General features: G+C 45.1%; 3 protein-coding genes and 2 long non-coding RNA genes across 15 annotated transcripts; 2 read left to right on the top strand and 3 right to left on the bottom strand.

Annotated features, from left to right (window-relative positions):
• Positions 1-1,579: 1,579 nt before the first annotated feature.
• Positions 1,580-13,932, bottom strand: LOC123480733 (uncharacterized). Of its 4 annotated transcripts, XR_006656843.3 has the most exons (6): positions 12,437-13,932; positions 11,556-11,709; positions 10,263-10,444; positions 8,459-8,613; positions 2,257-2,482; positions 1,580-1,735 (listed from the first exon to the last, which is right to left on the bottom strand). It is a non-coding gene; the product is annotated as an uncharacterized lncRNA (long non-coding RNA). The 4 variants fall into 4 exon arrangements; XR_006656841.3 differs by having other exon boundaries at positions 1,580-2,482; XR_006656844.3 differs by lacking the exons at positions 1,580-1,735; positions 2,257-2,482 and adding an exon at positions 7,640-7,763.
• DENND2D (DENN domain containing 2D) lies at positions 13,835-31,196 on the top strand. Of its 4 annotated transcripts, none has more exons than XM_053915586.2 (13): positions 14,254-14,398; positions 17,699-18,119; positions 18,708-18,883; positions 19,722-19,834; positions 20,566-20,635; positions 21,436-21,513; positions 22,550-22,690; positions 24,245-24,393; positions 26,528-26,705; positions 29,261-29,302; positions 29,677-29,761; positions 30,049-30,288; positions 30,739-31,196. In XM_053915586.2, the coding sequence occupies exons 2-13, from the start codon at positions 18,053-18,055 to the stop codon at positions 30,813-30,815; spliced, it is 1,416 nt and encodes a 471-aa protein (XP_053771561.1). In that variant the 5' UTR covers positions 14,254-14,398; positions 17,699-18,052; the 3' UTR covers positions 30,816-31,196. The 4 variants fall into 4 exon arrangements, with proteins under 4 accessions (XP_045059579.2, XP_053771562.1, XP_053771561.1 ...); XM_053915585.2 differs by having other exon boundaries at positions 14,265-14,398; positions 17,668-18,119; XM_045203644.2 differs by lacking the exons at positions 14,254-14,398; positions 17,699-18,119 and adding an exon at positions 13,835-14,006.
• Positions 14,402-16,269, bottom strand: LOC128779702 (uncharacterized). Its single transcript, XR_008425790.1, has 3 exons — positions 15,643-16,269; positions 14,842-14,991; positions 14,402-14,595 (listed from the first exon to the last, which is right to left on the bottom strand). It is a non-coding gene; the product is annotated as an uncharacterized lncRNA (long non-coding RNA).
• Positions 31,197-32,132: 936 nt separating the features above from the next.
• CEPT1 (choline/ethanolamine phosphotransferase 1) lies at positions 32,133-67,989 on the bottom strand. Of its 2 annotated transcripts, none has more exons than XM_024570114.4 (9): positions 67,752-67,989; positions 60,482-60,888; positions 53,958-54,105; positions 52,129-52,270; positions 40,740-40,824; positions 34,657-34,788; positions 34,074-34,232; positions 33,466-33,591; positions 32,133-32,895 (listed from the first exon to the last, which is right to left on the bottom strand). In XM_024570114.4, the coding sequence occupies exons 2-9, from the start codon at positions 60,818-60,820 to the stop codon at positions 32,776-32,778; spliced, it is 1,251 nt and encodes a 416-aa protein (XP_024425882.1). In that variant the 5' UTR covers positions 60,821-60,888; positions 67,752-67,989; the 3' UTR covers positions 32,133-32,775. The 2 variants fall into 2 exon arrangements, with proteins under 2 accessions (XP_024425882.1, XP_024425883.1); XM_024570115.4 differs by lacking the exon at positions 40,740-40,824 and adding an exon at positions 45,820-45,904 and having other exon boundaries at positions 67,752-67,987.
• Positions 67,882-87,500, top strand: DRAM2 (DNA damage regulated autophagy modulator 2). Of its 4 annotated transcripts, XM_053915588.2 has the most exons (10): positions 67,937-68,012; positions 69,049-69,177; positions 70,134-70,305; positions 74,922-75,066; positions 78,561-78,628; positions 79,914-80,053; positions 84,264-84,441; positions 85,276-85,358; positions 86,515-86,607; positions 87,132-87,500. In XM_053915588.2, the coding sequence occupies exons 4-10, from the start codon at positions 74,936-74,938 to the stop codon at positions 87,237-87,239; spliced, it is 801 nt and encodes a 266-aa protein (XP_053771563.1). In that variant the 5' UTR covers positions 67,937-68,012; positions 69,049-69,177; positions 70,134-70,305; positions 74,922-74,935; the 3' UTR covers positions 87,240-87,500. The 4 variants fall into 4 exon arrangements, with proteins under 4 accessions (XP_053771564.1, XP_053771563.1, XP_053771566.1 ...); XM_053915589.1 differs by lacking the exon at positions 69,049-69,177 and having other exon boundaries at positions 67,882-68,012; XM_045203643.3 differs by lacking the exons at positions 67,937-68,012; positions 69,049-69,177 and adding an exon at positions 68,544-68,680.
• The last annotated feature ends 34,421 nt before the right edge of the window (positions 87,501-121,921 follow it).

Here is a 121,921-nt window from a genome sequence, read left to right as displayed (position 1 = left end):
CTAGACCGGGAGAGAGTCTTGACCCAGGAAGCCAAGGGGACATAGCGCTCTCTGGAGGTGAGTGGTAGGCACCTATACGCCTGCTGAGCGCTGGGTGCTGGGCTTGTGTCCTGGGAAGGTGCTGTCTCCTCAGCTCAAAGAGAAACAGTGCACCCCAAAAAGGAGGAAGCTGAGGAAGAACACTGGGGAAAGTGGAAGGAGAAAATGCAGAAAATCCATTTCTCCATATTTTGCTCTAAATATAGGGAAATGGATTTTCCTCATTTGCCTCAACATGCACGCATTCCTGAGGCATGGTGCCTCCCCTCCTTGCTCTCTGGGCCTGGTTCAGGGCTAAACTTGGCATAGCAAAAAGGGGCTTTGGGGGGCACATGGTGCGGTGTGCAGACGATGTTTTATAGAGTTGTACGTTTTGAAACCTGTATGGTTGCGCAAACCAACGTCACCCGAGTAAATTCAATTTTAAAAAAAGAAAAGAAAGGGGGCTTTTGTTAATGTGCCTCTGGGTGGAGGAGACAGGCTCGTTCCATGTGCGCCAGCCTGGGACACATGGGGCAGGAGCAAAGAGAGTCCCGTCTGCAAGGCGGGACGCAGGGAGCAAGGATAAAGGAGGCCAGTGTCCAGCAGGGGGAGAGAGGGCAGAGAGCAGGTTCAGAAAAGGTATTTGCTCTCTGGTGAAAGGGGTGGGCCTGCCAGGCACCCAGAGAACCTAAATAGAAAGACCCAGCCCCCAAAATGAACTGGGGAGGAGGAAAACAAAGTGAAGAAGATGCCCAAACACCACCTTGTCTGAGAAGACCCTTTTGCGTGAGAAGTCATTGTCAAACCTGAACTAAAAAAATCTCTTGTACCTTCTTCAGGACTTGTGTTTGAGACTGGACTCCAGGAAAGTTGTTTAATAATAGACTCTACCCCTTCTGCCTTCACTGAGTGTAGTGTGAGGTCAGGACTATTCCCGGCTTCCCCCCAGATCTGCAAGACTTGTCTCAAACAAACTAAGTCATTGTTAAATAAACAAGTGCAAGAATAAATGAATAAGTCCTTCGCCTGTGTACTTGCAACCAGCTCCTGCACTCAGCAGGTCCATTGTTGGTAGTTCATCATTGATAAATGGATGGACGAATGAATGAATGAGCAACCTCCTGGGAGCTCAGGCTTGGTGGCCTCCAGGCTAGCCATAAGCTGAGAAGTGTTGCATAAAAGCTTATGTTGGTTTTACCACTGGTGGGAAATTTGCTCAAGTACAGGATGTGGGCTGAGAGCTTTTCACCTTCCTATTTTCGAGGGTGGGGGGTGGGCACTGAAAGTACCTCTGATTTGCTAGTGGGGCCTGCACAGGGGCTGCAGAATAGAGAGCTGGGGGAGGAAGGAGGCCCCAGAGGATGGAAACGGCAGCCCGAGATGAGGAGGAAGCTGTTGTCAGGGCGCATGCTGACAGCGGTGTCCAACCTTTTGGCATCTCTGGGCCACACTGGCAGAAGAGTTGACTTGGGCCACACATTAAATACACAAACACTAAGGAAAATTGATGAGCAAAAACAAAGGTTTTAAGTAAATTTACTGTTTTGAGTTGGGCCACATTCATAGCCATCCTGGGCTGTATGCGGCCCTCAGGCTGCAGGTTGGACACCCCTCCTGGTAGAAGATGGGGCCTGGGTCCTGGAGGGGCACATCATCCAGCCACGGGCCTGCCCCAAATCTCTGCAGACAAGGCCGGATAATATGACGACCTTCCCTGTGGGGTTGTTGGTGGGGATTAAATGTGACCATGCACGTGAGCCCCTTAGTGTAACAGGGTGTAGACTGAGAGGCCCCAGGGCCCCCCACAAGCCTAGTTCGGGGGCTGGGAAAGGCAGCAGCACAGAGTTGGAGAGTTATTTTGCATATCAGCAACAGCAGGCTAGCTTCATCGCCTGCTGGGAGCCTGGGAGAGGGGTATGACTTTGACGGTGATGTAGCTGGGAGACGGCTCCGCAGTCCCCATTACAGTGCCTGTGTGAGAGCGTGGACAGGGTTCACCCAGAGCCGGTTTGCTCCATGCCTGGTGCCACAGTTGCCCAGACTCACTGTGGCAGCCAAGAAAGGCAGAGAATACGGGAGTGCCGGCAGGTGTAGCGATTGTGGGAGGATTTGGGAATGGGGCTACAGAGGAGGCTCCAGGCTGGGATTTAAACAAAAAGGTGGGCTGCCTGGTGGGATGGGGACAATGGGAAACCCTTCTGGAAGAAAAGGGTGAAGGGACTCTCGCTGGCGTACCCTGAGGAGGTGCCACGTGGGTTTGGATGTCGCTGATGCTGCTGGGAGCCGTGGGAGACCTGCCAGCCGAGCAGGGACGCCGGGGAGGAACAGAGAGGAGTGAGCTGTGTACTTCTGTTTTTGTTTCTTCTGGAAGGTGGTTCCTCCAACGGGCCCACTCTGCGCCTGGCTTGACCAGGCAAAGTGGGGAGGGCAGGACCGTGTGTTCATGGGTGTATCTTCATTTCTAAAGGGAGATTTAATGATAGAATTCCACCATTATTCTAAACCGGTATAACTTTTAATTACAATAGTTCCTTCCTGTTTACCAAACTCTGGCATTGAGAGCCACATTTCCTAACATGGAGGCAGGGGAAGAAGAACCATAGAACAAAAGTACCCTGGGGTGGGGGGCTTGTTTCTGTAACATTAGCACAGTGCCTCGATCAGAATGGACACTCAGTAAATACCTAGTATCATTTCCAATAGTTTCTAGCCATTCCTCTCACTGTTCTGTCCCATTGGCAAAGAAGGAAGGTGGAGAGTTGTGAGGAGCTGTAACTGGCTGGGTCACGGTAACCTCCCTGTGGACTCATTGCCCACGGCCGGCCTGGAGGTGCTGGCTGCAGGGGACTCGGACTCTGTGCGCTGCCCAAGCCCAGTGGTGGTTCCCTGTGTCACAAGTCAGGTCCTCTGGAAGCAGATGTGGAGTAAGAGTTTGGGCACAAGCCGTTCACCAGGGACAGGACCGGGCAGGGGACACGCAGCTCCGACAAGGCTTCGGCCATCCTGCGGGAGCTCCAGAACAAGTGGTGTCCACCAGAGCTGCCCTGCTTCACACCAGAATGCCGGAGCCCATACTCCTACCTCTCTCAGTCCCCGGATGTGGGCTACCCTGGTGAGGGCATGACCTTGGGGGAGGGGGACCTCTGCAGACCCTGGGACAACCAGCAGCAGGAGGCTCTCTGCCAGCGTACCCCAGCTGAGCAGTAGGCCCTAGAATGAGTGCTCCCTGGTGAAGGGGGCCTTCTACCTGAGACCCTCAGCCCCTCGTGGCCTTACGCACAGGGACAGAGGTTGATTGCTCTCATTATTTCCCGATGACTCCCATTGCTTAGGTGTTGCCGTTCACAGCTGTGGTCACAGACTTGCTAGGGGCCTTTGCAGCAACCCTGAAGCAGACACCAAAGAATTAGAACGCTCATCCCACTGGCTTGTGATGCAGTGGGTCTCGGTCCTCCTAATGGTCCGAATACACTTGGGCCTGAAAGCCCTCTCCAAGCTAGTCTGGAAGAGGTGTTGGGAAGCGGGCTGGCTAAAGAAGTCCATCTTCCAAGTGTTAGAAGGCAGGGACTGAGAGACAGGGAGTGGTCAGGGGAGCTAGGCTGGAGGGGAAATGCTACAACTTGAGCATAAAGAGCAGCCTGAGCCCCAGCCAGTGTGGCTCAGTTGGTTGGGCATCATCCCATGAACCATAAAAAGCTTGCCAGTTCGATTCCCGATTCCCGGTCGGGGCACACACCTGGGCTGCGGGTTGGGTCCCCTGGGGCATGTACAGAAGGCAACCAATCAATGTTTCTCTCTCACATCCATGTCTCTCATCCTCTCTTTCTCCCTCCCTTCCCCCCTCTCTAAAATCAAAAATAAAATGATATGAAAAAAAGAACAGCCCGAGATTGTGAAATACCTGGACAGGACTCCCAGTTCCAAGGATTTCCCCACTCTGCGTTTCAGTTCCTCTACCACACGGCAATGAACTCGCACTCAAGTTCACACCCCAGGCACTAGCGCGGGGTCTGAAATGCGCTACACATTTAAGCAGTGTTTGAGGTCATTCCAGTTACGACTGAGGAACCCTCATGCCATGAGCGAGAAAAGTCGATTAAATACGTGAAACCCCTGTTTGTGAATGGGAGGCCCCAGGCAGTGCAGCACTGTGACCCCTGAGAGAAGGGAAGCAAACAGGAGGAGCCCTGCTGCCGCCGGGAGAGTTCTGCCCTGGGGCAGTTCCCACACTGCACCACGAGCGTGGGGGCTCCCGGATCTGAGAAGACAAAAACTGGAAAGGGCGGAGATGAGTGGAAGTTGAGCAATGGTGTACCAGAGATAAGTGAGCCACACAGAAGAGGGGCTTCAGAAATCTGTGTGGAGCTCCCTTAGATCTTCGGCTCAGTGTAAAGCTGTACATGCATAGGGTGGAACTCCAGAAAAATGGTCAAAGAACAATTACCGAGGAAAACCACACCACCAGAGAGCTGAAAGCTGAGCAAACTCTAGAGCTTGCATGGCACTGGGAGACATTTGCTCTAACACTGGCTGGAGGGGAAAGTCTCGGGGGAGAAGCTCGGACATGACATTGGGACCTCACAAGGTTTGATCCTTATAAAAGGGCACCCCGGCCCTGGAGACAACTCTAGGCCTTCCCTGACGAAGCTCGCCCACGAGCTTCACAATGCTCAGGCCCGTCCGCAAGTAAATGAGCTGCCTGCCGCCACAATCTAAACATTCGACAACAGTGGCGATGTTCAAGCTCCAACAAAAAATTATCAGACATGCCAAAGAAACAGGAAATGTGACTCATAACCAGGAGATAAAAAGTGTCAATAGGAAGAGTAGAAATGACAGAGATCAACAGGCAAGGGCCTTACACAGCAGCTGTCGTAAGTAGGTGCGAGGATTTAAAGGGAAACGTGGACATCTGAAGAGAAAAACAGGCACAATGTCATATTCCAGGGGAGGAGAAATGGCAAAGAGATGAAAGAGGGCCTGCCAGTTGAGTCTGTTCCCTTCTACCCAAGAAAGCAAAAGCTTTCCTGGAAGCGACAGCCAGCGAACTACCGCTCAGATCTCACTGGCTCAGGTGGCCAGCCTCAGGGGAACGGGAGGGCTCTGTGTGGTCCAGGTGAACAGCAGCTCATTCCTGATGGTCAGAGAAGCAGTCTTCCCTCCCCCAAGTCAAAGGATTTCTACTGGTGGCTGAACAAACCGAGGATCTTTATGCAGAGCAGAAGGGGCATGCCGGGGGAGAATGTCCCGTTGGGCGCTTTCCACCATGGCCTGCTGTTTGCAGTTTCGCTACAAAACAACGACCACCCCGCCCCTACCCAAAGTTTGGCAGGGGTATATACTAAACACGTTCTGCTCCGGTGTCCGAGCGGTGGCGTGCTGACTTTGGAAGACTTCATGAGTAAACTGACTGAAAGAAAGACGTAGCGGGGACACGGAAGGGAGAAGGGTTGGGAGGGCGTGGTTGGTTTCAGACGCTTTACAAGCGGGCTGCGAGCAGAGCAATGCCCTGGGGACTCGTGAAGTCTGTAGAAGATGGTAGGCCAGTTCGGCTGTCTCGTTCATTCTAGGTTATCTTGAGAAACACGGGGACTGCGGAGTGAAGAACCAACACAGACATGTGATAAACACACACGTTATCTGAAAGCTGGAGGCAGGATTCCTTGTGGAGAAGAAAATTGGTGATTGTGGTTAGTAAAACACTTGGTCACTCGATCCTGAAAAGTTAGGTCCCAGGATCCAGTTTACAGAGCAATAAATTGCTTTGCAAAATAAATAAATAATTTTGAGTCTTGGCTGGCCATACAAGAGAAGGGGTCAAAGGACCCTCGGATCTGGGAAGGAAAGGGGAAATATTGAAATGGATGGGAGAGAAAGTTATGTAACCCATAGTTAGTGGTTACTATACTCTCTCCTCATTTTACAAGGGGTCATGCAGCTTTCAACGGGCAGAGCTGGGATTTAAGTGCAGGAATTCAAAAGCCTGGAGCTGCTCTGGCCAGGGACGGTGGCAGGGTCTCCCCAGACACCAAAAGGTTGCAGGTTCGATTCCTGGTCAGGGCACATACCTAGGCTGCAAGTTTGATGTTTTTCTCTCTCTCCTTTCCTCTCTCTAAAATCAATAAATATAACCTCAGATGAAGATTTAAAAAAAAAAAAAAAAGCCTTGTGCTCTTTCTCCCTGCAGCCTCCCCCAAGGAAACATGAAGAGTTCAAGTTTGAGCTGGGAGGGAGGAGGCTGGCCTTTCACAAACCTTCCTGTGGATATCTATGGAAAAACTCTGAGGTCAAGGTAACCTAAGTCAGTGAACTGAGGCAACAGGTGCCCTGGCAGGAAGCCCCACAGTGACCTTGGGGAATAGGCAGTTTCCTCTGGTTAGTGCTGTGAGTGATGGCTCCGCCTCCTTCCCCAGAACTGGCGGGTAAACAACCTCAGCCCCTCCTCTGGCCCCCAGGTCTCCTGCAACAAGGCCTCTCAGCAACCCAGATTTTCAGCTTCCTGATAGGCAGGGGATTGGTATCTGGGCCCCTGGAGATAAAATACAACACCAATTTGCATTTGTTTTGCTTTGTCCATTACAAAAAATGGAGAAAAACATGAAGAAAGCACAACAAAACTGTATTGAGTTGCGCAGCCCCACTCACCCTGGGAACCGGAGGCTTAGGTTTCTCATACACCTCGATCACTGCTCCGACCTCAGACCCTCCATGCGGTCCCACAGGTGCTGTGTACTGAGCTCCACTTCCTGTCAGTGGTCAGGACACTAGGGGACTGTGTCACACACGCCATTGACGTGTGTGGCAGGCAATGAGATTACATCAGAGACGCCAACTGTTCAAAGTGTTTTCATAACTAAAATCTCCCTTGGTTTTCACAAGAGCCACGCTGGCTGTGAGAACTCCCATAAGAGCTGAGACGGTGCCTCCTTGGAGCCAGGTTCAAGGTTGCATGATGGGGACACAGGTGACCCTCAGGAAATGACAGACACATGAAGACATGTTAGAGAGTAAGGTGTAAGCGAGCAGAGGAGTAGGCTGTGGCCCTTTTTGGCCCTTAGAAAAGTCTGCTAAGGGCATCCACCCAGGCTGAGATGGGCCCTTACCCTCCAGTGGGTGCGTAATACCCAGAGTGCCAGCTCCCGTGGGCAGGGAGTTTGGTGGCTCAGAGTCCAGTTTGGGGACAGGTGTCAATTTGGTATGTAGAATCCATAGACATGTGGGCACCTATGTGAGTGTGAGTGTATGTACAAACACACACCTATGTGTGCCCTTCTCTTTACACGTGACCAAAACATAAGACGGGACGACATGGTCTGCAGGGGCCAGAGGCAAGAAGAGAGAGCAGGCCCTGAGGCCCCAGTGGGCAGCAATGGTTGTGAGCGTACTGCAGCCCTGCCCCCAGCCACTCTACCCAGCCACCTCTCCCCCTTCCCTCCAGATCCTTGCCCTCTGTGACCTTCCCCTTTCTCCACATGCTTCTCTTTCAAACGCCTTCATCATTTCCTTCTGACTGTGGTCCTGAGCACACAGTCCTCTGACTTCTGACTGACAAGGCTGTTGGGGCAGCTCCTTCCCGGACGGGGCAGGGGTGGGGGATAGGGGAGAATCATGGGGGTGTGAGGGTCATACCTGCTTGGGCTCTGTTATTAGGGTGAATGTGGACCCCTGGGGGCCAATGTCGTCAGTTGGTCGATGAGAAGTACATTTTGATCTCTGTGTTCTAGAGCTGTGCTAAGAGCTCGCTGCTCTTGGGTATAGTGAGAAAAGGGAAAAGCAGAAGACGATTATCCGTCAGATCCCTTCACCAGGCTGAAGACAGGGGCTTGGACAGAGGCGTCTCCTGGGTTCTGGCCCTGACGACCACTAACTAGCTGTGTGATGACGAGGCTTCACGCACCAGCGGGGAGGCCAAGGACCAGCAGACTCTCAATTTTCGCAGTGGGCTTTTCCCATCGCTGAGATCAGGCCAGCAGAGGTGCCAGCACTGCTCAGGGACAGCCTGGGACACGGGGCTGCCTCTGAGGCAGTCCCCTCTGATTTGACTTCTACAATTCAAGTCATTTCTATCAACAAATGGCCAGAATATGATGGTTAATGAAGCAAATGAGGTACAGAGGAAAAGAAAGAGTGTGAAATCAAGAGATTTCATTGCCGGTGGTAAGGAGGTTTCATCACAATCCAGGCAAGGAGAAGAGAATTTCAACTCAAATCAGTCAATTCCAATTCACGTGGAAGACATTCACGAGGCTACCATTTAAAAAATCAGGAAGGTGACAGGAGATGCACTACCTTGCAAGAAAATGTACAGAATTGAGAATTCATCTAGAATGATCTCGGCATCCACGTGCCAACCTTGTTTTCCCCATCCAGAGTTTCAGACCAGACCCTGATTCTAAAAGGCCAGTTCCCGAGGGACTGAGGTGGTTTTTAAGTTTACCTTGTTTGGGCGAGAAAAACACGCAGTTCTGGAAGTTGTCCAAAGGAAGAGGGCTCTGAGTACTGGGCCCCTTGGCGACTCCACAGAAGATGCAGCAGCAACTGTTGGTGGACCCATCAGCAGTCCCCCCAAGAGCCTGGAGGTAAGGTTCCCATCTGAGAATGAATTAAAGATTCACTTCAGCTGCTTTGTGACTTCGGGCAAATTTCTTAACATCTCTGAGCCTGTTTCCTCATCTGTAAAGTGGAGATAGTATCACCTGCTCAAAGAATGATCGGTAATGCTGATTTGAAACTAAACAAGATGCTATCTGTTCCTATTCATTGAATGGCCAAGGAGAACTGGGGAACGCCTTCTGAAGGTGTTAGAACTGCAGCGCAGCCCAACCATTCATGCTGCCCATGTGCCGATGTGGCGGTCCCGAAGCTGGGGCTTATTCCTATCTGCCCAACGAGTTTTATTAAGCCCATGCTTGCAGGGAAATAGGTTATGCTGGTTGCTTGCTCGGAGGCTTGAGTAATGCCAAAAAGGCATTAAAAAATTCTATTTGTTCCTTTTCTTCTGAACGTATTTAGGGAGGTGGGTTTTTTTGGGTTTTGTTTTAAGTAAGTAGATGCTAAATGAAAGAAGCCTATCTAAAAGGTCTGTGTACTGTATGATTCCAATTCTGTGGACTTCTGGAAAAAGCAAAACTATGGAGACAGTAAAAGGATGTACCAGCGGTTGCCGGGGAGGGAGGGAGGAGCGAGTGGGTGGAGCACAGCGCATTTTTAGGACATTGGGACCATCCACATGACATCAATGGTGAGCTGCGTCACTACACATTTGTCAAAACCCACGGAGTGTGTGGGACAACAAGTGATCCTCACGTGAACCTTGGACTTTCGTCAGTAATAGTGTGTCAGTCTTAACTTACCAGCTACAACAAACGTCCCACACAAATGAAAGGTGTTAATAGTAGGGAAACTGTATGTGAGCGAGAGGGAGTACATAGGAAGTCTCCCTACTTTGCATTCAATGTTTCTGTAACCGTAAAATCGCTCAGAGAGTTAGTCTATTCATTAAAATAAAAGGAAGTCAGTAGAATTTTCACAATTCGTTTTGTCTTCCAGGGCTGACTCTTGAAAATTAGGTTCGATTCTGCGTGCTGGAGTGTATTTCTCCTTCATGTTCCTAGACTGCCCTGTGTTCCCTTATTCCCAGCACCTCTGTATTGTAATATCTTTCCCACCAGAATGTCAGCTCTGTGGGGACAGGGGCCATGCCTGATTCATATTTATGAGATCACATTTCTGTGAGATCGCATCAGTCTTCCGTTCGGACCTCCCAACGGCTTCCCCTTTCAAGTGGTTTACATGTATGAACTCATATAATCGTTAAAGCAACCTTAGGAGGTAAGTAATTTTTATCCAAAAACTAAATCCCAGGGAGGCTGAGAAAATTCTCCAATGCAACAAATCTAGTAACTGGCCAAACTGGGGTACCAGCCCAGGTAGTCTGACTCTACACTCTGCACGAAAACGTACCAGAAAACCCCCCAATTTTTTTTTACTCTGCAGGTCACACACATATTTTAGGTAATGAAATCATTGTGGGGTGGCTCAATTTTGTATTTTTAAAAATGCAATAAGAAAATGGGAGGCAAAGGAAAAATACCTTGCACATAATAGAAGTGCCATTACCTTGTGTACCACTTTTGTGTTTTTTGTGTCGAATGTGTGTGTGTGTGTGTGTGTGTTGGATGCGATATAATTAACATGTATTTAGAAAGCTCACTGCCTCAATCCAGAAGGACAGTTATTACCTCAGGTCACAAGGCACGCAGAGCTTAGGCAGCTCCAGGCTCCTGCCAGCCATCCCGGGCTCTCACCCCTTCCTCTGAGAGTGTGTTCATCGGGCTCTGCTGTGTGTGCCAGCTTCATCTCAGAAGTTTGGTCCTCACGCCCAGACTCACTGATGTCCAGAAGTGAAAAAACGGTATCCCATCTAGAACAGCAAAAGTTCCCGGCTGATTTCCCCTTGACCAGAAGTGACATCTCCTGACCCTTCCCTGGCCAGAGCTGAGTCACATGGCCTCTACACATCCATCTCCATAAAGCAGACTGAGGCTGCTCTGATTAGATTCCGCCCATCTGCTACACCTCTGAGCAAAGGCTCCACCGGCAAAGGCAAAAGGTGTAGTGGGTCTTAAGCAACCCGTTTGCCCTCAGGAGGGCCCAGAGAAAAAGTGTTTCAAGTAATTTTCTGTCTCCTTAGGGATAAAAGTTTAAGGCAGACTACCCATCTAGTCATTCATTCATTCATTCATTCACTCAAGAAATATGTACTTCAAATCAGAGATTTGGAAGATAAGCAAAAAACACCCAGTCAGAGAAGCAAAATGAAAAAAGAATAATAATAAAAAAAAACCACACCCAAAACAATAGGGATAGTGTAAGGAGCCTCTGGGACAACTGTAAGTGTACCAACATTTGCATCGTGGGGATACCAGAAGGAGGAGAGAACAAGAAATAGAAAACCTATTTTTAAAAATGATGAAACACTTCCCTAACCTGGTAAAGGAAATAGACATACACGTCCAGAAATTGCAGAGAGTCCTAAACAAGAGGAAGCCAAAGAGGTCCACACCAAGACACGTCGTAATTAAAATGACAAAGGTTAAAGACAAAGAGAATCTTAAAAGCAGCAAGAGAAAAACAGTTATCTACAAGGGAGCTCCCACAAGACCTCTAGCTGACTTCTCAACAAACAGGACTGGCAAGAAATATTCAAAGTGATGAAAAGCAAGCGCTTATAGCCAAGACCACTCTACCCAGCAAAGCTGTCACTTAGAATTGAAAGACAGATAAAGAGCTTCCCAGACAAAAAATAGCTAAAGTTCTTCATCACCACCAAACTAGTATTACATGAAAAGTTAAAGGATCTTCTTTAAGAAGGAGAAAAAAATAATTAAGAACGTGAACAATAAAATGGCAATACACACATATTTATTAACATTTGAATGTAAAAAAAACAAAATAAACCAATGGTCAGAACAGAAACAGAAACAGGTGTGTGTCAAGGTCTGGTCAAGGTCATCCAACTGTAGAGCAGAGACCATTGTCTAGGAGGAAGAGATTTGAGAACTCTGGCTCCAGGAGCTCTTTGTGCTGATGGAAAAGGCCATCTTTGTTTCCAGTGTTCCGATGCTCTCTCCCAGTCCTGGCTGTCGTCCCGACCGTCGTCACGTAGTGCTGGCTGATGCGTGACAGCTACAAGAAAAAAGAAAATGCCCTCTTCTCTCAGCAGACACTGAGGCCCCTCGTTCTAACTTCCCACTCCCTCCCTTATCCACAAATTAATCAACATCCATATCCAGTCTCATCTCTTTTTCTCCCCCTCAAACTAAGTACCCTTTCCCCATGTAAAACCAGTCTTCTCCCTACACCCCTGACTTCCATCTGCTCGCCCTCCTCTCAGACCTTGTGCTTTCTGCCGCTTTACCTCTCATCCCTGCTGGTTCCAACCCCTATTGCCCATAAATACAATCTTTTTAAAAAAAGATTTTATTTATTTATTTCTAGAGAGAGGGGAAGGGAGGGAGAAAGGGAGAGGAACATCAATGTGTGGTTGCCTCTTGCGTGTCCCCAGCTGGGGACCTGGCCAGCGGCCCAGGCCTGTGCCCTGATCAGGAATCGAACCAGCCACCCTTTGGTTCATGGGCTGTCACTAGAACCACTGAGCCACACCAGCCAGGGCCAATTCATTATTTATAGACATCTGAGGCTAGCTACTTCCAGTGTGAAGCTATTTCAAACAGCGTTTCCATGATCATTCTTGTACGCATCTTTTTGGTGTGCATAGGTACATATTTCCTCATCAGTTTTTAAAGGAAGGAAGTAGTTTGGGTGGGACCAGCCTAAAATAGATTAGGAAAATTAAGGCACCATAATATTCAACCAATGGGACGAGTGTATCGTGAACAAGTTCTAAACTTACACAGAGATGCCTGAGACACAGGTGCAGCCAAGACAGCGTCCTCGGGGAAGACATGAGTCCTTGCGTGCGGGAATCCACAGAGAACAGGGAACAGAAACAGACTGTGTAATTAAGTACAAAATTGCAGAGGCCCACAGGAGAGGCGACTTTTAGAATCTCTGGGCTAAGACTAGACAGTTTAATACCAGGGCTGGATTCCTGACTCCTGCTGACCCAAAGTCTGTGACAGGAGAGTCACCAGGAGGCCGTGCACAGGAGGGGGAGAGGGAGCTGTAGCTGGTGGGGGGTGGGGGGGGATCATGTCCATAGATCCTACATATCTTTCTGCCAGAGTGTCTTCTTCCCTCTGCCTCACATGCCTGAAACTGAGACTAAAACCTCTGAGAGAGGAGCAACTTTGGATGGACTCTACTCCCTCCTACAGATCCTGGTCACGGGGGCGGGGGGTGGGGTGGGGAAGAGGGCCAGGGCAGTGGCCCTGGGAGCAGGTGGGGCTTATCACATGCAGATTTTCATGCCTGACAACTGAAGCTAGAAGTCTGGGCAAGTTTGGAAGCCCGCGAAGGTGAGATGGGTGGAGGAGGAGCTGAAAGGTTGTATTGAGCTTTAGGGTTAGAAAACTAGGAGTGTGGATCGCTGCAACTATCATCATCACCATCCCTTCAATTTGTATCACAGAACGGTTGACAAAGAGCTTTCTGTTCCTTAACTTTCACGTGTCATTGGCGGGGGGGGGGGGCGGGGCAGGGGGGCAAGGTGGAACTTACCCTGGTTTTGGATTCAGTTGCTAAGAAACGTGCTGGATGGTTTGTTTCTTTTTTATTTTATATTCGACATATCAGTGAAACCATATGGTTCTTGTCCTTTTTCCTCTGACTTACTTCAATTAGCATAATACCTTCCAGACCCATCCACGTTGTCACAAATGGCCAGTCTTTATCTTTCTATGGCTGAGTAGTGTTCCATTGTCTGTCTGTGCCACACCTTCTGTATGTACTCGTCCACGGAAGGAGAAAACAGACAGACAAAAAACACTCACAGACACAAGCAGCAGAATGCTGATTACCAGGGGAAAAGGGGTTGTGGGGAGACCGGAAGAGAGTGAAAGGTCAAACACAGCGATGAAAGGAGACTGGACTTCTTAGTGGTGAGCACACACTACTACAGTACACACAGACTTCGAATCACAGGGTTGCACATCTGAAATCTACGTAATGCTATTAACCACTGTTACTCCAGTAGGTCTGAGAAAGGAAACGGGCCGGTGGGAGACAGGGGCAGGACCCAGGCAGCACCTGCAATGCCTCTGCAGAAGCCTGTCCGGCTCCGCTAGGTTCCCTTTGGTTCGTTAGGGAAGTGGAACCGGGCTGTAAGCAAGGCAGGCACACGTGTCCCCAGGGTAGAAGGACAAATATGGCAAAGGATCTAGAAACCGCAGTTACTGGGGGAGAAATGGAAGGGCTGGAAAGGTGTGCCCGCTCTGAAAAAGCTACTCCCTTCTGGGATAAGTGGGGACTCGCCTGGAAGGTGCGCGGGCGCCCACAGGACGCTGCTAGCCGGTGCTGCGAAGGTAGGGGCGGACCTCTCCCGGACCCCGCGCGTTTGTGGGCTTCCCGGGGCGCCCCCGGAGGGTGGGAGCGAAGTGGCCCCGCCCCGCCCCGACGCTGGTCGAGCGCCCCCTGTCACCCCCGGCGGCCCGCCGGGGCACAGGGAAGAGCGGGCCAGCCCAGGTGCGCCGGGGGTTGGGCAGAGTCCGGAAGGTGCGCCGCCCAGCTCGGGGCCCGTCCCCTCGGCCCCCCCCCCCCCCCCCGCCGCGTGAAAGTGAAAGTGTCGGCCGCGCGGAGGTCGGCACGGGGGCGGGGCCGGCGCGGACCTGGGAGCGGGCGCCGGGCTCCGGAGGGGCCATGGATGGGCTCGGCCGCCGCCTCCGAGCCAGCCTGCGACTGAAGCGTGGCCGTGGGGGTTAGTGTCGGGCCGGGGCGCGGGGCAAGGGCGCGGTGGCAGCGCGGGGACCGGGGTTAGGACACAAGGTGACCGTGGCAGGGGCCGGGGCCGGAGGCGCGGAGTGTCGGGATCCGGGAGCAATCTGGGGAGGCTTCGGGAGGGCTGGGCAGGGCTCAGGTGAGCGGAGAGAGGGCGCGGGTAGGGGTGGACAGGGCCTGGTGGGGACAAGGTCGGAGGTCAGAGGAGTGGCTGGGCCCAGGGGGGTGAAAGAGGAGGCGGCCGGGCAGAGGAAACCGTGGTGGGGCCCCGGGGCCACGTGTCCTCCCATCCAGGAAGCTTGTGGTGCAACCGCAGGGTGCCTGGAGCTCCTTCCCGGGGGACCCCGCCCCAGCCCGGGGTGCCCGCCGCCCCGCCCTGCCCCGCCCCGCCGCGAGGCTCGCCCCTGCACAGCTAGCAGCTACCGGCCAGAAAAACCGGTCTCCCGGGCGACGTGGAGCCAGCTCCGCGGCAGCCGCAGAGTGTGAGAACGAGACAAGTCCCGCCTCCCGAGCCCCCTTGGTGAAGTGGGAAAGTCGATGCTCCTTTCCTTCTTTCTTAGCGGGGCCACCGCGCTTTGGAGAGAGGGCAAATAGGAATTCGTTCATTTTTTTTTCATTCATTCAGCAAACATTTATTGCTGCTTACCCCTAGCCAGTCCTGTGGCTGAGCAGCCGGAATCCTCAGCAGCTCTGCCCCGAGGTCCGGCTGTCAGAGGGGAACGCAGCCCATCCGACAGCGCAGACCCTCCCCACCACCCCAGCCCTGGCAAATGGAAAGGCTGAACCCAGCCACCCCCCCAACGTCCCAGCCCAGAGCTGGGGAGGCCTGGGGCTCCTGCCATCATCCCTGCCCTCCACCCCCAGCCCGCCGTGTTCTGCCTGAACACGGAGTTCATTCAGTATCTGTCGTTTCACCCTAACTGAGGCAGAGAGGTCAGAGGCCACGGTGGGGATAAAGGTCTGGGACTGTGCAGTGGCCGGAGCAGAATGCAGGGTGGGGCTGCTGTCCTCGCTGCCTGGGAAGGCACTGGCCTGGCCTTTCCTGGTCTCCCCTGGTCTCCCTCCACCCTGAGACAGCTGTGTGAGTGGAAGGAGCCCGCTTCCTCAGCCCAGAGGAGAAGGTCCAGTTGTTCCCACCTGCCCTGGCCCCTAAAACAAGGTGGTGATTGTGCCCGAGGCACCTCCTGGACGTTGAGGAACGGGAAGATCAGCAGTCAATACTACCTGTCCTGAGGTCTGCCACCTGCCAGGCCTGGGCAGTGTGCCCTTGCCATCTTCTGTACCTGGGGTCTGTCCTCCACCCTCCTGGGGAGCTCCAGGCGCCTCCAGGGCAGTTGTGTGGTAGGAGTGTGTGTGCATGTGTGTGCATGTGTGTGTACACACAGAGATGCGTAAATCATCCTGGCGGGAGGAGTGGCAACGGGGGTAGTCCTGAGTTGCCAGCAGCTGAGCAAGAAGAGGAGGGGCCGGATTTTCAGAGGAAGCTCGCAGAAACTCCTCTCACCGGCACTCTAGCTGGTTCTGGGACTTTCCTCAGGTAGCTGTGGGAGGAGTTTGCTTGTGGAGGAACAAGTGTAACCGGACTCCTGACTTCCTTAGAAAGGGTGGCTCCCTCCGCAATTAAAAACCCAGAGTAATGATTCCTTTCCAGGGCGCTGGGGATTAGCCCAGATGACCCAGATGAAACCTGTGTGTTTGACGGACGTGCCTCCTCGGCTGATAACCCCCCAGAAAGACAGAAGAAAGCCGTCTCCCTAGATGTCCTGGGCCTCAACCTCCAAGTCCGGTCACTTTATGTTTGAGTTTACGAGTTTTGCTGTGCTCTTGGCTAGCCTGATAAAGCAGGAGGGAGTGGGCTGTAAATTGCAACTCAAGGGATCCGGGGAAAAGAACCATCCCCCGAGGTTCTGGGATGGTCAGTGAAAAGATGTGCGTTCTCCAACGGGAGGCATCCCGCGTTTGTGGGACGTCCTGTGCGTGCTGCATCCAGAAGGCAGGAGCAAGGGCAAAGGACTCTCGCCATCCCACCCCCAGCAGGTCCTGTTAACAGTCCCTGGATTACTCTGTGCCTGTTTCCCCCTCTGTATCAGCCAGATGCCGATTCCTCAAACAGGTGGTGAGGATTGGGCGACAAGTCTGTGCAGGTTGTGAGGAGGGGTGGTGAGAGTGCTGAGTGTTTGGGGTCACTGTTCTCACCGTGACAGCATGCGTCACCTCCTTAGTTACGGCGATAGGGGTTCTCCCAGGAGTCCTGGCGGGACCACTGAGCGCTGGCTTCTATTAGTCCCAGGAAAGCTGGGTCCAAAGCTCTTAAGAGCAAGGTAGCCGTCTCCTCTATTCCAGCACCCCACTTTCTTCCAGCGGGCTGCTAACTCTCTGCGGGAGTGGCAGGCTCTGGCATCAAACGTTTTTAAAGCCTCCTGGCTTCTGTAGGGCGAAGCTTCCTGGCCAAAGTGCTTCTCTCCTACTTTGTGTGTTCACTCACTCGAGGTTTTCTGTGAGACTCCTAGGCGATTTATTGCTGTCCTGTCTCTTCCCCAGCCTCAGGACACAGCCTCCAGAAATCTCTAGAGCCCCAGGGGCCGGCTGCTCTGCTCTTAGCTTGGGCAGAACCGTTGACCTGTCCCAACAGAAAAAAAGTCTGAGCAGGAGTGGGGGTGGGGTGGAGATCACCCCGATGCTTTTGACTTTCACTGAGCGATCCTCAGGCTGCCGAGGCAACCAGTTCACCACTGTAGGCCAGGGACACTGTCCGAGCGGTGCCTCCAGTTTGCAAGAGGGATCCCCTGCTGGGGCCTGGAACAGGTCCCAGTGAGAGAGTCTGTCTCAGGAGGTGTTGCCAGGCTGAGAGAGAGGTGCTCCCTTGCAGATCGGAAATATCAGGAACTCTCAGCTCGGAGATGGACTTGCTTCCGGTTCACCACCAGGAGAGGAGGCTTTTAGTTTCGTCTTGATGTCCAGGTTTCCCTCAGACTGGAACAATTTCTCCGTTCTGATATCAGGGAAAGCAATGGCATCCATGCTGTGGGCAGTGTTTGGTCCTGTGCTCCTGCTTGCAACCCGGAAGTCCTGGAAGTTCCGACGTGCAGCAGGTGGCCTCGCAGGGGGTTGGGGCTGCTGTTGGCCAGGTTGAGACGCAAAAGGTCAAGAATCAAAGTTAGGGGCTAGGAGGTCAGGGTCCTGCGAGCAGCCCAGCAAGTTTCCAGTGCCTACGGTCTGATTTTATCTCTAATTCTTCTGTTTCCCGAGATTGTAAATAAACCCTCTACACAACCTGCAGCCCAGAATTGAAAGCCCGCAGCAGCTGGGCCTCGGAGGTGTTTACTCACGACCTTTTGTCTCACCACACCCTGGGGCTCTTGGGAGGAGCTGAGGTCTGAGCTGCCGAGCCAGGATGCTGCTGCCTCTGTCAGTGCGGGCGTCCTGCCGCCTTCCTGGGTCCCGTCACATCCTCCTTGCCCAACCATTGGGTGCCCAGGATGGAAACTGCTCCCCCTCATCTGGAAGACAACGTGGGGCTTGTCTTCACGGCGCTGTGGTCGGACGCTGAAGCAGCGGCCCCTTTCTCAGGCTTTCTGTAGCCAGCCTGTGTTGGAAGAAGGGCAGCGCCCCATGCCCTCACAGGCCCGGGAAGATGGAAGGACAAGGGGTAGGCGGGATGCTCAGGCTGTTCCGCAAACGGCTGCCTCGACTCCGAGCAGGTCTGGACTGGGTTGCTCACTTCCCTTTTTCCACGGTGACTCTCTTCCATGGGGCTGTTTCTTCCTTGAAATGCTTCTTTTTCTTCTTCCTATTGTATCTCCACCGCCACCTAGGGCCCCACGTGATTGGGCTGCAAGGCTTTCTGAGCTGGTTTCTAGAGCCTGTCAGTCCCCCTGCGGGAGGGATTGGTGTGGTCACAGCCAGCCACATGGCCATGGCTCTTCTGATTTAGTGAGTTCAGGGCTACTCAGTACACGCTGTTTCGGGCCCTGTGCTGGGCACCCTATAGGTGGGCAGAGTCTCTGTGGCACCCTGGGGCACAGGGCCTCCCAGGGCGCCTCCCCAGTACATTTCCTTGGCTTCCACATCAGTGGTTTCTTTTCTCCCCCTTGGCTCCGCGTGGTTTCACATCTCCCAGAGCAGGCCCGGAAACTGCCCACTTGGCCCTGGTCCTATTCTAGGATCTGAGGCCCTGGGCGTTGGTGGGGTGGGGGCGCAGTGAAGTGCCAAAGTTGCCTGCAGCCCTGCAGTCTCCACTTGGGGCACGCATCTCTGAGACACTGAGTGGGCACCACGTCTGGTTTTAGGATCTGTCCAGGGCAATCCGGGGGAAGCGGCGAAGGAGCCAGAAAGCGCCCCGGAGCACTGTCTGCCCGGCTTCGGCGGAGGGCAGCACTTCTTTGAATACCTCCTCGTGGTTTCCCTCAAAAAAAGGCGGTCAGGAGAGAGTTATGAGCCCACGATTACCTACCAGTTTCCCAAGGTAAGGACTGCAGGACGGGGTGGGGGCACGGAGGACAGGGTATCTGAGAGGCAGCAGGTGGTGGGGGGGCCCCTCTTTCTCTCTACCCAGCCCGGGCTGGCTCAGCCTGGAGCTGCCCTGAGCTTGCCCACTCCCGTCTCTCTGTAGGCCCGGCCCTGTGTTCTGTTATCACCCACAGAATCTAGGTCTGGCTTCTTTGCCAGGCCCTGACCTGGGTGCCCTAGCTGGGAAACTAGGCTAGTTCTTCTGCCCCTTTCTGGACCTCCTAGTTCTCCCAGATTCCATCCCCAGCCACCCATCTCTATAGAGAAGCTTACCTTCTACCAGAGCTCCTTGCAGGCATCCCTTCCCTGGGCTGGGTGGTAAGGAGAGGGTGGGGTAGCCACACGCTGGGCTCCTCGTCTGTTCCTGCACTGGGTGACAGAGATTTTCATTGACCCTGAAAGTGTGACAAGTGAGCTGGCTGTGTGTCTTTGCTGATGTGGTATGTCACTGACGTGGTCCCTGCAAGGAGGCTGGGCGGTCCCTGGGCCTTCTGTGTTCAGGTGTGGCCCTGGTCCCCGTCCTGACTACGCAGATCCTCAAGACACTGAAGTCTAACTCTGGCTCATGTAGATCTGGCTCAGGAGGGGCTGTTTAAGCCCTGGGGTGGTTCCAGCCAGACCCAGAACCGAGTCCCTGTGTAGAGTGACCAGCAGAGGCACACTTTGACCCCACGCCAATGGAAAGCTTATTCTCAGACTGCTTTAGAGCCTCAGAAGGTGCCCACCTGCCCTCCAGCCCTCTCTGGCCGCACCCACGTGCACCGTGGGCTCATCTCCTTTCCTGTCCCTTCCAGCGGGAGAACCTGCTTCGGGGCCAGCAGGAGGAGGAGGAGCGGCTGCTCAGTGCCATCCCTTTGTTTTGCTTCCCAGATGGGAACGAGTGGGCACCACTCACTGAGTATCCCAGGTAACTGCTTGGCCCTGAGACGGGGACTCGGATTGAGGGGGAAGGGACAATGTGAGCCTTGTGGCTCCTGTGGTCCCCTCACTTGGTGTAAATGCCCATTTGTCACCAACGTTCTTCCTGATTGGGAGGGATTCCATTGATTCATTTATAACCATCTTGCCTGGTTATAAGACCAAGGATCTTGGTCTTGATCTTCCCTCAAGACCAAGGATCTTAGCTAACCTGGTTGACCAGTTAGCTCTGAGAAGAGAAGGGTGAGATTCCCTCGGCCATGCTAGGAGTGGCAGACTCTGTGTTTTCACTCTGCCACTGTCAGAAGCTGGACTTAGAAGAAGGCCCTTGGCCTCTAAGAAGGTGGCTTAGCAAAGTCCCTGATAGAATGAGCCCTGGAATTTGGCTGTGAGTTCGAATTTTGGCTTTACCACATATGAGTTGAATGACCTCAGATAAGAAGCATTCCTCCGCCTCAGTTCCTTCAACTTTAAAGTGGGCATAATCATCAAACCTGTCTCAGAGGGTTGTTCTAAGAATTAAATGAGATGAGGCATTTGGAGCTTGACATCAATAAGCACCGAATACATTCCTTGTGCTGTTACCGCGCTCATGACTAATTGGCAGCTCTGTGAGTCCTTCTCACCACCCCCTCACCCCCCTCTGCTCCCCCACAACGCCGACCACCGTCTGTCTTACAGCCTAGCGAGCAAATGAACATCTCGTGTGCTCTTCCTCAGGGAGACCTTCTCCTTCGTCCTGACCAACGTGGACGGGAGCAGAAAGATCGGATACTGCAGGCGCCTCTTGGTCTGTGCAGCTCAGAATTGCCCCCTCCTCTCGGCAGCCTGCTCAGCTCCACAGCTGGGCTGGCTCAAGCCTTAGGTGCCCAAGCCCAGGCTCCCTGGCAGTGGTAGTTGTAGTGAGAGCCCAGCCCAGCACCGACAGCCATGTTAGTGCCCCCTACAGCCCCTCAGGGACAGGGACACATGCCACTGCCCTCCCGCCCAAGGGGCCCTCTGCCAGCCCTGCTGTGGTCTTTGCTCTCCCCACTCAAACTGGTTGCCCTTGGTGGGAGGCTCCAGCCTACTCCTCTGGGCCTTCTCATCCAGGCCTCAGGGCCTTGGCCCTGGGGCCTCCCAGAGCACAGACCGGAATTTGAACACCTACTCTGGCTCTCAGGGGTCTCCAGGTCACTTTCAAGGTGTTGTCCTCCCTCTCCATTTCCTCATCCTGCAACACACTTGTCCCCTGTCTCTGCTGACCCCAGATGATGGCAGTGCTTGCCTGTGAGCCCACCAGCCCCCTTTGACTTTGGCGGCCACTCTGGCCTCCTTGCAGCCTAGGCCATGAGCGGGGCCTCTGCACAGCCAGGCCTTCCTCTACCCGGCCCACCTTTGACCTCGAGTCCCCCAGCCCCAGCCACCAGCCTTGTGGGTGGGGACTCAGGGGCGGGGATGGGTGATAAGAAATAAACAGATGGAGGCCACAGGTAGAGATATAGGACAGATACAGGAACATGAGGGGGGCAGTGGGGAGGCAAGTAGCAGGGGCATGGGCAAAGGCCCTGGGGGGGACCGCACCCCTGAAGGAGGCTCTCTGTCCCCCAGCCCGCCGGCCCTGGCCCTCGGCTCCCCAAGGTGTACTGCATCATCAGCTGCATTGGCTGCTTCGGCCTGTTCTCCAAGGTAGGGCCCCAGCGGGATTCCTCGGGGACCTGTCGTGCCTGTTCAGCTGCCTGACCTGCCAAGCTCCCTAAGCCTTTAGGGAGAGCCGCCCTCACAGCCGGGGTCAGGCAAGGCCCACGTGGGAAAACTGAGGCAGATGGGCTCGGACTTGACTTTAGAGAAGACTGAGAACTGAATCCAGGAGACCATCTGCCCTGCTGAGTGCCCAGGGCTCCCACTCTGGTCAGGTCGGAAAGCAGCTGGAGGACAGTGGGAGGGGCCCCAGGTTAGGGATGGGGAGTTTTCTGTTTCTTCGTCTGTCAAATACATATAAAGACCCCGCACCTTCCTATCTTACGGTTGGTATGAGGCTCAGGTGGCGTGGTCCGTGAGAAAGGCAGAGCTCTAAGAAATGTGGAGACAATTGTCGAACAACGTCAGACTCCCTCCCACTCCTCCCTGGGCAGTAGGGATGTCGGGGCCTCCAGGACTTCTGCTGGAGCTCCTCTGAGAGCCAGCACCCCCGAGTTGGGCTCAGAGCGGGCCCTCAGAGTGGACGGGGCGCAAGGTGTGCTCTGCCCCGAGCCGGACCCTCGGAGGATGAAGGCAGGGCACTCTGCAGCCCCTGCTCGGGTGGAGCATTCATCTTCCCAGGGTGCTGGGGGACAGAGGCTGGCCCTGGCCCTGGGGACTACCCAGTGGAAGTTGGAGGGCAGAGTGGTGCCTGAGAGGACCAGCCTCCTAGGTTCCCACTGCACCCAACATGAATGAAGTGGTATCCCTGTGGTCGATGTGTTTACTCCAGGATGACTTCCTGGAGGAGGCAGTTTATGCTTATGTTAGGAGAAGGGGGAATATGGATGGGTTGAGGGAGGATGAAGAGGAGAGGCTGGGAAAGAGCACTAGGCTGGTCCGTGCCAGGGTAAAGGGAGAAAGGACCAGCTGGTGAAGGGGCTGCCAAGATCCATGAAGATTGGCTGGACCAGCGCGGGAGCCTCACACACTGGGTGTCCACTGCCTCCCTTTGAGCCAGGCCTCCCGTGGTCCCTTTCCGCAGATCCTGGATGAGGTGGAGAAGAGGCATCAGATTTCCATGGCGGTCATCTACCCATTCATGCAGGGCCTCCGGGAGGCGGCCTTCCCTGCTCCCGGGAGGACTGTCACTCTCAAGAGCTTCATCCCCGACTCGGGCACTGAGGTGGGTTCCAAAGAGCGGGCTTCTCTGATGTCTCTAATCTCAGCCCTTCCGTTCACCGGGTTAGCACACAGAGAAATGGAGCCAAGCTTGGGGACTGGGTCTTGGCTGGGTTTATTGGCAGAGCTGAAAATCAAACCCCAGGTTTCTGGTCCTCCCAACCTGATGCTTATAAGGACCTGGTCACTGTTTAAGCCACCATGACATTTTTTAAAATAGATTTTATTTATTTATTTTTAGAGAGGGGAAGGGAGGGAGAGAGAGAGAAGGAGGGAAACATCAATGTGTGGTTGCCTCCTGCGCGCCACCTACTGGAGACCTGGCCCGCAACACAGGCATGTGCCCTGACTGGGAATCGAACCAGTGGCCCTTTGGTTCACAGGTGGGTGCTCAACCCACTGAGCCACACCAGCCAGGGCAAGTCTTTTATTTATAACAAATAAACCATGTGAGCTGAGGCTCCTGGTGCTAGAATGGACTATGCCCCCAGCCCCCAACCTGCCCCTTGCCTTCACACCCCACCCTCGTTTTCCTGCATCTCCACCTGTGGGCTCCATCTGTCTATGTCTTATCGCCCTCCCCAGCCCTGAGTCCCCACCCCTGAGTCCCCACCCATACCACAGGTGGTGCCATTGTTTTCAGGAACTAAGCAGACAGAGCAGAAAGTAGAACATTGGTTCTTGCTTTTGTTTTTTAAAAATTTAATAGCTTTTTCCCTTTTTATTGAATGTATTGGGGTGACACTGGCTAACAAAATCATACAGGTTTCCGGTGCCCAGTTCCACAACCCGTCCTCTGTACACTGTATCGTGTGTTCACCACCCCGTGTCAGGTCTCCTTCCATCACCACTTATCCAGAGCACTGCTTTAAGAATTGCAGTGCTGGCTCCCTTCCCCTGGATGACTGCGGGTCCCTCTGATCCTTGGCTCCCCCATATGTAAACCTGGGGAGGGGCTGGGCTTTTTCACTGACTCAAAACGTAAGTGTAGAATGTTTGCTGGGCACCGAGCTTCACTAGTTTCTGGCTCTTACATGGTGAATGAAATGAACCTCATGGAGCTAAAAGTCTGGTGGGGGAGACGGACGTTAAATAAGGAAACAGACGAATGTATCATTAAGAACTGTATGATTGTGACGAAAGGGGGAAGAAAACCGGGTGCTGCATGAGAAATGACAGAGAACACACATCGCCTCAGGTGGCCAAGGAGGGCCTCTGAGACTTGAGGGGCACAAGAAGGAAGGGAGAAGGGCAGTGCAGGGAGGCCCTAACCCGGAAAGTGCAGGACATGCCCGAGGACAGGAAGGAGGTGATGGAGTGGAGCCTGACCGGGGAGGTGGCGCTCTGTGAGGCTACGACGGAGGCAGGACCTTGTGGGCCATGCGAGGGAGGACAACGTCTCTGGTACCCCCAGGCAGAGGGAACCCAAGGGTGGGTTTTTCTCAGAACTAGGAGCAGATCCACCCCTGTGGGGACAGCGGCGGCCGGCAGCGGCCCAGCACTCTGGGGTCTGCGAGATGTCTCAGTGGTGACACCCTCTCTCTCTGGTTTCCCCAAGTTCATCTCCTTGACACGGCCCCTGGACTCCCACCTGGAGCACGTGGACTTCAGTTCTCTGCTGCAGTGTCTCAGTTTTGAACAGATTCTTCAGATCTTTGCCTCAGCGGTGCTGGAGAGAAGAATCATCTTCCTGGCTGAAGGTCTCAGGTGGGTCTGGCCACCGAGCAGCTCAGCTGTGCGGCGTGGCATCCTCGGGGTCCTCAAAGGGTCAGGCGGTAGGACCCGTGTGCTCCCGCTTCTGGGTCTTGATCTGTGCTGCTCCTGCCTCCAAACTCGACTGGGGCCCAAGCTGCAGGAGGGGTCCGATGTAGCCCTGAGAAGGCTCTGACGTTCGCAGGGACAGCCCGGGTGGACACCCTGCGGGTGGGTGCAGGTATGAGTCTGCTCTTGGAAGGCTGAGGGAGGGAAGGAGGGCAGGGACGGGGCAGGAAGGAACATAATGGAATTAAGCTCAAGGCCATTATCCACAATGACAAACACATGTCATCTATCCAGTCACTCGCTCACTCAACACTTACTGGGTGTCAGCTGTTTGTCATATGCCAAGCAGTCAGGAGGATACAGACGAACAAGAGATGGTCTTTGTCCTTAAGGGGATGTAGAATTCTCCAGAAGTCGAAAGCATAGGTGTTCAACGAGCAGAAGGGGGTTCAAATCCTGTTGTTCCGCCTCAGCTGTGTGGTTCCCTTAGGTTAGCTGCTTCGCTTCCGGAAGTCACGACCTTCTTGTGGGGAAGATGGGGGAGAAAATGGTCAGACCTACCTCATTAGGTTGTGGCCAGGATTAAATAGTCCACGTCAGGTGCACGTAGTAAGCGAGAGCTGTCACTCTGAATAATAAGCTCCCAGTTCAGTGTGCCCCTATGAGTTGTCACGTCAGGGCACTGCCGTGTCTTGGTCTGAGAAAGACAGGGGGAGACACGGGACAGAGAGAGAAGGAAAAAACGTCACAGAAAAGTAGCAGGTCCGCCTTCTCTTTGTGCCTGGGGAGGGAGAAACCCCGTGGACAACTGTGGCTCTACCTTTTAGGGAAGAAGGAGAAAAGGATGTGAGGGACCCAAATGTTAGGCCAGAGACGGTCAGGTGAATGTTACAGCTTTTAGACAAAAGCAGGCTTGGGCAGGGAGTGGGTTGAAGGCACTGGTTGCGGGCGAATCCGTGAGGGAAGTGGTGTAACCCCGTGCTTTGGCCATAGCTCCTCCCCTCCCAGCCCTGCAGGGAAAGGCCTGTGGGGCTGCAGCCAGGGTGCTGGCCCTTCCCCTCCCATCCGTGCTTAGGAAGTGAACGTGACCGCAGGTGTCAGCAGCCTGGACGGGGAAGCCTGCCAGGACTTCCCTCTCAGACCTTAACTTTCTCCGGGAGATCCCACCTCTCCCCACTTCCTTCCCACACCCGTGGTCGGATTCCTGAAATGCAGGCAGGGAGGGCACTTCCAGGCAGCCCGAGCCTGGGTGAGACCGTCGGACACTCACTCAGGAAGTGCTATGCTAGCTTGAGAGCAAGAACTGGAACAAGGTTTCCGCATCTGTGTTTTCATTGGCTGTGGTTTGGGGGTCACCAGGAGAGATGAGGAGCCGTGGAAGCTGGTGGGGACCAGAGAAGAGTGGGGTTATGCGTGTGTGTTGGGCGGGGGGAGTGGGTGAGGAGTTGGCCTGAGTTGGGACTTAGGAAGTAATTACCCGGGAAGGCTTCACTGGAAAGAGCCGAGGGCCCCTCTGCGGGACTTTCCGGGTAGGAATTGCTGGGAGAGGTTCCTGGAAGCCAGGAATTTCCCAGGCTAACTCCGGCACCGGCCTGGTAACTTGAAGTAACCTCGAGTGGCCAGAGGGAGCCGTGAGAGGTAAACATTGCGCCCCAATGTTTACATGTTTGTCTCCTTAACTACACTGTGAGTTCCTTAAAAGCAGCTCAGTGTCTTGCACTTCCCGGTATCCACACCCTTAGCACAGTGGTGAGCACACAGAAGGGGCTCCGTGGATGATCTGTCTGAGTGAAGGCATTTCTCTGCCCTCCTCTCTTCAGAGCCACTTTTATTTTTGTCCAGTAGTGAGCTCAGAAGCCTGAGAAAGAGGGACCGAGAGGCCCCGTCCTGCAGCGCAGCCGCAGCCTCTCCGGGTCCCCGCTCTGCCCTCCTGGCTGCGAAGACTCCCACGCGACTAGCGTGGCATCAGACCCGCTTCTGCACCTGCGCCGGCAGCGGCGCGAAGCAGCCGCTGTGGGTGGTGGGCAGCAAGGGGGGCCTGGGGGCGGCTCTGACTCTCGTTCTCTGTGCCCGTCCCCAGCACCCTGTCTCAGTGTATCCACGCCGCCGCCGCGCTGCTTTACCCCTTCAGCTGGGCACACACCTACATCCCTGTCGTCCCCGAGAGCCTTCTGGCCACTGTCTGCTGCCCCACTCCGTTCATGGTCGGAGTCCAAATGCGCTTCCAGCAGGAGGTTATGGAGAGCCCCATGGAAGAGGTACGACCCAGTAGGAAGAAGCCACGATCTGGGGCCAGGCAGACCTGGATTCGAACCCCAGCTCTGCTCCTCAGGGCTGTGTGATCTGGGGCAAGTTGCTTCACCTCCTGAAGGCTGAGCTGCTTCTTCCATAAAATGGGGATGATGGTGTCCAATTCCTCAGGATTCTAGGGGAAATCACCCACGTGAAGTTCCTTGCTGGTGCCGACACATAGTTGACGCTCAGTGTCAGCTCTCTCCTCCTGTGATTTCCCTTTGGCCTTCAAGGACAGCATGTAGCTTCCTGAGGGGTCAGCCAACCACCCTAGGCCAGCTGGTCCCACTGAACAGGCCCTGGGGTGACCGCTGTCCCATCCGAATGGATGAGCACAGCTGGTCTACACAACACACACCCCCCTGGAATTCACACACATTCCTTGGACGTGAGCTAACAAATGTAGCCCTACTGAAAACCAAATTTTGAAAATGCAGATTTTTGTAGCATGAGCTGTCTTTCTGGTGAGCTCAGAGCTCCGTTGACAATCAGGGTATAGCCCTCCGATTTTGCCAGCTTATTCCAGGGCAGTGCCCCAGACACCCCAAAGGGCTCAGGGGTGTAAACAGACACTCAGAGCATACGTTGATCTCCAGTGTTGGAAAGACATCTCAAAACCTGTGTCCTGCTTGGAGCTGTCAGTAGGAGCTGCCAAGGATTAGCATGTTACGTATCTTAAGCAAGAGCTACCTAGGTCTGTGTGTCTGCACTGGCTGACCTTGACTCTGTCTCCATCCAAATGTCCATCCAGTGGAGATTTTGGAGGCACAGGGAGAACCCAGAGTGTTGCTGGGAAGGAAAGAATTGTTTCCCTTCCTTGCTTCCTGGCCCTTCCAGCCCTCCTCAGAACTGCTGAGTACACACGCCCTTTGAACGAGCCCTTGCCTTGTGACTAACTAGGACAGAGTGTCAGCCCTGTGTTTAGCAATAAGACCTAAAATGTCTCAATATCATTAGTTATGAAACTTCCTGACACTGCAGCTCTAGCTTTTCAGAAGCTGTGGCTCCTCCCCGAGAGGGCCGGGCAGGAAGACACCCCAAGGCCAGCAGGACTCAGCTCCTGCCACTCAACAGCCTTGGCCTACTTTCTGCCTCAGTAGCTGCTCTGAAATGGGCAGGGGCTATGGTGGGTGTGGGGGCCTCCCTGGCTCCCCACATAAGCTTTCTGGAAGGGATTACTTGGCAGTAATATACCCAAATACCAGAAAGATTTGGGGCAACAACTTGACAGGAACAAGGTCTTCACCCTCACGCTTAGCTCCCACCCCCTGAAACAAACAGTGTTCCCTGAATGAAGCACGTGAGCCGGTGCGCAGTGCCTTCAGGTGTGGACTGGTTGACTTCTCTCGCCTGCGCATGGCTCATTATGTGCCTGCTCCGTCCCTTGGCTCACTATCCAGTCCCCCCTTTCCCTTTTATTTGGAATAAGGGAGCACGGGGGAATCATTCATCCAATTGTCAAGTGCAAAGGGTCCAAACTGAAAAGAGGAGCCCAGCAGGCATGTAAGTGACCAACTCAGGTCACTTGGGCAGTGTGGGGGAGGGGGTGGGGCAAACTGTTGAGCACGTGCCAAGCCCAAGGGGGCAACTGCACTCAGCTCCCTCCTGCATGCTGTTCTTTAGAAATGAGGGCCAGTGTTAGACTTCCTGACTTTTCAAAAGCCCCAAGTCCAAATTTTATGTGAAATTTTCCAATTTAAACATTGGAAACAAATTCAGTTGTTTGAGAATGCTCTGAGGATCCGAGAAACAAGAGCTGCAGGTTGGGATCCCACCGGTGGGATGGCTCTTAGTAACGCCCACCCTTGGGCAGGGATGGAACCGGGCGGGACTCAGGCCCCCTGGTCCCAGCCCCGCCTCACCTGCAGCCTCTAGACACGTGGTCTCCCCACTGCCTTTCCTTCCCTCTTCCTGTCGACCCTGCGCTCATTTTCTTCTCTGGCTGTTTCCCAAAGCTCGGAGGGAGTTTTTAGCCTGCTGCAAGCATGTGCAGGTGGGAAGATGTCCATCTCGTCCTAACGCTGCCCCGAGGGAGGGGGCGACGGCGCGTGTAGAGAGAGGGACGGCACCCTGAGGATGGGGCACTCTGGGCCTGGAGCTGGCTCTGCTATTGTCAGCAGTTGGACCTCAGGCTTCTTCTTTGAGTCGGGATATACCTGCCTCCACAGGACTGTTGGGAGGGTGAAATGAGATAAATGTGCAAAGCACTTACCTTTAAATATTCCACCTATAGAAACAATTACTCAGTGTTAACTAAGGGAGGAGAGGCTATGATGTCTCCATATTGTGTTCCCCTTCTCTCCCAGCTGTGTCCCCTTTCCCCTTTCCTACACCCTCATCCCCTCTCCCAGGGAAGGGCACTGACATTTCCAAACTGGAATGGTGAGAAGGGAGTGTCAGACAGGAAATGAGAACTGAAGAGGCTGATTTTGTTGCTACTTGGGCTGAAATGGTCACATAGGTCCTTCTGAGGTTTGTGAAGACAGGGGAAGAGATAAAGCCGTTTCTGTGTTTCTTTCAGGTCCTGCTGGTGAATCTTTGTGAAGGAACCTTCTTAAAGTCAGTGAGTATCTGGGCTCTCTGCAGGCCCACCACCAACCCCCCCACTCTAGTCTCATCCACGCTCCACTTTTCCAACTTAAGTACTTTTGTTGAGCGGGAACCCATGTTCAAAGGACCTCTCCTCTCAAGGAGCCCACGACAGACACCCAGGTGACTCCACGACAAGGCAGTCCGTGTCAGAGCGAGGGCAGAACCCCAGTTCTACCAGAGGGGTCGAGAGGAAACTTACTAGTGTTTACAAACTGAAGACCAGGAAGCTGTGTCTGTTGTTCTTCTCCTGTGTGGCCGATTATTGATTTGGGGGTGGAGTGGGGTGCTCCCTTCACACCGCCTCCCTCACTGCTTGACCTCTGAGCTGACTCTGTCCCCTATCAGGTTGGTGACGAAAAAGACATCCTACCACCCAAGCTTCAGGACGACATCTTGAACTCTCTCGGTCAGGGGACCAGTGAGTTACAGAGTAAGTCCGAGGCCCCTCTTATTTTAGGTTTCTCCGCAAATCCTGACGGGACGATTCCAGAACTGAAAATGAACCTACTCAGCAGGCCTGGGCCAGTCCCAGAGGCCTGGGTCCCAGGGCAAGCCTGAGCTTTTCTTCTTCCTCAGCAGTGGTAGGGAACCCGTACCGAGCCTCCCACTCTAATGAGTCAATCAGTAATTATGAGCCACCCCCCGCCCCACCCCGTTCCCCGGAGCTTTCAGCCTGCTTCTGCTACCCTGAGGTGGCCTGTGTGTGTCCCCTCGCAGCTTCAGAAAAAATCAACGAGCACGTTTCAGGCCCTTTTGTGCAGTTCTTTGTCAAGACTGTGGGTCACTATGCTTCCCATATCAAGCGGGAGGCAAGTGGGCAAGGCCACTTCCAAGAACGGGCCTTCTGCAAGGCTCTGACCTCCAAGGCCAAGCGGCGGTTCGTGAAGAAGTTCGTGAAGACACAGCTCTTCTCCCTTTTCATCCAGGAAGCCGAGAAGAGCAAGAACCCTCCTGCAGGTACGTCCCTATCACCGAAGCCACAGGGTCTCTGCCCCTAAGAGAGGTGTGGCCCCAGGAAGCCACAGGGGCAGCCCCTAAGAGAGGTGTGGCCCTAGGAACGTCTGATTTTATTAGTGCAGTTGTAAGGAAATCCCTGAAGCCCCAGGACATGCCCTCTGGGCTGACATTTTGTAGAAGTTGCTCTCTTCCTCAGCCAGCAGGAGCTCCTTGCCCTTTGAGTCTGGAGCTAATTCCTACTAATTATTCCGTGTAGGCCTGTTTTGGGGCCAAATGGAGTAGTGGCTTTCCAGAGGCCTGGAGGGCGTGGGAGTTCCCCAGCAGGAATGTGGGTGTAGCAGGGGAGACTGGGGAGCAGAGGATGGAAAGCTCTTTCGGATTCTGGCCCCCGAGCCCTCCAGCCTGCTGGGCCAGATTAGACGCCTTTTACACCTGCATCTGAACCCACAGGCTATTTCCAGCGGAAGATACTTGAATATGAGGAACAGAAGAAACAGAAGAACTCAAGGGAAAGGACGGTGAAGTAAGACCTGCAGTGAATAGCGCTGACTCGATCTACAGGCCAGTTTTGCACTCTGGCCTGGGCCAACGTGGTGGGACTGGTGAGGCGCTCAGCCCTGGAAGTGCAGTCTCCTTCTGCGTCTTGCTTCAAGCCGGTGTCTAGAGTTTGGGATCCTTGGAATCTGCTTTCTCGAGACTTTGGAAGGCCTTGACCTCTGAGCTCACAGAGCAGCGCTCACCTTCTGCAGAGGTGATGCAGAGCAGGGAGCAGCAGCACAGGTGTTAGAGAGACTTAGAAGCTGCTGGAGCCGCCCTGCCCCAGGAGCCGCCATTACCAAATCCTCCATGGAAAGCAGTTGTGGACACGTGAGGATAAGAATAAAATGAAAATCTTCTTGTTGTTTGTATGTGTTATCTTGGGCTTCCACTACTGGGGGAGGACCAGAAAAACAAGGGAACAGATGTGAAAATAAACCACCAGAAGTGGAGGAACTGGTCCTGGTGGCCCAGAGGTCTGCGGCTGTGTCTGGAGCGGCAGAATTCTGGGGGTCCCCAGCTCTACCTCCGGCAGGACAGGTAAGGGATACAGGTACAAGCAGCAGTTGCACTGGGCACAGGGCAGCAGTTCCTGGTTCCAGACAGGTGCACTTTCCAGCATCCTGGGAGGAAGGGCTGCAGTCCCAGGTAACAGGTAACCGAGGGCAGGGATTGCAGCGAACGGGTTCCGGAGCGGAGTACTGCACTGCTTCCATAAACAGGCCTGTCGTCCATCACGGCCAGTTCGGAACCTGCAGTCTCAGAGATCCGACTTCCCGCCTGTTATTTTGGGAAACCCAGCTCTGGTCTTTAGAAGGATCCCTGTGCTGACTTCTTTTCCTCCTGAGAAGAGAGAACCCTAAGAGTTCGAAGGAGATTAGTGGTCGCCTTGTCTACCTTCCCTCTACACCTTCACTACCTTCTGCTGAAATAGTGGGAGGACGGTGAACTTCTAGAAGCACCTTGTCTTTCCAAACCTCCACCCTTTTAGTGTGTGTATGTGAGTGTGGCCTCCGAGGCCGCGGAACTGCAGACAAAGAATGCAAATGTCTTTGGAGGGCAGGGCAGGGTGACACCTGCAACAAAAAGCCTATGGAGAAGAGGCTGAACACAGCGCTATGTCTTAGTTAAACACAGTTCTAAGTTAAACCGTTTATACAGAGTAGGAAGGTCACAGGACACACGATGACAACGCAGCTGACCAAGTTTTCTTATTTATTAAAGAACAGAAATAACGTTTGCTGAAGGTTTTAAAAATGACATTAAACTTAGTTTATCTTTCCGCTGAATGAAACCGAGAAAAAGGCTGGCTTTCAGATCATATATTTATTTAAAAAAATAAAATGGATCAACAAAGGTACCACATTATTCCGCATGCTGACAGGGTTCCCCAGCCCGTGAGAGACACTGTTTCCTGAACAATAAAAAAATGACTTCCTCAACAACGTGAAGAGGGGAAACCGTTCAATCCAAATTCAAGGTCTTTATCACCAGGTCCACCGTACCAGCTGGAGGGACGTGTCTGCGCCGCAAGCCGAGCTCCTCAGTAAAGAAAGGTTGAGAAGACACTAAAGGACGATTTCACCGAAAGACCATTTGTTGAAATGACAAAGCAACCGTCGTTCGGCCCACAGATATTCTACGTAAGAAATCACCACCAGGGATCTGCCCCCCGTGACAATTTTGTTCTGAGTCCAGGATAGTTACAAACACAGGCATTTCTCCCTGTGCGCTTCCTTGGGCCAAACCCTGTATCACCAACGCGTACAACTGCAAGGACAGGACTTGGAATTCCCATTCTCACACAGGATCGTTAAGGAGTGTTACCAATAACAAAGGATAAAAGTTATACAACAGTGATTATTATAAATTACGTTTGTTCTTGTCCTCCCCACTTTTGATTCTTTCCTGCAGAAAGCATGAGCTTCCGGTGTAACACCAGTTACATCCCTAGTGATGATTAGATTGGGCTGCAGAGACCTTGATTCTGAAGACATGTATGTGCAGGTGAGACGCAATCTGATTGCAGACGCTGACGCAGTAGCGGATCAAGTCGAAGAAGGAGAAGACCTGGAAAGGAGGGAGACGATTAGACAGGTTCCCAGGGCCTGCCCTGGCTGCCCCTGAGCTTCCCGGAAGTGAGGAGGAGCAGCTTCTGACCCTGTGCTCCTCAGAGCCACCCTCAGTTCTGCACGCTCCAGTAACTCGGAATCCCGCCGATTCTTCCTCTACATCAAGGATCAACAAACGCTTTCTCTGAGAGACGGTCGTTATTTCACGCTTTGTAGCCCACACTGTCTTTGTCACCAATGCCCGACTCTGCCACTGCAGTGTGAAAGCAGCCACGGACGATAGATACGTGCGTGTTCCAATGAAGCCCCATTTACAAAGTCAGGCCACTGGCCCACAGGGAAGTTGGCCAACTCCTGCCAGATATATGGAATTTATAAGCCCTCATGCTGGCAGAATTAGTAATAATGCAAAAAATGGCTCTAAGACAAAGCCACAAGGAATTCTCACAAAAGTCCCATAAATGTGGTTTTGACCTTCCAAACTGTTACAATTCTAAGATCTATCTCGGCACTGCCCCAGTGAAACGAGATAGTAAGTAGCCTCCACATCATGCAATGTAATACCCACCAGGGCAATCCAAAGTACAATGTATTCATCAATAAAACTGTTAAAATACTGGTCCAGAAACAACAGGGCCGGGCCTATGAACGCTGTGTCGTGCAGGTGCATCTCACTCTTGGTCATATGTGCCACCTAGGGACAAAGGAGAATCCATGAGGCACGCGCTTCCACACCAGAGTAACCGTGAGCCACACAGCCAATCTGCGTTGTTCTCAGATAGTGAGTTCCAAGAATTCGTTACAGTATCTGTTGCAATTTCCCAAACTGAAAACCTGACAACATGAATGTGTGAGAGCTACACGCCAAAGACGTCTGCTAAGCCCCCCAAAGCTGCTTCTCACAAGGAGCCTAATTTGAGTGGATGGTTTGAGACTGAAGAATGCAGATGAAGAAAACAACCAAACGCAACTGTGGAGAGAAACCGCAGTGGCTCCCGGAGCTTCCGATCATCTCAGTGTAGCTTCACGGAAGGTGAAAACAGCCCCCACGCTGGTGTCAAGAGATTCTGACTGGAGGGGAGCAAACCCTAGACCTCCTCAGTACACTACGGGATGAAACTACGGCCATAAGATCAAAACGAGATGAAGATGAAAAGCAAAAACTCTCATGCTTACCACAAGCTTATTGGTGATTTTAGCAGACACAAAACCAAAAGTCAGTATGTAAAGGCAGGGATGCTTTTCAAAGAGCTGGACCGCTGACTTCTTGTAGATCATCACAGCCAGTGTGATCACGGACCCGATGTGGAGGAAGGGGGAAAGGACGCTGGTTCCCTAGGCGGAGCAGAGAGAAGAGGAGCCAACGGATTCAATGGAGGTCATCTCTGAGTTCTCAGACCCCAGGGAGCCTGACGGCCTGCAGTCTCTGTAACGGGGCTTCAGAACAGCTAAGGAAACGCGGCAGGCTGCGTTGCTTATGCACAAACTGAGGATTTTACTTTTACGAGGCCAGGCTTATTTTACAATGAAGGTCGTATTTTTGAACCTATATGTATATAAAGTGTGTGTGTGTGTGCACCACAAAAATATACATATAAGAACATAAATGTATGCATATATAAATAAATCTGAAGTTTTGGATACTTTTTTTTAAGGCTGAGTGGAAACTCCTGGTTACAAGTGACTTCACACAATTCAAACGAAAACCAAAGTGACCACAAAACCGTGAACAGTCGCTGGGAACCTAAGATATACTCACTGCGATTGTGGATCCGTTTTTCCCGACGCCACCTGTGAAGATTACACGGAAGTAATTCGTACAGGAAAATATGGTCCCTGCTACAGTACAAAGTGCAGGAAAAATTTTCACTTGAATATTCAGCACTGGAATCTTTAATAGGTAGAGAGAAAGAACAATTAAAATATATACAAATTAAAATAAGAAAACGGAACAATCAAATATTCAATTCATACTCTGATTTGTTCTCCATGCTCTCCAGTTTATTAAATACTTAAATTAATGGAAGTTTCTCTCTCCTTTCCATTATAAGCAATATTACAAGTCTCAGACAAGGCTATACAGAAATTAACCTCACTTCCGACATCAATTAGAAAAAAAGGACCCAACTTTATTCATTTGAGTCACACACTAAGTAAGGCTCACCCACCACACCCGAGAAGTCTGGCCACTGTGAACCAAGTGTCCCGGGGTTTACCCAAGAAGAGCACCGCGCCTCCCTCGCTGCCTCTTTTACTCTAGCTCTGCCTGTAATTCATTACCAACTGTTACGACAGATAAAGCATGCATTATAAAAGACTAAAAAATTTGCAACTAGATTGAAAAAAATCTGTAAACCAGAGAAGGGAAGACCAAAGTTCTACTCAGAAGAGTTCCAAGGCCAAACTGTTAGGGTGCAGGCAGCTGGAAAACGCAGAGGGCAGCTAAGAAGGCATTCACATGCGGGGGGGGGGGGGGGGGGCAGCGGGGGAGAACGGCGAGCACAGCCAAGTAGGGGGACAGCTCCACAACTGGGTGTCCAAAATCCTCTCAGAGAAACCTACTTTTCAGGAGAAGTAAAAGATACATTTTTATAGCATGCTGAAAGTGATTGATTTCCCCAAAATAAGGGGACTGAAGAGATTGAGATCATGTATCAATCTGGCAAGTACAAATCCATCATTTAAGATGAAATATACTTGTATTGGTATTTAAAATCATTTGAGAATCTCTCCCTTTCTATACCTCTCCTTTAGCTTTTCCAAAGTCTGGACTTTGGTCTGATACGGACAGAGAGAAAAGCAACAGTAAAATGACATCGTCTCATAATGGAAACAGACGGCTGTAGGAACAAGATCCCAAAGCCTACAACACTTTAATAGGTAATAAGTTCTTACAATAAAATTATTTTAATGAGGGCTGGTTACGCTTTTTTTTAGGGCAGCCATCTGCCTACACTTTCAAAATCAAATAGGAAATGTGAAGTTTCCTATTTGCATGTATAAAGCTGCAGTAAAACTGGTAGAGATATAAGTCTTAGTGTTAGATCATCAATTTCTTCAACATTCTCAAGACCTCAGTTTGTTTACATAACTCTGTGACCTCTTGCAAAACTGCAGCTCTAAAAAAAAGCCAAAAAACAAAGCTGAAATCAACTGTTCAAATTTCAGGTTGTGTTGTGGCAGTGCTTACGCTTCCAAAATGAAGTAGGTCAACTTAAAGTGCCAGCCCAGAGTCCACGGGCCATCCTCAATGGTTGTCTGCCTCTCCCAATTCATCTCCAAAGCCCACACACCCGACCAAGACTCGTTTCAATAAAGGGGAAAACCAACACCGTGGCTGCTTTGAACTCCAAGAGAACCTTCTGCGATACTTCAGAAAACTGGAAATATTAAAATCTCCATCAAGTGCACCTGGCTGAAACTCAATATTCGGGGCAACTTCTTTTTCCCTCCCCGTGACAAAGGACCAGTCTGGCAAGAGGGAAACACTACACTCGCCTAGATCTCAAAAGAGGCAAAGCACGACAGGGGCCTGCCTCTGCCAGCTCCGCCGTAGCAGGGACCTGCGCCACAGCTGAACTGAAAACTTGGAAAGTGCTTTTGGGTCATGGAAATGGCTGACCTTTGGAAGAAGAGAGAATAAACAGAAATGTTAGAAAAGCCAGCAATTAGTAAAGGGCTTGGACCACCAGGCAAGCAAGCAAGTAAATAGACTCAGAAGCAAGAACCATAAACACTCTTAGGACCCTCTTCACTTCTGTCACATGACAGCTACATAAACCGCAACACAGGCTCCTGAGTGTAGGATTTTGTTTGATTTTATATTCTCTCTTGAGCCCTGCATATTGTAGGGGCTCAATATATGCTTGCTGAATGAAGATCTTTTCCCTTTTTCTTACTCTCAAAGTAGAACTTTGACAGTATAAAGACACGCTTGCCCCGGCTGGGTGGCTCAGTTGGTTGGAGCATCATCCCATACACCATAAGGTTTCGGGTCTGATTCCCGGTCAGGGCGCACACCTAGGCTGCAGATGCGACCCCCAGTTGGTGCATGTACGGCAGGTAATGAATCGATGTTTCTCTCTCTAAAAATCAATAAACATATCCTCAAGTTAGAATTAAAAATAAAAATAGAAAGACACACCGTGCCCCCACATTAAGAAGGAAAAAGGAAGTCAGCTGCCAGAAAATCTGAGGCAGAGCACGGGGAAAGCTGGGGCCAGGCAGCCCAAGACTCTTAAAAATCGGGCCGTCCCTTAAAAAATCGGTGCTAACGGAACCACTTACAAAAAGCACTACAAGTGTCACTGTTTTCACCTCACACACGCTTAAGGAGGTGGGCACATTCTGTCCTTCCCCATCTTTCTCTTTCTGTCCACCTGGAACTCATTCAGGGTGGCCCAAGTGCATCCGCCCTGTGGAAACCGCCAGGAAGCGGCATGGGAACACCTCTATCCCCGGCCTGCCCAGAGCCCAGGCAGCCTGAGGCTGTAGGGGGTAGAACTCCCGCGGGTCACGGCGTCTGCCTGCAGCCAGGGGAAAACCCTCTGGATTCCTGCCATGAAATCATGTATCCAAAATAATGTCAAACTATTGTGATTCATGTTTTAAAAGGTTAGAAATGAAAAAAAAAAAAAAAAGACCTTAAACCCTCCACTTTACCCGATTACGAAGGAGCCATGTTTTGGCAATAGTTTGGGTCGATGCAGAGTACCAGTTACTACCGGACACACTGGTTTTCTTACGAGCATAGTAAGAAGTTTCTATAGGCTTTGTAAATTCCAGCAAAAACAGAAAGTATCAGTTTGAGATTAGATACTTTCTTCCAAAGGATGTGAGATAGGACTATACTTAAATCCTTTTAATATAAGTGAATTCCACAAAGCTACAATAGTGAGTGTCCACTAAGTGTTTAAGAAAAATCCCGCTCAGGTGGTTTAGTTTAGGAATGAGATATAAATTACACTGCCTAGTAAGTCTTCAGTTCTCCCTATGAATATGCTGTCTCATATCCCACATTTAGTGCACTACTACGTTTAGAACAATCACATGGCAGTGAAAGCAGCTACGAGGGGATTGTTTGTGGGTCCCCCTCCAAGTAACAATATTCTTCACCCCCTTTTTAAAGAGTGAAATGGTGAAAGATAATTCCAAGACACTCTAAAGGGATACACACTTTCCAGAAAGCCACACACACACACATACACATGCACACACATGTGCGCACACACAATGTGCTTTGTTTCTTGCAACGTGAACTGTGCGCTGACTTCTATGCATGAGAATATTATTTTCCTTAAAAAAAGAAATAAAAAAAAGACAAAAAACACCCAACCAAATCAACAAATATGAACTACACCCTTGGTAAAAACGAATCCCTTTTAAGAAAAAAAAAAAGAGCAGCAAGAAATGGCAATCCATATGTAGCAGACATAAGTCACTTACCTTTGCAAGCAGCTGATCTTCTGGAATCAGCTTTATGAAGACTTTGCACTGTTTGTATTTGTTTTTACTATGAATTTGCTTTCTAAATGTTAGTAAAAGCTTTTTAATGAGGATTTGAAAAGCAATTTCCACTTTATGACATCAACCTCAAAAGAGATGGACATTTCACTTCTGGGCCCTGAACAAACCTCCTCTCCGCTTTGGCGCAAACATAAGTGGAGTACCCCGGGCAGCAATCTTCCCTGCGTGGACACACCCAGCTGGGCAGTGTGGGCCGAGTGAAAAGGGAAGGTGAAACGCAGCAGTCTCAGGTCGGTCGTGGGAACCTGGAGTGTGAATCGCTCGAGGAACAGAGAATAGTTCCCTCAGCCTCCAAATATCAGTGATGTCGAGTGCTTCCCTTCTGATTGTTACCAACTGTGGCAGCAGTTGGGCCGGTGATGCCAATGAGACGACAGGGCCCGGAGGTCTGCCTGCCTGCTGCAACCCCACCTCACTGACCCTGGCACTGGACTGCCAGGTCTGCAAACTGTGTCAGCCTTGGGACTGAGAGTTCCTCAGACTGCTTTTTAAAACATTTAATAAAAAAGGAAGATTATATTATCTTAATTATTAGCAGAACAAAATAGTTGGTCCTTTTAAAAGAAAAAAACCGCATCTGCTGCGCACATGTTCAGGTTGTGTACAAACCCTAACTGAACAGCGCAGCGCGGGCATCTGCTGCGGGTAACTAGGTGCATGTGCCTGATGCTGACTTACTTCTGATGATCGAGCGAGAATCCCGTCTTCTTTTTGTCATCACTATGCTGCAACTATCATAACTTCTATCTGTTTAAGATACTCAAAGTAATTTTGGAGGGGGGTAGATTTTGGTAGAAAACACAAAGCCTATGGAAATAATATAGTCAAGAGGTAAAACAAATTTAAGCGGAAGTAGGCTCTGTGACCTGGTTTTAGGAAAAGAAAAATCCCTCCTTCCTCTATGGCTAAATTGTTTTAAAAATGCAGTTATATAAATTACATATACACACCGATGTATATAAAACTATTATGTACATATTACATGCATATAGTGTGTATATAAAACTGTGTATGTATATGCACACATGTGTGCATGTGTGTGTATAAAACTATTAACCTAGTGGAGAACAAAAGTAGTAAAATTCTGCAGTGAACTCTACAGGTCTCAGATTTCACCAGCACTGGAGACCCTACTGGCTTTTGAGACTGATGTGACTCTAAATGATACTATGTACATGACTGAATAGTTTTAGAATTTTCCTGGTTGACATTGGATTATTTTTATTCCTGCATCTCCCTGCTCACACAATACTAACCCCCACTCCTCTAAATGTAAAGGGCATTAAACAATTTCTGGTAATAAATACTTAGGATTCCCCCAGTATCTAATTTACCATCCTAAAGTGACAAGTAAGGGGAAGCTTCTGCTCAGTAAACTTCCCTTATACCTTGAAATTAGTCTGATTTTTAAGAATTACGCTCGCTTGGGAGTAGTGTGTCTCTTTGGTAAGAGGACACCCAGTGAACTGCAGATGCTGTATTCTGAGTGGGCGGTGGGAGTGATCAGCAGGAAGTGGACCGGAGCACAGACTACGTCAGCTCAGGTCTGGAAGGACACATTCAACTGTGAGGGCAGAGACATGGGAGGGCTGACTGGGTGACAGGCGCTGTCCTAAGCGCTGCACACAGATTTGCTCATTCAATCCACAAGACAGCCTGACGGGGCAGGGACTAGCGCTGGCCTCCTTTTACAGAGAGGAAACTAAGCAGCGGAGAGTCAAGTAACTGACGAAGTTCAGCACACAGGACAGCCTGGGGCAGACTCAGGCAGTCCGGTTCCTGTGCCTGCGCTCTCGGCCTCCACATTACACGTTATAGTCTCTTTCAGAGGTCTCTGGAAAAGAATTTGTGATTGTAGGGGTGACTGTATTTTAGGTCAGGCTGAAAATCAAGGTCCTGGCTTGTTAAAAACACAAAACCTTACAGCACTGACTTCAATAAGCAGTTGTTCTGTTTTGGGGGCCAGAGCTGTTACTCAGCTGTAAGCATATGACAAAAAAAAAAGGCCTGACTTAAGCTAGTCACTAACTCGACACACACTACTTGCTGTTTCCTCATCTGTAAGAGGGAATGACAAACACTCATTCAGATGGCTTTCAGAAGTGGCCCCGGGGTGCCCCTAAGTGTCCCACAGAACTCAAGGAGTGAAATTCACCGGGTCCTAAAGGGAGCTGGTGTCCAACTGTTGCTGAGGCTTTTCGTTTTCAGAAAGAATAAAATAATTTTACGCATCACCCTTCCACTTGATTATCTTACATTAGAAACACAAGCAAAAGACAACATGCATCACAGAGGGCGCACAACGGGGCGAATTACCATAGACTGCCAAAAAGGTGGTCCTCCAATCACTGCCAGCAAATGCATGATTATTATGAAGATTTGCACTTCAGTCACATCAATTCTGATTAGGTACAAAAAGCCAAAAAAGCAGAATTACTCAAAACAATCTCAAGTTAATTAGTCGCAAGCTTAGCAGCATCCCTCTATCATGCACAATAGAAAAAAATCTCAAATATTGAGGAGAGGGGAAAAGGAGGTGTCAAAAATTTGTTATGAGCAAAACCAAATAAAATGGAGCCTTTTAATTGAAACTGAGGAATTTCACAGAGCAATAAAAACCCCTCCTTTCAAAAAAAAGATTTCTGACTAAAGTTTGGGCTGAACCTATAGCTTAACCTTTCCAACCAATAAACGAAAACAGCAAAACAAAAACTAAAACGAGAGAGGTGCCCTAGACTTAGAGTGTCAAGCAGAGGACGGCACTGCCGTGTGCTGCTCTACAGTGTGAGATCTGGGAAGAAGGGCTTTGTAGGATCGGGTGGAAAAAAGGGTGAGCTGTTACTAACGTGACAGATCGCCGAGACCCTGCCCTGGAGATATAGCCATTTAATGCCTTCTGTGCCGTGGGCGTGGAAAAAGTTTCTCTCAGTTCTCAAGTTCAACTACCCTAACATTTCTGGAAAGAAGATACGGAAAGCAGCCAGGAGTCATTAGCTGGAGGTAGCTGGAAATGATCGTACAGTCCACAGGAGACACAGCTGGTGTGAGCACAGGGCAGAGGGGGGCAGAAGTCTGCAGTCTGGGCGAAGAGCAGGGCGGTAAGACTGAAGAGCAAAGCACGCGGTGCTGTTTCTTTCCTGCTGGCCTTTACAGAAACTGGAGGTGCCATTCTCAGGGTGCTGGACACAAATGCCTTGTAATTTCGAGAATTTATCCTACAGATATGCTTGCACCAAATGTCTGCGCAGGTTCTTCATTACGGCATTATTTCTAATAGTGAAATTATGAATGAGGGCGTGGCTATAGACATTATGGTCCTTTGATGTATCGAAATATTTGGTAGCCTTTAAAAAAAAGAGTGGGCGCCTCCCTACACAGGGATACGGGAACACAGCAAAGATCTTTTAGGTAAAAAACATGTTCCAGCATGTGTGTGTTACTTTTTGTGTAAAAAAGAAAAGTAACATTCCATTTTTATCTCTGCAGTTCCATTCGTTAATTGCATAACGACTCTCTGGAAGGACACCCACTGAGGACAGTGGTGGCGTAGTGACGAGGCCAGCGTGGGGACTGGATGCCTGGGGGACGGGGACAGGAGGGGACTGTTTAACTGCATTGCCTTTTTTATAATGTTAGGGTTTAAACAAAGTGAATATTTTATCTGTTAAGAGAGTAAATTTTTAAAAAGTCTAAAAATAGATACCAACAACGGCGAGGGGTTCAACTCCCAGAGCAGAGCCCTCGCTTCTGAAATCGACACTGAAAACACTCCACTACCGAGCGGGAGGTTCGGAAGCCCGCACGCCCATCGTAAGTAACCAGGTTGGAGCCAGTGTCTCCCCACTAGAAAAACTTGGTATTCGTTTGCTCAAGAATGTTTTTTTATATGAGCTTATTCAACTGCAAAGGTATCGTGATACACACATTGTGGGGAAAATGGACTGAGTTAAGCTGAGAAGAATCTGATGCGCTGACCTGGTGAGCAGGGGTGTTGCCAACAGGGGAAATGACACCCAGTAGCAGGCTCAGGAGGCTAAGCAGGTGTCAAAGATGATCGATTCTGTCATGGGTGGAGGAGGATGGACATCTTACAACATTTTGCTGGATATGTGAAGTAGCCTTTTGGGAGGGGAAGGGCCAGAAGTATAGAATTACAAAATAAAAATGGAGGGAACCTCATGCAATTATTTGTACCTTGGATAAATGTAAAAGAGAATAGAAAATACAAAAGATCTTTACAAAGCCCCAGGCTGGGATACCCACCACAGGCACTTGGTTTGAATTCCAACAAGACTCAGTATTAACTGAGGGATGTGAAGGGATTAAAATGACATTCTGTGAGAGTGGATAAACCTGTTCATCATTGTTTTCCAAAAATTTTTATGTCATATGCACTTCAAAGATACACTTGCAGTTAACTTGCAAACATAAATTGTTCGGTTAAACTATACATAGCAAACGAACTGTGCTGTGTTTGGAGGGGTAGAGCGTGGTTAACACAATACTACGCACTGGGGCGACATTCACGATGGCAAAGAAACCCTGGTTTCAATTTGACTTGTGAGCTACTACTCAAAAAGAAGCATTCCGTTTAAAAAGTCATTGGAGGTGTCTGGAATCCTATTCAGAGACTAGATTACTATTCACAGATTTGCAATTATTAATAAATGGACCTGAAGTCCTAGGGAGCTTATGCGTAACCAGCACATGGCGTTCATTACATACTTTCCCAGAAATACCACGAGGGGGGGTGAAGACTGGCAGACGGGAATAAAGGTCAGGTGGAAATTCAATATACTGCCTTCCAATATGTTATTTCCTACCCTTGATAAGGGGCAAACTGGGTGTGGCAAGCTTCGATTAGTGTTAAATAACACTGCCTGTACAGCTGAGTGATGACTACGAGTGTTTCAAATTCAAGTGCCATGTTCAGAGAGTCTAAATTTCTGAGGTCAGCTGAATTATTTAAAACAGTATTATTTACCACGTGAATGACTACATGGATCTTTAGATTATCTCTGAAGACACGAAAAACCCCAACCCATCTGGGACTTTGCGTAAGAAGAGGAAAACAGCTGACGGCTAGAGTAGGGTAAGTCCGCTGAAAGGAACTGAAGTGTAGGTCTCAAATGTAAGAGGCAGCCTATTCTCATCACCTGGAGACAAGTATAAAAAAGAGTCCCTTCACCTCATTTAGCAATAATCTGAGAGTTAAATAAAGGGATCCTAGACACATTCTTCCACTCAAACCAGCTTAGTCAATTCTGGAAGAAATCTGGAAACTATTGGGAGTCACTAATACAGGTCTTAAAATTAATAATAATGATAATGACCACATATTATATGCCAGTCATTGTAGTTAGTATATTACATTCTTGACTCAATCTTCAAACCCTTCCAAAGAGGAAGGGCCTATTACCACCGTTCTGTAGAGGAGAAACCGAGTCAGACAGGCGAAGTGACTCTTCCACTGGCCCATTACAGAGCCGTAAGTGCTGTTCCTATACAGTGCTGACCAAATGCTTCTAACTGTTGTCTGTTAATCAGTTGAAATAAACATTGTCATGTTTCTAACTTGCTATCACTATCATGTGTATGTTTCAGGATGATGCTTCTCATATTCTAACATAATTTTCCCTAAAATGGTAGAACTCAAAAGGCAATAGCTGACATTGAAAGGTTAGATGCTAATAATTAAATTAATCTGGAAACAAATTAGAAATAACCACTCTTTGTGAAGCTATTTGCCTCCAGAATTTTGTTAAAAAAAAAAGGTACATCTGACAATTTCATTTCAACGACCAAATCCGTTAAAGTAACAAATATTAAAAGCAAATCTCTGCAAGTTAGCAGCAACTGGTGAAAGTGAAGACAAGTATATCTGGAGAAAAAAAAATTTTCAGGATGTTAAAATTCAAATGCATTAGTTTCTACAAAAATTTTAATAGGAAGGGCTCCATAAACATAGGGTGCTTTGTTATCACAGATACGCAAGGTGAAATTAAATAATGCAGCCAACTTCCTGAAGAATATTGGTGGAAATGACCTTTGGGGGACAATGTGGACAACTGCAGTGAGCATGGAGCACCAGGCCTCTGGACACAGCACCAAAGGCGGCTCGCAGTGAAGGGCTGCTAACGCACAGTGCACCCTGCAGCATGCACACTATTCCGTTCTAGACAGGGATTCCACAAATAAGTCTGCAAATACACTGCAAAGTCAATGGAAAATGGCTTTACTTTTGTTCCTAAAACATGCTTATAGTACTCAGTATTCTCCACATGCCAAATTTATTTTGGGAAAAAAATGCAGGATACCCCTCACTATTACTTTGTCCCCAAAGCCATTGTCACTGCCATTGAATAACTGGATTTACAGTGCTACGAGATACCTCTCAGGAAGACACTGCTACCAGAGACTCAGTACTGCTATTGGATTACTGCAGCATTCTGGCGCACGAGGACGCAATTTGGGAAACCGAATGCAGCCTCGTATTGCTAGAATCATCTGCTGGGTATGCATACGAACAGTTTTCCAACACTCCCCAACTGCAAAATAAACAGAATCTAAGCTCTATTTTTCTTGTAAATAAACTTTTTCATACTAAAGTGTGAAGGATTCTGGGGTAGTCTGCTGGGAAACCACTTCCTAATGAATTTTGGAAGTTTAAAAGTCGTAAGGTCAAAAATCACACTTCTAATGTATGAAGACAAAGATACATTACTTACTCTTAGCATTAATTACAGAAATGTGTTTTTAATTTTTAAAAAACCTGAAAAAGAAGGCAGTCAAAGGATGACTATAGTAACAAGAAAGTTAAGAATACTTAGTTTTAAAAGCACAGATAAGAGAGGGAAAACAGAAACCATAACAGAAGTAAGAACAGCTTCTAGCGTTAATTTTTTTTAAAACCCTGAAAATAGACGAAGAAGAACTAGTACTACATTGTTTTAAGAAGTTGAGAGAATAAACAGAATCTTTTCTATATTACTATAAAAAAATCCCCTCAACTTACCTAAGGAAAACTCTGCTTGCTTTATTCTGTTTTTGAAATATAAATACCAAAAACATTATATTTAATGGTGGAAAGGTATTTGTTTTAAAAATATTACAAAGAACAAAAATGATATTAGGTGTAGTAGGTAAATGGGAATTGTTTTTAGCATCAAGTCATCAAAATATTATTTTTAAAAAATTTGTTTAATAGGGTGGATTTTTATTGCCCTATTACATATTAAAATTATTTGTTTTCTAATAACCTGTTTGTCTGTGAAATACCACCAGAAAGACTTTTGGGTTTTTTCTTTGATTTAATTGGTCTGTGCATGACAAAGGTGCTGTCTTTACTGAGTTCACGCCATTGTTCATTGGACAGCATGAATATTCTAGCAGTTACCGTGAAGTTCCAGAACCAAGGACCCAGGGTTCCTGTGAGAAGCTGGCATATTATAATTATGATCTGGGACTCTGTAACATCCAATCTATGCATAGGGAAACAAACATTGCAAAATAACTTTATTCAGAGCTTTTGCTAAAGAGTCCGACTAAACAGGTAACAATATCGATTTAAAAGGTAGCGTTCTCCTTATGAAGGCATCTAAAGATTCAATGATGCGATTTATACAACACTACCACTATCCTATGTATACATGTATATTTCTAACCCAAAGCAAAATAGTACAAAAGCTTGAAAATTCAAACGGTCTAGCACAATGAATAAATGACCTGTAAATCAGCGGCTGCAAAAACTAGAACTAAAAATGCATAGCCAACCTCTGGTTACCCAGGAATGGTGGGTGCTACTTACCAAATAGCCACTCTGCACCATAAGCTCCTACAGCACCAAGCCCGCCCGCCCGGACTGTCTTGCGGACAAATGCTGCCCGAAGCTACCAGGCAGAGACGTCTGGTTGTTTGAAAAAACCACTGCTATCTTGCACCCTCTACTGCCCCCCCAGTGCAACACACCCACACCCCTGCCATCTCAGCAAAATCGGCACACATGTGTGGAAGGGCAAGTGGGAAAATGTGACTTTTTGGGAAATGGTTAGAGCAAAACTCAAAGTGGCCATTCTCTTGTCCTGTTTCCTGATAATCTGTTGTCCAAAATCTTACCCTTTCTCTTCTTTCTCTCCCCTTAATTCCACACCAGCATTATAACTCTCTCCTATATTGGAAACGTTTATTTGTGATAAAAAGAAGTAAAACACCCAGTTCGATCACTGAAAAAGTTTTGGGACACAGGTGGTGACAGAAAAAAACCCAGTGGTTTCGCACAGGCTTCAAATAAAACTGACATAATCAAAACTAAGCGCCCAGGAATGCTAACGAGACGGAGAGGCCCACAATTCCACCCGATGGCCTCGGAGTCCAAAGGGACCTCTAGGTTTTACATTAACACAAAGTTGTTTTAGGATGGTATCTATAATATTTTGGTAAGATAAGCAGAGTCCAAATGAATGCATCATTTCTGAGAAAAATTACACAGGGGGAAAATAGAAACTAAAAGAAAATCTCTGGTGTTTAATAATCCATGTGAGAGCCCTGACCGGTACAGCTCAGTGGGCTGGGTGTCCTTCCCACAAAGCAAAGGTTGCCGGCTGGTCAGGGCACATGCCTGGGCCGCATGCCTGGTCCCTGGTCCCGGTAAGTTTGAGAGGCAACCCGATTGATGTTCCTCTCCCTCTCTCTCTCTCTCCCTCCTTTTCCCTCTAAGAATAAATAAATAAACCCATGTGATTAAACATTTACAGATATGCAGATCCTATAGTCATTCAACAGGAAGTTTCCTAATTCTTAATCCACAGGAAGTGGACCATACATTAACAGACAACAGATTCACTGACTAAGGTTTTCGAGTATTTACTCTTCAGAGGTTACTGGGATAAGAGGGTAAACTGCCCTGGCTGGTATAGCTTAGTGGATTGAGCGCTGGCTATGAACCGAAGGGTCACTAGGTTCTATTCCCCGTCAGGGCACATGCCTGGGCTGCAGGCCAGGCCCTCAGTAGGGGCCATGTGAGAGGCAACCACACAGAGATGTTTCTCTCCCTCCCTACCCCTCTCTCTAGAAAGAAAGAAAGAAAATCTTAAAAAAAAAAAAAAGGCATTTGTTAAGACTGCCAGTAGAATGAATACGCAGCAGCCTATTAACTTTTCTCATTTAATTACAGAAAAAAAAGTCTGGAGTTACTTCCTGACATAGAAATAAATGGTGGCAGGCTTCTTCACTGATATAAATGTGAAACCTCAGAAGCATGAATTGAAAAATGTAATACAGTGAAGGTGAACAGTCTCCGCCTGTCATAATTATAAATAATAAGAACGCTAGAAGTAACATCTGTGAATTTAATGGCCTCACAGAAGGAACCTTAGATACCACCGTATCCAAAATCCTTTCTTCATGCACTAGAAAATGAGGCCACGCGAGTTAGGGGCCTTGCTCAAGGCGATATAGGAGAGAGAACTTGGAGACAATATCGAGGCAAGACATACGCGGCTGAGTTCAACTTACTACAATTTCTTGCTTTCTTCCTGCCTGAAAAGATAACTTAAGAGGTTTTTTTTTCTCTGAATGATAATAAGAAAGAATTCCACCTTTCATAGCATGAAAGATATTTTAAGGCCCATATTTTGTGTAAAAATAGTTTATTAAAGATTGGCAACCCTCAACTTTAGGGTTTCTAAGTGTTTATTAAAACGATTCTACGCATTGACACGTTCTATATATAAAAATACCTAGGTACGGAGGGCTGGGATGTTAAGAGAGGAAATGTGAACTCCTGCATTTAATATAATCCATAAACACGTTAAAGAATATTTTACAAGTGTTTACAAATGAGCTTCAAGTCTTAATTCTTATCTTCTTCCACTGACTCAATCCTACGAAGTTCTAGCCTCTAAGCCCTTTTCCTTCCCCCGGCTTCCACACCCTAAAGGGCTAAGCCGTCTGGAGGGTCCCAGGAGCAGTCCTCGGCTCCACGAGACCTCTCCTTGGTCGCTCCAGACACACTGTCAGGACAGGTCTGTCTGGATGTGACCATCGCTCCATTCTCTGCACGAGGCAGCTCTTACCTGTGATCAGAGCAAAGTGCTAGAAGATACAGCTCCTAATTTCATGGGGGACGTATCCAAATAACATTGGCTTTCTCACCATTCCTGACTGAACGGAAATTATTTAGCTGTGGATTAAATTATTGTGCCTATTTTTGTTCAGGATACTAAAAACACATTTAAAAGGAACTAAAACTAGTGACGTTAGGAGACTAAGAAAAACTAGTAAAAGTTTCTTATTTGGCAAACATACTATTTTATAATGTTATTAACTGTGTAGCAGCCCAAATTTATTATACATGAAAAAGAAATGCTTGTGATTTTTTCACTCATGTATGTAGACATCAAAATAAAATAATTAAAATAAAAATATTTTAAAATAAAATTCCAAAGGTTGTTTCCACTTTCCTCTGAGTAAGTAGTGATTTTTAAAAATTTCTTTACTCAAATTACATTTGAGAGTTGACCTTGTTCTTTCCTAATTATACAAAATAAAAGTAGGGCTCTCTCCTCCATGCATACCATTTTACTTCATTATACATGTGTTTATTCTATCTGCTCTTGAAAAACATGTAAAACCCAAACTGGAAGTTTGGGGACTTCTTTAAAAATATCTATATTACCTCACATGCCTCCATTACTTTGGCATTTGGATAAACATCTCCTGAAAAATAAAGCATCTGCAGCAAATTTCTATGAATGTTGTAGTTTATTTTTAATTAAAAATGGATTCAGTGCTGCTTTCACGTAAATGCAAGATTTCAGAAAATTGCATACAATTTTCCCAAATCAAAACCAATCCGCTCTAACATTATTTAAATTGAGATGTTAAATTCAAATGCGCCTCAATTCCTCTGCATTTTTTCACACCATTAAGGTGGGATTGTGGTCTGGAGGAAGAGGGTCCTCCCACCCAGTCCATCCTGTCTTTAAACTCCTCTCCAGTCAATTTCCTGTGTGCACTGGAACCCTTCCCATTAACAAGACAACACCCTCCTTCTTCCTCTGAGCCTGCGTCCTCTCCTCTAACCAGTGCCTTGCTGCTTCCCGTCGCAGCCACCCATTTTATGAATAACCTGCACTGACCATGTGCTCCTTGGTCCCTACAGCCTGCTCCTACCCACCACCGCTACAGGGAAACCACTCCACATGGCCTCATACTGCCAAATTCAATGTACAATTTTCTGTGCTCATTTTGAGTCTTGGCAGCATTTGGCATTGTTCTCTTCCAAAATTCATCCCTCTCCTGGCTTTTCATTTCAGACATGTCTCTGCCTACTCCAGCTGTTCAATAATTTCATGGGCTCCTTTCTAGGCTAGCTCTCTCTGTTTTCTGCTATTCTCACGCTAACTGTGCACCTAAAACCCCTCACATGCGAGTTCTAGATAGAACTCTCCCTTCAGGTTGGCTCCCTTTCCTGTGGTGCCCCCTTCTCCGCCTTCCACCCAGCCACCTGAGAGGGTGCACGGTGGGCCGTTCTAGTATCCACTCTCTCATTCACTCTCCGCATCCAAACAGAACTATGCCCTACGTTTCCTATCTCTTAACCCTCCTCCAGCCTCCTCCCACCCGCAACAGCTCTGCCACTGTGCCAGTTCAGACTTCACTCCTCACAGTAATTATGCAGATGCCTCCTAAGGGGTCCCCTACTTCTTCTGTCACAGCCCCCTCCAACCCACTCTCCAAGGTGCTGTCAGCCTGAGCTTCCTAAGGTGCTTTGGTTTTGTCCCTGCAGTAGGTCCCGCAAAGGTTCCCCACAGACTGAGGATCAGAGCCCACATCTCCTGGAGGACAGGGAAGGCCCTCGATTTCCTGGATCTTCCTTCTCCAGCCTGTCTCCTGCTACCCCCTACATTCAGGCACCTGGTGACTGAGCAGTATGGGGCTGCCTGCAGTTCTCCAGCACATATTTCACCAGAGGAACACACTACCAGAATGGCAGGGAGACTGTAAGGCTGGCAAATAGAAAGCTGTGATAGCAAATCACTCCTACAAACGCCATCTATTAACTCCTCCTCTGCTTCCACGGTTTTCGCTTTCCTTCCTTCAGTTCCCACACCATATGGTTGGTGCTGCTTTACTTGAAAGGGAAAGAGAATAAATTAGGGCTAGATAAATAAGCTTTCAAAATAAGGGCCTGAAAGTTAACTCTGAAATAATACCAATGACACATAAATTACGTGAAACCCAGATATTAAAACTACTGCTATCTTCGAAAATAGTAACATCACAAAAAAATAAAATTTAATTAGGGCAAATCAAGTGATCTTAGAACTTTATTAATTTTGTAATTTTCCCTAATGCAGAGAAAAACTATGAAAACATTAAGATAAAGTAAAAGCTATGAAAATAATATTGAGAAAAAAACACTGGTACATAATATTTTCAATTACTGTTTTTAAAAAATTATCAGAAATCCTCAATATTTTTTGAGCACTGATCATTTTTAAACTGCTGATGAAAGCATTTTTTTTTTTTTTTAAGGAAAGTATCTTAAGAGGGGCCTTGAACATGTTCTCCAAACCCCTTTATTTTGAAATTATTTTGAGACACGTCTCTTAGTTAGCATCCAAAATATTAATAATTATTCAGTTGCTATAAGTTAAGAACATCTTAAATTATATTTAAATAACTTTAGCAAAAATCACCTCAACGACACCTGTAGGGAACACCTGAATTCCTATGTACTCTAGATTTTTCACAGCCTCAAGAACTAAATTTATTAGGAATCTAAAATTTAAAGCTCCATTAAAGACTCATATTTATTGGAGACTAGGTTAAGATGTTCTATCGTTTGCCATCCTATTTTTATTTTGACATTTCATGATGTATTCTGGGTCTTTTTTTCTCTTTTAGTCCTATTCCAAGAAAAAAACAGGCCCTGAGCAGTGTAAACAGGGTGTGTGGCACTGACACACCAGCCAGCGAGTTGCATCCTCAGCTCGTGCCGAGGCTGGTTTACTCTCAGGCCAACCGAATTATCAAGAGCTTAGATTGCTACAGATTCATAAATAAAATACTGTGAAAAGAATAAAACCTAATTAAGCTACGACAGAGATGAAAGTTGCTCTTTGCTCTCATAAGCAGACTTTTCTTTCCTGAAAATAAATTTTCATATGTCAAAATAAAACACAGAGTTCAGGTAACAGTAGAAAAAAGAAAAGTGGATTTGTCTGATGGAAAGACAAGTAGATTAAGAGTGAGGAGGGGCTACTGCTTTTCTCATTACTTTAAAAATATGGATCGGGCCGTGGCTGGTGTGGCTCAGTGGGTTGAGTGCCAGCCTGCAAAACAAAGGGTCACCAGTTCAATTCCCAGTCAGGGCACATGCCTGGGTTGAGGGTCAGGTCCCTAGTGGGGGGCACACAAGAGGCAGCCACACATGACATTTCTCTCCCTTCCCTTCTCTCTAAAAATAAATTTTAAAAAAATTAAAAAAAATATTGATTCGGAGGTTTTCATATTTCCTTCTAAACTCGGAACAAAAGGACACATAACGGAGACCACTCGGTAACAGCTACACTAACCAGGGTTTTCAACTCCTTTCATTTACTGCTTTTGTGATTTGATCAATTCCTCATACTCAAATGCCTACAAGGAACACTCTCCACATTTGAAAGAGGAAATAAAATCACCAGTAAGTGTTACTTACATCCCGAATCGCAGTGTTCCCGAAACGTACGTTTGCCAGTGTGCACAGTAGAACATGAACGTCCCGGCAAAACAACAGAAAAACATCCAGTCAGGGTTTGTCCCCAGTTGGACTGCAATGCAAGTCCCCAGAACCACAAAAACTGCAAAAGAAAGATCACAACGAAAACTGAACAATCTGAATAAAAAACACTGAGCTGAGATGATTTTACAGGAGGCAAAAAGGCGGCGCGCTGTAAAGGTACCATCTTCTCTCAGTTATCAATGGTAACAGGAAAGAAGAATACAATCTTCTATGTTATATTTTACCCCATAATTTCAATCTCTCCTCTCACTGCACCTTTTAGTGAAACCTACGTTTCTGAAAGCAACTAAAATACTTTAGCATTTTTTGGGAGTATTCCCCCAACCTAGTAATAGTGTATTTTTTTATGTCTATAAAAATTTCAGTAATGTTACATTTAGTGATAGTATATTTACGGGCAGTAAAAATGACATGGCAGTGAATCAAAGAGAAAAAAAAGGCCTAGATAATTCACCAAGGGACCTACTTGCTTCAGATCGATAGCTGTCCTTTTCTTTTTTTTTATCCTCACCTAAGGACATTTTTTGTTTGTTTGTTTCACTGCTTTTTAGAGAGAGGGGGAGAGAAACACAGATATGAGAGAGAAGCGTCGTTTGGCTGCCTCCCCTAGGCACGAGGACTGGGGATCACATGTGCCCCGATCAGGGACTGAACCTGCAAACTAGGTATGCGCTCCAACTGGGAACCAAACCTGCAACCTTTCAGTTGCGGGATGGCACCCCAACCGAGACACACTGACCAGGGCGGTAGCTGGCTTTTCTTATTTAGGAGATATTATGGACTTCCTATAAAAGTTTGGAACTCAGACTACAGTGCAAAAATGACTATCACTTAAAATAAAAAATAGGATACCTATCATTCTGCTGTTACCTAATTAAATTATAATAGCCTTATGAGATGCCCAATGGAAATGATGAGTTTTTCTTGAGCCTTAAAAGCTTTCTTAAGAGTTTAGCTGCTCCTCCTCCACCGAGCAAGCTGCTCTCAGGGTATACCGAAAGGGAGCCACATACCTGCACCTGCAGGTCTGGGCCCACCAGGTAAAACCATCTGGGGTTTTGTTTGTTTCTTTCAATTTAACTGCTATGCCAAATGACGAGAAAGCAACTGAAGAACTAAATAAAAATAAGTGTGTGTGTGGAGGTAAAGGGAGGTGGGGGGTCCTGACGGCGAGACTAGTTAGAAACTGTTGTTTCATTTCTGAGTCTCTTTTCCCTGTGAAAAAGCACTGAAATGTGACCTGAAAAACAGTACCAGTAGAGACATATGACCTCCATCAACTGTGGTAACGCTTCTACTGCTGGCGTGTGAGTGAATTTTTCTAGTCTTCTACCCAAGCCCATTATCGCACAGTTGTACTCCAAGTCGATGACGTAATTTTCAATGTCTACACCATATTCACTCAAACACAAACACTGGGATCTCCCCAGTCTCCCACTATAGTACTAGCATCTATAGTACTAGCATCTTTGAGGGTTTTGATGGTGACAACTATGCTCTAAGCTTTTTAAAAATAATAGGTGCCGAAATGGTAATATTTATGGTTAAAAATAACTTTTAAGTAGAAATTAAAATTTCCCAATAGAGCTAATGAACAAACATCAACCAGATTTACAGTTTTTGAAAATACTAAAACTTGTACAAAATCACTCATTTTGATAACTATTACACACCATAAACCTCTTGTTTATCACATTCCTTCTGTCACTTTTAATCACTAACATTTAAAAACAAATCAATACTACCTGTGGACAGGGAATCACAACCGTGATCGAAAAGCTCTCCCAAGGGAGAGCTGCTGTTGGTTCTTCTTGCCTGCTTCCCATCGATGGCGTCCAGAGACTGGTAAATGAAAAGGCCGCACGCACAGGCGATATATGCCCACAGAGGGGCCTGCGAAAGAAAACAAGAACACAAGACCATTAAGCACATTGACTGCTACGTTTGGCTCGTATGTTTTATCTTCATCCTCCAGAGACGCGCTGCTGTCTGGAAGCACTGCTGGGAAGATCCCAGTGCCACAGAATGAAAAAAATGTTCTGAAGTGATCTGAATTGAAAAAGAATGAAATTCCTTGCTTACAGGTCTGTTGAAGCAGAAGCTGGAAAACCACCTCACAGGGACATCACAGAAACCCCACGACAGATTAGACTAGGTGATTTCTATGAGGTTCCTTCAACACTTAGATTCTAGAGTCAATGAATGAATAATGTAGCACTGTTTCTCCCAAACTGCATCTTTCAAGACATTTACAGGCATTACATGAAAAAAGACTTCCATGCTAAACCAAACTCATGTGGGAAACACTAGGTTACATGATTTCTCTACTGCGGGACTTCGCCCAGCCCTCAACACTACCAGCGTGTGTTGTGAATCCCCAGAAGGGAGACTTGACACGCTCCCACTTCCCAACCTGAGCATGTGACTAATTTTACCCACACGTCTTCAACGTTCCACAGACCACGGGAGAAGTAACGATCTAGTACACAGAGTGCTTACAACGTGATTTTCCAAGTAGTTATGGTCACATTTTTTAAAGTATTCTTTTTTTTCCCCAGACAGAAAATGAACCACCAATACTGATTTTAAATGTTGTGTGTTCAAACAGGAGAGCTTCTATTTGGATTGTTCTCTTTAACAATATAGAATAACGTTTTGCATCACTTTTCACTATTTCCTACACCCATGCCATAAGACATTCTTTATAAACACAATATTTTTTGTCAGGTATTGGTTATCAAATTACACTGTGAGTATTAAATGCCCAGAGCTGCAAATAATCGTCAGTACATTCTGCACTGCAAAGGTTTGTTTTTCTCTGACAGAGATCCATTTATACTTCTCCGTTATTAAAGGCCAGGAAGGAAGGATCTTTTCTTTAACATGTTCTTGGAGCCTCAAACTTTATGGCCCTGGGGCTGCTAAATGGACTCTGGCACACACCTTCCCCAGGACCGAGTTCCAAACTGGAAAGCAGGAACTGCGGTTATGTCACCGCCGGGCAGGCTCAAGCGCACTGGACCGAGGGACCAATCCTGCGCGACTAAGATCCCCATCCTCTGGACTTGGGGCTGCTGCTCTTGCCCCTAAAGGAATCCAGTCATTCTACAGCAGTGCAGTGTGGCTGTTTTAGTTTCGATTCATTAAAATTAAAACTAAAAATTTAATTCCTCAGGTGCAGCACACTCATTTTAAGGACTCAAGAGCAGCCCATGGGGGTGGCTACCGTGCTGCAGTGCACAGACACAGAACACGCCCATCGTCACAGGCATGCCTACTGACGTGTACTGCTCTAGGGTCTGCAAAGCTAGGGGCTCCTGGGGTCTGAACTTAGGATTCTAATGTGGCAGAGTTACTTTGGAACAGAGGCAACTTTCACTATATACACATTACCCTAAAAAGCAGCAAGACAGTAATTACCGTATCTTTTGGCTACATGACACACCGGACCATAAGATGCACCTAGGTTTCAAAGGAAAATAGGAAAAAAAAATTTTGAAGCAAAAAATGTGTTCCTGCTCCTGCCTCCTGAGACCCTGCTCCACTGCCACCCCCCAACCCCCGTGAGCCAGGTAAGCTACATTTGGACTATAAGATGCACCCCCTTTTTCCTCCTAAATTTGGGGGGGAGTACGTCTTATATTCCAAACAATACGGTACCTGAGAGACACAGACAGACAGAGACAGAGAGAGAGAGAGAGAACAAAGCCTTCTTGTCTTGTCTTTGAGTTTCTCTTTGTTCCTGTGAATCCGCAGAACACTGAACTAACATTTATCTACTTCTTCCTTGTTGCCAGTTTGTCACAGCTCTCAGAGGCCTTTTAAGAAGGCGGCCTTCTCGTTCAGGAGTCGGGATGGCCTCCGCTGGGCTAGGAGCCTGGAGGTACAGCAGACGAATGAAGGAACTCAGGCAGCAATCAGGAAACCATGCTCACACTGACAGGTGGGTGGCGAGAGGGGGCATGAGCAAATAAACTTATCCACTAACTTGCAAAATCTTCAGAGATGGTTTTATGTGAGTCAACTCAGGTGAGAAATTTTGAGAAACTTAAGGTTTAACTAAGATTTTGAAACAGAACTGTAGTGCATATTATCTACACTCAAATATATACATATGCTGGTACGAGAGTGATTTTTTTTCTGGGTGAATACAACAGATTGTTAAATGTATGCATGAGGAGGAATTGGAGGTAGGGGGAGAGAGGCAAGTCAGGTGACAAAGGGAATATTTTACTTTTGTTTTATACTTTTGTTTGAATTTTTCTATGTAATTTTTCCCCTTTTCTTTTTAATCTCCATACAAGTCAACTGGGCAATGAGATCATGGGCAACGTGGAATTTTAATTATCCTTCCATTTTTCTACATTTTAAAATACTTTAACGAATTTTTCAGTGAGTTAAATGAAAAGCATTAAATGTAGCAAGATAAAAACAAACAAAAACAAATGAGTATTAACAGAAAACACTATTATCATATTCCAAAAGTTATATTTAAACCTGAAAGAGCTCTTATTGGTAACTGTATATAACTCGGTACAGGTTTTCCTGTGTATAAAATAGATAATACCAATTTCCTTTCTCTCTCTTACGTGGCAAGGACAACTCAAGCATATGTAACATAAATCAAGCTGCTTGATAAATTCTAAATTAACTTAAGGACACTAAAACCTAAGCTACCAGCTGATGAGGTGTACATGCTTAGTAACAGAAACAGATCATGAGAATATTTTGGTATTCTCAAAGAGGGAGAAATCTACATTTCTGCCGTAAGAGTTTGAAAAACAAGGACTTATTTTCCTTTCTTATCTATGGGAAAGTTTGGTTTATTTCCCCCTAATAAAAAAGGCAAACTCAGCTGAATCCACTTTAACAATGACATTCTTTTCTTTTTTTCTTTTCCAAGTTTCAAATATTTATTAATCAGCATAAACCCCAACACAATGCAACAACACGATTCCGTAACTTTGGAAGGGAAATACTTCCCGGTTAAGTGAGAAATTGTGTGGACGGCCCTGGAAGATCTTCGGTCCCCACTTCGCTATGACCTACATTCACCGAGCAGGACTGGTACTGACCATGGGGACCCAGTTTGTTCCAGGGTTCTGGGTTATGCTTTCTGTCCCAACAGACATCCGGATGGAACGATGCCAGGTGCAGGGCATACAGCGCTGCCCCAGTACCCCTGGCTCCAATAAATATAAAGAGGGGGTGGAACGTGGATGCTGCTCGGCCCGACCGCAGATGGGCTGGAACATCTTTGCGGCAGAGGGCCCGGGGGCGGGTAGTCAGTCATGACATTCTTTTCTACTAGATAAATTGATATCTGAGATTCTGATGTAGTTTAAAACACCAGTAATTTAAAAAACACATGGAAAGTTCATAATACTGTAGACATTAAATTTGATGCTCACCCAACTGAGAGGCTGAAAAAACTTAGAGCTATTATGAGTAAGAATTTCCCTGGAATCCTTGACTACATAACGCTGAAAAACAAATAAGAAATTCAATGAGGACTTAGATGAACTTGTGAGTCCATATACAATGTATTATTAGAAAAAAATCAGGAATGGGAGGGGTTGTGGAAGAATAGGTTATATACTCAATCTTTTTGACCAGTGAATAACCATCTACCATTTACTGGGCATTAGGTACTAGGCATGATCTGAATGCATGATCTTATTTAATCCTCATAATACTCCAAAATAAGATTTAAAAGGATAAACAAACTGTGACTCCCTAAAGATCGCAGAGATAATAAGAGCCTATCGTGGAAAACAGCCATGACCTATTTGAATGTGTTCTGCTCGAAGCCGGACAGGCGCGCTACCGCGCAGCTGTGAAGGCACCCGGGGGTCTCTGTGGGCCATGACCTTCCCTCGCATAGCTCCGAGCTGGGGCTCAGTCACAGTCTACTCTGGCTCCTCCCAGCAGCAATCTGAAAAGTTTTCTGTGATTAGAGCAGTTCCTATTCTGGAAATTTCCCCAAAGATTTGATTATTCTAGGGTTACTCCAATAGTTCCAAAGCACTTAATAACAGAGGCTGAGGAAAAGTATTTTCAGGAACATGGTGCGTGGCACATTCTGGGTGTTCAGTTAGGGGCTGAGCTACCTCTTAACCGGCTCTCACTCCCTGATCGCCATCCTGGAACTCGCTCAGGACTATTGGAAGACTCTTACTGGAATCAACCGGCTCCCTTGTTGTTCTCCTGTATGTCTAAGGACGTGGGAAATCCAGTCCAAATTCCTCTAGAAGTAGCTGTTAGGTTCTCAAGGAAGCCACTCAAAGGACAGATGATAAAGAATCCAAGGACACATTTGTGGAGGAGACTAGCCCATGGCATGACCGCAGCCTAACCGCTTCAGGACCTGCCAGCTAGCCCAGAAGGCTCTGGACCAGAACAGAGACAGCTTCTGGAGAATCCCCAGACGGCCTTCCGGCCTTCCCCTGTGCCCCAGGCATGCTGGCTCCTGAACAGGCTGCTGCCCTGCCCCCACCAAGCCCATCACACCCAGGTCCCCTACCCATTCTGTCCCAGGAAATGTTCCCAACCATATGTAAACAATCATACTGGCTTTTGTTTTGAAAGTGTCCTGACTGATGTGAAGTAAGACAGTTAAGAAAATGAGGAAAAAACGGAATATGTTCACACAATCTGTATGGACTGGGTCTGCAGTAAAAGAGGAATGAAAATGAAGTTATTCAAGGACGAGGGGGAAGAGACCATCGGGAATAAAAAAAAAATCAACTATGAATGATGAAAACAGAAAGGGATGGATGATAATTTTATCTCAAAGGACAAATCGTATGAAAAGACTACTTAAAAAAATTGTTACTTCAAGCTTCAAACAAGACAAGGAATGTCGTGGCCATTAAGACACATGGCTCAGAGGCACTTCTGACACCTTTAGTTGAGGATTACCTTCTACCTTTTTGGATTACTTGTGATGGGTCATTTTGATTAATTATGGGAACAACAAATGTTTCATTCTTTCATCTACTTCAGTTCTCTTTTTGACAAGGTAATTTTAAAACCAAAGAAAACACATCAACTTACCCATTCTGACAAAGGGTTCTAGTTTCAGTTTTGGTTTTAAGTAATGAGTTCAGACAGTAAAAGAGGAAACAGCAGCAGAGAGCTGCGTTTGAGAAGGTACAGGGAGAGAGTCTTTGTGAGCAATTCGACTCCCTGCTTCCTTTTTATTGGTGGCCACGGCAGGAAATACATTGCACTGACTTCTCCTGATCCCCTTACCCTTGTTATAGTAACAGAGATATACCCGAGGTCTATCAGCCACATGTTTACAGGAAGAGAAAAGGGATATTCACCAACCTCCCTGGAACTCATAGGAGATCAAGAGTTAAATGTTTTGGCTGTAGTTATAGTTGATAGGCCTCCGTGATTTAATGCATGCAGAAAGCTGTTATTCTGAGAACTGGAATGTATACCCTACGCGACTCCAGGTCAACAAGCAATTCAACCTCTGTGGCCCAGGGGCCTGCAAGCCATGGACTGAGATGGTGTCTGAGCCATGGTGTTCCAGGGAGGGAAGGTCAGCGATGCGGATGAAGAATTGTTGATCAGCAGATAAGAGAAATACTAGGAAAATCACTGGACTGCCGCTCTTATCTGATTAACCTTTCCCCCAGACCCCTTACCTACCCTGTTCTTCTCCCTGTAAAAAGGCTGGCTTGAGGTGAGATATTAAGACGGTTTTTGAGGGTACATAACCCACTGTCTTCTCAGCTCACTAGCATCTGAGTAAAGCGCCCATAAAGATTCAAACCTTGTCTCTACTTCTTGGTTCTGGTAGTGACAGGGGACATGAACGCCGACTTTCCCGGTTTCAGAATGGAGAGGACAGCACTTTTGATAAGACTAACTTACAGCCAGGCACCTCACTACCAAATTTTATTCTCTGATTATTTTAACCTTTGCAAAAACTTAATTCAGCCATTCAAAGAAAAATGAAATAAAACTCTTTCGTAAAGAACTGACATTTACTAACTTTAAAAGGAACATTCTATACGTTAATCCCTGCTAACATTAATATACTTTCCAGAATCTGGGTCCGCCCTTTACTTAAGCGAAGTGTACGAAGTAGGTTGTAGTCGCGAGCTTTATTACCAGGATGTGTGCTACGATATTTCAACCAGCTGACAAACAGTTGTCAGATTCTCTTATCTTTCGCTACCATGACCTAGAAATCCCAATCACAGTGCGTCTGGCGTTGAAGACCTGTTCTTGCTTGTCAAGAGGTTCCCCTTACCTGCTCTGTGGCTGTAGGGCAGTAGAAGACCAACAAAACAGTGGTGCAGATGTTTATGGACAATCCAATGATGGTGATGAGGTTTGGGGCGATCCAGGAGGGAACCCTGCCCACTAGCCATTCCCAGTACCGCTGCATCAAGGGCTCAAGCAGGGACCGCCCAGCACTCTGGTATCTGTGCTCTTCTAGCCGCTTCAGCTGGTGTCGCGACAACGGCGGTGTCGGTAGCTGGAACAATTTGTTCAAGATACACCCGGGAGTACTCATGTGCCCGAAGCCCACGGGGGACTCGAGGTGAGAGTCTCCACATCGCTTCCTTGTTGACCGATGGCCACTCATGGACTTTGGCTTTCTTGTATTTGGAGAGGATACTTTATCTTGTTTTATAGCTTTTTGTGGCTATTTACCTGGGGGGGGAAAAAAGCCAGTCAGCCATTACTTACAACAATGCCAGTAAATTTTTTTAAAAAGTTAAACTGGTAATAGAGTAATACATATCGAACAGGAATCAGAAAACCAGGGGCCTATTTTTAGTTCTAGTTCTTACTGATGGTGTGAGCCAAGTGAAGTCATATGGCCTCACCTTTAAGTGAAAAATACTAAGGGATTTTAATAGTGATGTGCTTCCCGTGACCTTACAGTTTGCCTGACTTCAAAGCGCACGCTCCTTTTTCCTCCCACTGCTGAGTCGTATAATGGAGCAACTCTTAGAAAAGATCTGATCACTTCACATACAGGAGAACTGAGGTCCGAAGGCGTACTGGAAGAGCTGGTAAATTAGTATTAACGTCAGAGGAACGACTTGAATACCATGGGTCTTACACTAGATTTTAATTTAATACTGACAGTTAACATTTATTGAGCGCTAACTGTGTACTAAAAACTTTAAGCATATTTTCTACATTAATTCATTTAATCCTCACAACAGCCCTAGAAAATAAGGACTATTAAAGATCCCTAATTTTACAGAAAATGAAACTAAGGCCCAGACAAGCTAATTAACTTGTAGAAGCTCGTACAGGTAGTAAGTGAGGTTCAGATAAACACAGGCTTTCTGTTTAAGCCAGATGGAAAGATACAACTTCTTGGGAGTGGAAAGGAATATTCTGTATACAGCATTCCGGGTGGGGGTAAACAGCACGGACAACAATGAACTTTCAGAGGACGGGATGTGTGTATTAGCAGTGACCTGAGGAGCCAGAGAAATGAGACAGAAGTCTAAGTGCATTAAGTGGTGACTGTTCACAAAGGACTTTGAGTTTACCCCCTGAAGTGCACAAGACTCAAGACGAGATTAGAGTAACATGATTATGTTATTAAGCAATGTAAGAAAATAATGACAAGTATATTTTCAAGATTAATAGGGTAGATATAGTCATCAGAATAGAGAAAGCAGTGAGAACATTTAAAAATTAGTATGCAGACCTTACAGTTTTGAAGTGGTGAGGGCCTAGGGTAGGGTGGTAAAATGGAAATACAAAAGTCAAGAAAGTCAAATCTTTAAGTAATTTTGCCCTGGCTGGTGTGGCTCAGTGGTTGAGTGCTGGCCTGCAAATCAAAGGGTCGCCAGTTCGATTCCCAGTCAGAACACATGCCTGGGTTGTAGGCCAGGTCCCCAGTAGGGGGTGCATGACAGGCAACCATGCATTGTTGTTTCTCTCCCCTCTCCCCCTCCCTACTCCTCTCTCTAAAAATAAGTAAAAAAAAAATCTTTAAGTAACTTTTTCCTAAAATAAAGATAGGAGGGTGAAGGCATAGAGGAGACAAGTAACCAACAGAGACTAGTGGTACTACTGTAAAAAGGAGGGGTTGGGAAGAAAAAACAGTTGTTTGTTTTGGCTTTTGGTGGCGGGGTGGTGAGGAGAGAGGATCTCGCCAAGGGGATAGGGAATATATACATGCAATGTTTAAGTACAGATGTTTCCGACAAAATCAAAGCACCAGCATTTGGGTCTGGGATGAACATTTCAAGTTATCACCTTAGATGCTAAAGTCTAGTTAAAGACAAACAGAAAAGTTCTTGAAGGGATTAAGTACGAAGAGAAAAGGAAACGAAGAACCTTCTGGGGAACTCATGGTTAGTGAGCAGGAGGCAGAGAAGCCATAAGAGGATTTTTTTTAAAAAGTAATAATCTTAATAGAACTAAAAGGGAGGTGGCGTCAGACCCAGAGAGGTGCACTCTGATCCTCTGGCGTTCAATACGAAGCCTCCTGAGTGCCACAGAGCTCTCCGGAGAGCCGCAGCACGGGAGTCCTCAAGGCCACGCAGGGTCTAGGACGTCTTGACCCTGGGTCTAGTATCAAAACGTGCCTGGGACTTCTTGCCTCTGTCACCATAAGTTAACAAATTCCAAAATTTCAATGCCACGGAAGATCTAAAGCGGCACCCCAAATCACCAGCAATGTCACTCAGTAATTGTGTGGGTGAAAAGGGGTCACACACTGAACCCGCCCAGTTCAGGGGAGGGCTGCACGGTGGCCAGACAGACTCAGAGACCAAAGGTAACCACACAGGACGGTCTGAACACAAAAACCCCTAACGAATGGCGGGCCTGTAGTTTCCTCGACAAAGTCAATCTTTAAGTAAGCTTGCCTACTCTCTTTCCGCATCTAAGGTAACATATTCTTGGAATGTCTCCTTTCCCAGACCCCTCAGGGCACACCTTTCACACCAGAGCGCAGACCACAGAACCCCTCATTGTTATCTTGTTCCCCCAACACCATCTCCAAGTGCTGTAAATGTTAATTGTTAACCACCCTGCACCCACCAACGTTAAAAGAAGTAAATATGTGTCTCTGTTCACTCTTTATCCAATCTCAGCGATTTCCCAGCTTTGTTTTCTCCCGCCTCCCAAATCTACCACCAATGAATTTCATGTAACACCTCCCTACACCCCCTCCTTTGATTCTGATGCATAAAATAAGCTGCACAGCTGCCGTTCTCCGGAACACTTTCTCAAGCCACTGAGATTTTGCTTCCTGCAACTGTCGTCAGTTTGGCTCAAAGAAACTCATCAAAATTCTCTATAGGTTTGGACGTTTAAGTCCACATGCACCACAAACCAATTGATTAAAACTGTCTTTAAGCAATATTTATGTAATGTCAAACAACCAGTCATAAACCAGGATCACTTTAGACCAAATGCCAGGCTGATAACCAACACAATACTCAGCTTTGTAGTAAAGCCAGAGTCTCTATTCAAACCGAATAGTGCAATTTCATATCTGATAAGCTAAAACCAGCTCTTATGGAATTCCACTTAAAGAGGGAATAAAAAGTTTAGCCAACCTAATTAATATTTTATGACCATAACAGTACTCCCTTCCCTTATTTTTTATTTTTAAGGTGACATATTGTCGGTGCTAGCTTGCTTTTGGCACTAACAGCTACCAGCAACTGATCCTAATGGTTTTAAGTTTGAGCATTTGGCAAGACTGTACGATAAACTGATACTTTCCTTCTGAGTGTTTTCCCTGCTGACCTAGATTTTTTTTTTAACCTTCTATTTCTCTTTTGGAAAAAAATCTACATTTTGACAAACCTTTTTAGATCTAGCCACTGTCTAATTCACACATGAAAAAAAAAAAAAAAGCCAGTAAGTGTTTGAACATTTCAATTTGGCAAGACTGTCTCTGTGAAACTATTAGCAACAAGATTGCAAATATACGTTCAGATACATGGAGCCACTGATACACTTTGCTTTCAAAACAGACGGAGAGGGGGAGAGCTGCCACGGTGCATCTCCACTCTTCCTTTCCTCCCATTACACCCGAAATCCACAGGCTGTTGACTTGAAAATCATCTCAGGAAAAAATAGGAGCTCCTGGATTTTAGCACAGGAAAAGCATGCGTATTTCACGAGAGCGGGGCACGCGGCAGATGACAAGAGGGTGATCGGAGTACCTGGAGAGACCGGACACAAGGAAGTGGCCTGGAAATATGGAAAAGAGGTTCAGATATTACAAAAAAAATTTTTTTAGCCACTTAGGATTTTTACCTAAGCCAGGCCTATGCCCAAGAGGATGAGGAGGAAAATGTCATTTTCTTGTCACACAATAAGGAACTTAAAAAATATATATAAAGTAAAACTATTGCCGGCTAGCCTAGAAACCTAGCCACCAGTCATGTTTTCATGAGAAAATGGATTCCAAGTTCCAAATGCATTCAGCCAATATGTGAGTGCAGTAAACTAGAGAGACACAGTCCTAGCTCCTATGTCCAAGGGGAAAATAACTCAAGGTAAACCGGCAAATAACGTTACACATTATGATGGGTGCTATGAGGAAAACAAAGCATGGAGCCAGAAAACAGGTGAGGGTGGTTGAAGTACAGGAAGAGGCAGCACTTACACCAAATTCAGAGGGGGAAAAGGAGCTAGCCATTCCAAGGGCAGGAGACATCATCCCTGCAAAGGGAACAGGACCTGAGGCAAGAAAAAGCTTATCTTGTCCAGGGGCCTTTGAGGTCAGCAGGACTGAAGAGTGGTCAGCCAGGTGAAGAGTGGAATAAAGTGAGGATGGAAAAGCGGGACAACGCGGAGGTGTAGAGAACTACAGCAAGGAGCTTCTATTCTGATGTATGGCAGCCATCAACGAGCTTATAAAATCTGTGATCTGTAGCACAGCCTATTTGTTAACTGAGGATATGTTTTCATAAATCGTCAATAGTAAAAGCAAATGTTTTAAAGCAAAAAACTTCCATCACCTGGAATTTCGTTTCCAATTATTACTGATCACAGTCCTATTGCTACTATAATCTTTCTGTTTGTCATCAGCAAATGCCCCTCCTCTGTTATAACCTGGCTATAGTTCAACTCTCCTTTCGCAGCACTAAACATGTTCTAAATTGTTCTGGTTGTTGTTTCTTACTGGGGATGGCTTGGTCTTTCCCCACCTGTTCTGTAAGGTGCGTGAGTGCAGGGGCCATGCCTGTCTAACGTCCTTTACCCAGGAGCTCAGAGCATACCTAACACGAAGTAGTTAATTAGTTCTCATTTGTGGAAACAATGAACAATATGATTCATCTAGTATTTAATGATCACTTAGTTGTTCCAGACCCTGAGGAAACAGAAAGACTGAAATATGCCATCCATGCCCACAAGAAACTCCAAGGGGGTTGAGGCGGGCAGGCGTCTTGTGAACTCCTAAGTTATAACATGCTTTTGTGGGAATCCAGAGAGGGGGACATAGGCCCTGACAAAAATTTTTCTTCGTGTAGGCATGAAGACTCTTATGTGAAAAGTCCAACCACGGTATACAAATATAACCAGAGCTATTTTATGAACATCTTCACTGAAGCCACACACAATTTGTGGACTTTAAGTCAGTGATGCAAAACATCTGTCCTCATAGCGACTGAGGCTAATGGCATGCGGCCTGCATTACTCCCGCGTTCAGACCTGGGGAGCATCTGACAGGTATCACACTAAAAAAGGAATCTCCACGGCTCAGCGAAACGTCAGCGAGCTTACACAATATCCAACCTGTAGTGGGAGATTCCAGAGCTCCCCGTGCCTGGGTGTGCCAACTTTGAGCTGCACTGATTCAGCAGTATGCTCGCAACCCTTTCAGACACTGGTGACTACACAGCTCTCCGCCACCTTCCCAGCACTGCTAAAGGAAAACACTAATGGCCAACACTCTGCGCGGCCGAGCACATTACAGAAAGCAAAGTACAACAAAAAGAAAGAAAACCAGTAGGACCACAGGATTACATTCAGCATTATTTCACAAGTGATACACAAACAAGCCAGCAAAAACAAAAGCCTTTTCAGGAGACTTGGAAGCAAAAACAGTACTGTGTAAAACAATTTAGATCTACTGTTTTGCCAAAGTGAAATCTCGCATTCCTTAAAAATAGGAAACAACTTCCTCCAGTAAAAGAAAAAAAAAGCAAACAGCCTAGCATTTTGTAGATTATTTTTATATTCCACTAAAAAAAAAAAAAAAAAGAGGCAGCCCAGCGTGCCCCCCGGAAAGAACATCGCAGGCACTTGGAGCCAGCTTCAGGAACTACTTACTGCTGCCTGGAAAACAAACCGACAATGCAGTAAAATGTAATTGGAGTTATAAAAAAAAGTTTAGAGTTCTATATCAAACATTTCATAGTGTTTTCAATGCAAACTTTGAGAAACTGGGTGTGGGAAAGGAGAGTACATTTATAAAACCATGGTTGTAAATATTCAATTATTTATTAACCAGACAACAAATAAAGATGCCTCTGTCGGGACAGGTTAATACCAGAGGCAGATTTATCCGGCTTATTCCTTAAATGGAAGGAGTGTAAAGACGAGTTGCATTGAGGGGCTTTGACTAATTTTTCTCAGCACAGAACAAACATGCAGCCAAATGCCTTTAGAGTCTCAGTCTCTGGAATTTTATGCGACCGCCAACGGTTCTACAGTAGTAGCGCTCGAAATGCTCTCACCGCGGTCTAACTCGTGCTGCTGCCAATCCAACACGCACACCGAACACGTCCCTACTAGTTCTAGAGCAGGAGCTGAGTATCTTCGTCCACACACGAGACAAGGCACTAATATACGATGAAAGATAACTCTAAATTTGCTTACTATCTTAATATGGGTTCACTAATGAAGAGATTTCAATGACACAAAAAAGCAAAAATGACACAAAAACGGCAAGCACCGAGTCGGAGAAAACAAGTCAAACGCGGCTAAATGTAAAGGTCCCATTCATCCCGAGCTCCTGGAACACGGACTAACGCCGGCCACCCTCCAGCCCTCTCTCCTTCCAAGAACAGTGCTCAAATAAACTCCAGCTGGCGATCGCAGAGCTTGTCAATACACACTGACATTTCGAGAGAAGTTGCTGACCGCGACGCGCGGCCCAACCACGAAACACCAGCATCGCATTCCAAAGGGAAGGCCACCCCGGCACCGGATGGTGTGGACCTGCCAGGCAAGGTCGGTTCCGCGCGGGCAGCGCCCCTAGCCCTCGGCCCGCCCAACCCCGGCCCGCCGAGGCTCTGCCCGCTCCGACTCCCGCAGCGGCCCCCGGGGTCCCGCGCTGGCATCTGGCCGCCCCAAAGTCTCTCCCCGGGCCGGAGGGGCGCTCGCCCCTCGCGCTCTCCACGACGCCGCGCGCGAGGCCACCCAGCAGGAGGAAGGACGGCGTTCGCCTCGCTTGAGTCCGCACACCGCTGTATGCCGACGCCTCGCCCCGCAGCCCCCTCTGCACCCCCCTGAGAGCCGTGTCCCCCAACACACGCACACCCCGGCTCTCTGCCCAAGACCGAGCCCCGCAGCCTCACCCGCAAGCCGCTAGAATTCAGACCTCCGCCTCCAGCCGACGGAGTGACTCTGATGGGCGGCAGCACGTTCACGACACTTTCGCGATGGCCGTAAAGGAACTCAGGGTCGGAGCGCTCGGCGGCGCGGGCGCGCTCCTCCCGGCGGGGAGCGCGCCCGGCCCGCCCTCCCTGCGGCCTCGCGCGCCCCGGGCCCCGCCCCGTCTCCGAGCAGCCCGCAGCTCCGGGCCCAGCGGTCAGCCCCGGCGGGCTCGTCCCACCAAGGTAGGCCGAAAGGGGGGTGGGGAGCGGCCCCAGTCCTCTCTAGGGGTGTGTGTCAGAGGGTCTGGAGGGTCCGGCCGGCGGGAGGCGTGGGCGCGTCCTGGAGGCCCCCACCCCCGTGGGGGGCGTGCGAGTCTGTGGCAGCTCTGCCGCTTCCAGAGACAACACTGAGAGGCGCGGGAGAGGGACCGGGTGGTGGCCGCGGCAGGGCTCCAGGGTTCCCGGGGGTCGGGGGTGCTTGCAGGCTGGGCTCCGCTCTCCGCGCCTCTCCTTTCCGTCCTTGTTCTGGGTGTCTTGCCCCCTCCCCCATCCCCGCTGCCGGAGCCCTGCCAAGCTCCTCCTCCCGCATCTTTTCCCGGCCCCGGGGCAAAGCCAAGCCCTGGCTTTGGTCCGAGAGTTTCGCGCCTCCGGAAAACGGTAGCGGTCTAAATATGCAGTCTCCTGGTTTTGTTTGTTTTAAGTGGTCACGGAGAACCTTTGCCCCAGTCCCACAAAAACTGAGGTTGAGGACGCGTTCCAGTTGTCACTCGTGGGCTCAGATTCCTCGGTGGGACGGTGGGGGGAAGGTTTGAGATCGAGATCTGAGGTGCCGTGTGTGTTTACACGAAGTTAAGTCTCCTGAGCGCAGTTCTGTCGCGGGGCTGGTGGAGGGGTGAGCCCAACACCGAAAGGTAAAGGCGAGTCTTTTGTTTGCACCACAGTGCTTTACTGAAAGAGGCATGTGAAAAGCACAGAAAGGATTTTTTTCCACATCTTGCAAGTATTATAAATCGGTACCCAAATGCAGTTCTGTAATTTGCAATGCATCATCAGATTCTCCCCCAGTTCCCTGTAATGTTTGATCCAACTTATTAAAAAAAACTTGCTTAATCTTCTAGACTCTAGGATTTAGGCATTACAAGAAAATTTAATTTGTCAGAAGGCCAAGTTAAGTGTTTAGAAACAGAACGGTTTTCTGCTGTGCGTCGGGCCTTCTCTAAAGGAAGTGGGGCTTTCTTCTCTTGGAATATCCAGAGTTTTCTTTCTTATCATTTCTTAGCAGCCACCACTTAGAGGAGACAGCATAAAGAGTTCATCTTATTACCAGTGGCATTTAAATATTTGTGAAATTAAAAAATTGTAACTGCAATTCTGATTCATGGACCATCAAAGAAAGCAGAGGACATAGGTGAGAGATGCCAGAACATTTTGTAAAACATTTGTCATGCCATGTGAAGATTATGCCTGAATATTTGCAAGGATTTTAAAAGGTTTCTTAAATTATTAACCATTAAACTTCTTATTTTGCTTGGTTGGGAGTTTGCCAGCCTTGCGTCCGGCCTTCCAAAGTGAAAATACAAGAGCAATACTTCTCTTGCTCACCTAATCCGTGCACGTAAATTTCTCAGATGTGGTTAGCAAACTGGGCAACCATTTCAAGCCCGTTTCTCATCTAAATTGTCAGTTGGAACGACTAGAACCCCCCAAACCTAAGGAGATAGGAACCCAAGATGACTCATATATACCCAGAATTAAGTGTTTTTCCCCATCCCTGTGGCTGGTTATGGTTGTGCAAAATTGATGTCAGCTGTGATTATTATATTTATGTTTCCTTGGTTCTACTCTGAGGAACAACTTTGAGATGGCTACTTTACAAATCAGAATATTGTAACTCGGAGAAGCTAAGCAACTTTCCTGAAATCATCATAGAACTGGGACATGATAAAGCTAGGATTTGCACTTACATAAATCTGATCTCACACCTATGTTCTTTCAGTTGGATCACAAAGAATAGTTAGTGCTTTATCTTGCTTATATAATGAGCTATTATTCTTTCCTCATTTTTGTTTTTCCTTCTATAGGGGAAACTCAGTAGTTTTTTTCTTTTATCTTCTCTGAGGTTAAGGAAAGGTGTCTAATATGAGAAAGGATTAGCGAATTGATGTTCTAGACTTTCTAGATGGTACAGCATCATTATAAAACACACAAGTATCAACTCTAGGAAAAATAACCTACTAATAATGCTGCAGCATAGTGTTCTGCCCATAAACAGCATCGGTGCATTGACTTGAAATTGTACATTTTTAAAAGCATGTGAGTTGAAAGTTGAAACAACCTCTGATTTGCTTTGTATGTGGATTTCAGGATATACCAAGGGGCAGGTTTGGGCAGATTTGAAGACTGATACTGAAACAGGTAATTCATCTTTCACATTCCAAAAGAGGAGCAAACATCTACTGACCACCTGTGATACCGTGTTATCCGTATCACCTACTACGTACATCATCTCATTTAGTTCTTCAGTGAGCCTCATGAAGTGAGTATCGTTTTAGAACATTTCACAGTTAATACTGAAAGCTAACATTTGGGTCAGCAGTGTGTTCAGTTCTTGTGCTATATCAGTGCGATTTCAGCAATGACTGTCTAGCACAGTCCAATAGAACTTTTCCATGAGCAGGGAAATGTACTCGATGTTCAGTTTGCTGTCCTGTATGATAACCACTAGACACTTGTGTTTTTGATTACTGAAATTTTAAATTTTACTTTATTTTAGTCAATTAAAATTTTAATTTAAATAGCCACGTGTAGTTAGTATCTACTGCATTGGACAGTGCAGCCTTTGCCAATAATATTATGCCCGTTTTTCAAAGGAGAAACTGGTTCAGAGAAGCAGTTTAATGAAACTTGCCCAAGTTCATACAATTTCATAAAAACAAGCTTTTGAGCAGAGGAACGTTACAGGGAGGTTAATTCTTCAGTGCATGTAGAATGGATGGAGGGGAAGGAGGAAGGCAGTTAAGCTGAGAGGACGGAGACTCTGACTTGACTGGTTACACTGGGAACTGGGAGGAAGAATGGTTGCAGGTGACTGGAGGTAGAATCACCACCTCTTAGTGGCAGCCTGTGGGGGCTTTGGAAGAGAGAACCTACGGTTACTTGGAGGTCTTAGAACCTGGGTAACCTGGAAAAATGATAATACTGTTTACTAAAACAAACATCAAAAACCTTTGGGGGGTTTAAGAGGATTTGGTTCTGGCAGTTTGTTCATTCAAAAAATATTTGTTCGGTGAGGCCCTCTGCTACGCTTAGGTAGAGAAGTGGAGTCCCCATTAAGGATTTTATCCACTTAAGACACCCTCCTCCATTTGCATCCTGTGGAGGACAGTGAGCTGTCAGAATGTGCAGATCCAGCGTTCTCTTGTTCTGGTGGTTATTTCCAGATGCGAAGGGATTAGGGAAGGTGGTGTGGGTGGAAGATGGTATTGGAGCTCCATTCTGAAGACCAGGAAGGATTTGGACATGCAAAAAGGATTAAATGAGGAAGAGTTCAGGTTTCTAGCTGTGGGATGGACAAAATGTTTTGAAAATCCCTTTTGCCAAAACACCGAAATGCTGGGTAGATTGTGTTAGCCTTTGAAATGCACAGCAGGTCTTGCAGGAAAGAGAGGGAAACCCCCAGGGGTAAGAAAGTCAGCTGAGACCAGAGTAGTAAACCAGCAGCGTGTGTCCTTCGGGGGCATTTGCCTGACAGCAGAAATGAAGCCCAATTGGGAATAGGTGGTAGGCTCCCCCTGCTCCCCACCCAGGGTAGAGAGATAAAACCAACCCCCTTCGACCTCCCAGGTGTACAGTTTTTAGAGGCACCATTCTTGGGGTAGTTTGTGTAAATGGTGTTTCAGAGGATGACTTTTTCATAACAAGTAAAATGTAAATATTTCTACTTGAACTCATACAACCCATGGCCTCGCGCAAGCCCCTTCCTGCAACATTATCCAGAACCCTCAAAAAGCCTACACAAAAATCAGTGAAAGGTAGGCTAGGAAAAAATAGCTCCATCTTGGCAAAGGAAGATCACAAAGAAATTTATTCATTCCCACCAGGTAGGGGAATAAAGGTACCACCTGGAACAGAAACTGTTAACGACGTCACATGTTAGACCTCGGTCCTTGAATTCAGCTAAGAAAAGACTTCAGAGCCAAGGAACTCAAGTACAAGTGAAAGTGTAATCAGAAAGTTACAAGGGTAGAAGTAGTGAGCCAGCTGGGCTGCATGGACTCAGGAAACAAGTAATGGAGGCAAAAGAAGGAACCTTGGGGCTTAGAAGAAGGCCCATGTGCTGGGCCTAGGGGAAGGGGAGGCGTGTGGGAGAGGCTGTCTGGGAAAAGGAGGGGGTGAGGAGAGGTGCCTATAGGAACTCTGTACTCCAGGGAGGGTGCTAGTGTGCTGGGTCCTTTGTCTTAAGGGCTTTTATCTGGAGGCCCCAGGGGAGGATCTCAATAGAATATTCATCAGCTTTCCAGGTATGTCTCAGGGTCCTGGTCTCCACCGATTGGTCAGCACCAGGGCAGGGGATCATTTGTCAATGCAGCTGGTCCTGATGTCAGCCATGGTGGTGCTCCTTCTGGCCTTGCTGCTTCAGAAGCCTAGTCGTTAGGGCTAGTGTGACTAAAACTCTGTCTCTGCGGTCAGCAGACCCAAGGCTTTGTTCCTAAGACTATTCGATGCAGGCCAGAAACATTGTCTTGAGGACTTAATGCTTAAGGAATTGGTCATTCAGGGGCTTGAATGGGAGTCCCATGAGGCTTTTCTCCAGCCCCCTTGTTCCTCCTCTAAAGGGGTCTGCCACGTGACTAGCGATGTGCTGGGGGAGGAAAGGTCACCCTAAAGGTGAGGTCCCACCCTGCAATACTTGTCCTCCCAGTTCTGCCTGCTGCTAGGTACCTAGGGCCTTCTGCCCTGGTGACCTTCTTATTGGTCCTGCCCTTTCAAGTCTAACTCCCTGGTATATCAAGGCTGCCGGGCCCGCCCTCACTCAGACCCAAGATTCACATTGGCAGGGGCTGAAAACACCTGCAAGCCAAGAAACTGAAGTTGGCCCAGGCTGGTCATGTGCCAGAGTACCTGGCAAAAATAAATGTTTACGGACCCTCCCTGGAGTCATTCATCCTTATTCTCAGCCTTGTCGGATACTCTCTCGACTGAGCTCGGCATCAAAAACCACCAAACTCACGCGCAAGGGCTGGCAGAACCAGCACATGGGGTACTAGACTCCTAGGGATTTCCGATTTGAATGATCTGCAGCAAATTCAAACAACATTTAAAGACATGAAAGGAGAGGAAGATTTTAGAAGTACTGTACTTCAAACTTTATGGAAATTGAGAATTATTGTCCCCAAAACCTACGCTGGGGAAAGCACTATAGGAATGAAGCTGGGAATTGTTGTGATTAACGAAATAGCTAAGAAAATTGATGGACTGCTAGGGCCTGACAAGGGAAACAGAACAGGAAGGAGATTATGATAATTCATACTGGAATTATTCAAATCAAGCCTATAATGGTGGCTTTAGGGGCAAAGGAAAAGAAACTACTTTGGCAAGATTTGAATATACATGTTTAGCAACAAGTCAGCTGATCGGAGTAAATGACGGGTACAAGTCAGAAACGGCTGAGGTTTCAGTGTTTGGAAAGTCAGTCTGAGGTGAGGAAGCCGAACGCACTGGAGGGTGGGTGGAGATAAGAGTTGTATCTTTACAAAGTTTATGGGAAATACTAAATTTCAGTCCATTAAACTGTGAGAAGATGCTCCTCCGCACATGAAATTATTTTCACGTGCCTACGAGTAATCTCTTACAATTTGAATGTATTTCTATATTTATTTTAAAAAATGACATGCCCGAAGAGACAATTATGTGTTCTAATTCACATTACTGACCCATTGCTACTTACCAACATCCTCAGTCCGGAACGAAGGGAGAAAGCGGTGATGTGTGGTCTGGGTGTATGTAGGCCCTCTCTCTCTCTTCCCCCTCGTGGAGGAACTGGAACTACAGTGGCAAACAAAACAGTTGGTTCCTGCTCTCACAGAACTTACAGTTTAGTGAGGAAGATAAAACCAAACAAGCAAGCAACAGCTAAGTGCTGTGAGTGTCCTGGGGGAGGGGGGAGTAAAGGGTACTCGTGGAGACAGAGCAGGGACACTCAACTGAAGGCGAAGAGTTGAGACCTGAGAATGTGCAGGAGTTCCCTGGTGGCAGTGGCGGGGAGGGGTGACGGCACTGTAGTCTGCTGGCCCAGGCAGCACAGTCTGCGTGAAGGTGTGAGAGAGCACTGCGGTTTGGGGATCTGAAGTCTGCTGTGGCCAGCCAGACTAGCAGGTGGCGGTGGAATGGAACGGCCTGGGTTTGAGTCCTGTCTCCACTTCCCCATGACCTTGGGCAGTTCTCTTAACCTCTATAATTCTGCTGTGAGAAGTAAATGAGATCGTGTATTCAAAGGGCTTAGTACCATTGCTGACACATGGTAAGTCTGTTTTTGTGATGGTGATGATGATGAGCAAGGAATTGGGAGCAGACAGAGTGGCCAGAGAGGAATATAGAAGGTAAGTAGAGATCAGACAGTGCAGGGACCTTCCAGACCACGTTAAGGAGGAAAAAACCTTTAAAAGGAGATAGGGGAAGCACTGAAGGATTCTTCATGGGAGAAGAAGGGGGTCGGGTTGGTATTTTAGAACTAGAAGGAGCATTCTGGTTTGAGGGTGCCGTCCAGATTGGTTGTGGCCCAGTCTGGAAGAGGACCGTTTAGTAGGTAACAATAACGAGCTGGCCAAGAAATGGTGGTAGTTCAGGTAGGGTAGCGGCAGTGAAGATGGAGAGAAGAGGTGGATTTTAAGGACATTTAGGAGGAATAAACAGTACTTGGTACTTGATTTTGTGTGGAAGGATGGGAGAGAGGTTTCTGGACGTGGCAAGTGGGTGAATCTTGGTTTCATTTACTGAGAAGTTGAAGGAGAGCCAGTGTTCGGAGATGTGTGGGGGGGGACGATTTCAGAAAGGGAACAGCTCAAGGGTGCTCAGTCCAAGGTTGGGGGAGTGGGTGGCTAAGAGATGAAACGCTCGTGAATAATCGTGTCTGATCTGTTTTTTCTACTTCAGAAGACCTGTTTGAGATGTGGTGGTTTCAGCAAGGCCTCAGTTTCCTCCCTTCAGCCCTCGTGATTTGGACGGCTGCTGCTTTCATCTTCTCGTACATCACCGCCGTCACTCTCCACCACGTCGACCCTGCTTTGCCTTACATCAGGTCAGCGGCACGTACTGTGCGGGGGAACGTGTGTGTCTTGTTCACGGTCCGCATTGAAGCCGAGGTGTAACGTTAGCATTTTAAAATGCAGATTTTGTGTCTGGCATTGCAGCGATAAGAGGGATGTAATAAGGGGGTGCCTTTGGCTCTTCCTGGGTGCTGGAGAAATGTGGAGAGAGGGCTAAGATTCAGTTGGGGAATTGCTTAGTGAGTTGGGACACTTCCGTGCCTTGTCCTCCAAACAAGTATTTGTAATTGTCTCGGCAGATAGAATTGGAGTGACTTCGCCTTAAAGTGTAAACAATGCTGCAGATAACAACAATAACACTAAAAGATAATAGTAATGACGAACATTTATGGGTCTGCTTACTGTGTACAAGGTAATGTTCTAAGCATTCTTCGGTCTCAAGGAATTGAGTCCTTACAGCCATCCTTTGTGGTAGAAACTGTTACCCCCACTTGAGGAAATGAGGTCCAGGAAGGTTCGGTGGTTTGTCCGAGGACAGCCGACTCAGTGAGGGATGGAGCCAAGATTCAATCTCACCGCCGGGTTTGACTCTAGATGCTCTAGTTTTTAGGACGTGTGGCCTAGATCCTGCTGGCGTGTTAGGCATCAAAATTTGTTGGCAACATTTTCGAAATTTCAAAATGACTAGTAAGGATAGGTCCTCAGTTTCACATGTGTCCGTAACCTCTTTCCCCCAACTATAAAGGCTGTATGTGTTTATCATAACGAATTTGAAACCCTTCCAGCGTGATGGTAAAACGAACAGTCAGCCTCCCTCTCCCCATCTCCCTCAAGTTCCTGCCCCCACACCAGCGGTCAGTGGTTTGGCAGGTTTCCTTCCAGAGTTTCTGGCCTGTTTCGGTATTGTTGGAGTTGTTTCATTCATTTGTTTACCTTCTGAAAGAATACCTTTCCAATACACAAAACCGTAAACTTTTAAAGGATGAGACACCAACGGGCAAACCCGTTTTTCATGAATGTCAGGAAGAGACCAGGGTATTCCCGTCACACTTGTTCCCACAGAGGTGTAGTGTGACACGGGGAATGTGGGGTGCCCTTGGGGAAGAGGTACTAAGCCCAAGGATATTTTTCATTTAAGGTTCCAATTCTAGGGGTCATTTGATACATAATCACCAGTGTTTACTACCCTGCCAGAGAGCACGTAGCTTAAAGCGCCAGGTCATTCTTCAGTAACTCCAAGAGAAGATACATAGAGAAGGTTCGTGAGAGTCCTGCGTTTTTATTTCCCCTTCAAAACCTTGTCTGCTTTCACTTTAAAGAGTTTTAAATAACTTGAGAGGCCCTTTGAGTTCTTCAGTTTCAGTTCTCTGCTGGTACTGCATGTGATTTCCTGACCAATAGTCCCCTAGACGCGTCCTTTCCTGTCCCTGTCTTTTTTTCTGCGAGTGAACTTAGTATTATTACCCTAGGTTCTTGCGCCAACATTATAACGTATTTAAATTCAGTGGTACTTATTTTGAGCTCTGTTAAGCTCATTTCCTTCACCTGAAAAATGATTAAGTTAAGCTAGTTCCTTTCAGTTCATAAACCCTAACTAAAAGGTTTGTTACAGCTGCCAAGGACATAACCAAAAGTAAATTTCACTTCCAAGACAATTCTGCAAGTTGGCTTCCAGCGTCCCCCAGGTTCGAGTGGGGGGTGCCCTGGTGGGTGCGCGACACTGGCCCATGGGGTACAAGATGAAATTAGTAGAACTTTGTGTATTTTTTAAATCTCAAAGTATTTAACTTAATACATGTATAATAATACATGTATTTTGAAGTTACGTGATCAGACTTTTTTATGATGTGTGATCAAAAGCGCGTGCTGACTGTGGGGTGGAGGGCTGTGCTGAGGCAGTGGTGGGCACGCTGTTCTCATTTGCAAGCCAGTTTATATCCGTGTTCCGGAGCCAGGGAATGAGCCGCCTAGCCAGCCCCCTTGGAAATGCGTGCTTTTGTTTTCTTTTTGGCTAATCCAAAACAAGAACATCATTTGGAGTGCAACTCCTAAAATTGCGCTGTTTTTCTGATAGGAGTAGTACGCATACGTTATTCTTGAAAAGTTGAAAGGTGGAGGTTTCAACATAACAAAAAACCCCCAAAATCCCCACTCGCTGAACATGATCAAAGAGTAACAGAATCTTTTGTATCTGATGATACTTTGTAGAGTAGGCCTTCAAATTCATGTTTGATACGTTACTGAATCCATATTTGATACTTTACTTTTCTTGAACATAGTCCAGGTGTTCACCAAATTTTCCTGATGCCTTCCTTACCGGAAATGACTACGTTCTTTTTTTATTCTTATTACAGTGTCTCAGTTGAGTTCCTTAATGTCTCCTTCCTGCAGCATTTCAGTTCAAGGCCAAAGACTTTGCCTCTCAAGGCTTCACAGCAGTTTGAGGGAAGGCAAAGGCGCTCACATGCTGTGTGTGCCTGCTGCTCTGGTGGACGCTGCACTGCCTGACAGCGGTTTCAGTTCTGTCCGCTCAGTGAGGCTGGGAGGAGGCTGATAGCTCCAGTCGGCAGATAGTCTCAGGAAGATACAGGAACACACCCAGGGCTCCACTGTTAGCAGATGGTGGGCTGTTAAAGTTTGGATCTGTGTACACCAGGGGTCCCAGCCTCTGGGCCTCGGATGGGTCCTCTGAGGTCTCTCCCGGGTCACCTCATCCTGCCCACCCCCCAGTGGGATAGCAAGCCAGGCTCACCTGAGCTCCCCTCATCCATCCACAGTTGGCATAAGCTCTACCTCCTGTTGTGTTCCCCCCACCCCCCCCCACATCTTCTACAAAACTGGACCCTGGGGCCGAAAGGGTCCAGTTTTGGGGACCACCAGTGTACACTGCACTGCCCTGAAAGACAGGCGTTGCGATGCATTGTAATAGCTGGTTTCAATACAGGTCTGGGCAGAATGCTGTGTGAGTCAGCGTTCTGCTGGAGGAGTGGTCAAGGCCACAGGGAAGTGAGGGCTCCACACTGGTCTTCAGTAGAAGCCCCAGGAGGCCAAGGGCATTGTCTCCTGTACTTACCACTGCATTCCTGTCCCTAGAATGCCGTGTGACACATGGTGGGTGCCTGATAAATATTTTTTTAATTAGGAAACAATTAGATGTTAATTGAGTTATAGGCAGAGTCAACAACAGATAACAAAAGACCAAGTTGTGAAATGACATGTGACGTTTAGAGAATATTCGGGAAAGACAGATGAACGCCTGCCTGACTGATGTGAGTCAGTGACACATTCTTAACATGCTCAGGATGGCTTTTTGTCAGTTTACATTGATTCCTACTACGTGAAAAAAATAATCTTAAGTGATAGAAAAAAGTAAATGAGGCAAATATTGTGAGCTCATTGTCATGTTCCATATGAAATTATAAGAGGTGAACGCGGGTTTATAAAAAGATAAAGGACTTGAAGTAACCGCAGTTATTTCTTATCCCTCAGAAGAAAGCCACATACCTCCCTTTTTTTTTTCTTTCAGTGACACTGGTACAGTCGCTCCAGAAAAATGCTTGTTCGGGGCAATGTTGAATTTTGCCGCCGTTTTATGTAAGTGTGACAGTGGTTTTAACCACTGAAACTTAAAGCTGAACTGCCCCTTTTCACCTTTAGACAGTATTGTGTTACTTGTTTTACTTCTTTTTGTTTTGTTTTGTTTTACTTCTTAGTTACTACACCTGAGAGAATGTTATCACTAAATTATCAGTTATAGACATGTTCCTTTTAAAAGAAAATCAATTTCTAGAAATGCCAAATTATGGAAATAAATCTTTAAAAAAAACGGTAGGACTATTTGACTACTCATTCAAATACAGTTGCAAAGGGCAACCAAGTATTCCTCGGGGCCTTAGGGCCTTACGTCGATTTCTTAAGCAGCCAGGAGAGGTCAGAGCTGCACACACACTGACCACAGCTAACCCCCCGCAGTTCCTTTGGGGTGAAGCATTCAGAAGTTGGAGAACGGCAGTGGAACCGATTTTGATTTTTGAGTGATATCCTAATGCCACAGGGGTGGAATTCTACAGTATTTTACGTTCCTATTGATTACTTATTTTTTGAACCAAATTTTTATTAGTGGTTTACAAAAACATTGTTTTTTTCCCACCAGTTGTGATTGTTTTAAATATTTGCATTCTTTTGTACAAAGTCAAAAATTAAAGTCAAGTAAATGATTCAATGTACAGAAATTCAGCTTATCACTAAAGTTTTTTAAATGTCTACAAAAGCTACATTTTCTATACTTTTGAGTTCTTTGGTAATATTTTTGCAATGGAAAGTTTGAGTTGGCCCTTTTTTGACTAATAAAGCGGGTAAAGTGTTTTTATTTCTGTGGAATTGCTACATCTGCTTGAGGCAAGTTGTAGGATTTTGAAATGAAATGAAATGAGACTGAGGCAAATAATCTTGTGGTTTTCGCCTGTGTGCATTTTATCCATATTCTAGAACTAATTACTTTAGACTTTAACATTGAACATACGAATATTTTGTTTCATATAACACTTACCACTAGAGATTTTCAGAAAACACCAAACTTGCATCTTAAATTTTATCCTAAATATTAGTAAATATTAAACCACCCCCACCCCCCGACTCCCGGAGCAATCACTTGCTCAGTTCCACAGAAATGTCAGTAGTTTTATAATGCAGGCTTAAATTTTCTTTAAAATCTACAGCTTTCTCTTATTGGGGGGGGGGGGGGGGTTGGTTATCTCTCAGATTAAACTTAAAAGGAAAATCTATGCTCCTGGATAGCAGTGACCTTGTGAACTATTTATTGGCAACTTTATTTCTTGGTTATTTATTAACCCTTGTTTTTTGGATTCTCTCTTCCCAGGTGTTGCTACCATTTACGTTCGTTACAAGCAAGTTCATGCCCTGAGCCCCGAAGGGAAGTGTGTCCTCAGGTTAAACAAGGCTGGCCTTGTCCTTGGACTGATGAGTTGTGTGGGACTCTCTCTTGTGGCAAACTTTCAGGTTGGTGGTGTGACCCAGCCTATTTTCCGGAAGTACCTAAAACCTAAGCATTCGGTTACATGCTGATACTGTTTCTTTTTCTTAACAAAACAGAATTCACTGCTTTGAAATTATTCAACCCTTTTAGAAATAACTACCTTCATGATTAGAAAATCCTTCCTCAATAATGTCTCTCCAAATACATTCTATCTTTTTAAGGATCTACAGAGCTCTACTTATTAGACTCTTTATTACTACTTAGTTGGAGATTACTTCAAGACCAGAGAGAATCGATACAGATCTAAGTGACACAATTACAGATTTAAGCTTTTTAAAAAAATATGCCTGGTGAGGGGCACGCCTTTACATGTTTTCTATCCTGGGTCAGATGTTACCATCTTTCGCCTGCATTCCAGGTACCCAGCCCTCAGGTGAGGAAGCAAAGGAAGGAAGGGTCTGTAGGTCTTTCAGCTTTTTCTCGGGAACTCTAATGTTAAAGTAGCAATCAGCCTTCACCAAATATTCGCAAACTCTCCATATTTACTTCTACCAGGGTTCTTTCAGGTAAGTCTTTGGTACTAGCACTTGTTTGCTGGGCCCGTGGTGCTTTTTGATTGATCTCTCTACATCTTTAAAGTTTCCATTTAGATATTTGATAACCTAGTCAGACATCTGATGACTAGTCAGACATAAAAGCACACATGATACAGATATGTATATTAGAGGCATATCATGTCTCTCTCATTTAAAGTTCTCCATTCCGATAATGTCTGATGGGTCTTTTCCTACTTTTGAGCCTTAGTAATGGCTAACACTGGGAATCTCTGTAAGTATAATGCAGGTGGATATCAGGGTCGTGCTTGCTGCTGTAACAAAGCCCAGAGTCCCAGCGTCTTAATGGGATTCTTAATGGAGGTCTGTTTCATACACACACGCATCCAGCACACGCACAGCGCAGACGTTAAGAAGGCAAACGACTCAGAATGGGGTTGGAGAGGTAGACAGCAGCCTGCTCACATAAGGTCTTTGAGTAAATGAAGCAGTTTGGCAGTTTATCACATTACTTCTCTCTCTCGATTGTATCTCTTTTCATGTAACTTTAGACCTGTAGAATTTTGAGCAGGGGACAGCCTCATTCTGCATCATTCCCCTTACTGACGTCTCCAATGTACATACAATACAATGTACATACAGTGTACCTACAATGTACATACAACGGAGACGTCAGTAAGGGGAATGTCTTTGTGCCTTCAATAAGGCAGGTTTACTGAGCTCCATTTCCTGTGTTGTCTCTGCTGCTGGACCTGCCACCACCCTGAGCCCAAACTGATCCAGGCACCCTCAGATCTCGGTGCCGTGCAGACTTCTCCCCAGGGAAGTCTTTTCTGTTGGTGGACTTGCTGCTGTGTAGCTCCAGTTTTCTCTCTTTGTGTTCTCCAAACGGAAATTAATTCTTCGTAGTACTTATTACAGTCTAACTTTGTATCTGTGTTCTATAAGTTTCGTTTTTAAAAATTTTACTCCACTGTATTTCTCCATTAATTACGGGCACAGTGGTTTTTTCCGCCATTATATATTCAGCTCCTAACTTAAAACGTAGTACAAACATGCTCTCAGTAAATATTTAGTCACTAACTTACTGAGACAGGCCAGAGGGACTAAGCGAATGAATGAAAAAGTCTCCTGCTGTAACTAGTTACCTGCATTTAAAGTGACCTAATAATTATAATACAGCATTTGAAAAATCTGACTTAAAAATACAAATTTAATTTCTTTGAAGACAAGTATGTATAATAGTAATCAGCAAAACAAATACATGGTAAGTGTACTCAGTGCCTACTTAGAGGAACTTTTCTCTTCCTAGGAAATTATCCTCAAGGGATAAGGAGGGATAAAGAGGCAGAAGTTTATATTAGTTTCCTAGAGCTACCATGTAACAAAACACCACAAAGCAGTTTTATATACCTCTATTCTAATAAGAAAAATGTAGTAGTAAATGCTCTCGGTAGAGCATTTACGGTAGTAAAAAGACAAATTCTTTATCTTTGCTTTTTAATCCGCAGGGTTTGGTTCACAGGGCTGTGTGGGATCACAGCGGGCATCTAACGGACTGTATCTGTGTTGAGCTTCGTCAGTACATGTGGGAATATTTTCAAGGGGAAAATGATGTGGACTCCGACCAGTGGTGTCCACGGTGTTGTAGATGGGACAAACAAATTCACACGGGCTGCAGAGGTCCTGTGGAGAAAAAGGGCATGGCCATGCTCTGAGTGAGAGGGTACCCCGACCCTTGCCTGGACAGGCTTCTATTGCTTTTCTGGGAGCGTTACCTCCAGGAAGGTCTTCATTCATCAGTGTCAGGCAGTAAGGATCAAACAAGAGATAACATTCAAAGAACTCTGAGGGCTTATTCTCAGTCAGGGTCAGATAGCTAAAGGGCCATAAAACTTTGGGAAACAAACTCATTTCATGCTTGGACCCTTATCAGAAAATTGAGGGCATTCTTAGCAAAGCAGGTTTCACAGGATTTTATGCATTCTTTCTTAGGCCTGATCGCCCAGGGGAACTGCCCATTTCTGCCCAGGGCTGTGCACTCCTCCGGCATTGTTTCAGGCTTAAGTCAGGCAGGGGAAGTAAGGCAGCCAAGAGATTAGACTTCTTACAGACAGAATGAGGACTCAGGCTGTGTCAAAGCTGAGGGGCGAGGGTCCATCACCCTTTTTTTCTGTAGCCCCCCAAGTCTTTCCCTGAGGGCTCCTTCTTGACCTTGCCTGTCTTAGGTCATCCCTCCCTTGAGGAATCTTACCCATCATTGGCTAACCAGTCATCTGCCCTGGGGGCCAGGCAGGGTGAAGTAAAGGGGGCAGAGGCAGCCCCCCTGCCAGGGAGATAAGCTTTGTCTCCTTAGTGGCTTAGGGTCCCAAGGTCTCTCACTCAGCCTTAGCCACGAGGGGTTACAGCTTCTGAAACCAGGCAGGGCGCTTCCCAACAGGAAAGATTTACCCATTTTTCTGTTCTTAGCCCTAAAATAATTAATTTCCCTTTTGCCTATGTTTTCTAGCTTTTTTGTATAGATAAATCTACATAATTCTGAACAAGGAAAATACTAGCATTTTATATTACAGTTTACGGATGCTGAATGTTATTGTTGTTACACAGAGTGGTAATGACACTGAGTTTTTTTCTCTCCTTAGTGCTCATAACTGACTGCCCGCTTTAACACCCACAACCATATCGGAATCTCCCTTTCTCTCTCCAAAAGGAAACTAATGCCTTTTGCAAATAAATTGTTGTACTTTACTTCTTCGTACTAGAAACTGTCTATGTCTGCAGCTGTGAAAATGGACTCTGTGTTTGTGGGTTAGCAGCTCGATTACAGAGTGAGGCGACCGAGCCCGGCCTCTCTCTGTTCCCCGAGTCAGACCCCGTGTGCCAGGCACCAGGCTGCGCTGCGTGCCCTCCCCACCAAGGGGACCGCACGCGGCGTCTGATCAGACAGAGTGGCTTCAGGGAAGGCTTTTGACTGTAGGCTTTTTAGAGAGCGACGGCCATCACGTTTTAAGCAGTGGGTGTTACAGTAAAAAGGAACATGTAAATGCTTACTGATAAGAAGAGTGGGGTAAAGGAGGAAAAAAACTACAATTTGTCATAATCCCTTGTTGCGTAATTTTGAAAATCAGTCAAACGAGCCAAGTGGGAACGTTTTAATTTCTTGATTCTTTAAATTGTATTTAGATTTGAATCGAGCCTTTCTACACCAGTGTTCCCGACCACCCTAACCTTCTCCGCCTTGCACTCCTTTTTTTCTCGCCCGTGTCAGCATCTAACACACTGTGGAACTTACCTATTTCTAAAGTTTATTATTTATTGTTCACACTGCTTCACTTGAATGTAAACCCCGAGGGCCATATTTTTGTTTGTTTTTTTCACTTATATACCGGAATACTAAACAGTGCTTGACATACAAGTGGCACCTGGAAATTGAAACCTATTAAATGGATGAATAATGGCTATCGTAGTTTTAGTCGCGGCCTATGAGATCATTTGAATGACTGCAGTCCACAGGTTTATGCGGAATGTTATGAAGGAAAATGACCCCGGGAGGGAGTTAGTAGAGTCGGCAGAGGGTTTCCACTCAGGAATCATCTAGCGGAATCGCCGGCTCGTAAGCCCTGCGCTGGCGGGGTGTATGCAGCTCCTTTCATTTCCTGTTTCTCCTCGCCGCCCTCAGAAAACCACCTTCTTCACGGTGCACATCTGCGGAGCCGTGCTCACCTTCGGCATGGGCTCGCTGTACATGTTTGTGCAGACTGCCCTTTCCTACCAAATGCAGCCCAAGATCCACGGCAAACAGATCTTCTGGGTCCGACTGCTGCTGGTCATCTGGTGCGGAGTAAGTGCGTTTAGCAGTATCCTTTGCTGAATGTGTGGCCGCCTGGGAAAGGGAGTTGAATCAAAGAATTTAAGTGAACACGGTTGGCAAAGGGTAAGCAGTCCTTTTGTGGACAGTGAGATTCTTGGGTTAGCGACCCTAAATTCAAGGATGTGAGAGATGAAATTTAAACTTTACATAGGACCTCAGTAACTGAGCTAGGAACGAAGCTAATGTTAGCTTACTCGTGCTCATCTCAGGTGCTGTGGGTGAGGTCGTGCCTTCCCCGAGAACAGTTGTGCAGCGGGAGCTTGTGATGGAAGTGCCGGATCAGGGAGCGGGGCGGGGCTCACGGTGGGAACATCTCATAGTGAGCCTCTGGGCACGTTTCAGTTCCCCTACTGCCGTGTAGTGTGAGGCCTCTAACAAGGTGGGCTTGGACCCTGGGAACAAATGTATGAGCAATCCTTTTGGATTATTGTTATTATTTTGAGAGTATATTTGTAAAGCTGGGGACAGCGAAACAAGGAAGTGCTTAGGATAGAAGCAGCAAGCAGGAGGGAGACCCTAGGCGGGGCTGCTGTCCGCTCACTGAACAGTCAGAAAAATGGGCCTTGGAGACAAGTACAGAGGGTTGGCCTGAGACAGGCTGCTGCTGTCCGCTGCTCCCTGGGTGCAGGTCTCCTGGGGACCCTTGGAGTTCAGGAGATGCACGTCCATGGGGGAAGGAGAGGGGGAAGGGAGAGGTGCAGCCGTGCTCTAGGGAGGGAGACTGTGCTCCCTTTGGGCCTCTAAAGCAATTTTTGTGTTGAGTCTAATTTAAACTTACAGCTCTTGTCTGAGAACCTTCCTTGACGGGCTTCTCCCCTAGTGCTGACTTGCTCGTCGCTCTTGTACAGTGGCAGTTTTGGCACAGATATAGTACAGAAGCTCCACTGGAACCCCAAGGACAAGGTAAGAGCTTAGAATCTAAAAAGCTTCACTTTATATTACAGATGAATTTTGGTGTGTTTTTCATTTTATCACTAACAATGAAACATTTTCAGGTGAATAATCAGTTATCTATTAAGATTTTCTATACATGATAGAGTTTATATAGAATTATTTATATCTTGCCACTTGTGGTCTGTGGACGTTTTCAAGACATGAAAAGAATTGCGATGGCAGAGTTTTGTCAGAAATTGACTCCTCAAAATAAGGATACAGTAATAGTATACCACATACCCAACTGAGGTCTTCTATTATTAGAATACTCGTTTTCTGAATTGAAAAAATGTTTTTCCCCACTTTTTATTATATGGAAGTGCATTATTATGGACTCTGCATTTGGGTTGCATAGTATGTAGGATACCTGAACAGAGAGAGCATCTTTGATCCCGAGAAAAAAAGAGAAGGCACATACTAAATAGATAATACAATGAGTGTATGTTTTCACAAACCACTCAGTGGCATTTTATTTTAAGTTATTTTGAATAAAAATCAGCCCTAAATAGGACATGTTTGTGAAAATGAATGGTTGAAACAATTTACTTGATTCTTTCAAGTATGATCCATATGTTATTTAACGCTTTAAAAAGAACAGTTAGGTTTACCAGGAGCCTTGTTTACTTGTTTTGTTTTGGTTTGGTTTTGGATGAATCTCTGGCTCTGGGAAAGCCAGTAACTTCTTGACTGGTGAGTAGGAGTTCTGTTCTGTCCTAGTTACTCAAATGGAACTTTTACGTGCTCTAGATGAAACTGTGTTAGTCACATCATTTCGGGGGACTTTCCTAAAGTCTGCCTTTAATTCTCAAGATACGTTGAGAAAAATCAAGGGTATTATGGGTTTGTTTTTTTTTAAGATTTTATTTATTTTAGAGGGGGAGGGAGGGAGAACGAGAGGGAGAGAAACATCAGTGTGTGGTTGCCTCTCGCGTACCCCTACTGGGGATTTGGCATGCAACCCGGGCATGTGTCCTGACTGGTAATCGAACCAGTGACTCTTTGGTTCGCAGGCTGGAGCTCAGTCCACTGAGCCACACCAGCTGGGGCGGGTTTTTTATTTGAGAGAAATTGTAGACCGTTTGAATGGAATTTCACAGGACTGTTCTTTTTTTCATTGCCACTCAAGGGCTATGTGCTTCATATGATCACCACTGCAGCAGAATGGTCTATGTCATTTTCCTTCTTTGGTTTTTTCCTGACCTATGTCCGTGATTTTCAGGTAAGAAAACTCAGAACTAGATTTATGTGGTCTAACTTCCTTCAGGTGGAATACGAGAACTTTGTAAAGGCAAGTCTACACCCCCAAAAATAACGTTCTAAACAGTGATGCCAGAAGAGGAACCTCTCAGATGAATTGTTTCTGTGGTTGCAGAAGTAGTGTATTACTAGCAAGACTCAGCTTTGGAAATGGGGTCGTAAAACAATCACATTTGCAGAAATCCTTTCTTAGAATTTTTATCAACACTGCCTACATGTGCATTGGCCATCCCCAACACTTAGTTTTACTGATTCTTCATAGAAACGAAAGATAAATGAGCAACTTCTGACTAGAGAAGCTTGGTTTTCCCAGGTCTACTAGTACTGCAGATGGTACCTTTGGCGGTACAACAGCTGTCTCATTCTTGTCACTCGTTAGAATTGATTTGCATTCCCGATCCCAAAAGATATTCTTCAGTACATATTGAAGATGTGATCTGTTGTGAAAGAACAAACTTCTATGTATGATTTTCTTTTCTGTTCCAGAAAATTTCTTTACGAGTGGAAACCAGTTTACACGGATTAACCCTCTATGACACCGCTCCTTATCCTATTAACAGCGAACGAACACATCTACTCTCCAGAGATTTCTGATGAAAGGGACAAAATAGTTCTGTGATGATTACAATTCTCAGGGATTGGGAAAAGATTCATGAGTTACTTTTGCTCTGAAATTTCCAACCAATTAATCAAGGCTGACAGTGACATTGATGGGTTCTGATAATCAAGAGATGTGAATTAAGCCATTTTATAAATTATTTTAAAGGATATCTTCAAGAGGATCATGTAAAAAACATTTATGCCTATACTTTTTTTTAATCCCAGAAAATAAAACCAAAGGACTAAAGCACTGTAGATTTTTTCTTCTACTTTATTTAAGTGAAACACCAGAAATGCACCAAGCAGTCTGCAAAACCCTGCGTTTTACGTTTTAGAGATTATTGTAAAGAAATTCTTTTCCCCAGAATCCAGCTATGAAGGGAAGCAGACCTGAATTCACGTGAGCACTGTCATTGCGTCAGCTTCGCACAAGAGGTTTTGGGGGTGTTCATTCGGTTCCTGCCACAGGGCCAGATCCTCTGCCAGCTGGTCTGTCACATGTCATTGGAATAATTTCATGCAGCTCAGTCTCCGGTGTGAGATTTTAATCCAAAATGAGAGAAGTAGCTACAGTTGAAATTACTCCAATCATGTTTCACATAAAACAAAGGTTAGTGTTCATTCACAAGGCTGAGAAGTTTGTAAATAACAGCAGATCATTAATAAAATTAGCTTAAACTGCAGTCAAGAGCTTTTTAGACCTCTCTTTATAGCAAATTATAATTACTTGTAAAAGTAGCCTTGAACAGGCAAATACTGAGCCTTTTTACTGGGATGTGATCTTTGTAGAACTCAAATTCTAAAAGACAAAATGAGCAATCCGAAAAAGCTAGGTGCAAGATAATTGATATATCCACCAAAACAATTTTCTGTCGCTCTGGCCATGCAAGTGATCGAACAGCTTCTCCCCGAATCCCTGTCTGCACAGATAAAGAATGGCTTGCATATCCCAGATAAAGTTCAAAAGAAGAAAGTGCTCATCTGAAGGTATCTGGTGACACACTGGTCTGCAAAAGAATCCTTGCGGAAGATAAGCGAGGTTTACCTTTTTAGAAGAAGGTGGTTCTACAGCCAGCATAAAAGATGGTGAGAGCAAGTTTTAAGTGTAAGAGGAAGCAATTTAAAGGAAAATGGTTGTATGGTGGGACCAGAGAGCTTGGTCATGAGTAAGGTGCTAGAATAGGACTCAGTGTTTCTGAAGAGTTCTGGACGAAGACCAAATGGAACAAAATACTGTTTATAACAAGCAGCAGTGAACATGGGAGACGTTTCAATGAACACCAATGAGCATCACTAGAAAAAAATATGGGTATGAAGTTTAAAAAATTTTTATTATGTCTCTGCAAGTCGAAGTACAACCACAGCTGAGAAACGGCAGGTAGTCCCGATTGCTGCATATCAAGGAGACGAATTCTGTCGTGAAGACCACAGTGTGGTAAGGGGGAAATTGATAGAATCAACATTCACGAAAATATAAATTACGTGTGGGGGCGAAGGCCCAGGGAAGAATGTGGACTGGTATGTTCATACTAGAATATTAGGTTAAAGATATACACTAACACATTAAATTATTTTAAAATAAAAATGTTACTTTGATTGTGTTTTAATTCCATTGTTTAACTTTTATCCTTAGAAATAACATAGGCTTAAAATATTAATAAGTTCCAAAAGGGATTATAATTAGAAATTTTTGAATATGTGTTTATCCCTCACCTTAAGGCTTAAGTAATGGAAGATAACTATATACTCCCTCAAAATACACTTCTGCCTTGCCTCCACTGTCAGATACAATAGATGGGGTGAACAAAGACGACATTTCTCTGTAATCCAATTAACATTTTTGTATTGAATGTTTGGCTTTAAAAGTAAGAGGTTTTAAGCTGACAAAATTAGCGGATGCTATGAACTGACAGTGAAAATCCATTTCCTTTTTGTCCCAGGTAAACAGCAGGTTGCGTTTCCCAGACTCCTTTTCAATTAAGAATAGGCACAAGACTGAATTTTAGCTGGTAGAATATAAATGAAATGGATGTGTTTGAAAAACAGGAATGCTCTTTAACAATTTTTTCTCCTTGCACCAGTTGGATATTGATTAAGAGATGGCATCATCACATGATAGAAGGAGCCTGCACTAGTCCACTTTTAGCCAGATATTAGAAAATCAAACTAGAGATCTAATGTAATTTAGGCATCTGTTTTTATCCTTTCCATGTACTAAGGTTACATTGTATATTTCTAGAACAGTGTCATACATGTATTGTAAATGCTTAATGGATTTATAAAAGAGACAGCTTTTCCTATCTCTTCTGCAGTGTCCTGTACAGACTCGCTGTGAAATGAAGTTCAATTACTATTGGCTTTTTATCTTGTAAACCCATGAAGTACAGCTGGTTTTAGAAAAGAATGTACTCATTTATTAGGAAGGATCTTTCCGAGGCATCATGAGTCGTAAACAGTTCTATCCTCCAGAAGGTATGGTACAGAGAGTTTGCCTCATCAGAAAGCCTGAGTGGAATACAGAGAGGATGCCTGAAATTCAGCTCAGCTGAAAAGCATAGAGATTTTACTGAAATCTCAGCAATGCTCAGATCCCAGTCCACACCACAAGGAGATTTGTACACCTAAGATATTTCAGCAACTGGTAAAGTGAATGAAACCAAAGCAGCAGCAAAGCTCATCTCCACCTCAACTACAGATATGATTAACTCCGTCTCCCACTCCAGGAGTCCCATGAAGGAACAGGCATGCCCTTTCCGGAGGTAACTTACTTGTTTTCACGCCTACTCTGCATTTATACAAAATATCCAACGTTTAGTAAGAAATCAGAAGACCTGCAAAGAAGCAGAAAAAAATGATCCAGAGAGGAAACAGTCAATAAAAGCAAATGCAGAGATTTCCCAGATGTTGCAGTTATCAGGGGTACATAACTGATAGAAATGCTGAAGGAACTAGTGAAAAGAGTGGCAAACACGCTTGAAGAGATGGGGACTTTCAGCAGAGACAGGCAACGTTTGAAAAGCACAAGAAAATTCCACAATTGGATATGATTACACATAGAGAAAAGGGTGGATAAAATTGAAAATAGCATTTGAAAGTATAAAAACTGAAAGTTTGAAGAGAAAAGCGTGAAAATAAAAATACAGCATATGAGTTTTGAAGGCAAAATCAAGTAGACTTACATCTTGTAATTGAGTTTCAAGGACTTAAATCTGTAACAACCTTCAGGAGAGGAGAAAGAGAATGGTACAGAAGAAATGTTTGAAGAGATACTGGCTGGGAACTTTTCCAAAATAGATGGACATTAGTGAAGAGAAAATCAGCAAATTCAAGCGAGTTTTTTTAAATGACTAATACTAATGAACACCTAGCAAGACTAATATGTAGGGTTGAATAGTATTCCCCCCAAAGTCATATTCATCCAGACCTTCAATGTGTGATTATATTTGGAAATAGGGTATTTGTAGATGCAATTATTTATGATGAGACCATACTATGTTAGGATGAACCCTAAATTCAATGACTGGAGCTTACAAGAAGGCTACCTACTTCGTGACACAGAAATGGAGAAGGCAAATTGAAGACAGGCAGAGACTGGAGTAATGCAGCCTCAAGCTAAAGAACACTAAAGGTTGCCAGCAACCAGAAACTAGGAAGAAGCAAGGAAGCAAGGATTCTCTCCCACAGCCTGTAGAGGGAGCCTTGATTTTGGATTTCTATCCTCCAGAAATATGAGAATAACTTTCTGTTTTTCCACGCCACTCAGTTTATGGTAATGTGTTAGGACAGCCTAGGAAACTAGGGGGAAAGACCTGATCAAGTAAAAAAGAAAAAACAAATTACTAATACCAGGAATGAAAAGAGGGACATAATTACTTAGCTATTGGACATTAAGTGTAATAAGAGCATATTATGGACAACTTTATGCCAGTAAATTCAATAATTGAGATGAAACAAATGCCTTTTGAAATGTAAGTTGTCAAAAGTGGTGCAAGAAGAATAAATCTCAAAATAGCTCAATGTTTATTAAAGTATTGAGTTTGTAATCACAGATATTCCCCAGAAGAAAACTTCAAGCCCTGATCACTTCACAGGTGAATTCTATCAAATATTTAAGTTAGAAATAATACTAAGGTCCACACAAACTCTCTCAAGAAGCGAAGTGAACTTTTCAACTTGTTATATGAGGCTGGCATAACCCCAGTAACAAAACTTGACAAATATATTATGAGAAAAAACATTCATGTCCCTCATGAACACAGCTGCAAAAATACTTAATAGTAGGAAGTAGGGCTTAGCAATGAAAAACAAATGATAAATAGCATGACCAAGTGGAATTTATCCCAGCAATATAGTTTACCACCTTGGCATAAAGAGAAAAATCAGAACAAAAAGATTTGATAAAATGGAACACTTCAGGATGAAAATTCCCACCAAACCAGAAACAAAATTTCACCACTTTGTAACAGGCACCTGTAAAAATCCAGCAGCTAATGTATGTAATGGTTTAACGTTAAATCCCTTTCCCCTAGGATTAGAAAAAAGGCAAATATAATTCTTGCCTTCTATTCAACATTGCAGTAGAAATCCTAGTCAGTATAATAAGACAAGAAAAAAAGGGGTAATGCATGTTTACAAAAATCTTACAAAGTTTAAAAAACTAATTTTGGAATAATAAGTGCACTTTGAAAAGTCATAGGATAGAAATTTCAATAATGGTGAGAAACTGCAATTCTGTATGAACAATGAACACTCGAAAACTGAAACGTAGTATCTACAGTGTATAAAACAGTCATATTAGGAACAAATCTAATGACATGTAAGACCATTGCACTGAAAGCTACAAAAATTGCTGTTAAGAACTCTAAAATACCTAAATAGAGTCATGTGCTGCTTAGCAGTATTTTGATCAGCAATGGACTGCATATAACAATGGTGGTCCCATAAGATTATAATGGAGCTGAAAAATCATCACCACCTAGTGACGTAGCCATCATACTGTGGTAGCGCAGTGCTTTACACAATTACATACATTGTGTTACAGTTGCCTGCAGTATGCAATTCAGTAACATTGTATAGGTTGGTAGCCTACGCGCTATAGAGGAACAGAATTTGACACCTCAAGATATGTCTGTTTGGCCTAACGATTATTTTAGACGGATGTGGAAGAAGCTTTGAAAAAAACATGATGTTACTTTTTGTAAAAGACATTTACATTTTTAAGGGAAATCTCCATTTATAAAATATCTCTTGCTACACCAAGGAAGATGACCTTATCTTGACAAATTCTTAAAGTTGCAGAAGACAAGGACTTAAGTCTGTATAACAACCTTATCCTTGTTGCTGTGCTTTTCCTGTGACCTCCCATAGCTGACTCCTCAATCCCACTCCTTTTGTCTTTAGCTGAGGGGGTATGTACAGTGGTGGCTTCAGCCATGTTGACAAGCGACTCATTTTTTCTGGGTCTCTCCAATGTATGCAGAAGGTATACATGTTATTAAACTTGTATTTGTTTTTCTTCTATTTGTCTTATTACTGGAATGTTTCGGCCAAGAACCCAGAAGATTAAAGGGAAAATTATTTCCCCCCTCCACAAAGCAATAGGCTATATCATATAGCTTAGGTGTGTAGTAAGTTATACCATGTAGGTTCGTGTAAGTGCACTCTGTGACATTTGCGTATGACAGAATCACCTAATGACGCATTTCTCAGAATGTATACTTGTGAGCAGCACATGACTATAAATGGGAAGGTATGTCACGTTTATGATGGGAAGACTCAATGTTGTTAAGACACCCAATTTCTACTTGATGATGTACGGAGTCAGTGTAACCCCTAATAAAATTTCCAGCACAGTATTGAGAAGAAATTGCCAAGTTGATTCTAAAGTTTGTAAATTCACAGCATCTAAACTGGCCAAAGCAATCTTGAAGAAAATTGGAAGATGTAAACACTGATTTCAAGATGTATCATGTTACAATAAACAAGACAGCTGACATGGGGATAGACAGATATACCCATGGAACATAAGAGAGTCCTGAAATAGACAACCCATACATAGTTGATTTTCGACCAGAGTCAAGAAAATTCAATGAGAAAGGGGAAATCTTCAACTGATGCTTTTTACATCAGAGCATCCAAATACAAACAATGAACTTCAACCTTTACCTTTGTCCTGTCTAGACATTTTGAGGTGCATCCAAGACCTACAGGAAAGAGCCCAAGCCATAAAGTTTCTAAGTGGAAACATAGGAGGATCTTTGTGACATTGAGGAAGACAAAGTTTTCATAGGAATGTAAAATGATACAGAGGACTTTTTCAAAATGTAAGATTTCTGTTTCTCAAAAGATAATGTTAAGAATCTAAGCCCTGGCTGGTGTGGCTCAGTGGATTGAGCACCAGACTGCAAAACAAGGGATCACCAGTTCGGTTCCCAGTCAGGGCACATGCCTGGGTTGCAGGCCAGGTCCCCAGTAAGGGGTGAGTGAGAGGCAACCACACATTGATATTTCCCTCCCTTTCTCCCTCCCTCCCCCTCTTTAAAAATAAATAAAATCTTAAAGAATCTAAATGGGCAAATTACAGATTGGATGACATTTATAACTTGTATGCATACAGAACATCAACAAATCAATAAAAAAAAGAACCATCCAGATTTTTTAATGTGCGAAGGACTTGAACAAATACTTCTCAGAAGAAGATATATGAATGGACAAATTGCACATGAAAAAATGTGCAACACTACAGTAATAGTAATAAACACTACAATGAAGTACCACTACATACCCGCTAGTATGGCATCCAGTTCTTTAAATGTGCAAAGGACTTGAACAGATACTTCACAGAAGAAGATACATGAGTGGACAAATTGCACATGAAAAGACGTGCAACATTACAGAGGTAATAAGTGCTACAGTGAGGTACCACCACATACCCACTGGTATGGCTGTAATAAAAACGACTGACGAAAGCAGATAATAGATAAGTATATGAGAAACTGGATCTCTTCTGTTGCTCGTAAACCAATTTGGAGGAACAATGTGGTAGTTTCTGACAAAATTAAAAATTTCTACTTGTTGATCCTGCAAAATCTATAAAAATTTACCTAAAAGAAGTGAAAACGTTCACAAAAAGACGTTAACAAGAATCTTCTCAGCAATTATATTCATAATAGTCCAACTGTGGCAATAAGCCTAATAACCATCATAAGATAAGGGATGAACAAGCTGAGGTATATTTATGTAACAGCTTACTGCTTGGAAGTAAAAGGAAAGAAGTTCAAAGATATGCACAACAGCATGGATGAATCACAAAGGCATTGTACTGGCCAGAGGAAGCCACACACAGACATAAATACATAATATATTATTTAATTTATTTGAAACACAAGAGCAGGAAAAACTATGGTGCTAGAAGTCAGGAAGTGATTGCTTTATGGAAAAGATTGACAGGGAAAGGGCGTGAGGGTTATACCTTTAGTTGTGACCCCCCTCCCATTCATATGTTGAAGTCCTAATTCTCAGTACCTCAGAATGTGACCATTTGAAGATAGTGTTTTTAAGTAGATACATAAATGGGGAAAATGCAATAAAAAACAAGTCAAAAATTAAAATTTCAGAAAGTAGATGAATACTTAAAATAAGACTATTAGGGTAGATCCTAATCCAATATGGCATGAATTATTGTAAGCAGAGGAAATTAGGACACAGGCACATACAGAGGGAAGACCATATGAAGGCACAGGGAGAAGGTGGCCATCTACAAGCCAAAGAGAGAGACCTCAGAAGAAACCCACCACATCAACACCTTCGGCTCAGACTTCTAGTGTCTGATATTGTGAAAAGAAATTTGTTTAAGCCACCTAGTCTGTGGTACTTTCTATGGCAGTCCTGGAAAATGCAAAGATTTTACTGGGGATGATGCAGACATTCTCCATCTTGAAATGGGTGGGGGTGACGGGTGCGTACTATTGTTAGCTCATCATACTAAACGTTTCAGATCTATACTTGAACTTCTGATCAAGATGGCAGAGAAGGGAGATCCTGATCTCACCTCCTCCCATGAGCACATGAAAACCACTTTATGTAGAGCAACTATCTAAGAACAAACTGAGGACTAGTGAAAAACATTATCTGTAACTGAGGATGTAAAGGAAAAGGCACATTGAGACAGGAGGTGCAGATACACAATCTAGTTAGGACCCACACCCTCAGTGTGGTACCCCACAGGTGTGAGGGATATCACATTTGCAGAGGACAGACCCATTGGGAAGTGAAGGCTTCAAGAACCAGGTCAGGCTCCTCAGCCCAGGGGACCAGCACCAGCATCAGGAAGGGGAGCCCCCATCTGGTTTTGAGGACCGGAGAGGCTTACCTCCAGGAAAGCTGAGGGATTGGGAAACCAAGTCTTTGCTTTTAAAGGGCTCATTCACAAACTCACTGTCAGCCACAGGGCAGTGGCAGAAGTGTGAGAAGCATCTGGGTCGTAATGAAGCAGATACACTGACAGGTTTGGGAGCATGTGCCAGAGGGTTAGAACCCCTTGGAACTTTCTCCAGGGAGGGAGGCACTGGCATGTGCCATTTTCTCGGTTTGCTTTGTTTTGCTCTCCTTCCACCTAGCTGGCACCATATTGGTGGGGACCAGTTCTGGCACTCTCCATTAGCCTCCTTGCTATTTGCCTCACCCTATTGCCCCTCTGAGGACTTACCCAGCCCAAGCTTGTCTTGCTAATGCGAACCAAAACCACTGTGGGGCAACAGCAGAGTCCAGGCCCCAGCCACCCACATGGGAGACCTGTATCACACACCACTGTGTCTACACCAGCTCCTGTCATCACTGTGTGCAGCAGTCCCAGCTGGGCCTCACACACAGCCATGCTGGGGACAAGCCAGCACATCAGTGTGCCAACAGCAGTTGCAGCCAGGCCTCAGAGACAGCTGGGCCAGGTCACAGCCCTACTCACCCGTATTCCCACAACAGTTGTGGCACAACTGCAACAGGAGGGCACATGGCCCACCAAGAGACACCTCTGGAACATCTGGCTGTGGTGACTCGGGGCGGGGGGTGCGTGATTGCACCCCACAGGACACCTTCCACTTAAGGCCACTCTTTCAATATCATGAGATGTAGCTGATTTACCTATTACCAAGAAGCAAACACAGAGACTTGGGCAAAACAAGGAGACAGGAATATGTTTCAAAAGAGAAAAGAAAAACCCAAGGAAAAGAATGAAGTAAAACAGATAAGCAATCAAACCAAAGATAAAGGCTTCAAAGTAATGATCATAAGGGTGGTCACCAAACTCAGAAGTATGGATGAACACAGAAAGAAATTCACCAAAGACATAGAAAACATTAAGAAGAGCCAAACAGAATGGAAAACTACAATAACTGAAATGAAAAGCACATGAGAGAATCAGCAGATTCGATGATACAGAAGAATGGATCAGTGATATGGAAGACAGGGTAGTTGAAGTTACCCAATCAGAACAGCAAAGAGAAAAGGAAATTGAAAAATGAGGGAATATCAGGAGCCTCTGGGACAACAAGCATACTCACATTTGCATTATAGGAGTCCCAGAAGGAGAAAAGAGAGAAAACTATTTGAAGAAATAATAGCTGAAAACTTTCTTAATCTGGGAAAGGAAACAGGCATCCATGACTAGGAAGCAGAGTCCCAAGCCATATGAACCCAGAGAGACCGACACCAAGAACACTCCATAATCAAAATGTCAAAAGTTGCCTTGGCTGGGAGACCCAGTTGGAGCATCATGCCATACGCCAAAAAGGTTGCAGGTTTGATCCTCTGTCAGGACACACATCTAGGTTGTAGGTTCCTTTCCCAGTCGTGGTACATATGCTAAACAACTGATTGATGTTTATCTCTCTCTCCTCCTCTCTCAAACCAATCAACATATTCTCAGGTGAGGATTAAAATATGAAAATGACAAAAGTTAAAGAAAGAATCTTAAAAGCAGCAAGAAAAATAAACTAGTAACATACAAGGGAACACCCATAAGACAGTAAGCTGATTTTTCGGCAGAAACTGCAAGCCAGAAAAGAGTGGCCATTTCCAATGAAATTGCTTTGTAATTTCCCTTTCATATTGCTTAGTTTAATGTATAGAAATGCAATTGAGTTTCGTATGTTGACTTTGTGTCCTGTTCCTTTGCTTAAATTACTCGAGTTTTTTTGCATGGAATCTAGGATTTTCTATATAGTAGATCATATTATGTGCAGAGATAATTGTACTTCTTTCTTTACAACATGAATACCTTTTATTTCTTTTTCTTGACTGATTACTCTGGCTAGAACTTCCAGTACTATGTTGAATAGAAGTCTTGTCCCTGATCTTAGAGGAAATGCTTTCACCATTGAGTATGATATTCACTATGGATTTTCACATATGGCTTTTATTATGTTAAGGTAGGTTCCTTCTATTCCTAGTTTGTTGAATGTTTTTATAATGAAAAAATGTTTTAAACTTTTTTCAAATGATTTTTCTGCATCAGTTGAGATGATCTTATGGGTTTCTTTCCTTTCTTTCTGTTGATGTGGCATATTACAGTGATCAGTTTTTATATGTCAAGCTATCCTTGCATTCCAGGAATGAATTCCACTTACTCATGGTGTCTACTTCTATGTTGGAAAATTCTTGTTTACTAGAATTTTTTGAGGATTTTTTGCATTATTGTTCATAAAAGATTTGATCTATTGTGTTTTTTCTTTTTTCTAATTTTTAAAAATTATTATTTTTTATTTTTTAATTTTAATTATTTTATTTTTATTTTTTTAATTAAAATTTTTTTTTTACTATTGTGTTTTCTTAAAGTGTTTTTTGTCTTTCTTTGGTATAAGGGTAATGCTGACCTAATAAAGTAAGTTAGAAAGTGTACCCTTCTCTTCAATTTTTGGAAAAGTCTAATAAGTGCTGGTATTAGTTCTTTTTAAAATGTGTGGTAGAATTCATCAGTAAAGCCATCAGGTTCAGGGGTTTTGTTGGGAGAATTTTTTTAAATGACTGATTCAGTCCCATCACTATTTTTAGTTATATTAATATTTTTTATTTATTCATGATTTAGTCTCAGTTTTTTGTTTCTAGAAATGAAAAGTCCATTTCATATACGTAATCCATTTTGTTGGTATACAGTTTTTCACGGTACTCTCTTACAATCCTTTTTATTTCTGTAGAATCAGTAGTGATGTACCTACTTTCATTTCTGATTTCAGTAATTTGAATCTTCCCTTTTTCTTAGGTTTCTTAGGCCTCTACAGGTTTGTCATTTTTGTTGTTCCTTCCAAAGAACCAACTTTTTGTTGCATTGATATTCTCTATTGGTTTCCTATTCTCTAGTTTGTTAATCTCTGCTGTAATCTTTACTATTTCCTCTTTTTTTTTTTTTTGCTACTTTTTGGTTTACTTTACATTTTCTAGTTCTTCAAGTTGTGAAGTTACATTCTTGAATTGTTGTAATAATGTACTTTTTAAAAACATTTGTAGTGGAAGCATTTACACCTATAATTTCTCCCCTTAGCAATTCTTTTTCTGTGTCCTATAAATTTCAATGTTTTCTTTGTTTTCATTCATCTATATTTTCTAATTTTCATTGTGATGTCTTTTTTGATCCATTTCTGTTAAGATTATGCTGTTTAATTTCCACAAATTTGTGAATTTTTTTGTTTTCCTGTGGTTCTTAAAAAAATTTTTATCCTCACCCAAGGAAATTTTTTCATTGCTTTAGAGAGACAGGAAGGGAAAGAGAGAAATATCAATGAGAGAGAAACATTGATCAATTGCTTCCTGTACATTCCCAGACTGGGGATCATATACTCCTGGACTGCAGATCAAACCTGCAACCTAAATATATGCCCTGATCGGGATTCGAACCCCGAACCTCTGTTGTGGACAACACTCCAACCAACTGAGCCACACCAGCAAGGGCTTTAGTTTTCTTGTGGCTATTAATTTCTAATATCATCTCATTGTAGTTAAAAAAAATACATCGTGTGATCTCAGTCTGTGGTATTGTGTTATGACAGCCCTGACAAACTAATATAGATTTTAGTCCAGGAAGTGGGATGTTACTATAACAACTTCTAAACAAAAAGTGCCTTTGGAACTGATTAATTGGTGGATCCTGGATGAGTGTTGAGATGCATGTTAGAAAAAACCTCTATTGCTTTGAAGATACCATTGGTAGAAATATGGATATTAAAGGTGCTTCTGTTGGGGTTTCCTATGGAAATAAGGAACGTTATTGTACACTGGAGGGAGGGATGGTTATCCTTGTTATAAAGTGTAATTGTTTAAGAAGGAAAGGTATTCTTTAAATGTTGGGTAGAATTAATCTGTGGAGCCTGGACCTTCATTTATTTGGAGTATTTTGATTACTGCTTCAATTTTATTGCAATATGTCTATTTAGATTTTTCATTTATTTCTGGTTTAGTGTGAGAAGGTTATGTGCTTCTAGAAATGTTTCCATTTATTCTAGATTGTCAGATTTATTGCCATATAATTATTCCTAGTATTCTTTAATGATTCTTTGTATTACTGTGGTGTTGGTTGTAATTTTTCCTTCATTTATTTTATTCATCATGGCTGTTTTTTTTCTTGATAAGTTTGGCTAAAGGTTTGTCAATTTTGTTTGTCTTTTCAAGGAACTAGCTTTTTGTTTTATTAATCTTTTTCATTAAAAAATTATTTTTACTCTCATCTTAATTATTTCCTTCCTTCTGTTTATGTTGGATTTTGTTTTGTTTTGTTTTTTTTACTAGGTCCTTTACATGTGAAGTTGATTGGGCTTTCTTTTTGTTTCTTAAAGTAGGCTTCTATAGGTAGGAACTTCCATCTTAGATATGCTTTTGCTGCATCCCATAAATTTTGAAGGAGTTGTGCTTTCATGTTCATTAGTTCCAGGTAGTTTTTGATTTCCCATTTTATTTCTTCTTTGATCCATTGGTGGTTTAGTAGCATGTTGTTTAGAACCCATGTATTTGTCCCTGCGGTTTTTTTTTCAGCTTCCTTTCTGTAGGTGGTTTCTAATTTCATGCCATTGTGGTTGGACAACGTTCATTTTCCTTTCTTCCTTTCTACCTTCTCCCTTCCCTCTTCATTTCTTCTTTCTTTCTTTCAGAGAGGGGAAGGGAGGGAGGAAGAGAGGGAGAGAAACATCAGTGTGAGAGAGAGGCATTGACCAGTTGCCTCTCACACTTGCCCTGACCAGGGACCAAACCCACCACCTAGGCATGTGGCCTTACTGGGAATTGAACTGTTGACCTTTCTCTTTGCAGGACAACACCCAGCCTACTCAACCACACTGGTCAGGGCTCAGTGTTCATTTTCTTAATGTCTTCCAATCATGAAAAATTTTAATTTTATGAGATCTGTTTTATCTATTTTCCCTCAGTCTCCTGTGCTTTTGGTGTCATTTATAAGAAATCATTGCTGAGCCCAAAATTAATGGGTTTTATTTCTATCTTTTCTTCTAAGAATTTTATAGTTTTACCTTTTATATTTCCTTAATAGTCTATTGTTACCTTTAGCTCTTTGATCATATTAAAGATGGTTAATATAAAATCTTTGGTCATTAAGTTCAATTTCTAGGATTCCTCAGGGAAGGTTTCTGTCCATTTCTTTTTCCTTTGTATAAATCATACTTTTCCTGTTTCTTTGAATGCTTTGCAATTTCTTGTTGTTGAAAATGAATACAATAATGTGGTAACTCCAAAAATCAGATTCTCCCCATATCCAAAGAGTTCTATTGTTGGTTAATGAGGACCAATATATTATTCCTTTAATGACTTTTAAAAACTATTTTTACACAGATTGTATTCCTCGTCATGTGTGGTGACTGGTACCTCTGTTCCCCTATCTACACAAGTAGCCAGTGATCTGACAAAGATTTCCTTAAATTCCTGGGCCCAAGGGGAAAATAATATAAACCAGTGTTCTGTCTCTTCAAATTCTTTAAACAGATCCCACCTGGAAATCACTGCTGCCTGAGTTTTGAATGACCACCCTCTGTGCTGTCCCTGCGGTGAACTGCCAGTCAGATCCAAATATACAATCCTGAGTTTTAGAGGACAAAGTCCTTATAGACCCCCTGGAACCAATACCTCACACCAGAATGTGGACCACTATGCCCATGGCTAGCTGCTGCAGGACTGGGGCAGGAGGGTGATGACCACTGTGCCAAACATAGAAATGGACTGATGTTTACCAGCCTCATTTCTCATCAGGTGCTCCACTGGTCACTGCCAACTTTTCACCTAGACTCCAGACTTCCAAAATAGTTGATTGTGATAGTTCTTGTTTTAGTAGTTCTGCTAGTGGGATTGATTCTTGGAGATTCTTTATTCACCATTTACCATGACGACTTTTTTCTGTAGATTTCTGTCTTCCTTATTTCTGTATTTCTGTTATTGACTTCTTTCGTGTTAAATATGCATTTTCTAGTCTACTAGTTTTAATTTCTATATATTTTGTATTCATTTTTCAGTTATTTTCTCAGAGATCACCCTGGAGATTATAATACACATTTTAAGTTAAATCATTTTAGTTTATATTAATACTTAACTTCAATACCATACAAACATTTTGTTTCAATATAGCTATATTATCTCCCTGTATCATTTGTGCTATTATTTTTTATATATTACATGTTTATAAGGCCATTGATTTTTAAGCCCATCAACACAATTTTATAACTATTGCTTATGCAATTATCTTTTGAATCAAATAGGAGAAAAAGTTACAAACCAAAATATGTTTTAGTAGTATTTTATATTTACCACTGTAGTTACTTTTAGCAGTACCCTTTATTTCTTTGTTGAATTCAACTTAATTTCTAGTGTCCTTTCATTTGGGCCTGAAGATTTTCCTTTTAGTGTTTATTATAGTTCTGGCTTGCTGAACTATACATTATTAAATACATTGATAACAGTGACAAATACATTATCAGGTTTTGTTTGCTTGGGAACATCTTAATTTTATCTTCAATTGTAAAGGATGGTTTTGTTGGACATTCAATTCTTGGTTAATATTCTTTTTATTTCAGCATCTTGAATATGTTATTTTATTGCCTGCTGTCTTTCACAGTATCTGATGAGAAGTCAGCAGCGAATCTAAATTGGGGATGCTTCATACAATGAGTTATTTTCTCTACTGAATATATGAAGCAAAAATTGACAGAGCTAAAATAACCAAATGACAAATTCACAATCAGAATTTGAGATTTAGCCTATTCACATAAAAGATTTACAAAATTTCAATTACGTTATTATCCAACCTATCCTAATCAATATTTATGGACAGCTCTGCCCAAGTATACGCTGGCCATCTTTTAGGCCTTTAAGCAAGTCTGAATACATTCAAGGGGATGAAATCATACAGTGATTTTACTGTGAGAAAGGGAAATTAAGCTAGAAATCAGTGACAAAAAGACAACTTTTTAAAACATCTAAATATTTTTGGAAATTAAGCAACATACTCCAAATGACCAATTATTCACAGAAAAACTCAGTGGAAGATGGGAAATGTTTTAAGTTGAATAGTAATGGAAACTATTTCAAAACTTCAGAGATACATCTAAAGCAGGGCTTAGAGGGCAATGTAAAGCTTTAAACACGTCTGTTACAAGCCCTGACTAGTGAAGCTCAGTTGGTCGGGCATTGTCCCAAAAAGTGAAAGGTCGCTAGTTTGATTCCTGGTCAGGGCACATGCCTGGGTTGCGGGTTTGGTCCTGAGTTGGGGCACATATGATAGGTAATCATTTGATGTTTCTCTCCCTCTAAAAATAAAAATAAAAATAAATACATCTGTTATAAGAGAAATTTAAAAATCTATGCTTCCACCTTAAGAAAAATAGGAAGAAAGCAAATTAAGCCTAAATAAACTAGAGGAAAACAATAAAGACAAGAGCAGAAATCAATGAACAGATGCACAATAGAGAAAATAAGTGAAGTTTGTTTGTTGAAAAGTTTAATTAAAATATTAATGCCTAGCAAGACTGTTTAAGAAATAAGAGAGAGAGAAAACCTAGTGTTTCAACACCTGGAATTTAAAAAGATGGCATCTCCAACAGGAGATGCTTGCTGTTGAGGGGAATGAGAGTTTAAAGCCAAGATGACTCTCCAACTCACCTGATGTGAGTCACGTTTTTACACCTGAGCTGATACTGGAGGAACCAGGGAAACTGGCTCCTACCTGGTTGTCTGGAGTGCTGCAAGGCTTACTGGCAGCCTCTCTCCCCCAGCAGTGGTATGCTTACACCAGTCCTACCAATAGCTGTGGTTCCAGTATTAACGTTTTGAAAGACTCCTGGCAAAGAAGGGTAGTCCCTGCTGTGTGTTGGCAAGACACACTGACAATAACTTCATAAGGCTGAGGGTTATAGAAAAAAAAAGTTTACGAAAATATCCAATATGTGTGGGATTGGGTAAACCACAACTTGGCTAGAAACAACTTGTGAACAAAGTCAGCCAGTTCATATTCAGATAGTTTAACACTCTACTGGAGTGTTAAACAGGACTAACAGAGGACTAATGTCCTCTGTGGTCATCTAGTGACAACTGATGTGAATGTAACAATTTCTTAACTATCTTTCAGTGACTAACTTTTAAAAAAAAGTTTAAGCCAGAATACTGGACAAAATCTTATTTTTGAGTGACTAAGACTGATTTCACATGGGGTAAAATTCCTAACAGTAAATGTAATAACACAGTGAAATGTATTAACTGTGTTATTAAGCAAAATTTGCTTTGGTTAAAATGAACCCTGATTGGTTCTTTGAGTCTGGACTTGGACAGCTATAAATACCTCATTAGAGCCATATTTGGGGGATTTCCTTAGTGAGAAACTCTTACAACTAGGCAGCTTTCTGTGGGAACCCTGGAAGGTAGAAGGTATACCCATGTAGTTGTGTCTAGCTTTTAAGGAGCATGAGGCTTTTAAATAGAAAAACTTCTGCATTTCACCCAATGTTAGTCTCATTTCTTTGAAACTGAACTCTTACTTGAAAGGCCAGAGAAGATAGCTCCTAGGTGGCCACGTGGACTACTGCAGGAACTGAAGCAACGTCTAGTTTCACCAAAGAGGACCCTATGGCAAGCTGTGGTTCCTGTCTCGTAGCCTCTGAGTAGACCTAAGAGAGGCCTGGGGCAGCTTTGTAAGACTAAGTGCTTAGTTGAACCTGAGAAGCACCTCAAGTTGGGAGGCAACATCAGCAAGATGGTGAACTTGGAGATCCCAGTGCTTGACTTCCCCACAAACCAACAAACAGCTCTGTGAAAGCTCTGGACTACAGTGAAGGAGCACCAGGAGCCTGTGGAGCACAAAATATGGGTACGGCTGCACAGAAAAGCACAGGAAGCATTTTGCCTGCCTCACCTTGTCCACTAGTTCAAAGAAGCTTGGCACCAAGAGGGGTCCCATTGGAGGGATTTCACCCCACGTGGAAAATGGAAACAGGAGGAGTCCAGCAATCCTCATCACCACCAGGGACATCTGCAGCCTTCATTACCAAAGACCCCAACATCCTTTATTGACACTGGACACAGCTGATGGAGCTGCCCAGAATTCCTGCCACCAAATTTCCTCCCCAGGCCTGGAGCTCCTGGCTGTGCTGACATCTCCCTGTTGCCTGAGTCTCTTTTGCACCCAACTTTCCAACTTCAGGAAGCTCCTTAGACTGCCATTTCTCCAGACCTGTTGCCAGAAGGGATCGTGTTGACTTGAATGTCTTCACACAGACCTAAAAACAAAGGACCAAGCAGTCTTTCCACCAAGGACCCCAACATTCCTAGATACCTCTGCCACTGAAGATACCTGCAGCCTCGGCCACTGAGGACTCTGGCAGTCTTCACTGATACTGATGACAGGTGATTGAGCTGCATGGCGAGCACTCCATGATGTCCTCCCCAGAACTGGAAACTCTGCAGCCCACCAACTGGTGCCTTCACAACCACCTGTAGGTGAGAGTTTTTGTTCACTGAAGCCATTCCAAAAGGGCTAGAAGAGGTAATCGCCCCCTGAAAAGTACAGACATCAACACAAAGCCATAAGAAACAGAAAAGTTTTTTTAAATGACAAGACCAAAAGAAAAAAATAATTATTCAATAACAGATCTACCAGTTACCTGTAAAAGAACTATCTAAAAATGGAGGTCTACTAGTTATATGTAAAAGAATTTAAAATAATTATTACAGGGATTTTTAAGTTAACACAAACAGTTCAATTAACTCAAGAAAGAATACATAAACAAAGTAAGAAGTTCAACAAAGAAAAGTCTTTTTAAAAAAGAAGGAACAAGACAAGGTTGTCCACTTTCACCACTTCTATTCAACATAGTATTGGAAGTCCTAGCCACAGCAATCAGACAAGAAAAGGAAATAAAAGGCATCCAAATTGGAAAAGAGGAAACAAAACTCTCATTGTTTATAGATGACATGATAGTGTACATGGAAAATCCTATAGACTCCACCAAAAAACTGCTAGACGTAATAAATGAATTTGGCAAAACAGCAGGATATAAAATCAATATTCAGAAATCAGGCATTTTTGTATACCAACAATGAAACATCAGAAACAGAAATCAGGAAAAACCTCCCATTTGATATAGCAGCAAGAAAAATAAAATACCTAGGAATAAACCTAACCAAGGAGGTAAAAGACCTGTACTCAGAAAACTACACAACACTGAAGAAAGAAATTAAGGAAGACACAAACAAATGGAAACATGTACCATGTTCATGGATCAGAAGAATTAACGTCATCAAAATTTCCATACTACCCAAAGCAATTTATAGAGTCAATGCAATACCTATTAAAGTACCAATGGCATACTTCACAGATATAGAAAAAACACTTCAAAAATTTATATGGAACCATAAATGACCTTGAATAGCTGTAGCAATTTTGAGAAAGAAGAGCAAAATAGGAGGGATCACAATACCTGATATCAAACTGTATTACAAAGCCACTGTAATCAAAACAGCCTGGCACTGGCATAAGAACAGACACATAGACCAATGGAACAGAACAGAGAGCCCAGAAATAAATCCAAGTCTCTGTAATCAATTAATATTCAACAAAGGGGACAGCAGCATAATATGGAGTAAAAATAGCCTCTTCCACCCATGGTATTGGGAGAGCTGGACAGCTACATGCAAAAAAATGAAACTCGAGCACCAACTTACAACATACACAAAAATAAATTCAAGGTAGATAAAATATTTAAATATAAGTCGTGACACCATTAAAGTCCTAGAGGAGGACATAGGCAGGAAAATCTCAGATATTTCACATAGCAATATTTTCACTGATACGTCCCCTAGAGCAAGGGACATAAAGGAAGGGGTAAACAAATGAGGTCTCATCAAAATAAAAAGCTTCTGCATGGCTAAAGAAAACAGCATTAAAATGAAAATAGAACCAACCATATGGGAAAACATATTTGCCAATGATACCTCAGACAAGGGTTTGATCTCCAAAATATATAAAGAACTCACACAACTCCACCCTAAGAAGACAAGCAACACAATTAAAAAATGGGCAAAGGACTTGAACAGACATTTCTCCAAGGAGGACATACAGAGGGTCCAGAGACATATGAAATGATGCTCAGTATCTCTAGCCATCAGAGAGATACAAATTAAAACTACAATGAGAGACCACCTCACACCAGATCAGAATGGCCATCATAAACAAAGCAAAAAACAACAAGTGTTGGAGAGGTTGTGGAGAAAAGGGAACCCTAGTGCACTGTTGGTGGGATTGCAGACAGGTGCAGCCACTATGGAAAACAGTATGAAATTTCCTCAGAAAACTAAAAGTGGAACTGCTATTTGACCTGGCAATTCCACTGCTAGGATTATATCCTAAGAACACTGAAACACCAATCCAAAAGAACCTATGCACCCCAATGTTCATAGCAGCACAATTTACAGTAGCCAAGTGCTGGAAGCAACCTAAGTGCCCATCAATAAATGAATGACAAAAAAAGAAAACAAAGCCCTATGGTACATTTACACAATGGAATACTAAGCAGCAGAAAGAAAGAAGGAGCTCCTCTTTGTGACAGCATGGATGGAACTGGAGAGCATTATGCTAAGTGAAATAAGCCAGGCGGTGAAAGACAAATATATGATCTCACCTTTAACAGGAACCTAATCAACAAAATGAACAAGCAAGCAAAATATAGCTAAAGACACTGAAATTGAGAACAGGCTGACAGTGGGGAGAGGGGATAGGATAATGGGGGAAAAGGGTGAAGGGTTTACAGGAACAATTATAAAGGACACATGGATGATAACAACGGGGGGGGGGGGTGGAAATGGGAGGGAGGTGGGGAGGGCTGGGGTGGTGGGCAGGGCTGGGGGAAAAAGGCAGAAAACTGTACTTGAACAACAATAAAAAATGTTAAAAAAAATAATTCCCAATGGAAAAAATAAAAATAAAAACCACAAGAAATTTTCTGGTGTTAAAACAAACAAACAAACAAAAAGAAACAAACAAAAGTGCTGGAACTGAAGAATACAAAGAACAGACTTAGAAGAAAGAATCTATGAAGTTGAATTCTGATCTCTTGAAATTATCCAGTCACAGAAGAAAAACAAAATAAGAATGAAAGAGGGTAAAAATAGTCTACAGAATTATGGGGCACCATCATGAGAGCAAAGTACTCATTATGGAAGTCCCAGAAGAAGATGAAAGAGGGCAAGATGCAGAATGCTTACTTTAAAAAGCAATAGCTGAAAACACCCCCAATCTGGAGTGAGATATTGACATTCAGGTGTATGAATTTCTAAGGTCCCCAAATAGACTCAACTCAGAGAGATCTTAAAGATACATTATAACCAACTCCCAAAAATCAAAGAAAGATACAGTAAGAATTTTGGAAGCAGAGGAAGAAAAGGTGTCATCAGTTACAAGGGATCCCTTGTAAGGTGATCATCAGATTTCCAAAAGAAACCTTGCAGGCCAGGAGACAGGCCAGAAGTCAAGTTCCTCCTTATGAGGAATTCCTCCTTATTCACTTTAATGTGAATGTGTTGAACTCTAATCAAAAGACAGAGATTGGCACCATAAATTTAAAATAAAACATGGTGCAACTATTTGCTATTTACAAGAGTCTCACTTGAGATCCAATGATGTAAATAGGCTGAAAGTGAAAAGATAGAAAAATTCATTGCATGCAAATAATAACCAAAAGAGTGATTGGTGTTTATATCAGACAAAATCAACTTTAAATTCAAAAAGATTACAAGAAACAAAGAAGGACCCTATATATTAATAAAAGGTTCAATACAGTAAGAAGATAAAAAAATTATAAACATTTATGCACCTACTGACATGTCCAAAATAAATGAAGGAAATATTGGCAGAATTGAAGAGGAAAATAGGAAGTTCTACTACAATTGGTGCATACTTCAATACCCCACATTCAATAATGGAGAGATCGACCATACAGAAGAGAACTCAGGAAGCAAAAGATTTGAAGAACACCATAGATGGACCAGACCTAACATATACAAGAACACTCACCCAGGAACAGTGGAATACATATTCTTCTAGCTCAGGGGTGTCAAACTCATTTTCACTGGGGGCCACATCAGCCTTGCGGTTGCCTTCAAAGCCCGAATGTAATTTCAACTCCTTAACAGTCAAAGAGTAGTTACATTTATACAGTCCTAAAATTATTTCGGCCCTTTGAAAGCAACAGCGAGGCCGATGTGGCCCCTGGGGAAAATGAGTTTGACACCCCTGTTCTAGAGTGTACATGGGACATTCTCCAAATAGACTCTTTGTCAGGCCATGGAAACCCCCGTGCTTAAATGGAAATGGATCCTCCAGTAATCTGTTAAACTGGACAAAAAGAGCCTTTCCGAGTTGCAGGAGAATGTGGCTTCCCCGACGCTCAGCCTCTTGCCTATGGACCTGGAGATGGCACTGATGCCCGTGTTGCTTCATTTTATGGTGAAATGGGTGGCCCCTTGAGACCAACTGTCCGACATGGAATGCAGGCGGATGTCGTTCACCACTGGCAGGGCCACCACTCTGTGCATTCCAGCCTGCTGCAGAGCCACAGCCTATCGCCTGGCCTATACCTCTCTGACTAAGGACAATATCCTTGGGTCTTCCCAGCCTGCAGGGTTGGCAGTGAAGCCTTTGACATTACAGGTTGCCATTGGCTAGGCAGGTTCCCCATGTCTGGGTCTTAATTGATTCATGGGTAGTTGCAAACTGCCTTGCAGTCTGGTAGTGCCAATGACAGAGCGATGATTCCTTAATGAGTACAAGGCTGGCCCCTCTGAGGACCCCACATTTGGAAGGAGTTGGCAACGTTTCCATTCCCACTTCTGTCAAACCTGTTTTTGTGTATACATGACATGACAGTCTAGAGGCACATATCAGCAACACAGCACACCCGTGATCTAAGATTCACTCTTCTGCTAGCCACCTCAGCTGCCTTCCTGGACCTCTGCTTGTTTGCATACCTGCTGGCAGTACGGGCGCATAATATTTCTGGGCACTCGGGTATGCATGCTCTTGTCAAATGGAATCATAGACAAGACACTCTTCTGGAGTCTTCTGGCCAAGGCAGCGACTGACAGCTAGGACGTATGCTCTAAGACTAAACATTGGCATGTTCCTCATTGCAAATGGGGTGAGGATGTGTTCCATGGGGTAACTGCCCCTCCTCCCAAGGACACATGGATTATATTGGTACCTTGTCCCCAAACACAAGTGCCAATCAGTTTGCCCTTACTATGAATGACTTTTTTTGTGGAGTTGATGCTAGCCTTCCCCCACTCAGCATGCCACAGAAGACACCACTGTCGCTGGCCTCACAAAGAACCTTTTATTTCTTTTTTTATTATTATACTTTATTTATTTTTTAAATTAAATTTAATTTTTTTATTGTTGTTCAACTACAGTTGTCTGCATTTTCTCCCCACCCCAGCCAAACCCACCTTCCTCCCCCGCCTCCACCCTCCCCCTTGGTTTTGTCCATGTGTCCTTTATAGTAGTTTCTGAAAATCCCTCTCCCTACTATCCCCTCCCCACTCCCCTCTAGCTATTGATAGATTGTTCTTAACTTCAATGTCTCTGGTTATATTTTGTTTACTTTTTTCTTTTGTTGATTATGTTCCAGTTAAAGGTGAGATCATATGGTATTTGTTCCTCACCGCCTGGCTTATTTCACTTAGCATAATGCTCTCCAGTTCCATCCATGCTGTTGCAAAGGGTATAAGCTCCTTCTTTCTCTCTGCTGCGTAGAATTCCATTTGTAAATGTACCATAGTTTTTTGATCCACTCATTTGCTGATGGGCACTTAGGTCGCTTCCACTACTTGGCTATTGTAAATTGTGCTGCTATGAACATTGCGGTGCATAGGTTACAAAGAACCTTTTAGACCCTTTGGTGTTCTCTGTGCCATTGATTCTGACCGAGGGACTCACTTGACTTTCCCTGCTCTCCAGACCTGGACATTAGAACAGGGTACTAAACATCTTTAAAAAATCAGTATTTCTTACTAAAATCACTCTCTGGGAAATGAACCTCTATCTAAGTAGGTCTCTTTGCTCCTGCAAGCCCCTGCCCTCCTTGACTCTCCACCCCAAGGGGTTCCATACCCCTCACACCAGTTTCATGGAAGCTTTCTCTGCTTGCTATCAAAGTCAGTCTGGCTCATTTCACTGTCTGAGATGATTATGTCATTACTCCTGTCAATGATGCTTCCTCATATAAATGGGACTTTTTCATTTTCCTCCAACCCCTTTAGCTGGGAGACCCAATCAGGGACAGTTTATTAAATATGATCCTTTAATTACTGAAAACCAATTGGTGTTCCATAGATATTAAATTCAGATACAGGAATAATCACCACAAGTTAATGCCAAAGCCTGATGTGTCCAACGTACTCAAAATATAAAGGGTGGCTGCTTAACTTGCATTCCACCAGCTCTTTACGGGAAATAAAAGTATAGCCCCAGAGCTTGCCAGTGAAGGTGACTTCACTCAGACAACTGCCTGTGCTCTGGATTTGGACTCTGTTTGGACACTTCCCCTTTAAACAACACCTGAACTCAGTGCTGATGCCCCTACCACCCAAGGCTGATCCCAGTGGACTGTGACATTGTATTGCCCCTTATGAACTTGAACTTTGGGAATACTAGTTCTCTGAGATTACTAATTATTTAACCTGGGATCCTGCTCTGCTGAAACCTGCCTGTGAAACTGTAAGTTCAAAACCCCATAATTTTAGAGCAGCCCTAGAAAAGCCTTACACCTTTAGAGGATGCAAAGCATTATGTCTTAAATGCCACCCAGCGGGGAATTTCTCTGCCATGCCTAGCCCCTCATGCCTCAGATTTGCATTCCTGTATGCCCTTCCAAAGACTTCCCATGATTCTTGTTTCCCTGAAGCACAGACCGTGGCAGGAACACTCTCACCCAAGGAGGGAGGTCCAAGATGGCAGCATAGGAGGATGCTGAGCTCGCCCCTTCCCAAGAATACATTGAATGTATCCCTATATTTAGAGCAATTCCTTCTGAGAGATAGCTTAGGGTCAGTTGAACTGCTTTTACACAAGAGAAAGCACATAGAAATGTTTAAGGATCCATGAGTGCTTTCTGGGAGCGGAGGGAACTCTCCAGGACCAGAGAAACTGATGAACATCATTGTTTACATTTGCCCTGTACTTGGATAGAGAGCAGCAGCTCTATCCAGTTTCTCTGGCGGACCTTTAGGGCCACTGTATCACATCCCCAGCCACACCATTCAGAACTAGCTCCAGCAGGAAGAGGAGAGCATCAAAGCACATGCACATAGGGCCCTTCCACCTGGAGGTCCAGCAGGTATGCAGGGTGCTGCCGAATGCACCCACTGAGCTGCATGCACACAGGGCCCCTTTGCCTGGAGAGATGGTGGAACTAGCAAAGCCTTGTGGTACCCGCTCACAGGGCTGCCCAGTTCAGAGAAAGTGTGAAGACAGTGGGGCACTGCTGCGTGCACATGAGGGAGAGAGTGCATAATTAGTAGGGTGCTCTTACGGGCACGCACCAGGTAGCTCTCCAGGATCAGAAGGGCAAGGAAGTACACACACATCAAGCTGCCCTGCCCCAACTCTGTTCTGCCATAGGTGGCCAGAGCAACAGGGAGGCACCACATGCATGTACTCCAGTCTTCCCCACCTGGAACCCACTCCTCCTGGCAAGGCAGAACACCAGGCACTGCACGTGGCCACCCTAACCCTAACCAACTACAGCCAGCCTGCCGAAACCACCCGGCACACAGTCTACACAGAGACCACTTTTCCAAGGTTGGGAGAGAGAGCTATTCCATCTAACTCATTGGAACAAACACAGGAAGTCAAATGAAATGGGGAGACAAGAATATGCCCCAAAAGAAGGAACAATAAAAGAAAAAAAAACTTTAATGAAACAAAGATAAGTAATTTGCCTGATAAAGGATTCAAAGAAACAGTTATCAGGATGCTCAATAATCTTGAGAGTAGAATAGAGGAACTCAGAGAAAACTTCAAAGAAATGTTAGAAAATGTAGTAAAGGATCAATTAGGAAGAATACAATAACAAATGAAGAATACATTAGAAAGAATGAACATTAGTTAATACAGAAGAATGGATTTGTGATTTGAAAGACAGAATAGTCGAAGTCACCATATAAGAACAGCAAAATTTTTAAAAAATTAAGATAGTCAAGGGACCTCTGTGATGCCATCAAACACTCCAACATTTGCATTTCAGGGGTTCTGGAATGAGAAAAGAGAGAGAGAGGGGCCAAAAGTGTTTGGAAGAAATGATGGCTGAAAACTTTATTAATCTGGGGAAGGCAATGGACATATAGGTCCAGGAAGCCCAGAGAATTTCAAAGAAGATGAACCCAAAGAGGCCCACACCAAGACATATTATAATAAAAATAGAAAAAAGTTAAAGAGACAATCTTGCGTTAGCAAGAAAACAAGACACATACAAGAAAAATCTCATAAGGCAATAAGCTGATTTCTCAGCAGCCACTTTACAAGCCAGACCAGAGTGACAGGAATTATTTAAAGTGCTGAACAAAAGAAACCTACAACCTAAATTACTATACCCAGCAAGGCTGTCATTTAGAATTGAAGGAGAAATAAAGAGTTTCTCAGACATGCAACAGCTAAAGGAATTACCACCACTAAACCAGCTCTACGAGAAATGTTAAAAGGCCTACTTTATACAGAAAAGAAAATGCCATAACCAGAAAAAGGAAAATACAGGAAAGAAAATCTCAATGATAAAGGCAAATATATAAGAAACAGTGAGTCAACCATTTAAAGAGCTAATAATGAAGGTTAAAAGACAAAAGTAACAAAAATAACTAGAACTATAATAAATAATCGGGGTACACAAAACAAAAAGGTGTAAAATATGACATCAAACACATGAGTGGAGGGGAGAGTAAAAATGTAGTGCCTTTAGAACGCATTTGAACTTAAATGTCTGTCAGCTTAAAATAGACTATTATAGATGGATATATATGCACCTCATGGTAACCACAAACCAAAAAAACAAAAAACACCCCAAAATAAAGAGAAAGAAAGTTAATCAAAACGCTAAAGAAAGCCATCAAATTAAAAGGAAATAACTCAAGAGAAGAAGAAAGAAACAGCGAAGAACAATGAAAAGCAAAAAAAAAAAAAAGGCAATATGCACATACCTATCAATAATTACATGTAAATGAACTAAATATTCCATTCAAAAGGTATAGGATATAAAAATAATATTGAATGTCAAATGTAATTGAAAGAAAAGGACATAGGGTGTCAGAATGGATTAAAAAAAAAAAGGTCTAAATACATGCTGCTACAAGAGACTCACTTTAGATGGAAAGACAGACACGGAATGAAAGTGAAAGTATGAAAAACCATTATTGTCTGTTCTTTGTCACCGGTGAAGGGAAACTGAAATTTGCACCACCTACTGGCTTTAAAGTATTCAAGCAAAGAATTTAAAGTACTCTGGACGAGGGCAGCTTCCCCAACCGACTGACAAAAAAAAAAAAAAGTGCAAACAGCTAGAAAGTACACATTATTAGTATTAGGACAAACAAACTGTGGTGTTATGTAGTGGAATATCACATAGCAGAAAGAAGCGAACTGCTGGTGTGTACAGCAGCGTGGACAAATACCGGACATAATGTTGAGCAAAGAAGATGTTGCATATTCTGTTAAATTTGACTTATATGAGAGGTAAGAACCAGCAAAACTACCCCATAGCAGTTAAAGTCTGAGTATTGTTTATCCTTAGTGGTGGGATACTGAGTGGTAAGATACAGCATGGAGCCTCTAGGGTTGGAAAAGGCCCTGCATGCGCGTATGCATAAATAAACACGTTCTGAGTCGCATACTAAAGATTGGTGTAGTTTATTGTGCATAAGTAATACCTTGATTAAAAAAATAAGTGTACAAAGCAAATGAAAATTGCCTAAATGCAAATTCAACCTAAAAGGACTCAAAAATTAATGCAGTTTCAAGAAACATGATTTCACATTCGGAAATCATAATTAGAATCAATGTAGCAGAATAAGTTCCTCCGATATTTTAGATGCAGAGTCAAGCAATGAAAGAAATATGTTGGCTTTGCTTACAGAGTAGAATTGAAGTGGAAGACATGAATGTATATCAGAATGCCATAGAGAAACAGATTGAAAAGGACCTAGATATTCTAGGAAGGAATATTATAAATAATGAAATTAATGAATCAATAGGCTCACTTGAGAAAACTTCTAGTTCTGACCAGGATGGAGTAGTTTATATTTTACTAATTCTGCCATATGTGTATATATATATATATATTTTGCTGTATATATTCCATATATATGTATGTATGTATGTATACATATCTGTATGTGTGGAAAGTAGGTTCCCAGACCCAATTCCAGTGTGGGTGTGGAGGCCAACAAGCAATTCTCGGACAGCATGGTGTCACTCAATTTTGACACTATCTGTCGGTGGGAGATGGAATCAGGCTACACAGGTAAAGGGCTCGGTCCCACCAGGCTGCCCCCCACTTCAGATGCCAGTTGCAAGCTCAGGTTGTCACTTAGCTTCTGACCAACCAGCTACAGACTGGAGGATCCGACAACCCCTTCCGTCTCGGGGTGCCGATCTCCAGTCCAGCTTGATGCCTGTATTCCTGACCCTTGGCTACAGGCACATCTGAGGTCCTCACAGTCCCCTCCTTGGGCTTGACTAGTTTGCTAGAGCAGCTCACAGAATCCGAGAAAACCCTCTTAGTCCCACTTGGATTACTAGTTACAGAAGATATTAAGGCTGTGAATCAACAGAAGGATGAAGAGGTACCCGGGGTGGGGTCCTGTGGTGTTTTATGTTTTGTTTGGTGAGGCAGTAAAAGTAATGGGCAGAGACGGAGTTTGTCTTTGCCAGCAATTTATTTAGCATAGGTTTGCTGTGGGAACTGTAATAATTTCACAAGTCAATAACATACAGAGTATCTCTTAATAAGCCAAATGAAGAGATAACATACTCCAAACAAATGAAAGATTAATCACACTATTATTCCAGGCAAGTAGAGGTGAGAGGAATAATGTCCAAGTTTAATGTGAGGTGTACCTTTTTATAGGTACCAACCAAAGAGTTGACTTCCAGATGCTGGTGCCAAAGTAAAAGCCCCATGTTGCTAGAGCACGTTGCTAGGGAAATGAAGAAGCCAGTGTTGGTAGGCGGGATGATCTTTTTTTTTCACAGGACCGCTGCTTGATTTATCACCGCTGTCCAGGAGGAATGCCTACACCCAGAGCAAATGCCCCAAGGGTCTTTGGAGAGTTTTTTGGTTAACAAAGAGTCACCTCACCCAAACTAGAACTCCCCTAGTTGCTCCTCCATGCCTCCTTATCAATAAGCCCCCAGCATAGCCCTTAGCTCTGGACTGCTGACTGCTTATCAGTGACAACAGATGTAGAATGCTGTCCTGGCAAGAGTTACTTCATACATCAAAGCAACTTTTTTCTCCTTTGGCATAAACAGGAGGCTGAAAGCACTCCACTTAAGTCTTAAACAAGAGGGTTTGAAATGACGTTAAAGCTATACATAACAGGTCTGCTCAGGGAGCTTCTGTCCTTGTGTATCTTGGGGACCGGCATGCTGGCACGTAGAACTGTGCTTTCCCAACGTGGAAGCTCTCCAGAAAAAGGGACCCTGGAACTGTCCTTTGGGGTTTTATGGAGGTTTCATTGCATAGTCATGGGTAACTATTTTGGCAACTGGACTCAGTTTCCAGACCTTCTTATCTCCCTGAAGGGCAGAGTGGGGGGTCACAGGGTGGGGGGTGGACTGAAAGTTCCAAATCTCTAATCTATTTGTTGGTTCTCCTGTGACATCCAGTGCTCATCCTTGGGTAAAGTTCAAATATCATTTTATTAACAACAAAAAACTCTTGACACTTAAAAAATTCCTGTGAGCCAAGAAGTGTGGATAAAGATCAAATATCTTCTAAATCGTATTATTGCAGTCCACCCCCAGTCTTCAAACAGATCCCTCACAGCAAAGCAATTATGTAAGTCAAAAAAAAATACTTGCATATTACTAAAATCTCATTTAGTCATTAATATCTCTCCAGTCAATCAAATGTCATATGAAAATGTCTCCCAGGAGCATGTGACTCCGGTTTGCAGGCTGCCATTAAGCCTCGTCAGGTTCCAAAAGCAGGGGTGGTCTCAGCAAACCTGGCTTCAGCTTCTCAGGCACCTGGCAAAATCAAGCTACAACAACAATATTATTCTTTTGCTTTCAGCCTCCCTCATGGTATTAATAGAATGGGGGATTTGCCTCATGATTAACCCGCTTATTCATCCCCTTATTCTCAGCTATTATTTCTACCTTCTTTTCATCTGTTATTTCCACCCTTGGAAGGGACGTTAGGCTTGGCCGCTGTGCTGGTCCGTAGTGCTGGCAGCAATACCAGTCTCACAGGTGCCTCTCCTCACCCCACTCCCACTCACACAGGGCAGCATTATGCAGCTACAGAACTGCTGGGCTGTCCCAACTATTAGGCAACACAGCAGCATTCGCTGTCAGCCCCAACTTTGCCAGGTGGGGCGAAGGCATAATCCACTCTACCAAGCCCTTAGGAATTCTGACCTAAAGATTTAAAGGTGGGGCAGAGCCTGCAAGACGGATAGGGGAACCAGTCCCTGTGGGTCACATGTGAAGTTGCACTTAAATGGCCCTAAGTGGGGCTGGCCCAGGAGCCAAGGGACTCTCTAGGTTTCTGGGTGCAGTTCCTTAGTGCCAGGGGCTGGACTGAGGTGCCAGTATTAAAGAGATTATAGCATCTGAGACCCACAGTGTTAAAAAAAAAAAAAAAAGGAACTTTTGTAATATTGAGGATCGTTCCACTGATTTTCCTAGAAAAGGATCTCTAATTTCACTAATAGGAGCAGTCTCTGTCTCTTGCTGACAGACAGGACAGTTCTTGTTAGCATTTTGTGCCTCGGAAGGTGCAGGAGGAATGTATCTGGAGTCAGCCCCTCCCTGCATCACCGCAGCTCCCTCACCATGCCCACTCATGTCATGGACCCAGGTGGCACACCAAAAAGTCCACTCAGTCACCTTCCAGTCACCTTCCGAACCTGGAAGGGGGCTCATCTGATGAACATTGACACGTCCTACTTTAGTTCATCCCTTAAATTCCAGGAGTGATATCCAGAGAACCACGCCCCCTGCAGGCATTTCTTAATGGTCCAGCTTTCCATTGCCCATCTACCTGACCCTAGGGCCAGGCCAGTGCTTACAGCCCATGAGTCAGTAGAAACCCAAATACAGGGGCTTTTACCACTGTTCAATTTTTCCATCACTGCTAGGAAAATGGCACACAGTGCAGCCCACTGAGCCTCTTTATTCTTACCTTCCTCAATCAGAGGCTTGCCATCCACGGGTCTCAATGAGGCAGCTTTCCAAATGGCATATTGTCCATTTATCTTGGAACTGCCATCTGTAAACCAAGCAGCGCTTTGTTACTCAGTTGAGAGCTGTCCACGTGGCAATCAGCTCTGCGGCTCGTCAGGTGGCTCCACAGTCCATCCTAGAGGGAAGAGACTACCTGCCCGTGCTTACGCGTGCCTCCTTGCATTTCCCCAGTAGCAAACTTCTGTATAAATGATTTCCATTTTATTATAAAACTCTTCTGAGTACTGACTTTCTTATTAGAATGTTTCTCTGATAACACCCAAGACATTATGGGTATCTCAGGTTTCATGATTATTTTATAGCCTTCAATCACTGAAGCGGTCTCAGTTAACGTCCAATAGTGGCTAATAATTCTCTCTCAAATGGTGGGTTCCAACCAGATGGCAGCCTCTGAGATTTTTCAGGTCCAAAATGCCAATGGCAGCTGCTGGGAGGCTCTCATGGGTTTTTGCCATAAACTTCTGTCTGAATGAAGACGGGTGGCCGACGCTTCCAAAGTCACGCCTGAGCAGGGTCCCAATGGCCCAAAGGCATTGAGACAGCTATTGCCTTTTGTCATTCAGACATGGCCCGCTTTTGTTCAGGTCCCCACTCAAATACAGCTTCCTTTCAGGTAGTCCTGTAGATGGGAGCTAGCAATATTCCCAAATGTGAAGCATGCATCCTCCAAAATTCAAATAAACCAGTCCAACCCTGGGCTTCTTGATTGGTCCTACAAGTGGGTAGTGACAGCAGTTTACTTTTAGTTGCCTGTGGAATATTTTTGGGTGTCTCCTGCCCAGGTATTCCCAAGAATTTTGTGATCTGCACAGGCCCTTGGGTCTCTGCCAATTTATTAACCAGCCCCAGTGGCTCGTGGGTGTGTCACCCTTGACTCAAATGAGTCCTAGCCTACAGTTTGGTTTCTGATATTATCATGATATCATCAGTATAGTGTTTCATTACAGGATAAACTGGTAAATTCAGATAATCCTGTGGCAGGACCATAAATGTAATCTGGGATCCTTCCCACCTGAAGGCAAACTGCAATTGGCTCTTTCCTGAGAGACAGAGGGAGAGAGGGGGACAGAGAGAGAGAGAGAGAGAGAAGAAAGCATGTTCAAGGTCAGCTACTGAGCACCTGACTCCCTCAGTCTGCTGGCCTTTCCCAATGGTGGAGACCATGTCAGAACTGCTGAGACTATGACCAGTACCGAGGCAGGAAAGTTAGAATAGGGAACGAAAGCCTTGAGCTCTACCCCTCCTCCCCTCTCCATCCTGGCTAGAACATCCCGGAGGTAACTTCTACTGACTACCTGTTCCCCCACCTCTCCCTCCCAAATTTCCTGTAGTTGAGACAAAACCCAGTCTCAATCAGATTCAGCAGCCATATTGACCTAAAAATGACCACAGCCATTATCATATCATGGGGTTTTTATTGTTTTTTTTCAAATTATAAGAGAAATTTTATTTAGAAAGTTACAGAGGTAGAAGTGAGCCAGCTTGGCCACGTAGGCTCTGGAAAAAAAGTTACAGAAGCAAAAGAAGGGCCCTTGGAGTTTAGGAGAGAGACAGGCAAAGGTAACAGCCTGGGGGCAAGAATCAGGGACCGGGCAAGGCTCAGGTATGCTCCAAGAGAGGCAGAGTGCGCCTGTATTTTTTCGTAAATTTGCACTGTGGCTTCGGGACCACTCTGCCTCCATGAACTGCCAAGACAGTTCTAAGAGGACCAAACGAGAAATCACTTTCTGGAGAGGAGGGATGAAGACCAGCTGCATTTCACCCCACCAGCGTCAGAAGCTGAGGACCACCCTATCTACCCCTTTGCATATCTTTAATACAAACCTTCCACCCACACCCCATCGGGGCATCCTTTTCTCTGAGGTTGCCCACTCTCCATTCTTGAGTGTGTGCTTTTGCTTTAATAAGTCTACTGTGCTATGTTAAATCTTTTAGTCCTCTCTCGAATCCTTTCTTGGGCGGCGACAAGAACCTGGACCCCATTACCGGTGTCAGACTGAGGTCTCCCTTGGCCTCCCCGGGTGCTGCCTGGCATCAGTGCCATTTTATTTAAGCCCCGAAAGACTACTGGTAGTTTCTGAGAGCCGGATGCCCTTTGTACAGGTCACACAGGGATACTGTGCAGCGAATTCATTGGTTGCAGTATTCCAGCTTCTAGCATGTCATTAATTAAAGTGGTCCTCTCTTTTTGTCCACCAGGTATTCTATATTGCTTTCACTTCACCACCTATGTGGGCTCAGGCAGTTCCAGAGATTCCCACTTAGTGTGCCCAATTAAAACTGGCCCGAGGCCAGACTGGCAAGCCTTCTGGTTCACAGGATTAGGGGAAGAACCCCCAGTCAGATATAACATCCATCCCATTAAGACATTCAGGTAAAAGAGATGTGATGCCTTCACACAAAATCTATTCAAAAACCCAGGCTTTCATCCAAAATTCACCTGAAGCCCGTCAACCGTTCATCTCCATATGCTCTGAATCAACCTTACCCCTCGCTAAGACTTCACCAGCGCTTTTGCATTCACGCTACATTACGGTCCTGTACCAAGGGGTCCCAGAAAAGTTTCTACTCGTCCCTCTGGTTATTTTACCCAATTTGTACATGTGGCCTTTGGTCCTGGGCTGGGGTTTGGAGCCAGAAAACCCTGGCCTCTAGTCAATTGTTATCTTGATTAATCTTTCTAACCATCATTCCGTGGGATTCCTAGTCAGATTCCTCATCATAATCTCTGCCTTACAACTCTAAATTCTTCCAGACTGGGGGAAATAGAACAGACTTGTTTGGGCCTTTTAACATTGGGGACCTATCTTGGGTCCCCTCGATCTACTCGGTCTCTCGTGATGCTGCATCAACACCTTTGTTTCAGCTCTATCACTGTCCACTTTATTCACCCCTTGCTTTCAATAACCGCCTGAAGACTTCCACTCTGCTGGGCTGTGTCTGGGCTCTCCCCTTTGTCTATCCCCATCTTTTCATCACCTTGATGTTCTTGGTATCAGTAAGACCCACATCGGGAAGCTGAGATAATAAATCTGGTAACTTTCTCAAACCGTTGTTTGATTTTGTAGTAATAAAGTTACATGGGGTGCCCCTCCAGCAGGGACCCCCTTAGTCACAGCATTTACCATAACTGGGGTGACGGGCATGTTCAGCAGGTGAATATTGTGTTCATCATAAAGCCAGCTCCGCTTCGCTTGCAAACCAAGTGTATTAGCTGCTTCATCTGGGAGTTCCACTTGGCATGTGTTGGGAGGAGATGGCAAGTCCCCCTTCTCAGGATGAACACACTTTACAATGGTCCGTATCCAGGCCACGAGGCTGGCTGCTCCCTCGGGAGCTGCATCCACACAAACGTGCTCTTCCACTCTGCAGCGTTCAAAACCAAACACAGCCCCCAAATGCGTTACTCTCACGACCTATTTCAGTCATAGGTCTAAAGTCCTAGTGCTTCTTAAAGAACTATGAAGCTGGTGATACCAATGCACAAAAAGAGCCAGCTCCTTCACCCTACATTTCCTAGTTTCGGTTGTTTCTTGGTTTTGCCCAACCCCTACAGTAACTACTTTCTTGGTGACCAGAGGTCTTCGAGGTACTTACTTATCGTTGTCCCTGCATCATTATTCCCTTTCTAGGTGGCTTTGAGGCTAATGGCTGATGATCAGATTGAGACAAGTCTGCTTGGTTCAGCATC

Source organism: Desmodus rotundus, chromosome 12 (genome assembly GCF_022682495.2).
Source record: "Desmodus rotundus isolate HL8 chromosome 12, HLdesRot8A.1, whole genome shotgun sequence".
NCBI classification, from domain to species: Eukaryota; Metazoa; Chordata; class Mammalia; order Chiroptera; family Phyllostomidae; genus Desmodus; species Desmodus rotundus.
Note: the sequence above shows the minus strand (reverse complement) of the source record. Positions and strands in the feature narration are given on the sequence as shown.

Bases quoted from the DNA above. Each gene is read 5' to 3' on its own strand.
- DENND2D (XM_045203644.2), top strand. From the start codon at position 13,850: ATGGCAAAGGATCTAGAAACCGCAGTTACTGGGGGAGAAATGGAAGGG. The intron at 21,514-22,549 runs GTAGGGCCCCAG...CCCTTTCCGCAG, and splicing joins GCTTCGGCCTGTTCTCCAAG to ATCCTGGATGAGGTGGAGAA. The intron at 24,394-26,527 runs GTGGGTCTGGCC...GCCCGTCCCCAG, and splicing joins TTCCTGGCTGAAGGTCTCAG to CACCCTGTCTCAGTGTATCC.
- CEPT1 (XM_024570114.4), bottom strand. From the start codon at position 60,820: ATGAGTGGCCATCGGTCAACAAGGAAGCGATGTGGAGACTCTCACCTC. The intron at 52,271-53,957 runs GTAGTATTGATT...TTTCTTTTGCAG, and splicing joins TTGTGATTCCCTGTCCACAG to TTTTTGTGGTTCTGGGGACT. The intron at 34,789-40,739 runs GTAATTCGCCCC...TACCTATTAAAG, and splicing joins CACCTTTTTGGCAGTCTATG to ATTCCAGTGCTGAATATTCA.
- DRAM2 (XM_053915589.1), top strand. From the start codon at position 74,936: ATGTGGTGGTTTCAGCAAGGCCTCAGTTTCCTCCCTTCAGCCCTCGTG. The intron at 75,067-78,560 runs GTCAGCGGCACG...TTTTTCTTTCAG, and splicing joins CCTGCTTTGCCTTACATCAG to TGACACTGGTACAGTCGCTC. The intron at 78,629-79,913 runs GTAAGTGTGACA...CTCTCTTCCCAG, and splicing joins GAATTTTGCCGCCGTTTTAT to GTGTTGCTACCATTTACGTT.